Genomic DNA, 141,658 nt, shown 5'->3' with positions numbered 1-141,658 from the left:
GAGGAAAGGACTATGCAGTGACATTTGGAAAGACCCTGCTCTGTGACAGTTCTAGTGTTGACACCAAAGTTCTTATTTCCTCTTAGAAAAGCCTTGTGCAAATAGCATAATTTGCTCCTGTTGACTTTTTTAATGTGCTCATGGAGCCTGTTTGGGATCTAGATTTGTTTGGAATCTGCAGGACTTCTCCTGCAGTGTACACATACGTGCACACATGTATGTGCACATACCCAGGGCACTGGTGCCATCAAAACTTTCTCTTGTTCCTCAGCCTTCCTATTCCAGGTAAGGCCACCATTTGCGAGGCTCCCAGGCCCAGACCTTCGGGCGGGTAGTAATTGCTAAGGCTTTAATGTCCTACCCCATTAATTTTATCTTCCTTTATCTCCTGAAAAGATTAATGCTCTAAACCCTGGCACCCAAAACACTCTTATGTCAAAAACTCCCCAACGCCCCCTTCTCACACTTGTCTTCAGAGTCGCCATGAGGCAGAGAAGCCTCTGGAGTCAGCCTGCGTGGGGCTGGGTGAGTGCCAACACCAAGCAAGGGAGAGTCACAAACTGACATCCAGGTCCTTGTTCTCCACCCTTCAGTCCCTCAACTGGCTCCTGCTTCTCCTCTGCCCATTCTATTAATATCTAGCATTTAGCACCAGCCTGGACAAAAACCTACCTGGAAAGATGGTACAAGAACCCCACACAACTCCATACAACTTTGCTGTCTAAAAAAATTCTTTGCCATATATTATCTCACTTAATCTCCACCACTACATTGTACATAGGAGCCACAGCTCCTAGACAACAAATAAAAAATCCTAACACTTTTCACAGCCTAACATTTTCATATGACAAAGTCAGAACTCAAAACCCAGACCTCTCAAGTCCCAGATCAGGTGAGAAAGAAACCCCAAGTCAAAGAGAAGCTTCTTCAGAATAATCTGTTTTTCTGGATTATTCACACCATGGGTCAGCTCCCTACTTGAAGTGAGAACCAAGCTGCAATTTCAGTGAACCACCGTCATGCTTTAACGAGGAGATTCTGTCAGCAATGTGGGGTCCCAATGATTACGACTGAAGACAGAGATTGATAGGCCTATGTGGGGCTGGAGGAGTTCTTTTCAGGGGCTGGATAATGTCAAGAACAGGGAACAACTCCAGAGAAGGTACACACACCTTCAAACCCATCCCATCAAGGGGAGAAAGCAGCCAGGAACTCAGGCCTCAAGTGAGCCCCTTTCCCAGGGAAAACCTTCAATCCCTGCACTGAGTCCTATGTAGACTGGGGCAGAAGGTGGACAATGTAATCTCCTGGGCCCTCAACCTCCTCCTGGAGAGATGACTACCAGAACCCTCAACAGACACATCCCAGAATCTCCCCAAGGGAGATGTGTTCTACCTACCATCCCTAAGATCCCAGGGGTGTGAACCCAGATGGCAGGTGTGGTGGGGAAAGGAGGAAAGAGAAAGGAAGGGATGGCTGGGAGTTACTAGAGAAAGGCTCCTATCCAGGAACTGCCTGCTAGCCCTTGTTGACTTAGCAGGTGACAGTCCGGGGACGAAGAGGAGGAGGGTGCAGAAGTCACACCCCTCCAAGCTTGGTTCTCATTGGCTCTTGACATCCTTAAAAGGGCCCAGAAGTTTCAGCATCCTTATTCCCTGGACCCTCTGTGGATTCTGTGGTTATAGTCACTCCTCATCCCAAAGAATGAAATTCACCACTCTCCTCTTCTTGGCAGCTCTGGCTAGGACCCTGGTCTATGCTGGTGAGTATGGCCTTTCCTCTGCACCACCCCACAAGGATGCCCTCACACCTGCCTTCACCCCTCTGCTCCTCTCTCCATGCTATTCTCGCTTCCTTACCTCTGCAAGTGACTCCTCTCCCAGTTCTCCACGCGTAGCCTCTGCACCCCACTGGCCAGGGGAACCTGGAACTCTCTGGCCCCTGCCTGCCCTCCCAGCTCATCTCCTCATACACCATCTTTTACCCACTATACCCCAGCTACACTGGCTTCTTGCAGTTCCTCTGGACCACTGCATATAGTTGAGCAGGGTGTCCCATGCACAAGGGTGCCCAGGCACAGGGTGGTAGAAGCTAAAATCTGGTCCACACTCCATTTGCCAAGCAGTGAGCCTGGCCTCTGGCTATGTCTCTTAGAGGGAGGGGATGCCTTTTTTAATCACACAGAAGCACCATTTGGGCCATGACAATCCTGCTGTTCCATGAACATCAGGATCTTCCTTCTTGCTCTCTCCTCATCTGGAATGCTTTCCCTCTCCCTGGGTCTTCCCCCAACCAACTCTAATGTCACCTGGCCAATGATTTTTCATCTAGAAAATCTCAATTTAGATATAATTCCCCAAAAAGGCCTTCCAGGCATATGCGGAACAAATCAGATCCCATGTGCCCTTCTCACACCAGGCTGCACGTTCCCTTCCAGCGCTGTCACACCAGTCATTAAATAATTACGTAAAAGGACAGATGTAAGCTCTGTCAGGGCAAGGGTCTCGTCTGCCCTCTTCAGCACTGCACCTCCATCTCTTAGCACAGAGCTTTGCATAAATTTTGTATTGAAAGAATAAAGGGAATAAGAGCTGGGGTCTCAACCCCAGAAACCACTCAAAATGTGCCTCCACGGCCCCCACACACTGTCTTCCTCCACCACAGAGGAGCTTGAGCCCCTCTGACCATGGCCAGCTCCCTGACAGACATCTCAGGGAAGCCTCCCAAGCCAGGGGCAAGTCAGGAGGAAGGCGGTGTTCCAAGAGACATTACACTTCTCAGAGGAGAACCTGTTTCAAAAGCCACTAGAGTTAAAAATCAGAGAGAGTGCCCGGGTAGACCCACTGATATGGTGGAAGGGCCTGTCCAACCAAAAGGGAAATTGATTCCCTTCTATCCATGAGCATTCCCGAGAGCTAAGCTTTGGGAATGGGAGGGAAGGGTGGCTTGGGCGGGTCCGGTTAGGTCCTTGCTCTTACCTGGCATGTTTCCTCCATTGCAGAAGATGCTTCCTCTGACTCGACAGACGTTGATCCTGCCCAGGAAGCTGGGACCTGTGAGTGCTCCTCTCCTGCCTTCTCCAGCCCTCCTTGGGAATGTTTAACAGTTAGGGATGTGAGTGGAGGCTGGAGAAGAAGCCAGTGGGAGGAGATCTGGATTTTGTACTTGGTGATAATGGGGAGGGGCAGGTAATGTTATAAACAAGGTAGTATGGGTTGGAATGGCACAAGGCTAAGGACAAAAGAGGATGACCCAGACAGCAAGGCCAACAGGGAGCATAAGGGAAAGGTTGTTGTGAATAAAAGGGAGAGAAACAGGAGGCTAAATGGTAAGGGCAATGTCTCACATGGCATTCATACCTTCACCTGCAAACACCTCCCATTACTCCCAATTCCTTAGCAAGGTACCCATTATCTGTCCTGTAACCTTATTTTCCAACCCCATTTTCCATGACTTTCTTTTATGTCCTACCAACATCAGCTAAATTGAACTTGCTTCCACTCCCCACTCCTATCCCACACATGCCTCCGCCTGAGCTCTTACTCACTCACTGCCGGCCCCCAGGGAAGCCCCTTTGGAACATCCTCTCCTGCTAACGTCCTGCCTTCAAGATCCAGCTTCTCTATGAAGTGTTCCCAGATTCTCAACATCCCCTAGCCCAAATCCTTTCCCAACCCTGCCCACTGCCTTCCAAGAGACACACAGCGTGCAGAAATCCTCTCCTTTAAGAGGGCAGGTTTAAGCCATATGATTTCTGTGTCCTGGCGCCCAGCACATATTAGGTACCCTGGGGCCCTGCTACCCACTCCAAAAGAAACAAACACTTTGACTTTGCTAAAATCAATCAATTTGTGTATTCATAGCTAAGCCTGATGAGGAGGCCTCAGATCCATCACAATCTGCTTCACCCCAAGAGACAACCACAGCAGCCCAGGAGACTTCGGCAGCAGTTCAGGGGACAGCCAAGGTCACCTCAAACAGCCAGGGACTAAACCGCCTAAGTAAGTGTCTGTCTCTATGCCATATCAACAACCTAGAGAAGTCTCTGGCTGCAGGCCCATATTACACCTCCACACACAGAAGCGGATAGACTCAAACACCTGAACACAAAGGCACAAATGGGACTGCACGCTGCGCCCACACACAAGGCTTCTGCAACAGCAGATGTTGTGGCCAGCACTATACGTGGTTTCTGTCCTGGCTCACACGCCTTCCTATGAGAGAAGTGCTGAGGCCCTCAGCAAAACTTCTGCACTTTAGGACTTTGTATGGGGATGATGTCCTGTTGCGGGGGGTGGAGTGGGGGTGGGTGGCAGGTGGGGTGGTGCAGAGTTCTCTTTAAATGAGGTGACTTTTCTGCTAATGTGATTGTTCTGCTCCAAAATTAGAATCCTTAGTGGAGAAAAGTCTCTTACTAACAGAACAAGCCTTTCAAAGAGCAGGAAAAGGAATGCATGGAGGCGTGGAAGGTGGAAAACAATTCTTTGAAAGTGAGTGCATCCCAAGGCAAGGCTTTGTGGGAATGAGAATACTCACCACCCACCATCCAGGGGTGGGAGATAGGAGACAACCTGCCCCCATTTCCACTCTCCCATATGAGACTTGGAATTGCCACAGCCCTTGCTGTTGAAGACCCCCTCACTTTGTGCTTTCATATGTTTACAATTTCTCATGCAGAGTCAAATTGCCCGCTGGGTGTGGTAGTTCATGCCTGTAATCCCAGCACTTTGGGAGGCCAAGGCAGGTGGATTGCTTGAGCCCAGGAGTTCAAGGCCATCTGGGCAACATGGCAATAATCCATCTCTACAAAAAAATACAAAAATTAGTCAGGCCTGGTGGCATATGCCTGTAGTGCCAGCTACTTGGGAGGCTAAGACGGGAGGATCACCTGAGCCCAGGAGGCACAGGTTGCAGTGAGCCAAGATCATCCCACTGCACTCCATCCTGGGTGACAGAGTGAGACCCTGTCTCAAAAAGAAAAAGAACAAATTCAATGTGCCATGTTGTCTGACATTGATTACCTTGGGGTCTAACCCCCAGCCTTCCCACAGTGGAGCCTGCTTGTTTCTAGTCTTCTTGCTCCCTGCCCCTGCCAAGGTGGGGAAAAGGGTAGGTCCTTCAGGCTCTGGTCAATCTAATCTCTATCCCTCTAACTTCTGTGTAAGCCTCTCCAGGGTCTCAGTAAGTTTGGAATGCAGAAGATGGAGTTGAGGAGAAATGGAAGTGGTGGAGCTGGAGCCTGGGGTCCTAAAAGCCTCATTTATCTCATCTTTCTTTCCAGGTGGAAATGAAGTTGCACAAAAATTGCTGAAGAGATTTGGTCTAACAAAACTGTGGAACTGAGAAGCTGAAAAGAATGAGATCACTGGACTTAAAGCTTTAAATACCCTTGTAGCCCAGAGCTATTAAAATGAAAGCATCCAACTTGCTGTGTGCTTGTGCTCTGTGGGATGGGCCCTTGAGGAAGGGCAGGGAGAAAAGCCCTCCCTAGACTAACACAAAACACAGGATGTTCTGGCCCGGGTACTTGGCCAGTCACAGCCTGCCTAGAAGGCGGAGCCTCTAACAAGCCCTTTTATTCACATTCAGCCACATCCACATGTGCTCAGCCTCCTTTGAGTCCAAATGTCACTCCAGTTCTCGTCCACCTCTTATTCTTCACACATTACTCCTAGTGACATTTGAGCATTTCCAAAAATTAAATCAACTTCCAAAGAACCAGGATTTATCACCTTGAAAATAAAGCCTGAGCCATTGATACTAAAGCCAACTTCCGGTACCTTTATTAGAAACTCATCTCTCCTGCCTTCTATTCGTACACTGTGGCCCAATGGCCCAATGGCCACAGTGGCTGGAAATGGTTAATTAGGTCAGACAATAAAGTAATGAGCCACTACAGTGATAACTGGCACTTGACTAAAAAGACAACTGAATCCATTAAAGTTATTCTTGTAATGTGATGCATAGAAATCACTTACGACTGTGTTTTAGATGTGTGAATTATATTCCCCAAAGGACTAAAGTCTCTCAAAGGGGTCTTGGTCACCTCTTCCTCCACTTGCATCCTTTGTTTCTGTCCACCACAGCACACAGATGAACGAGGGAACATCACTCATGACTTTGAGGAGCAAAGAAAGCAATCAGATCTCCTGCCAGACCCTCCCCAGGGCAGGCACATGGTCTTCTGCTCTTTAACATGCCCGAAGTCATTGGTTCTAGACTGTGCTTCCCACCCCATCTTAGTTTATTTTCTGCTGCTTATAACAGAATATCTAAAACTGGATAATTTATAAGAAGCAAAATGTATTTCTTACAGTTCTAGAGCTGGGAAGTCCAAAGTCAAGGGAACACATCTGGCAAGAGCTTTCTTGCTGGCGGGGAATCTCTGCAGGGTCCCAAGCTGGAACAGGGAATCGCATAGTGAGGTGGCTGTCTGTGCTAGCTCAGGTCTCTCTTCCTCTTCTCAGAAAGCCTCCAGTCTCACTCCTGTAACAAACCACTAATTCATTAACCCACTAATTCATTCATCCATGAATGGATTAATCGATTCATAAGGGCAAAGACTTCATGAACCAATCATTTTTTTTTCTTTTTTTTGAGACAGAGTCTTGCTGTGTCACCCAGGCTGGAGTGCAATGGCTCAATCTCGGCTCACTGTAACCTCTGCCTCCCAGGTTCAAGCAATTCTCCTGCCTCAGCCTCCCAAGTAGCTGGGATTACAGGCACCTGCCACCACACCTGGCTAATTTTTTGTATTTTTAGTAGAGATGGGATTTCACCATGTTGGCCAGGCTGGTCTTGAACTCCTGAGCTCAGGCAATCCACCCCCGTCAGCCTCCCAGATTGCTGGGATTACAGGTGTAACCCAGTCACCTAGCATAACCCAGTCACTTCTTAATAGCCCTGCCTTTCAATATTGTTACTTTAGGGATTAAGTTTCTTTTTTTTTTTTTTTTTTTTTTTTTGGGGAGAAGGAAAAAGGAAGAGAAAGAACGAGAGAGAATGGGGAGGAGGAAAAAGGAAGAGAAAGAAAGAGAGAGAATGGGGAGGAGGTAAAAGGAAGAGAAAGAAAGAGAATGGGGAGGAGGAAAAAGGAAGAGAAAGAAACAGAGAGAATGGGGAGGAGGAAAAAGGAAAAGAAAGAGGGAGAGAGAATGGGAGTATTGCTTTCTTGCCCAGGCTGGAATGCAATTTAATAATGGGTATTGAAAACCTCTTTTATACTGATAATTATACTTAATGATGTAGTCAGGAAGGAATAAGGGAAGAAGATAACAAACAAACAGCCAACCAATATTTCATTTAATCCTATGAAATGCTATGCGATTACTGAGGAGTGATTTACTTCCAATTATATAGTCACCTTTGGAATAGGTGTGAGGTGGTAATGTATGTTTTGTGTATTTGAAGTGGAGAGTTCTATAAATGTTTATTAAGTTTACTTGTTCCGGGTCTGAGTTCAAATCTTGAATATCCTTGTTAATTTTCTATCTCGTTGATCTATAGAATCTTTAGCTATTCTTGTTACATTGATCCTTTTACCATTATGCAATGTCCTTCTTTGCCTCTTTTGATCTTTGTTGCTTTAAAGTCTACTTTATCAGAGGCGAGAATTGCATCTCCTGCTTTTTGTTTATTTGTTTATTTTTACTCTCTGGTTGGTAAATCTTCCTCCTTCTCTTTGAGTCTTTGTGTATCGCTGCATGTAAGATGGGTCTGGATGCAGCATACCGATGGGTTTTGGCTTTTTATTCAATTAAAATATATATAACTTTAATACTGGCGTTTGATGCTAGCTGGCTGTTTTGCCCATTAGTTGATGTAAGTTTTTCGCTGTATTAATGTTCTTTGCTTTTTGATATATTTTTGGAAAGGCTGATATTGGTTGTTCCTTTATATGTATAGTGCTTCTTTCAGAAGCTCTTGTAAAGCAGGCCTGGTGGTGGTGAACTCTCTAAGTGCTTGTTTGTTCGCAAAGGATTTAATTTTTCCTTCGCTCATAAAGCTTAGTTTGGCTGGATAGGAAATTCTGGGTTGAAAGTTCTTTTCTTTAAGGATGTTAAATATTGGTCCCCACTCTTTTCTGGCTTGTAGGGTTTCTGCTGAGAGATCCGCTGTAAGTCTGATAGATTTCCCTTTATGGGTAACCTGACCTTTCTCTCTGGCTGCCCTTAGTATTTTCTCCTTCATTTCAACCCTAATAAATCTGGCAATTATGTGCCTTGGGGTTGGTCTTCTTGAAGAATATCTTTGTGGTGTTCTCTGTATTACCTGGAGTTGAATATTACCTTGCCTTGCTAGGTTGGGAAAGTTTTCCTGAATGATATCCTGAAGAGTATTTTCCAACTTGGATTCATTCTCTTCCTCACATTCAGGTACACCTATCAAACGTAGATTAGGTCTTTTCACATAGTCCCATATTTCCTGGAGACTTTGCTCATTCCTTTTTATCCTTTTTTCTCCAATCTTGTCTTCTCGTTTCATTTCACTGAGCTGGTCCTCGACTTCTGATATCCTTTCTTCTGCTTGATCAATTCGACTGTTTAAGCTTGTGCATGCTTCGCGAAGTTCTCGTGTGGTGCTTTTCAGCTCCATCAATTCACTTATATTCCTCTCTAAATTGTCCATTCTCGTTAGCATTTCGTCAAACCTTTTTTTAAGGTTCTTAGTTTCTTTGCATTGCGTTAGAACAAGTTCTTTTAATTCACAGAAGTTTCTCATCACCCACATTTTGAAACCTGCTTCTGTTACTGGAACACACTCGTTCTCCATTAAGCCTTGTTCCATTACTGATGAGGAATTGCGATCCCCTGTAGAGGGAGAGGCATTCTGATTTTGAGTGTTCTCTGCCTTTTTAGGCTGCTTTCTTCCCTTGATTATATATTTATCCATCTGTCGTCTTTGTAATTACCGACTTTCTAACTAGGTCTCTGAGCGGACGTCCAACTTTTTGATTCCCAGCGCCGAAAACTGAGCAATCCACTGCGCCGGCCAAAACAGCGGTGTTAAGATTGATGGTGCTTTTCTGCCCGGGAATATCCGGACTCTGCACCAAAAACTGGCACGCTAAGGCACCAGCAAAACCGCCACGCCGGCCACGAGAGTCGCACTGGCGACCCGTGGGGCTCCTCCGCTGGGAATCTCCTGGTCCGTGAGCTACAAATATTCGTCTGAAAGTGTGGCGTCCTCTCGTTCTTTGCGCTTTCACTGGGAGCTACGTGCCCGAGCTGCTAGTGATCAGCCATCTTGGATCTCTCTCGGGGATTAAGTTTCAACATAAGTTTTGGAGGCGACAAACACTCACAAACTATAGCATTCTACTCCTGGCCCTCTGAAACTCATGTCCTACTTAAATATAAACATATTCATTCCAACTCCATAGCCCTAAAATCTTAGCTCATTCCAGCACCAACTCAAAAGTCCAGAGTCCAGAGTCTCATCTGTGAGCCTGTGAAATACAAACCAGTTACCTACTTCTAAGATCAATTGTGGTAGAAGCATAAAACAGACACTCCCATTTTGAAATGGAGAAATAGGCAAAAAGAAAGGAGTAACAGGTCCCAAGCACATGTGAAACCCAGTAGGGTAGACATTAAATCTTAAAGCTGGAAAATAATCTCTTTTGACTCTGTGTGTGGCCTCCCACCCACAATGGGGTGTGGGGTGGGCCCCCAAGACTTCAGGCAGGCTAACCCTTATGGCTTTGCTGGGTATAGCCCATGTGACTGCTCGTAGGGGTTGGAGTCTGGTGCCTGAAGCTTTCCCAGGTGGGTGTTGCATGCTGCCAGTGACTGCACACTTCTGGGGTCCCAGCAGTGGTCCCACTCCCACAGCTCCACTAGGCATTACCCTAATGGAGACTCTCTATGGTGGCATCACTTTCATGGCTCCACTAGGTAAGGACTCTGCAGTGGCTCTGCCCCTGTGAAAAGTCTTTGCCTGGGCCCCTAGGCTCTTGATGATATCCTTTGAAATCTGGGTGGAGGCTGCCAAGCTGCCACAGCTTTTGCTGTCTGCAAGCCTGTAGAATCAGCACCACCTGGACACTGCCAAGGTTTATGGCTTGTACCTTCCAAAACTGCAGTGCAAGCTACAACTAGGGTCACTTGAGGCTTGGCTAGGGCAGCCATGAAGCTCTGCACTGGGGCTCCAGGAACAGAGTCCAAGACACCATTCTGCCCTCCTGGACCTCTGGGCCTATAACAGGAGGAGCACCCTCAAAGATCTCTGAAATGCATTTGGGGTTTTTCTTCATTGTCTTGAGGAATAGCACCTGGCTCCCTTCTATCTGTGCTAATCTTCTTGGCTACATTCCTCTTCTGAATGCACTTTTTCATTCTTCATGTGGCCATGCTGACAGTTTTCCAAATCCTTACACTCTGCTTTCCTATTAAATTTTCTTTATAATTGCCTTTGAATTATTTCTTTGCTCCCAAATCTCAGCATAAGTGGCCAAAAGTAACCATGCACCTCCTTGTACATTGTGCTTAGAAATTTCTTTGGCAGATACTCTAGTTTGTCACTCTCAAGTTTGGCCTTCCACAAAGCCCTCAAGCATAGACACAGTTCAGCCAAGTTCTTGACAATTTATAACAAGAACGGTCTTTATTCCAGTTTCCAATATCTTATTCCTCAGTTCCATCTGAAATCTCATCAGAATGGCCTTACTCTTCATATTTCAACTAGAATTCTGGTCACAATCACTTAACTAATCTCTAAGGAGTTTCAAACTTTCCATAGATTTTTTGTTTTCTAGGCCCTCACAGTATCTAGTCTTTTTCTAGCCTGCTCCTCAGAATTCTTCCAGCCTCTCCACCACCCAGTTCCAAAGTCACTTCCATATTTTCAGGTATTTGTTATCAGCAACAACCCCAGTCCTAGTACCAATCACCTCTTAAGGGGCCCACCTTTCAATACTGGTTCATTGGGGATTAAGTTTTAAGATGAGTTTTGGAGGGAATAAGCATTCAAACCGTAGCACATCCCATCTGATTCCTCTCCTTCTATCCTGGGTGTGGGGAGCTTTCAGTCTGGACTCTGTTTTAAGTGAATGAAGAATGATATCCCTACTTACCTCCCACCACCTCCACCACATGTCTCCATTTCTGAGAACAGTGCCAAGAAAACAAGAGGAATTCTCAGGAACAAGTCCCTTCTGAGCACAGATCATCGTCAATACTGAGCAAACAGAGCATTTCATATTCACACTGCTATGGGTTGGATTTTGTCCCCCAAAAAGATATGCTGACATCCTAATCCCCAGTACCTCAAAATGTGAACTCATTTGAAAATAGGGTCATTGCATATGTAATTAGTTGAGATCTAACTGGAGTAGTGTAAGCCCCTAATTCAATATAACTGTTATCTTTACAAGAAGAGAAACATTTGGACACAAGGACACAGAGGGGAGAAAGTATGAAGATGCACAAGGGTAGACTGCCACATGACCACAGAGGCAGAGACTGAAACGACACATCTATGAAACAAGGAATGCCAAGAACTTCCAGCAAACAGCAGAAGCTAAAAGATGCAAGGAAGCATTCTCGCCTGTAGGTTTCAGGAAGAAATGGCCTGCTGACACCTGGATTTTGGACTTCTAGCCTCCAGAACTGTGACGGGATACGTTTATGCTGTTTTAAGCCACCCAGTTTGTGGTGCTTTGTTATGGTAGCCCCAAGAAACTAATAACCCCCCTCATTCCCAAATTCACTTTCTCAGCAAACTACAGCTTCTCCTAATTCCCAGATTACATGGGCTCAGGAACTCCAGACTCCCTTTAGCACTGGCTGGACCAGACATTTCTCAGTGTACGGGTGGAGAGAAAACTTCCCCTTCACTAGTTGAAGGTTAGCTGACAAAAGGCAAATACATAGGAGAAAAAAACAAATTTTTAGTAACATGTGCAGGGGGAAAGTGATTTATCTCCAACCAATGGAATAGAGATGCTTATATAACCTTCTTCTTAAAGGAAAAGGAGATAGGAAAGTATAGATAATTTTAGGGGAATAATAAATGATTTTTAGGGAAATTCAATGGGCTTGGGTAACATACAATGTGGCCTGGGACAATGTCTGTCAAGCCTGCAAAGCAGACAGTGGTTTGTGGCAAAAGTCTGTCTGGTTGTACTGACAGACTTCAGTCTTTCTTCCTGAGATAGGAATTCAGTTACTAAATTCATATCTCAAGAAGAAAGACAGAGAAGGGACCGGAGGTCACTGTTTTCTCCTTTGGCTGGTCCAGATTTTAGGTGAATAAGGAGTTTCAGAGAACAACTTCATCCTGTGCTTTAGGAAAGACAGAGGATTGAGAGACAGAAGGTGCTGGGCGGAGCAGAGGGCACAGGGGAGGTCAGGGAGTCCTTGAGCCTTCTTCAGTTCAGCGTGTCAGAGTGTCATATTCTGGGGCACTGGTTTCTGAGCCCCAACAGAAGAAAATAATCCCACTGCAAAGAACAAGAATCTCTCACATCTCAAGGGAGCAGAGTTTCCTGGGGTGGGCTCAGGCCATTCTGGGAAAGTGCTCTAAGCCCTCCAATCAATCCAACAGACACAGGTTCTGCTCCAAGGCAGAAGGATAGACAAGTAAAGCTCAGGAAACAGAAATCCATCCAGATCAAAAAAGCCATCTAAAGGCTGCAGTCCTCTCACTCTACCTGACATCAGACCCACCTTTAAGTAAAGCAGATGGGATGGGCAATCCTGGGACCAAGGAGGTTGGCTCCACCAGAGCTGAGGTGTTGAGCTACAGCATTTCCTGGGGAGCCCTGTACGAACCCAGCATATCTCTACCCCACCTCATGACTTGGTATCTGTGTCTTCTTTGTAGAAGATAGTTTTCATGACCCCACAGAGGCAGCTCCTGCCTGGAGCCTGTGGACCATGTGTCCTTCACTCCCTCCTTCCTGAACACCAGAGGGAAGAGCTTAGCTGCAGAGGTTGGAATAGGAGAAGGGAGTGAAAAAAAAAAAAAAAGACAAATTACAAAGGGAACAGGATTTAGGGGATTTCCAAGACAGGGAAGTATGGAGCAGAGAGGGCCCAGGACCAGACAGTAAAGAGCATTTCAGTTAATAAATGCCTGGACTATGAGGGAAGGGCCAATAGGAATGCTGGTGAGAAAGTTTCTAATGAATGAAATGAACTGGGAGGTAAAATTAGGAAGTGCTCATCTTATCTCAGGCACGTAAAGACCTCATGGGCTAAGAATTAGGAACCTCGTAGGCAACTGCATTCCAAATGACCTGCTCCAGTCTGCTTTCTTTTTTTTTTTTTTTTTTTTTTTTTGAGACGGAGTCTCACTCTGTCCCCAGGCTGGAGTGCAGTGGTGTGATCCTGGCTCACCGCAACCTCTACCTCATGGGTTCAAGCAATTCTCCTGCCTCAGCCTCCCGAGTAGATGAGACTACAGGCATGCACCACCATGCCCAGCTAATTTTTGTATTTTTAGTAGAGATGGGTTTTCACCATGTTAGCCAGTATAGTCTCAATCTCTTGACCTTCTGATCCGCCCACCTCAGCCTCCCAAAGTGCTGGGATTACAAACCTGAGCCACTGCACCCGGCCCCAGTCTGCTTTCTAAACTCCTTTGTCCTATTCCCTTCATGCACCCTCTTCACAGGTCACAATGAACAATTTCCTGTTTCACAATAGTTTCCTCTCCTGGTTGTTACTGGCTTTATTTTTGTCATTAGCATTTCCCACTATGTGATACACTATATAATTTACTATTTATTGCCTGTTTTCTTCACTAGAAGGCATGTGCCGTGAAGGCAGGTGTATTGGTCTATTTTCACACTGCTGATAAAGACATACCCGAGACTGGACAATTTACAAAAAAAAAAAGATGTTTATTGGACTTACAATTCCACATGGCTGGGAAGGCCTCACAATCATGGTGGAAGGTAAAAGGCATGTCTCACATGGTGGCAGACAAGAGAAGAGAGCTTGTACAGGGAAGCTCCCCTTTTTAAAACCATCAGATCTCATGAGACTTATTCATGATCATGAGAACAGCACAGGAAAAATCTGCCCCCATGATTGAATTACATCCCACCAGGTCCCTCCCACAACATGTGGGAATTCAGGATGAGATTTGGATAAGGACACAGCCAAACCACATCATTCTGCCCCTGGCCCCTCCCAAATCACATGTCCTTGCATTTCAAAACCAATCATGCCTCCCAAACTGTCCTCCAAAGTCTTAACTCATTTCAGCATTAACTCAAAAGTCCACAATCCAGGGTCTCATCTGAGACAAGGCAAGTCCCTTCCACCTACGAGTTTGTAAAATCAAAAGCAAGTTAGTTACTTCCTAGATACAGTGTGGGTACAGGCATTGGGTAAATACAGCCATTCCAAATGGGAGAAATTGGCCAAAACAAAGGGGCTACAGGCCCCATGCAAGTCTGAAAACCAGCAGGACAGCCAACCTCTGTCTGCTACCCAGTTCCAAAGTCACTTCCACATTTTCAGGTATCTTTTCAGCAACACCCCACTCTACTGCATTAATCAGTGCTAATACAGTACCAATTTACTGTATTGGTTCATTTTCATGATGCTGATAAAGATATACCTGAGACTGGGCAATTTACAAAAGAAAGAGGTTTATTGGACTTACAGTTCCACTTGGCTGGGAAGGCCTCACAATCATGACAGGAGGTGAAAGGCACATCTCACGTGGTGGCAGAGAAGAGAAGAGAGCTTGTGCAGGGAAACTCCCCTTTTAAAACCATCAGATGTTGTAAGATTTATTCACTATTATCAGAACAGCATAGGAAAGGCCTGCCCCTATGATAGAATTACCTCCCACCAGTCCCCTCCCACAACAAGTGGAAATTCAAAATGAGATTTGGGTAGAGAAATCTGAAGGGATTTCTGACTGTTTACTTCTGTATGCCCAGTGCCTAGAATAGTGCCTGGAACATAGAAGGCACCCAAGAAATATTGGTTCAATGTTGAATGAGTTCACTCACTTCCACCCACCTCTTCATTTGTATTCTGTGAGATGAATGTTTCCATCCTCTCTGTTTTCAGAATATGCATCTGCAAGTCTGCTTAATACCTCTTCACCAGAGAGCATTGCTTCAGAAGTAGGTCCAGGTGGAATTCATCTCAGAATGCCTAACACTTGGCAGGTAACAGGCAGTTAACAAGTTGTCTGTGTACTGAATGAAGGAGATGCAGGCTCTGGTATTATCTGCCTACAGCACCCTCAACATTCCCCAGGTCCATCCTCCTCAAAGAAGAGAAAACTTCAACCATCTCACATTCACAAATTGGTGACTTTGGACACACAGTGATTATGACAAAGCCTGATGAAGGGGCGAGAGCTAACCTCAGCTACTGTTTCAGAGAAAACCCCAGTCCCATTGAAATCCCTTCCAACCCCAGGGACAATGGCAGCAATCCAAAGGGCCTATGAGAAACAAGGAGCAAATAGCTCCCCCTTGTGGCACAGGCCTGTAGACTGTGTGACTTTATTGTGAGGAGAGGGTGGATCCTGGAATGAACTACTCAAGGCATACACAAACACATCTGTACCAGATGGAAGGCTGAGCACAGCCTTCTACCACCCTTCCCACTCAATGTTTCATGAAATGACTGAAAATACTGATTTAATGAAAAACAGGCTAATTCTGGGTTCACAGTTGTTTTCTTACTTTCTGAGGTTATGGAAGTTTTAACATTCAGATATGGATGATATTCTAAATAAATTATATACAAATTAATAGGGAAAACATTCAATAACACAGTTCTAAATGTAAGTTTAAAAAATAAAGATATATCTACTAATTTTTTTATCTCTGAAACCAACTGTATTTTACAAGGAAAATAAATGCAGATATATAAATTCCATCTTAGATGAAAATAGAAAGCCCTTACAACCCCAAATAACACTTTCTTTGAAGAAATTCTGCCAATTCCAGTGAAACTGGAACCCAATGGAGGGAGGATGCTGACACAGTATCCCATAATAACAGACCATGGGCAGAGCTGGCAATACTCAGACTTCTCTAAAGTACATGACACACCCAGAAGACCAAAAGCAAGGTCACCTTGTTTGTAACCAGAGCAACCGTATGTATAATGACTGCTCTGAAAAAGAACTAAACCCACGGAACAGGAAACATAAGCAAAAAAAGATTTCTTAAAAATGAAACTTTAGACAGAAGCAGTGGCGCACGCCTGTAATCCCAGCGACTCTGAAGGCTGAGGCAGGAGGATCGCTTCAGCCCAGGAGTTCGATACCAGCCTGCACATAGTGTGACTCTCTTTCAATAGAAAGAAAGAAAAAGAAAAGGAAGGAAGGAAAGAAGGATGGAAAGTAGGAAGAGGGAGGGAGGGTAGGAGGGAATGAAGGGAGAGAGGGAAAGAGATGGAAGAAAACTTGAATCTAGCAGAGGACAGGGGGAAACAAGGAGTTGTTTAATAAATGTAATTTCAGTTTTTCAAGATGCAAAAGTTCTGGAGATTGGTTATACAACAACATGATTATACTTAACACCATTGAACTGTACACTTAATGGTTAAGCTGGTAGATTTTCTGTTATGTGTATTTTACCACAACCAAAAATTTTAATTTAAAAAAATAACTTGAATCTACAGATTGGAAGAAAAGACTGATTCAAAAAGATTAGTTGTAAGAACTGGCCTAATAGAGTTCCTTATCTTCAAAGATAAAGAAAGAATCATCTGGGCAACCAGACAAAACTATCAACACACGGACTGAAGGAAAAAAAAATTAAATCAGGCTGGCTTCTGACTTCAACATCAAAAGACCGTGGAGAAATTCCCACAGAGTCCTCTGGTAAAAGAAAGGTGATATCCAAGCATTTTGTCTTAAGTCAAACTATGTTGCCAGGCTAAGACAATAGACAAATACTTTCGAGCATGCAACAATTGAAGAAACGCCATTCTACGAGCCCTTTTAAAAAACCATTAGAAGATAAACTTCAGCCAGCCAAGAGATAAATGGAGAAAATGAGGTAAAAGTATTAGCTATGAGTGCTAAATCCATTTTAATGCAGAACAAAGCTAAAACTGCTGCGGAAATTATGGTTACAGAGCGGGGGGTAAATGTTATGAACTATGAGAATGTAACAAAAAATCAGCATACGAATGGAAGAGAAAGAGGCAATTCATATAAATAGGTAGACTTTACAACTTTTATAGTTGAAGGATCAAAAACTATTTTTAATGTGCTAAATCAAATAATCAATGCATAAAGTATATCACTAGAAGAATTCATAATAATATAATCCATGAAAACCAGATGATGAAAAGGAGGGGGAAAGGAGAAAGTAGAAGTTTATTATTTTAATAGTCAGTAGTAGAAGGAGTCCACTCTGAATAAATAAAGATTTGAGTACATCATTTGAAGTTATGACTATGAAGATAATCAATAGGACTATAAACAAACTATAAATCTTTCATATTATCAGAACTATATATAAAAAGAAAAAAACACATATCATATACCAAAATATAAATTTCAAATTGTTAAAAGGATGGCATTAAGAAGATATAACTAGTACAAACGTGCCTTTCATATGAACAAACAAAAATACGACAAATTCATGTCATAAAAAGCAAGAGTCTCAGATCAGATCATAAAGCAAAACCAAACTATAAACAATGGATTCCAAAATATTATACACCAAGAACAATGGAACTGCTTTACTTTGCCTCCCTTCCTGCCTGCCTATATTCTTGCCTTACTTTTTGAATAATTCAGTTTAAAAGCCAGTAGGCAGAGCTGAGCAAGGCAGGCATCTGCATGAGCAGGGAATGGAGGATTACGAGGAAGCCAAAACAGGGTGCTGGAACAGGAGATGAGGAGGGCATCTACCAGGGGCACAGGGGGTGAAGGGGAGTGGTGACCCAGCATGGGGCGTCAGGGCCTGAGCAGGATGAGAAGGGCACCCATCCAGCCTGATACAGGGGGTTGCAGCTCAAACAGGGTGAGGGGATCTTGGTGGTGCAGGGTGACTGAGCCTGAACAATGTGGTGCTAGATTGGAATTGGAGGTAATGGTAAGAACTCATGGTCTTTGATATATAAATAGATGTAGAAATACATATAGATGTAAATGGGCATATATAATTTATTCATAGGAATGCACATAGATACATACATACATACATAAATACATAGATATATTTCCTAGCTTGACCACTGGGAGACCTGGAAGCAGTAACATCCTAAGAACAATAAGCATATGTAGAACCTATATCTTCTTTTCCAAATACCATTAAAAGAACAGGGATTCTTGGAGAAATGGCTAATACCAGGGGTAGGGCAGAGAAAGTACATGATAAGGCTGGAACAACTTGTTGTACCAGAAAGTAATAAAATGCTCAGAAAATGATGGAGACATATCAAAAGAATACAAAATCTAATGAGAAGGTTACCTTAATCCCAATAGTATTCAATTATCCCAAGCTAACAAAATTCAGTGGAAAGGAAAAAGATTGTAACAGAGAGAGAGAGAGAGAAAGAGGAAAAGAAAAAGGAAGAAAAAAGGAAGGAAAAGAAAGGAAGATTATAAATCATTCAATAAATAGGAAGCCATGAGTCCACATTGATTAAATAAAAATGAATGGATAAATAAATGGGAATGTGAGAAAAGTTATTCTTACAGTAGAATGGTAACTAATGAATTCAGAAGGAATGACTGAAGTGGAAAATCACTATTCAGCAACCATCAGGGTACTAATTCAACCAGGAAGCATCAATGAGCACTAAAACTAATTGGTAAAAATTTGATAAGGAAAAGGAGACTTACATAGTTTCAAAGTACCTTTCCACAAAATATTTATTAATTACACTAGAAGAAAAAGAGTAACATCACAGTGGAGACACCTGGCAGACATCACCTTAGTAACAACACAGACATTGGATAAATCAAAATCATGTATCACCTGACAGAATGCAATGCAGAGAATGCAGCATGACTTCTTGATATTCCCGCCAAAAGTGAATACCCTGAAATTTAATCATGAGGAACACAAGATGAACCCAAATTGGGGACACTCTACACAATAACTGGTCTATAATCCTCAAAAGTGACAATGTCATGAAAGTCATGGAAAGACTGAGGAACTGTGACAACTAAATGCTATGCATAACCTGGGCCTGGATCCTTCTGTCACGGGGTCATTACTGAAACAACGGGAAATAGCTAAATGGGGCGTGTGGTTGAGATGGTTATAAGGTATCAGTAATGTATCAAATATTAATTTCCTAATTCTAATGATTGCATTGAGGTTATGATAAAATCTGCTTGTTTGTAGGAATCACAAAAAATTCAATAGAAAAAGAATAATTAAGTAACTCAGAAAGAATGAAAGTCAAAAGATGAGCAAAAACCCACTAAGCAAATGAAAAAAGCAGAATATTGATCTTAGTATCAGTCAATATTTATTTCAGAGTAAACATATTACATGAGATGAGGAAGAGTATTTATATGAATAAAGGTTGCACTCCACACTAAAAACAGACACAAAGATTTCTGCGCCTTTTAAAGAGCACCAAAACTTCAGGAAATGCAAAAGATTCATAGATGGACAGGCTCTAATTCACCTGTCTCAGGCCATAAAGTTCAAATAAACAAGAAAAGTTTGACTGCAGAGTTTCCAAGTAACCTAAACAGTAAAATAGAGTTAATTTAATACTCCTGAAAAACAAGAATATCCTTTCATTTCAGAAACTTGTGAAAAATGCATCAAAAATTATGTGATAAACAGCTATAAGAATAATGGTAAACCTATCTATGAAACTTTAAAATGTACCAGGTACTATTCATAAGTACTTTGTAGATCTTAATTCTTTTAATCCCCATAACAACCCCACGATAAAACTTGAGACACAGAGAAGTTGAATAAGATGCCTGAGGTCATGCAGCTGATACATGGGAAACCAGGATTTAAACCCAGGCAGTCTACATCCAGAGTCTACACTCTTAACCAATACTTGAATAAACTCGAAAGTGCAGAAGAGATACAAATGAACATTCCCTAATAATAACACAATAAAACTAGAAATTAAGAGCAGAACTAGATAATCTTAAAATCTTATCCACATGAGAATTTATAACCCTCTTAATTCTTGATTCAAAGAAGAAAACAAAACCAAAATTGCTATCTAAAATATAACAATAATGAAAATACTATGTATTAAAATCTATGAGATACAGCTAAAACAGTGTGCATAAGAAATTTCAAAGTCTTAAATATTAACATTAATCAAAAAAGTTTAAAAATTACTTAAACCCCCAACTCAAAAGAATGAACTAAATTTAATAAAAACATAAAGAATAAATTAGTAAAAGCAGAAAATAACTAAATAAACAACAGAAAAATTATAGAATCTAAATTTAAAATATCCAGAGTTAATTATTTATGTAAAGTAAAAGCTATTACCTAACTTTAAAAAACAGCTGAAGAAGGTAGGCATGGGAGAAACCAGAATAAGAAATGAGAATGGGGACATTACAAAGGTAAAAAGGAAATTCAAATAATGAAAAGATTATTTTGCTTAAACTTGAGTAAGTCAATTTTTAAACATGTGTTAATTTAATTATTTTCTAGAAAAAACATCCAAGAAAACTGACCCTGGACAAGATAAACTACAAACAGGTAAGTTATGATACAAGACATAGAAAATATCAAGCACTATCACACCAGAAAGCAACAGACCCAGAGAATTTTACAAGTGAATTCTCTGTCCCTTTAAGGAACCCAATTTCACTAAACTGTTCCAGAACACAGAGGGGAGGAACCCTTCCAAATACATATTGAAGTCAACAGACCAAACATTAAGGCAAAATTCTAAATGAGATACTATCAATAAAATCTAGCAGCAAGTAGAATCCATGCCAGGAGTAAAAGAACAGTTTAATATTAGGAAATGTATAAATATAATTATATATACTATATATATGGTTAACAAATATATTTATGTATGCACATTTTATATATATATATAAAAACAAATAAAAAGCATATGTTATATCCTCACAATGCTCCAAAAGACTTTGACAATAATTCAACTTTCATATTTTTAAAGATGATATTATCATTTAAATGGTAGTGGTAATAAAACCACACTCAAAAAGTTTGCCACAAAAAGTTCTTCTTAAAAAAAATCATAGAAGGATTCAGATAAATCAATCTAGAAAGATGCCTCAAAAGATATGGGAAATGACAATAATAATTATCTTAAAAATGAAAGGAAAAAGGAAGAAGAGACTATCATAGAACTAAATCTGTAACATCACAAAACTAAAATTCTAGAAAATATTAACATGACAAGATGTGGAGGAAGAAGACCAAAGGGACACAGCAGCATGAAGTGCTTGTCTTTTTAGAGAAGAAATACAGGTATGGGGCATCCTATTCCTTCCCACCAAGATTTCAGCAATTTTTTCCATTTGCTTTGCTGGGGTTGAAGGGAGAGGTTTAGGCTGGAAGTTACACATTTAAGACCAATTAACACATAGATCAGATATAGATAGGATTTGAAGTTATGAAATTGAATGAAATGTCCAAAGAACTATAAATAGAAAGAGAGCAATGTTTCCTTCAACACCTAGAGGTTGGCGAAAGTCAGAAAAAAAAAAAAAAGCAAAGCGGCAGCAGCCGGTGGGGCAGGAAGAAAGCCAGAAAAATGTGGTGCCCTTGAAGCCAAAGAAAAAAATGTATTTCCAAGAAGATGAGGTGATGAACTGTGTCAAATGCTCCTGATAGGTAAAGAGATCTAAGGACTGACTAGTAGGATTAGCAATATGGCTATCTTGACAAGAGCAATTTCTGTGGGATGGTTTAGGTGAAAGCCTGATTTAGATAGAGTGAGTTTGGTAGGAACTGGCCTAAACAAATACAACCAATCCTTTAATAGGCTTGGTTGTAAAGTGAAGTAAGTCTCCTTAAAGGCATTCTGTTCAATGTCCACCCTAGAGATAAGGGCCCTCAAGGACAATAGACAAAGTAGATCCTCCCAGAAAACAGATGAGGGCTGCCAAACTGGCCAACAAAGGGTACTAATTCAATGCTAGGCGGGGCATCCTTACAATTTCTGCCCAGCAGAATATTTACTTGAATCACTGGCTACTGGAGAAATTTCCCATCATTCCTTTTTTGATGGAACTTTTCATTTAGTTATAGTCTTCCTTCTCCACTATTGTATACTGGATGTTTCAATATCTTTTAAACATAGGTCATAGGACATCAAGGAATTACAACTAGGCTTGAGATTGGATCCGCAATTAGGCACAGCAAATAGATGAGAAGCTTTGGGTATCTTCTTTTAGAGAAGGAGGCAATGTGTTTCATCTAGCACAAAAAATTTTAAGCATGTATATGTGATGAACAGTGTTTATAAGTGATGGACAGCCAAAAGTGGAACTGTAGCAGACACCTAAAATAAGATGCTGAATGAAGCCAGGTGTATGCATCACACTTCTAATCCCAATGCTTTGGGAGGCCAAGGTGAGAGGATAGCTGGAGGCCTCATGGCCATGTGTTTTTGGAAGTTCAAGACCAGCCTGGGAAACATAAAGAAATCTGTCACTACCCTAAAAAACATGTTTTTAATTAGTCAGGCATGGTGGTATGCACCTTTATTCCCCGCTACTTGAATGGCTGGGGTTGGAGGATGACTTGGAAATATGCTGAATAAAATCTCTGTTGTAACTATCGCTACAAGTTGCCAACAGTAAGTGCTGAGTGCTCTGTAACCTACAGAGAGCCAACAAGGAGACACCACAGGCATCCCCCAGGATTGATTCAGAAGTCACAGAATTGGTCCTGTCACCATCCTCCTACTCTCCAGCATGTTTTAAGAACAGGAGTGAGGATGAAAACATAGGAGATTTATCAGGGTCATGAGTTGTCATGCCTTCCCTCCACCCTCAAGCCAAGTAGCAAGGGCTTGGTGCCTGCCAAAAGGAAGAGTGAAATCTCGTTCCAAATTCAACACCTGCTTGCACAGCAGACTTGCTGATCTGCCCTCTGTGCCTGCTCGAACAGAGGAAAAATATAGAGAACTAGAGAGGGGCGGGGAGCGTGATGAGCAGCCTTTCATACTGGTTGGTATGGAAAGCAGGCAAGAGCTTCTCTCGGATTAAACGGATCTTGTGGCTTCAGCCATCTTGTTGGCATCCTGCCCAAAAGAGGCAGTCACTTGACAAGTGGAACCCCAATTCAAGAAGATATAGGGTGGACTGCCAAATGGCTTCTTAGGGTGGTTGAAAGAGAAAACTGTACAGTAGGGAAGTCCCACAGGTGCCCCAAAAACTCACATATGCACCCTTTCCTTGAAGCGGCCATCATTTGGCCTCTTGCCACACAGAGGATGTGATCAGCCAGTCTTGGCCCAAGAAGCAGCTCGAGCAGAGAGGAGTCTGAGAGCAATCAGATAAGGATGTTTATTTCTTTTCATTGATTGTCTCTCCTTACTTAAACATGCTGAGAGGAGCAGAGAATGGACCAGAGGGAAGAAAAAGGAAGTGGAGAAAGTGAGTGTTGAATTGGATGTGAAATTGAAATGTTAAATTGGACTTACCCATAGAATATACCTGAGATAGTATTAAAGGATTAGAAAGGGAGGTTCCCCGGAGCATTTTTAAGGCATAAATTAAAGGAAAATAAAACCACTACATATTTGAACCCAGGGTTTAGATTGTTGAATATGCCCATTAAGTGCTATTGGTTCGCCTTTTTAACAACCTCACCTCCCTTTCTCCTTGTGGACAGATTGATTTTATTCCCTATGCCCCTTTCTCATGGTCGTGTGTTTCTGGGCAGGAAGGCCCCATCAGGAGATGAATCACAATCAGTCAGAGCCAATCAAAGTGGTCCCACTGCCTTTGCCAAAGCCTAGTTGACATGTCACACCAAGACACTTGATGCCATTCTGGCTAACGAGACATGAGAGAGAGTATACTATCAAGACTCCCAAGAAAGGACTCCCTTGATCTTAAAAGGTAACACACACAGGAGGAGAAGGGTCATTTTTCTGCCTCTGGAGATTGTGTGGATGTGACACCTAGTGTGGCAGCAGCCAGCTTGCTACCTGAAGAGAGGTAGCCAGAAGACCAGGCTCTTGGACAGAGAAGAGTAAGATGGAGAAATGCAAAGAGTCTAAGTCCTTTGGGAATTCATTGAGCTGCTGCATTAACCAAGCCTACCTCTAATATTCTTCCATCATGAGATAATGCCTTTTTTATTGTTTGAGCCAACTGAATTGGATGGTTCATTATTCCCAAGTAAGAGCATCCTACCTGAGGCTATGCAGGGAACTGGGTGCTCTGGGTTGCATTTGAAATCTGTTATGAAGCCAGTACATCCCTAAACAAGGGCCCCCAGTGTTAAACCCTCCTCCCCACCCCCAGGAGGGAATTCGTGGGAATACAAGTCTCCCTAACACATAGATGTGACCATGATGGGTCACAACCACAACCCGTAATGGTTTTCCCTTACTTAGAGTCCTCTCTGTGGATTTGCAAGTCACACGATTCCTTCCAGATTCACAATTCCAAAATGTTTTGATCTCCAGTCTTCCCCAAGAACAAGCTCCGTCCTCTGACTGTGTGTCTGCCGTTTGCATTTCATCTCCTGATGTGCAAGCGGGAAGGACGGCGCCTTGACCTTCAGGGTGTCTACCCTCCAACCCTCCTGATTTTCTGTGGCCCCTTCTCACAGCTCGCAGTCCTCACACTGGAATGTAACCCCGCAGACCAGAGCTAGCTATCGACACAAAGCATTCAATTTGAGAATTGCTTATGTAATTTGACGGGTGGCTCCTAAGGGCTTTAAGAGGAAAGGAAAAAGCCTACCCATGGATGGGTGAGTGATCATGAGGAATGCCAGGAACTGCAGCTTTCTGTGTAGCTGGCCCATCCAGCTCCATACCCACAGCCACTCACCCACTTCCAACCAGCTCACGGGGCTGTATGTGGGACACTGAGCAACCGGCCCACGTGGGAAACACTCCCAAGGCCCCATCTTCCAGATGGAGAGAGTGTTTTCACAGACTATCCAGGCTGAGTCAAGTCTGGCTCAGAGCTTCCTGCAGAGAAACTGAATATAGCTGGAATGGACATGACAGCAATGGACCCTGAAGAAGGGAATAGAGACTCACTCAGAACTACTAGATCCGGACTGGGAACAAGACAGAAGCTGCTCACCCTCCCCACCTGCACCAGGGTCCCATGGCAGTGGAACCTCTCTGCAGTTATCTCCCCTCTGCTGGCTCTCTCCTGACCCCTTTCTCTAACGACTCTCCCATGTCTAATGTGGACCTGCTCCCTCTGGCTGTGTTACCTACTGAGCTCCCCTGTCAACGGCTTTTTTCCCTCCCTATTCTAGTAACGGGATGAAATGAAGTTTGGGAAGTGGTTAGAGGCAGAAACATTGATTTCCTAGAATAGTCAATGGCTATGTGGGAAACCGCACAGAATGTGTGAAATGGAGTTCCACCGGGACGCCAAGGATTTTATGGCTGCTGTACTGTGACGTTGACTCTAGTGATGCTTGGTGTGGGTGGGACATTATGGGAAGAACATGGGAATCAAAGCCAAGCAGTTCCAGGTTCAAATCCCAGCCATGCCAGCTGCCATTATGTCACTTTGGTAAATTTACTTAACCTCTCTGAGCCTCAGTTTTCCCAATCTGTCAGAGACTATCAATACTACCCTGTAGATTATTATGATAATTAAATAATCCTGCACCTGGCTCAAAGTCAGACCTCACAGGATGCTGGTCTCCTTTTTCCCCTTCTCTTCTCCAGCCCCACTGCCCAAGGGCAGCAGCTTCCATGGTGATGTCCCCCCATCTCTCTCTCTCTCGCTCTGTCACACACTCTCACACTCACACACACTCACAGACACACATACACTCTCACACTCACACACTCACACAACCAAAACAGTAGACTCTCTACCTCCCAAAATCCTTACCAGCAAAGAAGTTTGAGCTTTTGTGTAGAAGCCATTCTGTCTGCCTAGGGTAGTCCTGTTCTCAGCACCTCTGCGTTGGAACTGCCCTGGATGCCAGTTTTAAATGTGGGTTCCTGGGCTGCATCCCAGGCCTACTAAATGGAGAGGAAAGGGGATTCAAATGCACTCCCCAGCTGGTTGTGAAGTTTGAGAACGAGCAGCCTGATGCTGTTCTTCTTGAAATGAAAATCTCCCAAGAAGTTTTCCAACTCTGTTCCAAGAGGGTGTCAGCTCCTGGAACAGGAGTCCTAGAGATCCTTGGAGATCCATCTGCACTCTCCCTCTCCTGGCTGAGAAAAAGGATGAGGCCCAGAGAGGTGGCCAGGAAGGGGAGGGGCAGGGGTTGCTGATTGAAGACCACAGAATAAGTCCCTGGCAGAGCTGAATCTTAGACCCAGGTGTCCTGACTAAAAGTTAATGATGCTTGAGGTAGGGTAGGTGGAGCTTAAAATAGGCTTTTTCAAGTTTACAAGACTCACTCAGTTTCCATTAAGTGACAGAAGGAAGGAAGGAAGATCAGGAAGCCATCTCAGCAGGCCTCACGGAGTACCAAGCAGAGACCAGCTGGGCTGTGAGCCCCTCTAGCCGCTCTAAGGACAGTCGCTTTGTCAGAGCTTCAGGTCCACGGGCTCCCCTAGACAGGAGTCTTCACCTCTCCCTGCCTCTATCCTGGCCTCTCTCTTCTGTTACTGTTTTTATATCTCTGAGTTTTCTTTCTGTCTCTCCGACTCAAACTTCACTGAGAAGCACCTCATCGGCTTGGTTAGGAACCATCCAGTAGAAAGCCCCGGAGATGGGCAGGTCTCTCACCCAGGCCTCCTGAGAGGCCCTTGTGTCCAGCCTGTTAATTGCTACCTCTGAATAAAGCCCAGATTTCCTCACAAATAGGAGTGGTTGGGGTAACAAAGACACCTGACCCAAAGTCTGGCATCTTGTGTCCAAAGAACCACCGTGACCTCATTTCTCAGAAGGGAGTTATAGGTGTGGCTGACAAGTGGTCACCTCTCCAGGGCATGGTTCCCATAACTGAGTACCCAAGATGAGACTGGGCTCTGGGAAGGACAGATCAGGAAGGATGGATGTGGAAAGCCTCGCCTGCTTCTAATCCTAGTCTGAGGCTGGTCTGGAACCTTGGGAGCCAAATTTAGCAAATAAACACAGAACACCCAGTTAAATGCAGTTTCAGATATACTTGAGACATACTTAGGTACTGTGCAATATTTGAGGCATATTGACAAAATTTTTCATTGCTTCTGTGAAATTCACATTTATCTGGGTGACTTACATTTTATCTGGCACCCTTACCTGGGAGAGCAGGGACCTGGTCTTCTTTGCTCAGTACTGGAGCTTAAGCACCCACATCATGATTGGTGTATGGCAGACATTCTCACTGAACTATCTATGGGAGAAGGCCCCTCAGAGGTCCTCTGCCACACACACTAAGGAGATACTTTGTTGAACAAACATATCCCCTAGGGGCCAGCTTTGCAAAGGCACATTGACTCATTTGACAAAACCAGACTGGAAACTTAGCAAGAGTTAAGATCTGCACTAAATAATTGCGATTCAGAGACAAGTAAGCCATGCCTCCCGTCCTCAAAATGGTAACTGACCAGTAAGAGCAATAGATTTCAAAACAGATCATTACAATAGAGTGTGATAAGTGCTAGACAATACAGGCTTAAGGCCAGGGTCCAGGTGATTTTGTTTGTCATTTTATCTCCAAATTTTCCTGTGTGGTAGGCACTTAATAAACAGTAGTGGAATGTAAATGTACTAATGAAAAGATAAAGATAGGAACACTGCATGGTGGAACCACACAGGTGAATGACCAACCAGGGGAGGAGGGATGGTGAGAAGGTTGTGTTCACTCCAAGGAGGAGATGACATCTGATCTGGATCACACTATGGGAGCATAATGGGCAGATGGAGAGGAAAGAGCTTCCTGACAGAGGAATGTCATGAACCCAAGTTTAACACTCCGGTGAGTAGGGAATAGTTCACAGATGTAGGAAGTGAGGTTGTGAAGGTGGAGGACCAAGGACTTTGGTCTTTGTCCCCTGGGTGATGGATAGTCATTAAAGACTTTTGAGTACAGAAGTGGCATGAACTTGTGAGATCCCTCCAGCATTAGCATGAAGAATGGACTGTAATGGAGATAGTCTGGAGGCCGGAGGAGCAGTGGAAAGCTAACAGAGCCTAGTCTGGAGATGATGAGAGCCTCAATATGTGAATTATGGATATGAGAAAATAAGCTTGCGGAGCTGAAACCCCACCCTCATAGACTTACTGTGAATGCCCTCATCTGCCCCATCCTGTTCCCAAGTGCCCTGGGCTATGGGAGGGGAGGTTGCTGGTGAGGGGAAGTCAGGGAGGAAGAGGTGGTGGGAGGCAGCGCAAGACAAACTTCCTTCGCTGCACCACCTTGCCTAAGGAGAGAGCTGTACTGGAACAATTGGAGGACAACTGCCAGCCCCTTGGGGCTCTCCCTGGGCAGAGGCCTCACTCTGGCTGGCACAGCCAACTGTGGTCTCCAGGCATTACCTTACCTACCCACATGCCCAGCAAGCCATGCTCCCTGCTGAGAGTAAGAGACTCGGTGTTAGGGTACAGCAGCCTTCTCCTTCCTGGAGAGGTTTCACAGAGAACATCAAACTTCCAGCTGGAGAAGGGCACATGATCAACTAGATCGGTTCCCGGGCCCATGACCAAGACCCAGGCCCTACGCATAACCCTCATCTGCTCTTCAGATGCCTCTCTGGGCATCCCACTACTCCATTTTGTCCGCTTTTAGAGCCACTAGACCCCAGATGTGGAGTTAGACTGACCTGGGTTCAAATCCACCCATATATGGGGCCTTCTGCAAGTAACCTCACCTCTATGAACATCAGGGGTTTTTTTCCTTGATAAATAACACACACTTCCCAAACCATCATGAATTAAGTGAGATATCCCATGGGAACAAACTCAGGATACTACCTGGAATATAGTCGGAATTTCTACAACTGCCTCACTCCTTCATTCCTGAACTGATGGGGAATTTTATCTGCACCCCAGAGCAGAGGTTCCCAACCCCCAGGTCACAGACTGGTACTGGTCTGTGGCCCTTTAGGAACCAGGCCACACAGCAGGAGGTGAGCAACAGCCAAGTGAGCATTACCACCTTGATCTGCCCCTTGTCAGATCAGCAGCAGCATTAGATTCTCAGAGGAATGCAAACCCTATTGTGAACTGCACAGGCAAGGGATCTAGGTTGCACGCTAATCTAACTAGTGCCTGATGATTCGAGGTGGAACAGTTTCATCCTGAAACTATCCCCATCCTCCCACTGGCCATGGAAAAACTGTCTTCCATGAAACTGGTCCCTGGTGCGAAAAAGGTTGGGAACCACTGCCCTAGAGGACAGCCTGGCCCTTCCTTGATTCAGTCACTCCACTAATATTTCCTTGGACTCTGCTATGTGCCACATGCCTGCTAGGTGCTGGGAAAACAATGGCAAGCAAAACATTTAATCCCAGCCATTATGGAAGTTTCATTCTTCTGGAGGAGATAGATATTAATTAAATGATCATATGGATGGGCACGGTGGCTCACGCCTGCAATCTCAGCACTTTGGGAGGCTGAGGCGGGTGGGCCACCTGAGGTTGGGAGTTTGAGACCAGCCTGGCCAACATAGAGAAACCCCGTCTCTACCAAAAATACAAAATTAGCCGGGCTTGGTGGCGTATGCCTGTAATCCCAGCTACTCGGGAGGCTGGGGCAGGAGAATCGCTTGAACCTGGGAAGTGGAGGTTGAGGTGAGCTGTGATCATGCCATTGCATTCCAGCTTGGGCAACAATAGTGAAACTCTGTCTCAAAAAAAAAAAAATGATCATACAAATGAAAGTAAAATTACACGGTAATGAGTACCATGAAAGAGGGAAACTCACAGCCAGGTCCTTATTCCAAAGACTTCTGGGGATGAAACCTGGAGCCGACGAACCCTCAGCATGGTTCAGATGAGGGGAAAGCCTGGGGGCCTCGCTTTCCAGTTAACTCGTTTTCCAAAAACTCCAGTTTCCAAAAAAAAACATGTTAAGAACGGGAAACTCAGGAGGGGAAACCTAGTATGTTCCCAGGTCCAGTCCTGAACCAGTTTCTCCAGAGTCCATCCTTACCCCAAAATAAATAAAGCCCCAGCCAGGCTGCCTCTTCAACAACTCTAAGCAGCCTCCCCCAGGAACAAACTGATCCTGCTACAGCTCCAACATGAAGTTCTTCACGGTCTCGCTGCTGGCCAGCCTAGCTTCCACCTCTCTTGCCGTCCTTGATGGTGAGTCTGGCCTCCTTCCATACCCCTCAGTCCCCTAAAGGTTATTGAGCTGTCAGCTAGAGAGACCTCAGCACTAGGAAGGGGCTTCCTTAACCCTTGTAATGTGCTGTGTGGAGAGGTAGAAAGCTGCAGAAGCAAAAGTTCACACCTGGAATGACCTAGGTATGGAGGTAAGGGACCAGGGCATACGACCCCGGGAATTCTGCAACCTAGAAAGCCCAGGGCTGGAGCGAGAGGGGCCAAAACAGACCCAAATCAGGATGTCCTGTGGGTCAATGGAGATTCAAATTAGATTCCAGCTGCTGGTGATGCTGGATACTCCAGGCAGAGTCACTGCCTTTCTCTGGACTTCCATGCCTCCCTCTGTACAATAGGTACACAATTCATGCCATAGCTACTTACTGAGCACTAACTCTGTGCCAGACACATAGTTCTAGGCACTTGGATACACTAATAGGCACTCAGTCATCATTGAAATTACATTCTAAGAGAAGGTAACAAGCAACGAACATATTAAATAAATTACAAAGAGTGTTTGAAATACTAAGGTGAATGTAGAGCAGGGTAAGGAAGACTGAGCATGCTGGGGCAGGAGGCGTACACAGGAAAACTCCTCTGTTAACTGTCTTGAGATCTCTGGACACTTTAACCTCTTCTTTTTCAGAGCCAGAAGATGAAATTCACTCAGAAACTCAGCCTTCAGATGCCTGTAAGTCTCATGCTGGCATCCTTTGGAGTAAGTCAGTGGTGGTAAAAGATTGTCCAGTAAATGATGAATTCTCCATCTGGGAAAGAAGTGGAGCAAAGATAAGCCCTCCTCGTATTGAACCTTAATCCTTCCTGCTGCACTAATGGGCCAAGATATGAGGGCCAGGAACCATTTGAACAGCACTTTCTGTGGCTAGTCATTGGAGATGGGAGTGGGGACTGTACCTCACACCCAAGTGCTAGCAGGCAAAGGGTTTTAGTTCATGGAGGTGAGGATATTGTCGTGGCTCCTCGGTTCCAGGCTCCCCACTGCCACAGCCCAAAAACCGTGAACATAGCAGGATTCTGCTTTGTGTATTATCCGTAGACATGGTTTAATCGCAGGCTAGCTTCCCCCAGTTTACCTTGGAGAAGCCAAAGAAGGCAGATTCAAGCAATATCCAGAATTCAGATGAAAAGAACCAGTATTTACTGAACTCCTCCAATGCACCAGCCAATGGGACCTGTGTTTGTGAGGTTGATCTCTTTTCACTGGGAAGGTAAATTTGCTGGCAAAAGTGGAATTCCTAATCAATGGCATTCAAAATCAGGGATGTGCCTTTCGGTGCTCATAGATTTGGATTCTGGCACAGGACCTCAGTCCTACTTGCATGTTAGTTAGGCAATGACTCAACACTGCTAGCCTCCACATGTTAAAGGACATGACACAGGATAACTGGCTGCTTCCCACCACGTGCTCTCACTCCACTCCCCAATCTCTTTATCTCTTCCTGGTTCCAGCTGCCCAGGTCACCCCCAGCCCAGCCACCCCAAAAAGGACCATGTTTCCAATGAGGACCTTTCTAAGGAGGCTGTCATCTCCAAAGAAGACCTGGTTTCCAAAGAGAAAGCTGTCAAAAGAGCAAAGAGTCAAAAGCCCATACCCCAAGAGGACAATTTCGAAAATGTTCAGCTCCAATTAGAAGAGACTATAGAAGTGGCTCCCAGGGCTGGTATGAGCCAGGGAAGGGGGATACCTCTGGGAAAGCATTGAGCAGGAAAAGGAAGGGGCCGGGAGCTACTTGGGTGGAAATAGGTGGGGTTAGAAAGAGAAAGGAAGCTGTGAAGGAACAAGAACTAAATATAAGTGAGAGTTGAATGAAGCATTGATCACCAGCCCTGTGAAAGGCTGTTGCTGTGGTGGAGGGGAGAGGGTGGAAAGGAACCAGCCTTAACTTGACATTTCCCTCCCAATACTCCTCAGCAACCACCTCAGAGGGAAAACTTGCCAAAGTGGGTCATAAAATTGGGAAGAATCTGGACAAAGCAGCAAAAGGAATCATGAACTATCTGAAAAAACTAATCCCTAGTGCCAATGATGTCATGAGACCCTAATGATGAGTTGCCTGAATCCCAGCCTGGGTTGTGGGAGAGGCCACATCCCAACACCATCTTTCAGCTCCTCAAATTCGTGCATTAAAGCATTGTGTCCCAAGCCTGGCTCTGTGGTGGCTTTGCTGGGCTCAGGAAGAGAGGCAGGATGCCCCCAACTCTACTGGGCTTCTTTCTAAGCTATCCTATCCCTTTGAGTTTAAACTTCTCATCCTCCTCAGCTTACAAACCTGCTCATGTCTCCACATCCCAAAACATCCCCTACAAAGTCCTGACCCTCCTCATGCTGCCCCCACCTCACCAGTGCAGCCCCATACCCCTCAGCTCCCGTGCCCACCTCATGCCCCTACAATCTACCAGCTGCAGCCACCCACCCTCCACAACTGCACTCCAAAGAGTCACAAACATCAGCAAATCCTGTGACTGCTTCTGTAGAACTGGACACAAGTACCCCTTCTAGAAACTTCTCCTTGCTAACTTTCCAGGACACTTCCCTCTCCTAGTTCTCCAAGCTCCCTGTTCCTTTCTCAGCACATTTTTTTGGACTGCACTCTGTGCTCCCAGCGTCTCATCCTGTACCCTCTTGTCTTCTCTCCACCCTCTTCCTCTACACCCTCATCTGCCAAGACTTATGCTTCACCACAGAGTGGATGACTCCCATTCACCCACTCAACAAACACTCCCCATGTGCTTACTATGTGCGAGGCCCATCTACCCAATATGTGCCAATCTCCTCCCACCACTGGCCAGTTCTCACTGTAACAGCACATTAGATTCAATGGGTAAAGAAGAGCATGGGAAAATGAAAGTTTCTGTCTTACAAATGAAGGGAAGCTGTCACTCAAGGGCAGGTAGGATGGCAGGAAGGGAAACATCTCTGATCTCTGGTGTCCTACCTCCAAGACATATAAAAAGATGCACTCAGAAGATCAGCAGAGCAACTGACCTGCTGCAGTGCAGAGCTGGTCTATCCTGGCTCAGGAAAATCTGGAAATATGTTCAGACCTGGAGACAGATAAAATAATCTACTTCCTCCCTTTACTTTCTCCTAGTATAGAAAGTTGCCACATGCCCACTTTCCCTAGCTTATCCACCTTCCCCCCACTAGAAGAACATACAACTCCACCAAAATCATTTCTCAAGCTAGATTGAAAGTTCTATTACGGTCTTTCTCAAGATATAGCTTAAGATAAGGCAAAAATTCTTTTCAAAATGACAGAGGAGGGAAGACAGGACCCTGTGGAGTTCAGGAAAAAATTGGAGGGAAGTTTCCTAAGTGGATGATATTAGAAACATGGAAGTGTCTTGCAGATTAAGAAGCCCCAGATTTGGCCCGGAGTGGTGGTTCACTCCTGTAATCCCAGCACTTCGGGAGGCTGAGGCGGGTGGATCACAAGGTCAGTAGTTCAAGACCAGCCTGACCAACATGGTGAAACCCTGTCTCTAGTAAAAATACAAAAAAAAAAAAAAATTAGCAGAGTGTGGTGGCATGTGCCTGTAATGCCAGCTACTCAGGAAGCTGAGGCAGGAAAATCACTTAAACCCAGCAGGCAGAGGTTGCAGTGAGCCGAGATCATGCCACTGCACTACAGCCTGGGTGACAGAGCAAGACTCTGTCTCAAAAAAAAAAAAAAAAAAAAGCTCCAGATTCATCCTTCTGATCCTCCAGTTCAGGCTAATACAGAAAAAGGACATGAGAGTTATTACCCAGTGGGGATCCAGCATCCATCTTACTAATGGCTGGACAGCTGTGCTACAGCCCACAGTGCCGGGCTCTCTGTGAAAACTGGATAGGAAATCTCAGGCTAAAGGGCCTCTGCCCACATTCCCAACCCCAACTGACTCACTAATGAACAGAACGCTTGAGGCCAGGAGTTTGAGATTAGCCTGAGCAACACAGCAAGACGCCCAGGGCTGGAGAAGCCACTATCAGGCTCCCATCCATAAGGTCTGTACTCTTCCCCCAGGGAGGAGGAAGGAAGGAATGGACAGGTAGGCTGGGAAGTATTCCCTCCAACCTGCTCTTCTTGTTGGGAGGGGTTAGGAAGAAATGCCCCCGGCACAGAGTAGCCTTCTCTCTTCTGAAGCCTTTGGACTTAACAGGTGAGCCTGAGATCTGTGATCAGCCACAGCTGTGATTTGAGGGGTGGGGGAGAGAAGACCAGCAGCGCATCAGAGTAGTCTTCCACCCTGCAGATATCTGGCCATTTGTGCCTTAAAAAGTGGCCTTACAAATCAGGCATGGTGGCTCACACCTGTAATCCCAGCACTTTGGGAGGCCAAGGCAGGTGGATCATGAGGTCAGGAGTTCAAGACCAGCCTGGCCAACATGGTGTAACCCCGTCTCTACTGAAAATACAAAAATTAGCCGGGTGTGGTGGCGTGTGCCTGTAATCCCAGCTACTTGGGAGGCTGAGGCAGAGAATTCCTTGAACCCAGGAGGCAGAGGTTGCAGTGAGCCGAGATCTTGCCACTGTATTCCAGACTGGAGTGCAGACTCTGTCTCAAAAAAAAAAAAAGTGGCCTTACCATATGCCCACTGATTTAATATACAGTAACTCCCACTCTATGGCAGGCCCTAGTGCCAAATGCTTTATACATATTTACCCATTTAGCCCTTGCAAAATACTTAAAAAGTTTGTTATCTCCATTTTCAGATGAAAAAAAATGAAGTACAGCTTCTCACCACAGATCTTTCCTCCTGAAATTGGTGGGGCGGCAGGTTCACTGTTGGTACCCAAGCCTCTGAATTGAGTTCAAATAGGACATAAACTAACCCCAAGACTGTACTGTTCCCTAGACTCTATTTCCTCTCTCCAGTCTGCTCAGTCATGTTGCTCAGTACAGCTCACTTGAGGGTTACAAAATAAGTACTATATAGCAGCACAAAAGATCAAATAATTCAACATTAGCAAAAAAAAAAAAAAAAATGTCCTAAGTTTGAACACAAATCCTCTTCTATTTTTTTTTTTTTTTCTTTTTGGCAGGGTCTCATTCTGTCACCCAGGCTGAAATGCATTGGCACAACCTCAGCTCACTACAACCTCTGCTTCATGGGCTCAAGCGATCCTCCTTATTTCAAAAGGAACAAAGAACAAAATTGAAATACTCTCTTTCAATGCAAGAAAAGGAAAGTCCAAAATTCCTCCCTGCCCAATGTTTTATTCTTCTCATCCTTAGCCCAGAATCTCATTCAAAAGACATCTAGGTATGTTCATTTGTCTAGGCATCTCCATTCTGAAAGAAAATTCATTTCCCAGTCAGGCATGATGGCTCTCACCTACAATCCCAACAGTTTAGGAGGCCAAAATGGCAGGATCACTTGAAGCCAGGAGTTTGAGAGTAGCCTGAGCAACACAGCAAGACCCCCACATCTATTTAAAAAATCTATATATACAATTTGCTGGGTGTGGCGGTGCACACATGTAGTCCCAGCTACTTGGGAGGCTGACATAAAAGAGTCGCTTGAGCCCAAGAGTTCAATGCTGCAGTGAGCTACAATTGCACCACTGCCCTACAGCCCAGGGTGGCAGAGTGAGACTATGTCTCTAAATAAATAAATAGAAAATCCATTCCCAAAAAATCTTTCTCTGTCTCCCCTACCCAGCTGCCAGGTGCTGGCTGGGCCTTCAAACATGAAAAACTTTGTGACCTCTTGGGATGGGGTGGAGAGAGTGGTTTTGTTTTCTTTTTTTGTTTATTTTGTTGTGTCGTTTTGTTTTGTTTTAGACAGAATCTCACTCTGTCACCCAGGCTGGAGTGCAATGGTGCAATCTCAGCTCACTGCAACCTCCGCCTCCCGGGTTCAAGCGATTCTCCTCCCTTAGCCTCCTGAGTAGCTGGAATTACAGGTGTGTACCACCATGCCTGGCTAACTTTTGTATTTTTAGTAAAGACAGGGTTTCATCACGTTGGCCAGAATGGTCTCGATCTCTTGACCTCATGATTGATCCGCCTGCCTCGACCTCCCAAAATGCTGGGATTACAGGTGTGAGCCACTGTGCCTGGCCTGGGAGTAGTTCTTGTCATTTTTGTTGCTCCAGCTGTTTGGTAGAATAAGATCTGGAAGGGAAAGGAGGGGTACACACACTCTCCCTATCACTTTAGCTTCTCAGGGTAGAGATAGGGTTAGGTACCTGCGTCTCCATCCTCTCTTTGGCCTGGGGTTAGCCCTTGCCTCAGAGCTCTAAGCTGTGACTACAGAAAGGATCGTGGTGAAGCCTCACAAATCTGTAGATGATGAGGAGGATGCAGAGCCACCAGCATGGAGCGGGTTCCCTCAGAATCAGGGGAAAGGCTGCTATGCCTGGAGGCAGGGGACTGGCTGCATTCTGGTCTTTTTCCCCCTGAAATGTGAGTAGTTCCTCCAGCATCTATTAAGTTGACTTAATCCAACCCCAAGGAGCTCATGGGTCCCTCTTTTTCTTTTTTTTTTTTTTTTTGGTGGGGGGGACAGAGTCTCGCTGTGTCCCCAGGCACCAGGCTGGAGTGCAGTGGTGTGATCTCGGCTCACTTCCCGGGTTCAAGCAATTCTCCTGCCTCAGCCTCCAAAGTAGCTGGGACTACAGACGCGCACCACCACGTCCAGCTAATCTTTATATTTTAGTAGAGACGGGGTTTCACGATGTTGGCCAGGATGGTCTCGATCTCTTGACCTCATGATCCACCCACCTTGGCCTCTCAAAATGCTGGGATTACAGGTGTGAGCCACCACACCCAGCGGGTCCCTCCTTTTCAAAGTTAGAGTAACTAGGATACATGAAATACCATGCACCAGCTCCACACCAACCAAACTCAAAAACATAAGCACATTCTCAGGCCCCAGAGCAATTATGTGCCCAGGCCCTAGCGCATGGTTTTTTGTGGGGTTTTTAAGGGTTTTTTTTCTTTGGAGGGGTAGATGGTGGAAGAAAAAACCTTTTACACAGGTTCAAGGTGCAGGAGAAAGATGTCATGGAGGGCCAGTGCTCAGCCGCAGTGCCCCAGGTGTGCCTGGCTCCACGGAGGTGCTCCAGCCGCTCTTCCTCTGCTGCTGTGGGCCTCATCGCATCTGTGCTCCTCCTTCATGTCATTAGCGGTGAGCAGCTCACGGCAGCACAAGGGGCAGGAATTGTCTTGCTTAGCCAGGGAAGGTTCAGTTGCAATGGAAGAGGTGAAGGCAAGGTGTCTCAATGACAGTCTCCTCCTCATGGCTCAAAAGACACATGGGGCACTCGAGCTGTACAGGAATCCCATGGCTAATGCAGGATCATGCTGTGGCAGAAACTAAGCGGTATCGGCAAGAAGAGAGAAAGCCTTGACTTCACAAGTGGGAGTGACTAATTTTGGCATTAAGTTTGCCGTCAGAGGGTGGGGACATGAATACTGCGTCTTCTCTCAAAGTGGGGGCTTAAGATATTTCTATCACCTTAGTATATTTAGAAAATTAAGCTTGATTCAATCATACCACAATGCATACATATATCAGAACATCATATTGTACCCCATAAATATATACAACTATGATTTGTCAATTAAAAAATTAAAAACTATTGAAAAACATAGACTCTCAGATGTGACTAGATCTATTTATTTCACCCATGAATTCCCTTTAGAGTGTATTTCATCTTCTCAGTAATTCTGTGGCATGCTTCCTCAGGGCATGGGTGATAACAGCGCCCAAGCCCCCATTTAAAAAAAAAAAAAAAGTGCATTCTTGGAAACTTACCTAGTAACATTTCACCACTAAGCCTGATCCTCTTCGCTCACTCTGTGCAAGTGACTGGATCCACGCTCCCTCTAGCGGCCTTGAACTGTTTTGCATCGTTGTTGAATCTCTCCAGGCCCCACTCACCCTCCTGATCTTGAAATAAATAAATATTCTGCTCTTTTCTAGTTCCATCCTTGAAACTACTTAGGGATGGAGACATTTCCCTTCTCTTTTAACGTATCTCAAGCATGGGCTCTACGAACTCAAACTTTCTCCCGAGAAAATCATCTCATCTTTTCTCCCAATTCAATCAATAGAACTACCCTCTTTTTTCTTTTCCCTTTCTCTCTGACTTTCCTCACTATAAGACCAAGACTTGTATCTTATATGAACCCCACATTTCCTTGATTCTTTAGGAAAATAGGATTTCTAAAGAGTGTTCCTGGCACAGGACTTGTTCATTTCTCCCGTACTCTTCAAGTCTATAGTAATTCCATTGAGTTTTTCTTCACTTTCACCCACAACCACATTTCCTCCACATGCAGGATCTTGTTATTTTTATCTGCATGAAGTCGACCACACCTCTGTGGTTAATCCCACAGTGGGCCTCTGAAATCTGAAACCCTGGCTGGAGCTTCATAAATGTACAACTCCAAGCCACTCTCAGACTACGTGGTAGGAAATAATCTTAGGAGCCTGTGATCAGGCCATAAACAAAATCCCTCCCATGTCCTTCTGCCACCTTAAATGCAGTTCAAAACAAAGCAGACACTGGGACCCGCGTCGGTGGGTGAGAAAAAAGAACAGGAGAAAAACGTTAAACGAAAACTAAGAAAAGAGTGAACAACAAAACCAAAGTAGACAATCAAGAACCGGTACAGCCACCCTGCATCACCTACGAAATATTAGCACACCTCATCTGAAGCCAAAGCTTCGCAGCCTTATGCTCTGTACCCAAGTGGAATTAGGAAAATCTCATTCCAGCCTCAGCTGCACCCACACAGCTGCAGGTCAGAGTTACCTTTAGTGCCTTTGCTGTTAAAATCCACGGAATCTGGGTCCCCCAAGGCCACCATATTATCTCTGTCTAACTTCCATTCTGTTTAAGCCATGGCATTGCAATCTTGTTACTACCCCTGAACCAGTGCCTTCCTATACCTCTCCACCTCATCTTCCATCTCGTTAAATATCACCACCAGATACTCAATTACTCAAACCAAAAACCTAAGAGTTAGTCTTGATTTCTGCCTTTCCTTCAATCCCCACAATCAATTCACCAACAAGGCTATAGATTCTGTCTCTAAAATGTATCCTGACTTCACCATCACAGCTCCAGGGAGGGCCACCAGCATGCCATCCCTCTGCCCCTCTGAGTCTGGCCAATGGAGAAGGTGTCCAGAGAACAGGGAGCAAAAAGGAGACCAAAGCTTCAGTTTTATTAACGGCCAGACAAGTACCAGAAAACCCACAGCACTCTGACCTCTCTGGCAAGGCCGAGCTGGGGAATGCTAGTCAAGACACAAACCCAAAAGGGGCCTTCTCTCTGTCCTGCTGCCTGAGCTCCTCAACAGAGAGAGAAACAGCAGGCATCCCCCAGGGCAGAGGTAGGGAGGGGAAGCCCTGTCCAAGTGTGTATGCTCATGAGAAAGGGCAGGAGAGAAAGAGGCAAAGTTGCTGAGGAACATGCCTGTTGGTGCATTAACTCAACCCCCTGGTGAAACATGGTGTAATAAATGTTCTGTCTCACCAGCTGTCATAGCATCTCACCCTGCGGGAAGAAGCAGTCACCCAGAAGACAGCCTTTCACCTCGTATTATTTTCTAATTACAAATTACCACAAATTTCCCAGCTTAAAACAACCCACATTTATTATCTTACAATTCTGTAGTTCAGGAGTTCCAGATGGGTCTCCCTGGGCTAAAATCAAGGCGTGTCAGCAGGGCTGCGTTCCTTTCTGGAGGCTCTAGGGGAGAATTCATTTCCTTGCCCTTACCGGCTTCTAGAGGCTGTCCACAGTCTTTGGCCCATGGCCCCATTCCTCCATTTTCAAAGCCAGCCCCATCCAGCCAAGTCTTCTCACCCTGCCATCAATCTGCTTCTCTCCTTGGAGTCCTTTGTCCACATTTAAGGATGCTTGAGATTACACTGCACCCACCCAGATAATCTAGGATAATTTCCCTATTGTAAGACCAGCTGAAGCTGGGCACAGTGGCCCACACCTGTAATCCCAACATTTTGGGAGGCCGAGGTGGACAGATCGTGAGGTCAGGAGTTCGAGACCAGCCTGGCCAACATAGTGAAACCCCATCTCTACTAAAAATACAAAAATTAGCCAGGTGTGGTGGCAGGCGCCTGTAGTCCCAGCTACTTAGGAGACAGGTCAGAGAAGCACTTGAACCCAGGAGTCAGAGGTTGTGGTGAGCCAAGACCATGCCATTGCACTTTTGACAGAGTGCGATTCCCTCTCAAAAAAAAAAGAAAAAGAAAAGAAAAGAAAAACAGCTGATTAGCAACTTCAGTTCAATCTGCAACCTCAATTCTCTATTGCCAATGTAACCTAACACACTCACAGGTTCTGTGATTTCAGATGTGGACATCTTTGTGGGGCCATTAGTTATTCTGCTCCCACACATCTCCTGCTCCCATGGGATAAGCCACCACTCACATCCCCCTTAAGCCACAGGAATCAGTCGCCAAAGGCCTTGAAACCATGGCACTGAGGTCTATTCCTTGTCCCGATTCCTCTTGGAGAAAGGTGGACAACCAAGATCCTCGTGTCCTGTCTCCCTGTTGACCGCAGTCACCGCCAGGGCCAAGCCAAAACTTCCAGATGTATTTGTGACCCAGAACCCCAACCCTGTTTGGCTCTGTCAGCCCCAAATCCAGCCCAATTCTCTCTGCCCAGTCTCTCTCTGCCAAACCCTTTTACTCTGCCCTCTAGAACTCCTGATTTGTGAACAGTAAATTCCTTGATATTCCCAATGTCTTGTTTTGAATATTCTCTCTATTGCTTAATCTTCCTTTTTTTCTTTCTTCTCTCATCTTTCAACTGATACTGCCTAATCTAAAATAACATTTTTAAGCCAGGTGTGTGGCTCATGCCTGTAATTCTGGCACTTTGGGAGGCCCAGGTGGGAAGACTGGGCAACATAGCAAGACCCTAAAATAAAAACAATTGGCTGGGCATGGTGGTGCATGCCAGTAGCCCCAGCTGCTTCAGAGGCTGAGGCAGGGGGATCACTTGAGCCCAGGAATTCAAGGCTGTAGTGAGCTACAATCATGCCACTTGCACTCCAGCCTGGGTAAGAATAAGAACCTGTCCCTTTAAAAAAAAAAAAAAAAAAAAGAGCTTCAGATTTTCTGAGAATCTCACAACCTTTATTACACTCTCACATGGAAACTGCTTTCTCCTTTAGCCACCAATTGCCTCAGAACCAGAAGGCAGGAAGAAGGAGATTCCTCCTTGTTCTCCATTGCTGCTTCTAAACGATTCCTCTTCCTTCCTACTCCAAAATCTCCCCTCCTTTGACACTCAGAACAAATGCTGCCCCCTTCTGCCATCCCCCTTCCTTAGAGAGAGCCCCTAACCTCAGCACCTGGTCTTTTCTTCCCACTAGCTCCTGTCCTTATTCTTGAGGACAGTCAGTGTTCATGCCGATGACCTTCCGACACTCCGGCTTCTCAGTCCTTACCTGTGTACCTCAGCCTACGCCTCACTACAGCCACTTCCAAAATCCTAAATTCAACAGTCCCACCTCTGCCCACAACTTCCTGCCCTTCCATCTGCATTGCGGTGGAAGTCCAGTTGGAGCAATTCTTCGACCTGATCCAGACCTCCGATTCGCTGACGCTGCCATTTTTTCCATGTAACTAATGACTACGTTTCCCAAGCTTCCTTACAGACAGATGTGGCCATGTGACCACGTTTTGGCCAGGAGGATATGAATAAATATGATAAGGGCAAATTACGGGTGGTGCCCTTGACAGCAAGAGTGGGTCCTCCCTTTCTCCTTTCTAAGTCCTTCCTGCTGGCTGGAACGAGTAAACACATGAGAGCTACAGCAGCCCTCTTATGCCACTAAACGGAAGCTACATATTGAAAAGAAAGGGTAATGAGATAGAAGGTCCAGAATATTGTGTGGCCACCATATTACCTCTGTCTAACTTCTGTTCTGTTTAAGCCATGGCATTGCAATCTTGTGACTACCGCTGAACCAGTGCCTTCATACACCTCACACCTCATCTTTCCATCTCATTAAATATCACCACCAGAAACTCAATTACTCAAACCAAAAACCTAAGAGTCAATCTTGATTTCTGCCTTGCCCTCAATCCCTACAATCAATTCAGCAACAAGGCTATAGATTCTGTCTCTAAAATATATCCTGACTTTGCCCCTCCCTCCCCATTTCTCTGCCATTATCCTATTTCCACTTCCACTGTTTATCACCAAAACCTTGGCTTTCTGAGTAACCTGGTGGCCTCCACTGAAACCCCTTACAATCCAGGCTCCATCAGGAACTAGACAAGTGATATTTCAAAGTATATATCAGATCATGTCTGCTCCTTAAAATTATCAGGTGGTTCCCATCACACTTCAAATCCAAACTTTTTACCAGGGTCTACAAGGCCCTGTGTGGTCTGGCTTCCAAATATCCCCCCAAGCTCATCTTATTCCACTCTCCTGCCCAATGCAGTGTGACCGCGCTGGTGCCTTTCACGGTCCTCGGACACACCAGCATCTTTCCCATTTTCACCCTTGATCACTCTGCTTAGAATCCTCTTCCTCTTGCTGTCTGCATAGCTGGCTCCCTTTCACCCTTCAGGTCTTAGTGCAAATGTCATCTTAGCAGAGAGCTTCCCTGGCCACCCCCACCCACCCTCCCCCAGTTACTTCTGTCACCTCTCCTTGTTTATTCCCCTCAGTGCATTTCCTAGGCTCTGAAATTTTCTTGTTTATACATTTATTTACTTGTTTATATACTTTTTACCTCACAAAAATGTAAGCTCCATGAAACCTGGGAACATATCACTCATTACTATTCACCATTTTCTCTCCAGTACCTTGAACAGTAATTACTGGGCAAAGCAAGTTCAATGAATGAATCTGAATTGAATTCATGAATGAATTAAATAAATAAATGAATGAGTGATCAGTAAAATTAGCTGCTTTTTTTTTTTCTAGAAAACAGCAAGTCATTAAGGAACAGAGAGAGGCTAGAAGGGTTCACTCTGACACCCACCCTCGTGGGAGGAAGGAAGCAAAGCCCTCCCCTCTAACGGAAATGGGCACAGGGAAGGGGCAGCAGACAAGGGTCTCCCTTTCCCAGAGTTAGAAGAAAAGGATGCTGGGAGGGGCTGAGAAGCCTTCCTCTCAAAAGCCCATTGCTCTCCTCCCTTCACTACAGAATTCCTGCAGAGGTGAAGACAAGGTCACCTGCCCACAGAATCTAACCCAGCACCCGAGGAAGCCTGGAGTGAGGAAGCCTGAAGTTACATCACAGAAAGGGCTTCTCAACACATGTTCAGGTAGGGGGACTCTGAAATAGGGATTTTCTCTTATTGGGGGTGGGGAAGGATCTTATTTAAAAAAAGAATGTCCCCCCTCACTCCCAAACTTCCTGCACTGAATATGGAGTTCCATCACAGGGAGATAGGAAGAGGGCCAGGACAGCCTCCACAGAGCCCATCGCAAGTCCTCCCTCACCCAAGGAGACAGAAGAGCAGAGGCCTCAGATTATCTGGCCCTAGACTAGCAAAGCACTGATTCTCTCTACTGCCAGCTCCTTCTCTCCTGTCCCAGGGGCCCTTTTCCTTTAAGTGGAATCACAGAATCTTTCACTCATAGACTGGTGCAAAATGTCAGAACAACCCAGGATCCCAAAGCATTGATTTGGAAAGAGCCCCTGGACAGCTTCTACTTGGATGCCTTCATCAGCAGAGATCTCCTTCTCCATAAGGCAGCTCCCTCCAGGCTCTAGGGGCTCACGTGGGCATTCTGCCTCCCCGCCAGTCGAATCCATCTCCCTCTAACTTGTTCAGCCTGGTGGAGCAGCACAGGTAAGTTGGTTCTTACTTCCACATGACAACCTTTAAAACATTTAAAGGCAATTCTAATAATAAATAATACCACTTAATGAGAACTAACCAGGAACTGTGCTAAGAGTTTTGTGTATATTATCCCATTCAATACTTGTATTATTATTCCTATTTCTTAGATAAAGAAATGAGATCAGAGAAGCAAAGCAATGAGCCCAGGGTCACTGGAGTGTTGGAAGAGTCAGGATTTGTTCCAAGGCCGGACTGATTCCACTCAAAGCCCATGCTCTCACTCACTCTCTTACGCCAAGCTCACCTACCCAGCTAGACAACATCGAATCTTCTTTTCTCCCAGCTAAACAACATCAGATCCTTCAAGTGTTTCTTCTCTGAAGAGTTCAGGGCTCCCATCCTCCTCCATTTCCTCCAATAACCTCTCAGTTCAATAAAATCCTGGAGAGGATTTAGAGCCTCAGACCCTCTTCCTGGAAACTGGGAAAGGAAAAGGAAGCTCTTCTTCCGCTAAGGGGTCTCCCCAAAGTTCCCCCAAGACCCCAGTCTCCCCTCAGTCTCCAAACACAGCCCTTGCCTCCACTCTTTGCTACCCTGTCTCCGCCTCCCTTGCTAATTTCACCTCCCTTGTCCACCAGAAATTTGTCAATCTGCTTCCTCCTTATTCTCACATTCTTCTTCCCTGAAGTCCTACTCAACCTTTAAAAAAAAAAAAAAAAAAGCCTAACTCCAATTTTCCCTCTTCTGCAAAGCCTTCTCTAGTTCCTTCAGGCTGCCCCTTCCTCAATGCTCCCGAAGTCCTTAATTCCGCCTCCACAACACCAGTTACTATTTTGCAGCTCCTAGTGTCTGTTCACAAGTCTCCCTCGCCAGCTGGGCTTCTCCAGGGCAGAGAGTATGGCTTTGATCTCTGCACCCATCGCAACGCAGGTGCTTAGCACACGGCAGTTAGCATCAGACACAGACTGATTCATTTTTGATACTTCAAAAAGGAAGAATGGTAGTTACACTTCAGAAAGCCAGGAAGCGGGGCTAATGCCAGGGAACTGACTGAAATGCCATGACAGCTGAACCCCCAGCACCTGGGGGGCACCTGGCCTCTGGAGATTGAATGAAATAATCTAGCACCCATGAGTCCAAGGAGGGACCCAGGGTTTGAAGCAGGATCTGCTGCCCTCTGGTGGCCATTCCACCGCCAGGCCGTTTGTTTTGTGCCTGGCTTTCCCTAAGAGAAGCGAAGCTGCTGGTATAGACTTAGAGCCTGACACCCTTCCCTCCTGATGCAGTCTTAAACCCAGTTTCTTTTCTAAAAGGATATAAAAGTATAATTCCCAGGCACCAAGATATGACGAAGGGAATTTCAAACAGAGGCACCAAATCATCATATGAAAAATTTTAAAAACTAGTTTCTGACCCCCTCAGCCAGATCAAGGATACAAAAGAGGGTCACAGTACAGACAGGAGGGAGGAGTCTGTGAGGAGGAAACGTATGGAGAAAACTGTGCTGTCAGCCCCACCCCCTCCCTCCCAAGGAAGGAGAGAGGCGCCTAGCCCCTTACAGCAAACCCAGTGAGATGCCCGCACGGGTTACCCCAAGAGCTGAGAATATGGCCCCTAGCACTGGGAACAGAGTGTTCTGGAGTCTGAGTGCTGCCCAGAAGTTAGAAGGTGAGAGAGGACTGAGGGCATGTGGGCATTCCGGCAGAGCTGCTGCTGAGACAGCCTATCACAGGGTTTGCCTAACCAGGAAAGAACCAGCTACGGACCCCTGGAGACAGAGACCGGTGCCTTCCCCTGGGTCCATCCTGGATCCTGGGCAATAGGGCTACCTCAAGGAACAAAAGGATCCCAGCAGCTGAGGAAGGAGTTCAACTCCTGGGACACAGGTGAGGTGAACCCTGAGGACCCTGGAAAACCCCCATGAGAGGATAATCACCAGAGAACACAGAGTCTGAGGATGGTACTCACTGATGGAGGAGGCTGAGCAAGAACTGATCTCAAAACTGATCTACCCTGGCCAGTCGGCTCTGCACCACCCCACCGCTCACCAGCACACCTCACTCTGAAACAGCATCTAGTGAGAGCCAGGGAAGAGCCAGGCTTGGGGCAGAGCAGGAGGGAGAACGTGACGGAGAAGCAGAGCAGAGCCAGCCGCTCCCTGCTTTTCCACACAAGCTTCCAACTAAAGCAGGCCCAGCATCCTGGAGAAGGGACACTAAATGGCTTCAGGTTTTGATTAATATATTTGCCTGGTCGTTCTAATTTCTGAATAGAGACTACCCCTCACCTGAGAGTGAGCAGCGAGGTTCAGAGGCTTTCCTGGGTTTTCACCCAGAAGCAAAGAAAACTTTACCCGGGTTCACCCCCCAATGAAGTATAAAGGAAGGCTAGAGACAACAAGTGTCATGAAACCAAAATGCATCTTGGACTGTGTAAACAAAACCCACTTCATTTTCTCATCATACGACAAGTTGTGATGGTTCCTCACACAGGTTACAGGCTCCCCGTCCACTGGGACTGAATTACAGGGACCCAAGATTTTCCAAGTCCTCCTCTCCACCTTCTTTTCTGCAGCCTAGAACACCCCTGCTCCCATCTCTTCCCCCTCTTCACCACTAGTAGCCTCCTCTTTAAGGCCTCCTGAGACCAGGCCAACCCCAACCAGGGGTTCTGAACACATCCTTCTCTTCCTGGGGAGGGGAGAGAGACAGGGGGCCACTGGCCTCCTGTGCCTGTTCTGGCAGGACCCCCCATCATCCTAATCTTAGAGCACGCACCATCTCCCTGCCCCATCAGGCACTGTCACCATCTGTAGCAGGTGGAATAGTGTCTCCCAAAAGTTCATGTCCACCCAAAACCTCAGAATACAGAAATAAGGTCTTTGCTAATGTAATTAATTACAATTTCAAGAGGAAATAATACTGATTTGGGGTGGGCCTTAAATCCAATGACTGGTGTCCTTGTTAGAAGAGGAGAGGACACAGAACACTAGAGGGAGGAAGGGCCGGGCGAGGTGGCTCACGCCTGTCATCCCAGCACTCTGGGAGGCCGAGGTGGGCGGACATCTGGGGTCAGGAGTTCAAGACCAGCCTGACCAACATGGTGAAACCCCGTCTCTACTAAAAATACAAAATGTAGACAGGCATGGTGGCGCACGTCTGTGGTCTCAGCTACTCGGGAGGCTGATGGGGGAGCATCGTGTGAACCAGGGAGGCAGAGATTGCAGAGAGCCCAGATCACATCACTGCCCTCTAGCCTGGGTCACAGAGCAAGACCCTGTCTCAAAAAGAAAAAGAAAGAAAGAAAGAAAATGAGGGAAGAAGACCATGTGAAGAAAGAGGCAGAAATCAGGAAATCAGAGTCATGCTGCCATAAGCCAAGGAACACCCGGAGTTGCTAGAAGCCAAAAGAGGCACAGAGTGTCACAGCAGTCCTAAGGAACTGACACACTTCTCGCCCCATGCTCCAGCACAGCAACAGGCAACGGCTAATCCTTGGCAAGAGGGATGCAAGGCTAGGGCTGGGGCTGGGGCTGGGGCTGGGGCTGGGGCTGGGGCTGGGGCCCAGTGCCCTTTGCCAAGCCTGGGAGGACCGGGGAAGGAGGACTGGGCTGTAACTTTCAAATGACCCCCCCATACACATTCCCCTGCTGAGCACCCCCAAGAGAAAAGCAGGCATCTGCTCCCCGGTCACCTTCCAGAGCCCTAGGGGCCCTTGCCCTCCCATTCCTGGAAACCTACCCTCATCCCGTCCTGTGGCTGGGGAATTTTCCATCCTCCCACCCTCAAGTCAAAGTCATTAGATTTAATCATTAACCGGGCGGGTGTTAATTAGCAGAACAGGGTGATTGTCCATGCTGATGAGGACACAGCTGGACATCAAGAATAGCTGATCCAACAAGGCTGTGGAAAGCAGGACCTGGCTGAAAAGAGGCAGGGGCTGTGCTTCTGTAGACAACTTCCTCCAAATTCTGAAAGCACTGAAATCCCCATTCTTCGTCCCTTTTTTTTTTTTTCCAAGAATCAAAGGAGAAACCAGCAAGTGTTTAAGAGGTGCTCAGCACGTTACGGACAGTATCTCATCCTACCCTCACTATATATTATTATAATAGGGACACCTTTATTAATCGAGTTTTAAGGGTGCGGACATTGACGCTCAGAGAGGTTAAGCACCTTGCCCAAAGTCACAAAGCTGCTAGGTGGCAGAGCTAGGATTTGACCTTAGGCAGACTTCTCCGGAGGCTGGGCGTTTAACCACCAGGCTGACAGGAGCTAGTGTGGAGGGGCAGAAGAGGGTCTTTGCAGTCGGAGGTCACGCTGACCTCCTTTCTGATGCCCCTTATCCTGCAGCTCATTGCGCTTCCGATTTTGTAACTTTTGGCTGATCATGACTCACCCACTGCCCTGGCTCCTGTTAGGCCATAAGCCATGTGTCAATGGACAGAGTGTGTCTCTTTTATGCTCTGCTGTGTCCCCAGCACTTAGCATAATATCTGACACATAGGAATAGCCAATAAATATTTGTTAAAAGAATATATTTTTTTTTTTTGAGATGGAGTCTCGCACCGTCTCCCAGGCTGGAGTGCAATGGTGTGATCTAGGCTCTCTGCAGCTTCCGCCTCCCAGGTTCAAGCTATTCTCCTACCTCAGCCTCCCAAGTCGCTGGGATTACAGGCGCCCACCACCATGCCTGACTGATTATTTCTATTTTTCGTAGAGACGGGGTTTCACCATGTTAGCCAGGCTGGTCTCGAACTCCTGACCTCATGATCCAGCCAGCTCAGACTCCCAAAGTGCTGGGATTACAGGCGTGAACCACCGCGCTCAGCCAAAAGAATAAATTTAACCTTTTAGCAGGTTGGGGATAGAAGGGGCTAGCTAGAGGCCAGGTAGGTATTGGGCCTTCCGGATTGTTGATAATCATAGTGTTCAAATGCATCTCAAGAAGTCATCTAGTCTATGACCCTGCTTCAGGTTCAGCGATTACCCTGCCGCAGCCACCAAATCTGGTTTACTGGGGAAAGTGCTGGCCTGGCTTCTGGTCCTTGGAAAAGCTGTTCCTCCCTATTGCCTTGATTTCTCCTCTCTAGCCTGAAGGGTTCAAGTGGCTGTTCTTGAAGTCTCTTTCACCCTACCAGTGGATTTGGGGGTTCATGAAGAGGCAAAGCACTTTGAAAATGAGCATCCCCTCTGTTTGAATCACCAGCTCTGGCCCCATTCCCAAGACTGCCAGCTGCAGGGGGGTGTGGACTCAAGCCTGGCAGAATTGCAACTCTGGGCTTTTTCACAGGCAAACCAGGACAGTCAGAGGAGGCTGGGCTTCCAAGTCGTCCCCGTGGAGGCCACATATCTACTCCAATGCTGCTTCCGGGGCTCACAAGAAGCTCTGGAAACTTCTTGCAGGGAAGCCTTCTAGATGGGCTCAAACCCCCACAGAACACACAGTCTCACTGCGAAGGACCCACATCTCTCTTCCAGATCAAGGCTTACCCCCACCTGGCCTCCCTCTGTCTTCACAAGGGTTGGCCCCTAAAGGCTCTCAGTCATTTCCAAAGGAGCAAAGCCACCCTAAAAGACAATGATTCACCCCGCATGAGGATTATCAGAGCATATGCCTCAAGCTCTGAGACGATTCCAAGAGTTTCCAGAAACATTTGAGAAACTGCAGCACATTGGCATGAGCGTATAGCTTCCTGGGGGACCACTTGGATGGGGTCGCTGCTCCTTTGGGTGTATGAGAGCCATCTCTGGCCTCATCTCCTCTGAACTGTATAGATAAAAAGTGCATGTGCATCACGCTTTCAACAAGCAGGAGCGTGCCTCTGCCACACTGGCCAGGCAGGGAGAAAGGCAAAGATACAGGGGAGGTCCTGGGCCTCCTGGGTTCTAACCCGGTTTCTGAGACTTCCCAGCTGTGTGACAGGAGCACCCTCAAGTCAGAACAACAGAATATTAGAACAGAAGAAACTGCACAGTCACCTGGTCCCCTTCATTTTGAAGAGAAGGAAACTGAATCCAGTTGGGGGTAGGGCAAGCAACCCCAAGTCACCCAGAGAGTTGGCAGCAGATGGAGAAACTGAACCCCGACCTTTCATATCCTGTCCTAGGGGCCCATCTTAGCAACACCTCGCTACACTACCCTCCCCTCGAGAAGTAAAATAAACACCCTAATACCTGCCCTCCCTCCTGGGTGGTTGTGAGGATTAGTGGATTAATGCATGAGGAGGTTCGTGGGGGTGAGAAGGGTGCACAGATAAAAGCAGAAAGTGCTGAGAGCGACAAAGAGCAGCCCCATTAACTTACAGTCCAGTGCCGAGAATAGGGGAGGGTGAGCGTCATTAAGTGACTGCATGACCCAGTCACATCCCCGTAACTTTAAATATTTCATGGAGCCAGCAGTGCACCACATACAGCTGCTGCTCCTCCAGCCCCGGCTGTGACTGCAGCAGGGCTGTGAACACACGCGCCTAACATAGAAACATGCAAGCTGAGGGAAGGAGTTGGGATGAGGCAGGCTCTGACTCTTGCTCACTCTAGGAAAGGTTCCAAGAGCAGGCATCAGGCCCTCTGCAGTGCCCGGGGCCTGTGTGTGAGCAACCCACACCTTCGTACACCCACCAGCCCAACAGGCACTCACATAGCTATGGACACAAATAAAAGTCAAAATGACAATAAACACACACCTTCACAGACAGACTCATTCCAGCTTACCCAGCACTAAAGGCTGCACCCAGCCACACTCCACCTCCCTGCTACCCATAAACGCTTCGCCCACTTTCCCCAGTCTCCTCCTCCCAAAGCCAGTACTGGGAGCTATCGCTCTTCCCTCTCCCTCCTCTCTCCTCCTCTGCCTCCACCCCAGCACCGGCTGCTGCAGGACCCCTCTTCCCACGCAGCCCCTCATCAGCCATCTCTCCAGAGCTCCAGCTCTCTTGGTCTCTCTCCTTACCTATGGCTTTCAGGACAAAGGACTCTGAGAATCTGGGACTTGAGAAGGCAACATAGGGTGGGTGAGAGACTTGGGGAGGAATTTCCACGACCAGACCAAAGTTTGAGGGAGAGCAGGGAATACGAAAGAGGACCAGGCAAGCTGGATGACTAGGCTGGGGGTGGAGAGGTGACCACTCCCCAACTCTGCCATCCTGCTAGGAGATAACAATGAAACCAGCAGCTACAATTAACTGAGACCTTCTATGCACCAGGTACTCTACCTATATGATACTCAACCCTAGGAGGCAGGATCCTCTGTTTTACAAATGAGATTGAGGCTCATGAGGGAAGGCTGAATCCCCAGACACAGGGATGCTGGAATCCTGGCTTCACATCCCACAGTCCTGGTAGAATGGGATGGGGAATAGACAAGTCACCTATTTAGAGGATATTTTGGATCCTGGTCTGTGTATGTGTGGTTGGGAGGTGGAGTGAGTAGGGAGGAAGCCAGAGCAAGCAACTGGGCCCTAATGGGCCAGGTATCTCCCTAGCCCCAACCCTTATCCTCTCTGCTTCGGGGCCCTTGTGATCTCTTTCTCCACTGTCACTTCTCGTGGAGGGATCTGCGCAAAGGTTGGGAATGAAGGGAGGCAGGGAAGCCCAACCAGCTGTTTTCCATCTGGCCCTGCTACCCAGAGAGCAAAGGGGCCCTGCAGGTGCAGGCTGGGTGTGGAGAGTCCATCCTGGAGTCCAAACGACAGCAAAACAGGGGCCAGTTAGCATGCAGACAGAGATCCAGCTGGCCCACTGGGTCCCCATAACCCCAGCCTTACCCTGAGAAAACTGAGCCTGACATAGGTAAAAAGATATGGCTGGGGGGAGGGCAGGACAAGTTATTTTGGGAGTTTAGAGGGGAAGGGGCCTTGTGAAATCAAGGTCCGGGAAGGGCTGCGCAGGAGAGGAGGCAACTGAGAGCTGAGGCTGACCCCTTAGAGGAGAGGATGATCATAGGGTCCCCCAGAACCAGGCGTAAATCTGTATGGAACTTGCCGGTTGCATGATTTAAGAGGCAGACCCTTTCCCCTCTTCCAGCACTCCCTGTGCTGGCCTCCCCATCCCCAGTTCTCTCCACCCTCTCCCCCGCAAGGATGCACCCAGCCCTACCCCTCCCCAGGTGCCCAGCACCTCCCCTTCCCCTGTCTAGTGATCCCCAGCCCTTAGCACCATGCACACCAGCTCCTGTGAATATCCTATCTCCCTCACTGGCTCGTATTGATTGGCATCTCAGTCTTCCACCAAACTAGTAAGTTCTTCCCATAGTCTAACCTCCATCCCTTCAATTACAGCAGCTCCTTTTCAGTATCCTGCCAACAGTGAAATTGGAAACCAACCCTATCTGTGTAAACAAGCCACCCCACCAAAGGAGTTCCTCTCCCCATCCCCAGGCATGTTCCCCTTGCAGGCCTTTCACCTACTTTACCATCCCCTAATTTAGCAAGCAGAAAGGGAACTCGATTTCACAAGCACGATTGGCTCCCCAGCCTCATTATTCCTTTTGCCGAGTCCCAGATGGTCCTCTCTCCCCAAGCCCTCCTCCCACTCCCACAGGCACTTCAGGAGAAACGCGCCCTCCGGAGACCATCCGAGGTCTTCCATTTCCTCTCCCTGGCACAGAGGGAACACAGGACGGATGTGCAGACTTCGTATTTCCCTCCAAGTTTTTACCTCCGCCTAGTGTTTTCCTTTCAAGGGAAAGTCCCTCTCGAAGTCTAACCTTAATCCCTCCTGCTGCATGCCTAAATCCCCTTTCCATCTTTTCTCTATAATACCACCCCCTTCAAAATCATAAACGCAATCTTCCTCTCGCGTTTGCAGCCTCCTCTCCTGCAGCGCCCCTCTACTTTCCCAGCCCCTAGAACCCGCCCCGGCCAGGAGAAGTTCTTCCTAGCCGCTCCCCACCCCAACTCCCTGCCCAAAACTCCGAGGACACTGAGGTCTCTGCCTGAGCTGTCGGCTACCACGGCTCCCGGGCCACGCCCGGACTCGCCGGCCCGCGGGGCGGTGACCCCCGCAGCCGCCGGCGCAGCCACGACGGGGTTAAGGCTCCGGGCTGGGGGAGGGGGAGGGGTCCGGGAGGGGCGGCTGCGGAGCCAATCGGCGGCTGCAGAGTCCCGGGAGCCGCGAGCTGGGAGCGCTGTGCCGGGAGCCGGGAGCCGAGCGCGCCGGGCTGGGGCCGGGGCCGGAGCGGAGCGGAGAGGGAGCGCGCCCGCCCCAGCCCCGAGTCCCGCCGCCTTCCCTCCCGCCGCAGCGCGGGCCCAGCGGCCGCCGCCCCAGCCATGGAGCAAGACAGCAGCCCCCGAAAGATCCAGTTCACGGTTCCGCTGCTGGAGCCGCACCTTGACCCCGAGGCGGCGGAGCAGGTGCGGAGCAGGGCGGGGCGGCAGGGTACTCGCCCAGCCAAGGACAAGGGACCCCGGGACTGGTGGAACCCGGGATCCCTCCCTGGTCCTCCCTTAGCAGCGCGCCCTTTTGAGGACGAACGCTCATTTTGGGGAGGGGGGTCTTCTGTCCCCTCCCCCACCGTCGGAGCCACATCTCGGATCTGTGCTTCTATGAGACAGCGAAGGAAAAGCGCCTCCTCTCCATGCCTGTCCCCGCGAGAGTCGCTCTCTTCCTCCCCAGCCCTGGGGGAGGGGGCCTGCTTGAGGACACGACCCCTCCCTCCTTAAACAACCCTGCATCGCTCACCCAGTGAACCTCCACCAGAGTTTCTGAGCTTGGTGGTGGCGCTGAAGGGAACAGCAGCAGTGCGGGAGGGGTCTGGGGAGGGGTCGGTAATGGAGGGGGGGCCTGGAAGGGTGGGAGTTGGAAGAGGAGAAACAGCTCTCCCTGTCCCCTCCTAACTGGGGGCCACCTTGCTGGGCTCCCAAAGTGATAACAGGAAGGGACTGAGGACAACTGAGAGGGCTGGGGCTCCGGGGAGATGGGAGAGGGGAGAGGGGTGGTCGTAGGCTGAGGCTCCCTTCTTCAAGTCTGGGCACAGGGTCCGTATTCCCAACTCCTGCCCTTTGGAGTGGGGAGGCCGGGTGCGACTGAGCTGGCGGCACTGGGAAGCCAGAGGTGGAGACTTTCCAGGGGCTGGGGTTCAAGATGAACCATATGCAAGGGAGAAGCACTGTGACAGCCTTGGCTCAAGGGGTGGGAGTCCAGGGCCCTGGCCCAGCCTCCTCGCCTGGTCTATTTTTAGCTCAGAGCAGCCTGGCAGAGGGGGCAGTGTGTGAGAGTGTGTGAGCAAGTGTATGCCTCGGGGAGAGTGAGCGTGTGTGTGGAGCAGGTGACTACCGTGGTCCTTACTACTGCTCGTTCGCCAAATATTTGCTTATTTGCCTATTGCTCCATCTCTTTGTAATCTCTGTCCATTTGCCTAGACAATCCCATTCCTAAAGAATATCAATTTCCCACAAGGTCAGTTCTCTGTTTCTCCCAACGAGCTGCCAGGCTCTGGCTGGTCACCCCCACCCCCTCCTCCCGCCCCACAGAAAAAAAAACAAAAAACAAAAAAAACTTTGTGACCTCTTGGGATAAGGTAGAGAGAGTGTTTTTTGTCATTTTTGTTACTCCAGCTGTTTGGTAGAATAAGGTCTGATGTGAAGGGAGGAGTGGGTACACACTCTCTCCCTATCACTTTAGCTTCCCATTGTGGACGTGGGGTTAGGTACCTGCGTCTCCATCCTCTCTCTAGCCTGGGGTGAACCCCTGCCTCAGAGCTCTAAGATATGACTACGGGAAAGATTGTGGTGAAGCCTCACAAATCTGTAGAGAATGAGGAGGACGCAGAGCCACCAGCATGGGGCGTGTTCCCTGGGAGTCAGGGGAAGGGCTGCTATGCCTGGAGGCAGGGCATCGGTCAGGATAACCTCAGACCCAGGAAAGGGGCTCAAGAGGCTGGGCGGTGGAGGTTGGGGATGCGGTTCCGAAGAGAACTGCCTCCCACTGGCACAGTCAGGGCCTGGCACCTGCATCTGTTTGGTGTTGGAGGAGGCAGGTGTAGTAGGTGTGTGGGGAGGAGGAGGGGGTAGGCCAGCTGGTTCAGGGATCTAGGGGACAAGGGAGTGGCACAAGGCAATGCTGAGGAGCCGGAGGGAAAAAGAGAACCGGAACTTGGGCCTACTTTCTCTAATCTTCAGAATCTGTGTCTCTTAGGCCTGAAATTCTTTCTGCGGTCTAACCTCAGCCCCTCCTGCTTGTTAGGCAAAAAGCTCCAGGCTTGGCAGGTGCTCCTAACCCAGCCCAACATGGGAGGGCAAAAGGAGTTGGAAGCTGTAAGTTACAGAGCACAGAGTGGCAGGGGTGAAGGGGTGCCCACAGCTTCCAGATCCTTGACATGACTGGTTTGGAAATAAATCCGAAGCGATGGTACCACGTGCTCTTGAGAGCTAGGATTTGGGATAGGTATAACATAAAGAAAAGAGACCGTCTACTGATCTCCTACTAGTTTGGGTGCCTGGGAGGTGCCTCAGGAAGTCCGACTTTCCTCCTTTCTGCTGTAAGGATAGCAAGAAGGGACCTGTCCAAGACCACACAGCCCTGCTGCCCTCTGTCATACTTGCAGTCTCCTTCTTGGGCTCCTCACTCTGATGTTATCTCAACCCACTAATCTCCACTCCACCCTCTCCCTGTCTCTTCCTGTCTTCTACCACCACCACACCCGGCCCCTCAGGGATGGAAAGAAGTAGAGGAGTCTTCTAGTTGAAGGATGGCCCCCACCCCCTATACAAGAAACAGATGGTCCCCTGCCCATGTGCATCACAGTTCATGTTCGTGCAGTTCATACATGTACACACTTACACGCATACACAAAAGACTGGACTGCGGGACCTTGAAATGCCACCCAAAACAGATGCTGCTGAATTCTCCTGGGAAGATGATGCCCTACCCCTATACACCCCCATTCTGGGCATCCTGTTTCTTCTTTAGAAAGAGTCCCCCCTCAGGTTTAAACAGCCCATCTTGCCGTAGCCAGTGCCCCCCACTTTTCTGGGCATAGAGGGTGGCAGTGTTTACCTCCCACATCTCCCACAGCCAGTGGTGATGATTCTAAATAACGGACAAGGAAAGATAAGGGTTTGATCATTCAGTGTCCTCACCCTACTCCTCTCAGCCCAGGATAATTTTAGCCCTTTTTCCAGCCCCATTAGACTTTCCTCCCCATTGCTAACCTAGAGGGTCATTCTCTAACCCCCATCCTTCCCCTCGCTTCCAAGCCTCTAAAGCCTCCAGAGAAAGGGGAAAAACTACACCTCCCAGGAGTCCTTGGACTGACTTCAACAACAATCAACTTTATTGGCTGTGTGACAAAAGAACAACGGTGGGGGTAAGGGGGCTCAGAGGCAGGGTAGTCAGTCAGCTTTATATGTTAATTTCTTAGGCTGGGACGTGGAGCCTAGGATAAGATTTTTCAGCTAAGCTTTAGGCCCTGACCAGGGTCCTGCCTAGGGCTCCTCCTTGTATTGATATTATATTTCCCCAACCCCATTTCCTAACAAATCAGAAAGGCAATGTATCCAAGGATAGAGAGGACATTCGGGAGTGAGGGGCACAGGCCAGAGGAGATGCACATTCAGATCCTTCTCTGTGCTGTCCCCCCAGGCTGGGGGGCGCTTGAAAAGGATGCTCTCTGCGGGTGCTGTCACACCAAATGTTAACGTCTGCTTGGGGAGTGGGTTAGAAGACTGAGAGAAAGCCCTGTGCCCTCTTAAGTTATTTCTGACCATTGATCCAGGATGGGCGGAAGGACAGCAGGCCAGAGATCAATGCATCAGAGCAGATATAGCTGCTGAGATGGAGAGCTGGGGCTGGGACCAGGGTGAAGTAGAGAGACAGAACGGGGTGGATGGGAGCATGCAGGGAGGGGGAGGGGGAGGTGGTCTTCTGGGTCCTTAGGGTTAGCTCTCCCCAGGGGAGGAGGAATCCAGGGATGTTCACCCTGGAACAGTCAGTCCAGTGTAACATGGCATTTTTTTCAACTTTTATTTTAGATTCGGGGGGTGGTACATGTGCAGGTTTGTTACAAAGGTTTATAGTGTGGTGCTGAGGTTTGGGGTACGATTGATCCAGATAGTGAGCATAGTACCCAATAGGTAGCTTCCCAGCCCTTGCCCTCCTCCCTCCCCCGGTGTATTCCCCAGTGTCTATTGTTCCTGTCTTTATGTCCATGTGTACTCAGTGTTTAGCTCCCACTTATAAGTGAGAACGTGCGGTATTTGGTTTTCTGTTTCTGCATAAGTTTGCATAGGATAATGGCCTCCAGCTGCATCAACATGGCATTTTTTGAGGTGTGTTAAGTAGGCTAGCCTGGCTTATGTTACTGAGTGGTTTTGGGTGGGGCTTTGATGCTTCCACTTGACCTCTTCCCCATTTCCCACCTTCCCTCAGATTCGGAGACGCCGCCCCACCCCTGCCACCCTCGTGCTGACCAGTGACCAGTCATCCCCAGGTAAGCCAGGGACAGGTTGCTGAAGGGAGTGGGGGCCACTGCAGCAGTGGGTCCCAGTGGGAGAGACAGATGCTAGATGGAAGAAGAACAGCTCTGAGGAGGCAGGGATGTCCTCAGTCCTGAGGGCAGGAAAGTGGTGGCGGGATTGCAGAAGATTTCCTTTGCTTTTGGAAAGATGGAGCAGTGCTAGGAGGTGGGGAAACCACCTGGCTCCTAAGCCCCCCAGGATTTGGGGTGGTCAACTGAGTTCTGGTTGCTGTGGCAACAGCCTTCCAGGTTTCTCCAGCAACTGAGATGCTGCTACCCCCACCCCCAGAGGCAGCGTCAGCTGTCAGGGGGAGGGATCGCCTCCACTAGCTCTTCACAGCCCCCAGAGTGGGAGGGGGAGGTTAGAAGCAGTTCAGAGAGCAGGTGAGATTCTGGTCACCAGCATCCCCATCAAGGTCTGGGGAGAAAACAAGGTCTCCAAGAATGGCAGGGGAGCTTGACAGAGGTGTGGAAGAAAAGGTGTCAGGCTAAGACACGAGGCTGGAGTTCAGGATGCCGGGGTCTCCGGCTTGCCTCCAGCTATACTTTCCAGACCCTGTGCAGAGTAAATGTACTGTTCTGTACCACTGTTCCCTCCTGCGAAGGGCTTAGTTCTGGCTGACCCTGGGACGGAGGAATGATTGAAAGAGAAAGAGACATGGATACTTCAGAGGAAGAAAAAAGCACAAAGACCACAGATCCTGCCTTCGGGGATCTCCGGGTCTGAGGCAAGGATGCAGGCACAGATTGACCACAGAGTCAAGGACAGGACTAGATGCAGGGGGTGGAGGCAGTGGCAGCGCAGGAGAGGAGCTCCGGTGAAAAGGTCTGGGGCAGCCATGAGGGCCAAGAGCCTGGGGACAGATGTGAGGAACAGCCCAGGAGGAGCGTGGCTGCAGAATCCCCTCCCCTGAGAAGTCAGCTCTATGGGAATCCCTGGTTTCCTGTCCTCATCACCCTCTCCTTTCCCTGTTCTCTTCAGAGATAGATGAAGACCGGATCCCCAACCCACATCTCAAGGTGAGCTGGCCCATCCCACTCACCCAGCCAGAGAACCCCCACGTTCATTAGGGGATTATTCCTTAAAACCCTGCCACCCATCTCTAGGATATTTTTGACTCCCACTTCCCTACCCCCCAATGTGCATGAGTGAACATATACACATGCACCACACACACATACAGACACACACACAGACACACACACACTCTCTCTCTCTCTCTCTCTCTCTCTCACAGTCTCCTTGCTCACCATTGTCAAGGTGGTTGGGGAAGCAGGAGTTTTTTCCCCCACTTTTTGAAGCTCACACCTACCCCAAGCTCCAATCCAAAAGCCTGGCAAGGCCAAGGAGGAGGGCAAGGGGGGCTGGCACCCATCTGTGCTCTGTGTCCTTCACAGTCCACTGTGGCAATGTCTCCACGACAACGGAAGAAGATGACAAGAATCACACCCACAATGAAAGGTTCGCAAGACCCCTCTCATCCCTTTTTTCTCCTCTACGCCTGAAGCTGGGGAGCACACCTACTGCCCTTTGGAAGGGAGGTCATTAAATCTGCCTTGATTATGGTAGAGCTGTTGCTAGACGAACTGAGGCTGGAATCCCAGTTTTGCCACTGACTAGCTGGGTGGTCTTGGAAAAACTGCTTAACTTACTGAGCGTTGAATACTACCTCATTATAACAGATGAAATAATCTATGTGAACTCACCGGCACAGTGCACAACACGTATAAGGTACTCAAATTTTTCTTGAATCTAAATTGAGCCTTTCCACCTTCCCCCAGGGAAGACCATGTATCCCAGCAAGATAGGAGTAGCCCTTGTTCTTAAAGGCTCTCCTCCTACACCTCCCTCATCTGTGAAAAAGAGTACTTTTTTTTTTTTTTTGAGACGGAGTTTCGCTCTTATTGCCGGGGCTGGAGTGCAGTGGTGCGATCTCGGCTCACCGCAACCTCTGCCTCCCGGGTTCAAGTGATTCTCCTGCCTCAGCCTCCCAAATAGCTGGGATTACAGGCATGCACCACCATGCCTGGATAATTTTTTTGTATTTTTAATAGAGACAGGGTTTCTCCATGTTGGTCAGGCTGGTCTTGAACTCCCAACCTCAAGTTATCCGCCTGCCTCAGCCTCCCAAAGTGCTGGGGTTACAGGCGTGAGCCACCATGCCTAGCGGAAAAGAGTACTTTTTATGGTCTAGCTTTCATCCCTCCTTATTGCCAGCTAACGTCCCCTCCTTGCTTAGATCTCAGTGGTTGGGAAAGTCAAACACCCAGCAATGCCTGCTGCCCCTTCAGTGAGGCTGCTGAATCTGGGGGTACACAGGGGAGACTCCAGGCAGATTCCAGGCAGTCATGTCCAGCGTTCCCTCCCTTTCTCTGTGTCCCCAGAGCTCCAGATGATGGTTGAACATCACCTGGGGCAACAGGAGCAAGGAGAGGAGCCTGAGGGAGCCACTGAGAGCACAGGGACCCAGGAGTCCCGCCCACCTGGGATCCCAGACACAGAAGTGGAGTCAAGGCTGGGCACCTCTGGGACAGCAAAAAGTATGTTCAGGCTGGGAAGGGCCCCAGGCATCCTATTTCCCAGCCCAGAAGGAGGCAAGCTTTACCCACTGGGGGGAGGGGAAAGAGTTGGAGCTGGGAGAGGCTTAGTGGTAGGTAAAAACTGTCTCAAGGATATGAATCGATTTGCATATTCTGCTTATAGTTAAATCTTCACCCTCCCTTACTGAGTGACACCAAACCCTTCCATGAACCTGAGAGATCCCTGTGGCTACATGAGGGAAACCCACTTCGTGGGAACAGCACTCACAGGCTAGAATCCTGGCTCTGCCACTTGCTGCTTTACCAGCCGAGAGGCCTTAACACCTTAACCTCAGGGTATAAAATGATAATGAGGATGCCTGTCGCAGTGGTTGTGTGTGGCTATTCAATGAGACTGGCTCTTAGCACAGCAGCTGACACATGCCGGGCATGCAGGACGTGGAAGCTGGTAGCACTGGGCTGTGGCCACGGTCCCTTATCCCAGATCTATTCCAGAACTCAGAACGCTTCCAATGTTATGAAGATACAGTATGTAAACTGTGTATCACATGTGTTCCCGGCAGAGAACCCTATAATCAAACACATAACATTTCTGCAATCCAATGAATGGTCTCACTAAGCAGAATAAAGACTAAAAATAGTCTCCTATGAGTTCATGTCGGGTTTAGACACATACTGAGTTTTGTTTTTTAAACTGTTTTTAGAGGGTTTATTCTTTCCAATTTTATTGAAGATTTTTAAAAAGTGAACCTATAGTAGTAATTGTGGTCAAAGAACACCCTGCTGGTCTTGCCTGATTGCACCCAACTTGGTCTTGGGGCCCTCTCGGGGCCACTGAGGCACCGGATGCAGTGAGGAGAAGCAGTTCCCTCCCCAATGTGTTTATGAATGCTACCTCTTCCTCCCACCACCTATTTTCCCTCCTCAGAGCCTGCAGAATCCATCCCTAAAACTCAGGAGAGAGGCAGTAAGGAACCCAGCACAAAGGAACCCTCAACCCATATACCACCGTTGGATTCCAAGTGAGCCAACTCGGTAAGACCCCAGGGCTGGGCTGCCAGGTCGCAGGAGAGGAGGCTATGTGGACAAAGGCAAGGGGCTAGTATTTGGAGTCTAGGAAAAGGGAAACAACCAGCTTCAGTCCCTGAAGTGTTATCCTTTGTGGTAAAAGGACTTGCATCTCCTCTGACAGACAAAAAGGAATGGATAGCTGCAGCAAGAAGGATTGAGATTAGACCTTGTGTGGGACTTCTGGCTCCTGGAATGGGTGATAGCAGTAGGCCGTGGATGTTTTGATAAAGGGGATTTGGAACCCAAAGGGAGACCCACACCTGCCCAGGTGAGGTGGGCGGTGACTCTCCCTGCCTGGAGGATGCATTGATGAGGTGAATTCCTGAGCTTTGACTTCACAATCTCCCGCCCCCCCCGCACAGACTGTACAGAGGAGAGACTGCTCAGGCAAGAGAACAAGCTTCCTAAGACGTTAGATGTTGACACATGGGATGGCCAGCAGGGGAAGGGACAAAATGACCCTCTGGCCTCTCACCTTCTCTTTCTGCCCCCTTGCTCCATAACAGGTCTGAGAGAGGAGCAGGTATCCTGGAATCAGGACTGCAGTCTGGGAATGCATGGACACCGGATTTGTTTCTTATTTCTTCACTTTTGGGGAAAATCTCTTGTTTTTAAAAAGTGATAAATTTGGTGTTAGGTCCGTGGCACTTTCCTTCTTTCCCAACTCGGAGAATCCTTTCTCCCGCCTTCTTGTGCTGCGCTGGCTGCAGCCCCCACCCTCCTGCCGAGCTGCCTCTGGGAAGGAAGAAATAGAGGAGCGGGGCAGAAGCCTTGAGCAGGGAAGAGTTCTTCCACTAGCCCTGACTTTACTTGCTGTGGGAAGAGAGATGAGGGTCAGATAGGTGGGAGGACTAACTTCCAGGGTGCCACGCAGGAAGAAAAGGCACAGGTTCTCTTTTCTTTTGAGGAATGATCAGACCACCTCGCAGGCCTGCCCTGCAGCTGGAAGACTTGGCGCTCTAAGGCCTGTACCGTGTCCAGCTGTGACTGTGCTGTGGGCTCCATCTGCTGGACAAAAGGGGAACTGCGCCATGGCACTTAGCCCATGGGAAAGAGGGTGTGGTGGTGTGCGGATACCTCCTCGCCTATCCGAGCCTCAGTTGCCTTCCTTTTGGATTCCCAAGCCTCAGGATGTGTTCCCTCTTCCAGCTGTGGGACTGCTGTCCCTTATTTCAACCCGTTAGCAACAATGGATAGACAACACAGTGGCTCATAATGAAGAGGCCACACTGGAGACTGGAAGGGTCCCCTTGTCCTAGACACTGAGGAGCCCAGATGAGACACAAAACAAACATAAGAGACGAAACTGTCTCAGATCTCACAGCCTGGCCTCTCCTGCTGCTGTTTTTGACTTTCCCAGGTAGTGGGAGAGAGGAAAGTGGGGAAGGCCAGACTTTCCCCCTCCCTGCTGGAGCATGTGCCAGAGGAAAGAGCAGAGCCTGAGAAGCGTCAGGCCCCACTTCTGCCACGCACCTACTGTGAGCCCTCGGGCATGGCCTCCTGTCTGGGCCTCAGCTTGCCCAGATAGATACCGCTATATATATATATAAGGGAGAACACTTCACCCAGGTTTTATCATGCTGAAAAAAGTGTATGTACATGAAGACGCTCGGTCCACTTGCACCCAGTGAACACACACAGTCAGGCCTGGTCTCCCTTCTTTATTGTTCTCTGGCTACAACAGGGGTCTGGGAGACCAAGGGCAGGGGTGAGTCACATGCGTCTCTGCCCTACTCGAGGTGGGGTAGGGTGGAAGTATTGGGGTAGCAGGTCTAGGAGACCATGGATACGGATTTCGCATGAACAGGGCCCACTGTACAAATGCATGGTTGGTATTTACAAGAAAGAAGGAGGGCAGTCACCTGGACTTTGGCCTTTCCTGGGGTGAGGTGGGGGCAAGGAGGAGCCTGAGGAGAGGAAGGGGCACCACGCCTGGCTGGGTTCTCTCCAGAGGATAGGAAGGCAGCAGCCCTGAGCCCTCCTCCATCTGCCTTTCACCCGCTACCCGCAACTTGTCCCGGGGGAGGAGCTTCTTAGGGTCTGCAGCTGGACCAGTTCTGAGAAGTGGATAGGAAAGGACAGACCCTCTCTTTTAGCAACACAGGTTACTGGATTATACCTCACCCTCCCCAGGTACCCTTGACCCTAACCAAGCTGGTGTCTCCTGCCTGTGCTAATAAGATACATCCTGAAGGTGCTTTGCTGGGGAGATCTCAAAGCACTTTACAGACATTGGTCGGATGGGAGCCTCCCAGCCCTATGCGAGAGGAAGGAGGCAAAGGGCTCGGGACTCAGCCAGGGCAGGTGGCAAGCCCTGGGGCCCAGACCAGGCCCAAGGAAGGTCCCAGGAAAGGGCTCCCGCAACCCCTGGTCACAATGGCTCCTTTTTCCCCAGTCACTGGATCAGAATGGAAGAGAAGGAAGCTTGCAGAGGATCAGGCTGGAGATGGGCTGAAGCAGTGCAATTGTGGGGTGAAGAGGATGTCCTACCCACCCCATTCCCAGGTCCTAGAAAGGTACCATGCCCTGAAGGAACCCACTCCCCTCCCCACACACAGGGCTCTGAAAACCCCCAGCTTTCTATTCTATTCCAGCCCTTCCCAGGGAAGGAAAAGGGGGACCCAGACCTGCCAGCTAAGATCTGGGGTGGGGGGCTGAGGGAACCCCCAAAATGTATTGCTTAGAAACTTGGAGGCAAAAAGGATGGGGGAGGGCACAGGGGGCTGGCATCTCTTACCCTCCCCCAAGGCCCTGGGAAGCCTCCAGGAAGCTCCCCGTTCCCAGGCAGCCACTTGGCAATGAAGAGAATCCAGAGGCTGAGGGATGGGCACAGTGACCATTGGGAGCCTGAAGTTCCCCAGTCTTGCTGCCGGGACATGAAAGTGTGCCCCAGTGGGTGTCAGGTGGGGAGGGGCCCTTTCCCCAACCCCAAATCTCTGGCATTTGGCCTTCGGGTGGGTTGTTTCTTCCACGACCACGCTCCCTTGGAGCAGATGGGGGAGCCAGTCCTGATGGATGGTGCTGATGACATCAAACACTTTGGACTCAGTGAAGACCTGGGAAAAGAGGGAGAAGCTTCAGTGTCCTGAGCTTTGCCTTTGCCTCCAGCCTGACCTTCCTTCTCCAAGTCCTGATCCCCACTCAGACCCGAGTAGAGTTGTGCAAAAAAGGGGGTGAGTAGGGGCGAAGTCACGTTCAGCTGCCCTCACTGAGCCGTGGCTGGGCTCCTTTTCCCTAACCCTCCCTAAGGAGCAGAGCAGGTTAGCTGTCGCCTGGCACAGCCCGCCCTGTTCTGCTGCTGTTCTGAGGAACTCCCTCCTTCCTTCCTACAGGGACCAGGGGACAGAAGAGGTGGGAGGATTTCCCTGCTCCACCCACACTTTGGCTCCATTCTGTGTCTTTACTCCCTCCATTTTACTGCTCAAAAGAGGGAGGGAGAATCTGACATCCATTGGAGCCCAGAGATGACCCATCAAGATGCTAGGGTAGACACCCAGCTATATCCCTCCACCACCACAGGCTCACCTGGGCCAGCCCCAGGGCTAATCCAGATTCCCATTCTGGTTGTGTTCATCTTCGGCAGGGGAGGGTGGGGCCTCTTCTTCACAGGGGGACAGCTCGTCAATGGACATCTGGTTGGTGATGCCTGCATAGAAGCATAAAGGAAGCTGAGCTTAGCCCAAGAAGTATTCTTCCCCAGAACCCAAGGAGTATGTGGAGAAAAGTGAGGGATCCACCTCCATCACCCTATCTTCAAGCTGAACCGCATTCAACCCATCCCCACTTAAGGCCTCTCTAGCCTTGCCAAAACTCAAAACCTTCAACACCACTCTACCACCCCGCCCCCGCATAAAGGAAGAGATTTCCCAGCCAGGGCCATCAAATTAGCCAAATCGACGGAGACACCATTTACAGGGACCACAGTGTGCACAGGGACCCTGGGGTTGTGGAATGTCCGGCTGCCTCTCTGTCATCTCTCCACCCCCATTCTTAGAACAGTCCAGGCCATTCAGTCAGTCTTTGCTGTGATCTAAATGGTCTGATCAGCTCCATTCCCAACTCAGGGAGTCCAGTGAAGGGTTTCCCCAGGGGCTTAAGAAAAATGGACCTCCTAGTGCCCCAAGAGCCATCCACACAAGTTCTCACCCCCACCCTCTGCCATGGTACCCACCACTCGCTGCCCGTTCCTTCCATTTCTGCTTGTTCTCCTGAATGTGCTTGAGCCAGGTGGAACGAAAGCTGACCACATCAGGGTTGGGGTCTCCCACTTCCACATCGAGAGAGGGCTGGCGCCACTGAAAGCTAGAAGCAGAACCCCCCAACAGCCCCAAGAGGTAAGACCTAGCCCACTCCAGAGCCACCTTAGCCCTGGGATTAGAGGACATGGAAGACCAGGAGAAGGTTCTTTTTCCCTCTACTAGATACTCCCCAAAGTCCCTGTACCTCTCCCACTAATTTCACTCCTCCCTCTCCACATCTTCCCTCCTGGTAGAAGAAGAATCAAAATAAGATTATCCAGAAGGCAGTAAAGACAGAGCTAATGGAAGAAACAAAAATATGGTGAAGGGGAGGACAGGTGCAGGTCACGCCCTTCTGCTCCCATCCTCCTGCCCCTGACTACAGAGGGACTCCCAAGCTTGAAGCAGCCTGCCTCCCCACCACCCCACCATAGCTGTGAGTCAGTCTTCTCTGTGAGTCCAAATCCCTCCCTGCCTCTGCCTTCCCAAACCAGGATATCTGGCTACGCCAGCCACCCTCACCTGGGCTGGTTTTTAGACTTGGAGTCCTCATCCGACAGGGGCTGAACACTCTTCTCTGCCACATCAGTCAGCACAGAGAACGTGGGCTCCACGATGAAGTCGATGAACCCTGCAGTGGAGGAGCGATGCCGTAGAGATGTCTTACTATTATCTGGAGGGCTAGGCAGAGGATCCGGCTGGCATGGCCTGGACCCCTGGCTGCTTATAAAAGAGGGTGGAGAGGTAACCTGGGGCTGGAAACTTCCCAATGTGGGGCAGGCTTTGGGATGATGTCTTGGTGCCCCAGAGAGCTCCTCCCTGCCATTGCAGCCCCCAGCTTCCCATCCCAGGACCCCACACTCTAGCACAGCAGGTTTTCCTCTACAGGAAGAATGGTGTGAGGGTTGAGGACTTGGAACAATCCTGGCCCAGCCAGCATCTTTTCCCCTTCCCAGTCCTCCCTCCCTGCAGGAGACAATACTCACCTATCTGAGACTGTGCCACCAGGGTGGAAGTGCGGTCACAGAGCGGAGAAAAGGGCAGGCCCAACTCTGCCTCCTTGTCGCCCTAGAGGAGACAACAGGGCAGGAAAGCTGGAGAGGATACCTCAGACCCACCAGATCTGGGGTACAGGTTGGGGGCAGGGGGTTGTTGTGCGAACCGTCTGCACCCTTGACCTGGAAATGAGCGATATGCAAATGAAGTACATGCAAATGAAATGCAAGTATTGTCAGGCTTTTAGGATAACAGGATTTTACCCCAGGGATTTGGGATCAGGTCAGTGGCTACAGGTAGGGAAAGAAGGATATGGAACAGGAGTGGGGAACTTGGAGGGCAAACGGGGAGAGAAGGCCCCCATGGCACAGGGGAGGCGAAGATGCCACATTACCTGGCGGAAGAATTCCTCCATGAGGGCCTTGGTCCAGCGGCTGTGGACCAACCACTGCTTGGTTGGGTGGCTGATGTCGGCAGCATGGAGCAGTAGAGACAGGGCCTTGGGTTTGTCAATCCTGGTTGGGGCAGGTGGCAAGGGAAGGGAGACTGATCTTTTAGGAAAAGGAAACCTGGACCACTCCCTAACTTCCCAGGCACACCCTTTCACATAACTTCTTTTTTTTTTTTTTTTTTGAGACAGAGTCTCACTCTGTTGCCCAGGCTGGAGCGCAGTGACACAGTCTCAGCTCACTGCAACCTCCATCACCTGGGTTCAAGTGATTCTCCCACCTCAGCCTCCCAAGTAGCTGGGATTACAGGCGCGCATCCACCACACCCAGCTGAATTTGTATTTTTTTGGTAGAGACAGGGTTTTGCCATGTTGGCCAGGCTAGTCTCAAAACCTGACCTCAAGTGATCCACCTGCCTCAGCCTCCCAAAGTGCTGGGATTACAGGCATGAGCCACCATGCCCAGCCTCACGTAACTTCAAATACCCTCCAAAGCTACAGACACACACACACACCACACTGACACACAGACAGACACACACTTATATATGTTTAGGTAGCAGCACAGGTTAGTAGCTGAGAGCCCAGGCTCTTAGAATCAAAGGGCCTGGGCTCAGATCTATACCCACGGTACATGTTAGCTGTGTGACATTGAGCAAGTTACTTAAAATTTCCATATTTCATTTTCTTCAACTCTAAAATGGAAATAACAACTCTACCACATATTGAGTAGTTCTGAGACTTAAGTGACAACAAACAAGTATTCAGGAGTGTGTCTAGCACGTAAGTGCTCACTAGATATTATTTAGAATAATAATAATTATTATACCCTCAACAATGACCTGCTGTGACACTGCATGCTCTCCCACACACAAACACCATACACAGAGATTAACACACACACACACACACACACATTTATACGCTGCCACCCACTTTTAAGCAGCATTAGATGTAATTATGCATTTGTTCAGTGCATTTTTTTAACCTCACATGACTCTCCCTATAGCCCTATGAGACTGGGAACCAGGGGCAAGCTGTCGTAGGGGGAGGCATATCATTTTCACCATTTCAGAGGTAATAAAACTGGGGTCCACAAGGGTTGAATGAATTTTCCAACATTCAAGAGTAAGCCTGTCCCAGAGCTGTGATGAGAACCCCCCATCTCAGATTCCCAGCTCAAAGCACTCTCCAGTGGATCAGCTGCCTAGACTGTACATAAACGTAAGACACACACACACACACACACACACACACACACACGCAGTCAGATACCTGGAGCCAGTGGAGTCTCTGCATCCAGGTAAAGACCTGGCACACCAACTACCAATGTGTACACCTTCCAGTTCACACACCCCTCCCTCTGGCCTGGCCCCAGCCACACCCCACCAGACACCACCTCTCCAGCTGCTGCAAGGCCGTCTTCATGGTCTTCACTTGCTGGAAATGGCAGGACATGTCTGTGGCCAACACCATCTCAATGACCAGGGCTCGGAGCTCTCTGAGTGGACAGAAAAAGAAGTGATCAGCCCCCTCAGCGCTGCAGGGCAGGAGGTCCAGGGAGTGGAAAATGGGGTTTGTGGTAAGGGAGTCTTAGGGATGCCAAGTACTGGCTTATGCTCACACAAACTCATCCTTGGTGAGGTTGATGAAAATGTTCATCTCGTCATCCTGCATCAGTCGGAAAACAGAGCTGATGTGGTGATTCTCCAGCACTGAACGATCATTGTACAGGATGGCACATTCTGACCTACGAAGCCAAAGGTCATCATGCCCGCCCCATGTAAGAAGGGGCTCTGGCAACCTCCCCCACCTCTGCTTGGCCCCTCCTGCCCCCGCCACATCCCCATGCCTCACTTGGTCTGGATGTGGAAGCTGTTGGTAGTGCCTGTGTGCTCATAATCATGGATGGCTGCAGCAAAGACGATGGCCAGGACCTCAATCTCCGACAGGCAGTGCTACAGGAGGAAAGGGACAGGCTGACCCCTGCTGGCCACTGCCCAAGAACCTCCACACACAGGCTAGACCACTCACCCCATCCCTCCCGTGCCTCAAGGCCAGCTCTCGTTAATGCAGCCAGGTTTCTCAGCTCCTGGAATGGCCAAGGACCTTCCTCCAGCCGAACCTGCAGCATTCCCACTGCATCCCAGCACACGTCCCTAGCACTGTCCAAGAAGTTTTAGTCTACCTGCAAATTCTCTAGAGTGAATTCATCCAATTTGACTCTGTAAAGGCTTTGGAGTGCCCAAAAAGAACCAAAGAGAAGAAGCAGAAATGGGACTACAGTCTAGACTTCCCAGTTTTGTAGCCATAGGCCCTGAATCACAGAAGAATGATCTCCAGGGCACCTACCACCATCCCCGTGCGGAGCAGGAAGCAATGGACTGTCTGGGTAACATCAGCTGCGTGGATCTGATTGTGGTAAGGATTCTTGTACTTCCCATAGCCTGTCTCCAAGGCATCCAGGAAACTCATCAAAAACACAGTGGGAATCTGCAGGGGGCGAGGGGAATGGAGATACATGATGGATCCACAGGAATCATGTTGACTATGGACCAAGATCAACAACCCCACCTTTCTTTAGAAGGCAGCGTGGCATAGGGAGGGGTCGCAGGACCTAGTCACGTGAGCCTGGGCTCATAGCCTGCCTCTACCACCTGCTGGCTGTGCGACCTTGGGCAAGCCACATGCCTCTCTGTGCCTCAGATACTTAATTGCAGAATGAAGATAATACCACCCACCTGGAATTTAATGAGATAAGTACAAGGCCTTTAGTAAATGCTCTCTAAAGAATAGCTATAATTATTATTATTTCCCTGGAGATTTCCAAGAAAAGGAAAGAAACCTTCCCTCCTACCTTCCAACCACCCCACTCCATCCCCAAATCCAAAACCATGAAGAAGGGGTGGGAAGCAAGGGAAAGAATAAGATGACCTAGAGAGGACTCTTCTAGCCAGATGTGGATCGCCCTCTCCTTTGAGAAGCCCTCCCTGACCCCTACCTTCCACATGCAGCAGTGTCCACACCCTCAGTCCCACAATACACACGTAAAAGCACCCAGAGCCAGAGCTCTGTCCAGCTACTCTGAATTCTGTCCCTGTCTCTGTGTATGCCCTTACGGTATGTCTGCCCACTTCAAAAGGCTCAAAGCTCCCAGAGGACAGGGCTGGTGATCTGTCCCTGGATCTCTTGAGGCTAGGAGGGGACCAAGGTTCAGGACTCGGGAGGCTTCTGTAGAGATGAGCAATACAGTAACAGAGACACAGAGGAGCACCACTAGTCAGTCAGACCCTAACATTCCCCACCCGCACCCCTGGAGGGCTGTGCCCCAAATTCAGGAAATTTTAAAGGACTGTTTCCATGACAACTGCCCTTGCTTTTGCGTTGCCATGGCGTCCCTGGAGGAAAAGGAAGAAAAAGGGAGGAGCAGGGGAGGGGCTAGGTACCCAGGAAGAGAAGGTGGAGTTTGAGAAGGGCAGCTCCTCCTGGCTCTACCATCAGAGAAAACTAAAACAGTAAGCACTCCTCCTTCCTCTAACTGCCTTGGAGCAAAGCAGACTGGGCCTAGGCCAAACCCAACCCAACACAGCTACTGTTGGGTCCCCCAAACCCAGTCCTTCCAGGTAAGGAGGCAGAGTTTAGGAGAAGCTAGTGACTGAAGTCTAGAGCCAGTTTGGAGAAACATGAGCTGGGAAAAGTCTTAGGGAAAAGAGAGCCCTGCTATTCTCTGTCCTGGAGAGGGCAGGATTGGAAAGAAGAAAGTAAAACTGCAGAACAGGCTTCTAGAAGCACTGAAGAAAATTTCAACTGAGCATTGCAGGAAAGTTTTGAAAATTCCCTAGGGAGTTGCTGTAAAAGGGGGAGTCAAGGGTGGAGGAAAGGCTCACATGCACAAATAATTTGTTCTAGTGAAGTGAAGGCAGAGGATGGATGGAAGGACCTCCAGAAGCCGGCCTGGGAGGGGACTCTCCACCTGTACTCCTTTGACTGCCCCTCTCTATGGCCCTTCAGAGCACCCACGTTTCCCTTCGTCTTTAATATCTACTGCTCCCCAGAGTGCTGACCCAATATCCCCATCATGACTCTTCAACATCCCTCACCCTCTTCTCCCAAATGTGGTTTTTCCACGTGAAAGTGTTTTTTTTCCTGGCACTTTTTCCCTCCCAAAAGATACTGCCTCCTGGTGTAGGATCTAGGAAGGACTTTAATCTCATATAATTCTTCCCATCCAGACAAGCTGAGGAGCAAATAAGGTTCACACACCCTCCCGCTGTCATACAGCCCCACCCCAGCCCTGTCAAGAGCTGACCTTCTCCATGTAATTCCTTGCACAGAGACCAGAACTGGGGGACAGGGGAGGGATTGGCCAATTTTATCCAGGAAACACATGGATTCTAGTCCCAAAGGGCACTGGCTGACAGCATCTGAACTCCAGGCCTCCAGTGTCCACACTGCAAGTCAGCCTAGAGAGGACAAGTTGGGGGAAAAAAGCAAAGAGGGAGAGGGCAGAATCCCAGGCTAGATGGATGCAGACCTAGACTCTCCCCCTAGAAAGCAATTAATGAAGTCTGGAACTAAGAGTGCAGCAAGTAAAAGAAAGGCTAAACTGGAGCTGGGTGCGGTGGCTCATGCCTGTAATCCCAGCACTTTGGGAGGCTGAGGCTGGCAGATCATGAGGTCAGGGGTTCGAGACCAGCCTGACCAACATGGGGAAACCACGTCTCTACTTAAAAATACAAAAAAAAAATTAGCCAGGCATGGTGGCACACACCTGTATTCCAGCTACTTGGGAGGCTGAGGCAGGAGAATCGCTTAAACCCAGGAGGCGGAGGCTACGGTGAGCCGAGATCGCGCCATTGCACTCTAGCCTGGGCAACAGAGCGAGACTCCATCTCAAAAAAAAAAAAAATAGGCTAGACTGGGCATGAGTGTGGGGAGACTTCCCTGATGTTGAGACTGAGGAATCTGAAATCTGTTTGTTAGGAGGCTTTTAAAACAGGCATGAGAGGAATGGAGAATCCCGCCTGGAGGTAGAGGTAGGATGCTGCCCAACCTTGAAGCGACTGATGAGGTTATGCCGAGTCAGCAACTCAAAAACAATGGTCCTCAGGGCATGGTCATCTGCTGCCCGGTTCAAGGAAAAGACATCAAAGCACCATAGATCCAGGTTCTGTGGAGAAACAATAGACTATGTTGCTTTCCAGCAGCAGCAAGGGTTGAAGTTAGACTTCAAAAAGGACTTCCCATGAGTACAAAGTCTTGGTAAATAGGAAAGAAAAGAGATGATGAAATGTGCCTCTTTCTTCCCATGTATCTCTCAGCGTGGGAGAGACAGGAAGGTAGGAATTTGCTCCTAGAGTGGGCAAAAGCTGTTTTGATGAATGTGGGAACAACAGTTAAAAGGGACGGCAGGCTGGGTGCGGTGGCTCACACCTGTAATCCCAGCACTTTGGGAGGCCAAGATAGGTGAATCACTTGAGGTCAGGGGTTCAAGACCAGCCTGGCCCACATGGTAAAACCCCATCTCTACTAAAAATACAAAAACTAGCTGGGCATGGTGGCAGGTGCCTGTAATCCCAGCTACTTGGGAGGCTGAGGCAGGAGAATCGCTTGAACCCGGGAGGCGGAGGTTGCAGTGAGCTGAGATTGCGCCACTGCACTCCAGCCTGGAAGACAAGAGAGAGATTCCATCTCAAATAAAAACAAGGCGGGGGGGCGGGCGGGTGGGAAGGCAAAAATCGTGCCATAAACAGGGTCTGGAAGTCCCAATGGCTATTCCATCCACCAACTTTCTCCTCTTTCCCGAAAACCCAGAGTCACCTTGAAACAGTTGAGGACAGCAGTAGAATAAGTGGGGCCCACAGAGGTGTATGTTCTCCGGAACATCCTAAGAGAGAACAATGGAAAGAAGCCCACATATGAAGGTCTGGGAGTAAAGGTCTGGCCAGCTGGGGATACGGGGATGAGCCATGGGATCATATGGCTGGTGGTCATGGAAGACTGGGGTGGCTGGGAAAGAGGGCCATAGCTAGAGGCAGAGGGAGGCCGAGTATGGGCGAGCCTCACCGTTCCACGAAGATCCCTGCCTGCACGGCATGCACGATGCTTCGGAACTTGGGCTTCTCCTCTGCTCGGCGGCCTTTGGCCCGGGCCTGCTGGGTGAAGGTGGAGGCCAGCCAGTCCCGCACCTCCGAAGGCACGGCATCTGACCGCAGCTCCTGCAGCTCGTCCTCCGTGTCCAGGATTTGCCTGAGACCCCAGAAGGGGAGTCACAGAGGAAAGACAGCAGGTTTCCACAGCCTAGAGACCCTGTACCCAGCCACACCCCACATTTAGTAACTCTCATGCCAGCTCATTCTCTGTCTTCAACCCTCCTCTTTCCTTTCTTTTTCTCTATCTTTGTATTTCTCTATCTAACATCTCCTGTAATGAAACAGGTCTCTATGTGAGGTAGTGAGCATCCCAACTCTGGAAGTGTTCAAGCAGGAAACAGAATGCGTGTTTCAGGGATGCTATAGAGCAGCATCGTCCAACAGAAATAAAACGCAAGTCACATATATGAAATTTTAAATTGTCTAGTAGGCCACATTAAAAAGGTAAAGAGAAACAGGTGAAATTTGTTTCAATGATAAATTTTACTTTATTTATATATGTTTTGAGATGGAGTCTCACTCTGTTGCCCAGGCTGGAGTGCAGTGGTGCCATTTCGGCTCACTGCAACCTTCGCCTCCTGGGTTCAAGCAATTCTCCTACCTCAGCCTCCCAAGTAGCGGATTACAGAAGCCACCACCACGCCTGGCTACTTTTTGTATTTTTAGTAGAGATGGGGTTTCACCATGTTGGTCAGGCTGGTCTTGAGCTCCTGACCTCAGGTGATCCAGCTGCCTCAGCCTCCCAAAATGCTGGTAATTTATAGGCATGAGCCGCTGTGCCCAATGATAAATTTTATTTTACCTAATACCTCCAATATATCATTTCAACATTAAACCATTTGTGTTTGTGTGTGTGTGTGTGTGTGTGTGTGTGTATTTTTAGACAGGGTCTCACTTTATTGCCCAGGCTGGAGTACAGTGGTGTGATCACAGCTCACTGCAACCTCAATCTCCCCCTCAGCCTCCAAAGTAGCTGGGACTACAGGTGTACACCACCGTACCCAGCTAATTTTTTAATTTTTTCTAGAGACAGGGTTTCATCATGTTGCCCAGGCTGGTCTCGAACTCCTGGGCTCAAGCAATCAGCCTGCCTCAGCCTCCCAAAGTTCTAGGATTACAGGCATGAGCTGCTATGCCCAGCCTTATAAAATATGTTAATGAGATATCTTACATTCTTTTTTCTAAATATTTGAAATCCAGCGTATATTTTGCATACACATTTCAATTCATGCTTGCCACATCTCAGGTGCTCAATAGCCACCCAGAATGGTGGCTCCCATTCTGAGCAGCACATGTCTAGAGGTATTCCGCACTGGAGCAGATGAGCGTGAAGGTCCCTTCCAACTCTGAAGCAGTAATCTGTCCTTCTCTATATCTGTGTCTGTCTCTATCTCTGCACCTCTATGTCTGCCTCTGCCTCTTTATCTCTACCACTGTTTCTGCCTGGATACCTGGAGCTCTGTTTTTGTTTTTGTTTTGAGACAGGGTCTTGTTCTGTCACCCAGGCTGGAGCTGCAGTGCAGCAGCGCGATTTCAATTCACGGCAAAAACTCTGCCTCCTGGGCTCAAGCCATCCTTCCACCTCAGCCTCCCGAGTAGCTAGAACTATAGGAGCTGCCACCATGCCTGGCTAATTTTTTTACATTTTTTGTAGAGACAGGGTGATCTCAAACTCCTGGGCTCAAAGAATCTACCCATCTTGGCCTCCAAAGTGCTGGGATTACAGGCGTGAGCCACCGTGCCCGGCCACTACCTAGAGCTCTTTATATCTGGTCCACCCTCTCTCTTCCGGTCTCTGTCCATGCCACACCTGCCCCCTCTCATTCTGTCGTTCTCTCTCACCGTGTCTCATCTATGTAGACAGCCTCCAGCAGAGAAGCGGTGTACTCCAGGTTTTTCTTCAGCTCCTCGATGTTTACCTCCCCATTTTCCAACTGCTTCACCATGTAGCGCAGCCTGCGGGGAGCAGACACAGAGACGCCACTTAGGCACAGCTACCTTATCACGAGAAGAGGATACCCCCTAATAAGGTACATTTTACAGAAACATCCTCAGTCTTTCATAAATAGTTAATAATTCTAACATTAATCATAATAGCAGCTAATGTTTCTTTTTTAATCTCAAGCTATTGCCACTGCCTGTATTAAGTTTATCTATACCCAAAGTTTAATGCCAAGCTTTCCTGACTCCACCATCCCCCCCACCATCTGACCTCTCAGTAGCCCCTCTTTAATCAGTGCTTAGTCTTGTTTAAACTGCCAGGGCCCAGCAGAATTGGGCAGGTACAAGCCCCTGGAGCAATGTTTTTAGGATGATCTGTTTTATAGCCTGAATAACCAAGAGTTGAAACTGCTTATTTCTCCCCATGGAAGAGGGCTTTGGGATCAATAGCAATCAAGATAGCCCCCAAGAATATTTCATTGTCTCTTGGTCATGGCGTGGGGGTGGGGGTTACATGTCCACAGTCCCTCTGTGCCTGGCAGGGATGGCAAAAGCACAGAACAAAGACAAATCTGAATGCTTTCGCCTGGCCTCTCTCCATGCAGACAAAGCTAATGGATTATGATTCCAGAATCCATCAACCAGGACAAAGCCAGGTTAACCCCTGCCTTTCCGGTCTTACACCAGAGAGAACTTCTGACAGTTACTGTCCCCACTCCATGCCTCTGTCCTGTCGAAGCTTCCTCCAGAATAAAAGTGCTGGGGTGGGGCCAGGAATCTCACTCACTGGATGCTTTGCCTGAAGGGACAATCCCCTCATGTTTTAAACTTATGAATGCTGGGGTTTGATGATTAACTGGGAGATTTCTTAGAAGTCTGATGAGTCCAGCCCAGGTAGTCACAAAACAAACAAAGCTCTTCAGATGGTGATTTTAATGAAAGCAGTTAAACACTCCTTTCTCTCACTCCTTTTCCTCACCCTGCCCCACTCACCTAAAACCAGCCCAGGGCTGAAATGGTGGCCACCATAATTCCCCACTGAAAGGGGCTTCAAAAACCCAAGGTCACCCTATGACTCAGGGAGGAGAAGAGAATGAGTCAGGGACCAGAGGCTGAAATTAGCATCAATTCCCAGGGATGCCGGGGGAGGGAGAACAATGGCGTTCCTGAACAGAAGTAGCTCTAGAATCCCAGGGTCTCGGCAGCTTTGGAATAGGGGTGCCCAAAATAGCCAGCCCCAGGAAGCATCACAGGCCAGTTCTCACCTCAGGGCCTAGCAGTCCTGGACGACATGTCTGAGAGCAAACGGGGCAGAAGGGAAAGTGGCAGAGATGTTGGAGGATGGCACTGCAACCTCCTTGGTGGGCTATCCTCACATCTCACTTTCAGCCTTCCTGCTGCACTGTCTCCATGTGGAAACAGCAGGTTGTTTAACAAGAAAGAGGATGATTTTAGTAAAGCTCAGCCCCAGCTCCAGCTTCTTTAGGGAGGAGGAATAGAGGCGAGACATCATAAAAGGCTTTCCCAGCTAAATGAGCTAGAAAGGGGCTATGAGCCAGTATCTCCCAGAGTACCCCACCCAGAGATCACAGAACAAAGAGGAATGCTTTGCCTTTGGTGCCCAGGCACAAGCAGGGGCTTCCCTCTGCCGATCAGTCCCCATAGCCAGGGGCCCTCAAATCTGGGGACATAAAACCCAAAAAGGAAGGCAGGCCTCTTCTACTGCCTGTAGTTCTCTCTCTCCCCCCCGATTCCCACCCCAGCCTTCTACCTCGTCCGGCCCTTTTTATAGAAACTTTCCCCAGGGGTCAATGCCCATCACCAAAGTTCTTCTTTCTCGACCCACCTTTTGAAACCCACATCCCAGCACAAGCTCCGAAAGTGAACAGCCACACCCACGGCCACTCATTTGCATGTATTTGCATAATCGCTAACAATGCTGCCAGCTCTACATTTTTAAAAGCACTTTCTCCTACATTATCTCATTTTATCCTCACAATGGGCCTATGAGGGAGGGAGGCGGAGAAGGAATTGCCATTCCCATTTACAATGCAGAAACCAAGGCCCAGGAGGCAGCTTTGGTGAGATGTATCCAGCAGCAGCACGGGTCTGGGAGGCCGGAATCCTGGATTCAAAGCATTAACTTCCTGCTGTGAGCCTTTGAGCAAGTCACTAACTCTTAATCAGTACTCATTAAAGTACTGATCTTTAGAATCAGTACTCATTAAAGTACTGGTCTTTAGAATCACCTTGGATACATGTAAAAAATACAGGTTCTAGGTCTCACTCCACAGCTGCTGAATCAGCATTTCTGGGGGTACAGTCCAGGGATCTGTTTGTTTTTATTCAAATTTTGAGATAGGATCTCACTTTGTCGCCTAGGCTGGAGCGCAGTGACACAATCACAGCTCACTGCAGCCTCCACCTCCCAGGCTTAATCAATCCTCCTGCCTCAGCCTCCTGAGTAGCTAGGACTACAGGCATGTACTACCATGCCCCGCTAATTTTTTTTTTTTTTTTTTTTTTTTTTTTTTGTAGAGATGGGATCCTGCTGTTGCCCAGGTTGTTCTCAAACTTCTGGCCTCAATTGATCCTCCCACCTCATCCTCCCAAAGTGCTGGGATTAAAGGCATGAGCCACTGCACCCGGCCTGCTTTTTTTTAAGAGACAAGGTCTTGCTGTCAAAGTCTTGCTGTCCAGTCAAGGTCACCCAGATCATAGCTCTGGACTTCCTGCAGAAAAACAGTGAGGTAAGGATTTTGAGTGGATCTGGGGAGATTCTAACTCTAAAGGACTTTAAAATAAGAGAAAGTCCTGCCAGGCCAGAAAGTATGGGTGTGGGGAGCAGTTATTTGACTTCAGGAGGGTACAGTTCAGCACAGATCCTTCCAGCCACTTGAGTCCAGTTTCTCTTCTTAGACTTCTTATTTGTCAAATTTATTCTTTAATCTTCCTTTTGGTCCCTCCCCACCTCCTTCTGGTGTCTGGATCATGTTTGGTTCAACAGATTTCGACAGAAGCTAGACAAGAGCTCCTGGACAGGAAGTGGTGCGATCATAGCGCACTGTAACTTCAAGCTCCTGGGTTTAAGCAATCCTCAGCTTGAGGTCTCCCAAAGTGTTAGGATTACAGATGTGAGCCACAGTTCCTAGCCCAATCTGCATTTTTAAAAAACACCCCGGATTATTCTAATATATATTAAACTTTGAGAATGTTTATCTTAGAGCCTCAACTTGTTCATCTATAAAATGGTAAGGATGATAACAAACATTTCACAGGGCGATTAATAAAAGGATTAAGTGATATAATATATTAAAAGTCCTGGCACATACAAAAGGTCTCCATAAATGTAATTTGAATAGGAATTGACTGACCAACATCATGGTGGTCCTACCCAGCTCACACCACACTCCCTTCAAATCCAAGTACCTTCTCTCTCCCAAGTCCAGATGGAGAAGACTGAGTTGGTTTGGATAGAAGCTGGTAATTAGAAAGTCCCCTAACAGAGGAAATGGGAGAAAGAATAGTCATGATCTTTCCTTTACAATTACAAACTTCATTAGGGAGGTTAAGGGACTTATCTAAGGTCACACAACTCATCCATCTCAATCAGGTTGTCAAGGCCTACAACTCAAGCTAATGGAACCTAACCATATCCCCAAACAATGAAGCTGTTAAGGCAGAACAAGCCTAATCATGCAATTAGCTTGGAGAGAGGCTGGAACCCATTTCACCATAGCTTCTGCAGTCTCAGCCCATCCAACGTTAATTAATTCTGTTGGTTGGCCCACAGGGGACTGTGAGTGTCTTGATGACGCTGACAGTGACTTGTTTACCTTGGCCTACATCCTCAGAGCACACAAAATGTGCTCAGTAAAAGTTTATTAAATAAATAAAAGGGAAAGGGGAAAATTAATCAGGTGTGAGGCTGTCTCCCAGAGCTCACAATGGAGATTTCTGAGCCAGGGTTTCTGAAACTAATGGTAAGCCCGAAGAGTAAGGTTGTAGGTTGACTTCCAGCACATGCTTCCCTTCGAGTTTCTCCTTCCCTCATTTACAGATCTTGTCCAGGAGCTCTTGTCTAGCTTCTGTTGAAATCTGAACCAAACATGATCCAGACACCAGAAGGAGGCGGGAGGGAGGGAAAAAAAAATTAAAGAATAAATTTGACAAATGAGAAGTCTAAGAAGAGGATCTGGACTCAAGTGGCTGAAAGGATCCAGGTGCTGGACTGTACCCTCCTGAAGTCAAATAACCCCCTACACACTCCTTACTTTCTGGCCTGGCAGGACCCTCTCTTATTCTAAAGTTAGGATCTCCCCAGACCGCTCAAAGTCCTCACCTCACTGTTCTTCTGCAGGAAGTCCTTCTCTCCTACCAACATCAGTTTTAATGCAAGCCCTCTGTTTCAGCCACATAGAATCTGGCACAGTAACGGTACCTTTCCCTGTAGAAGAGCACACTCAACCTTGTCCAGTCCTCATCCCGCCCTGAGGAAAACTGACAGCTTCCCCCAACTTTCGTTTGACCTCCATCCCTGCCTGTTTCACCACCAGCACTTCTTTGTGAGTTACCTTCAGTCCCTGCATGATGGGAAAAGCCTCAGATCCTGACTCCTGGAAGGCCACAGTCTTCCAGGAGTTCCAGCTCTAGGCAGCCATTGGCAGGAATAGACTCTGGCAGTGATAACCCCAACACCTCAGAAGAGCTCAGCTTCTCCAGCTCCTACAGTTCATTTCTTTGGATCACCATGGCTGGTGTTCTGGGGATTTCTAAAGCCCTCTGCCTCTGCTTCCAGCATCCACATTCCCAAAAAGATCATCATAAGTAGGGGGCTTAGGACAGGGAAGCCAGAGAAGGACTTCCTGCAGAAGAACAGTGAAGTGAGGACTTTGAGTGGGTCTGGGGAGCTCCTAACTCTGAAGGACTTTAGAATAAGAGAGGGGCTGGGAGTCAGGAGAAAAAGTCTATTTCCAGTTTGCATTCTTAAGACAAGATGAAATTTCAAAGGGATGTGAGGTCTTAAGGATGTTGGGAGTCAGGAAGGAGAGAAAAGGAAGAAACACCGATAAATCATCTGCCATAGTCAAGAAGAAGCGATTTTAAAAAGGGTGAGGAAGATGGAAATGGGAGGAGAATAAGGTGAAGGGCAAGATGGACAGAGTAAAAGGTGAAGTTGGTGTGCACACACACACACACACACACACACACACACACGGGGGACTGTCAGGTCTTGATCTCTCCACTTCACCAAACTACAACTGATGGATCTATGAGCAACCTGTCCTTTTCCTCCTCCCCCTTCCTCTCCTCATCCCTGGCACCTACCTGAGGATGGGGCCCTGGAGGTGGCTCCTCTGAACAGGAACAGGGTTTGCCATGGGAATCAAAGTTTCCTGCTTCAGAGTATCGAAATGCTGACCCCGCGGGCCCCAAGGCCCCTAAGGGGGGACAGCTTCCTCTTTGGCCCCTGCCTTCCTCCTCCAGTCCCAGTAGAACTGAGCAACTGACCAGGGAGAACTTTGGGGAGGGGCCTGGCTGCCTGAAGAAGAGAGTGGGGAGGCAGAGGCCCAGCCTACCGGAACTGGGTGAGAGGGGAGATTGCGGGAAAAGTTTCACATCTGAATCAGACGGAAAACAAGAATCTGTTCTCAGAAGAATCCCAGAAAGGCCAGAAATAGCACAGGCCAGCCCCTTGCTCTGAGGAGGTGGGGCTCCTCTTTGGAAAAAGGGGGTTAGCAAAAGGCTTAAGAGTGCAGGGACAGGGAACCATCCTGAATCTGTCACGGACAGGATGTCTGTAGAGGAAGGGGAAGGGGTCCTTCAAGACCCCCCAAAAGGAGCTCAGCAGATTCAGCTCCCTCTCAGGGTCTTTTTCTGGGGCCATTCTTCAAAACGAGCTTTAACCCACCTAACAGAATGGAAGCAAGACCTGGGAATGAACTTCCCACAGAGGAAGAAAAACAGTAGGGAGGGCTTCCTGAAGCTAGGTGTCAGGGGATCCTTACCCAGAGACCGGCTCAACAAGGAGGGAAGGGCCCTCCGCCCCCAAGCAGCGAATGAAAGTCAAGAGAAGTCATTCACAGAAACCAAGGGGTTGGGCAAATTAACACCCCCAGTCCCAGTTTTCTCATTTATAAAATGGAAATTGGGGAATAAACATGAATTAACCAGAGAGAGGTCAATCCAACTCAGAGGTAGGGAGAAGCGATGCAATAGTCCAGGAAGGGCCAAAAGAGGCACCCAGAAGGGGTCTGAGGACCAGGAACCCCTCTCTCGCCTTCAGACTTTGCTTTCGCCAAGGTTGGGGAGGGAAGAACCCAGCCTCTGCAGCTCCAAGTGGATGTGCGCACACAGTCCCAGCCTGCCTCCTGATTGGCTGCGAGATGACATCACCAATACATGTACACTGGGGCCGTGATTGGTCAGCTGAGGAGTTGGGCGGGGCTAAGAAGGACAGCCGGCGGGTGAAGCCCAACGCACTGGGGAAAAGAGTTCGGGGATCTGCAATCTCTTAGATCTAGGTCTGTGGCTGGGGGTGATGTGGTAAAGAGGATAAGGAACTAATGGGGTTGAGTACGTCAGTAGAAAGGGAAAAGAGAAGACACAGGCCAAGAGCTAGGATTTTATGACAGGAAGGTTTCCCTTTACCCCTACCCGTCAAAAGCAGGAAGAAATTAAAATACCTTGTCATTATGCCAAAGCCTTGAAGAATTAGAAACAAATGAAGTTTGGGAGTCTGCTGTTTCTCAGCTCCACTGAGTACTGGGACAAGTGGAAGTGGGCTTCAATCCCAACAAGCGAAGTGGAAGTCAAATATCTTAAGGCTGTTCTCTAGTGAACACCTGGTAGCCATGAAGCAGGGCTGCTGCAGATCTCGGAAGAAAAGAAAGTCACTCTCTCTGTATCCATCTCTTTCTCTGTGTCCCACCACCACCCTCCCCACAATGACCACACCAGCTGGCCGCCTAATCACCCCACTGCAGCCACCATAATTATTTGCCAATCTGACTTCTCACTGCAGCTGTGGAATCAACTGACCTGGAAGTCTGGCTCTATCCAACAGCACCACCTGAAGCACCCCTTTTCTAGCTCTTCTCCATGCCCTATACCCCTAGGCCGCACCCCAAAAACACCCTGGCCCTTTTCCCACCAAGCCTTCCTCTCTACCAAAACCCCAACACAGCTCCCTCAGTGCACCTTTGTCAGATCTGAGTGCTGAAGTGGAATCTGAACCTGGTGCTTTCTTCTCAGACAGGGAAACCCCAACTCTACTAAACTACAAAACATTAGCTGGGCGTGGTGGTGCCCACCTGTAGTCCCAGCTACTCGGCCTCTTAAAGTGCTGGGATTACAAGCGTCAGCCACCACACTAGACCCAGTGTCAGAGACCCTGAATGCCACCCAGGAGATGAGGACAAGTCATTTGGCATGTTCTGTGGACTTGCTTGCGTGGCAGGATGGGGCTGGGAGGGCAGATGGCAGCACACAGCCTGGAACACAACAACTTCGAACCCAGCCCAGCTTCCCTGCCTCATCTTGTACCCTCACTCCAGACCCTGCTACTCTACCCAAGTAAGTGCTAACCTCAACTCTCCTAATGAAAAGTAAAGGTTTCTGGCAAGGCATGGTGGCTAACACTTGTAATCCCAGCACTTTAAGAGGCCGAGGCAGGCAGATCACAAGATCAGAAGATCAAGACCTTCCTGGCCAACATGGTGAAACCTCATCTCTACTAAAATACAAAAAATTAGCCGGGCGTGGTGTTGTGCACCTGTAGTCCCAGCTACTCGTGAGGCTGAGGCAGAGGAATCGCTTGAACTTCCAAGCAGCGGAGATTGCAGTGAGCCAAGATGGTGCCACTGTCCTCCAGCTGGGTGACAGAGCAAGACTCGGTCAATGAAAAGAAAAGGTGTCTTAGACTAGAAAAGCCTCTAAGAGGATCTGTTGTCCTTTCCTCTGCTCTCTTACCCATTAGAACCAAAGCCGGTTGGACGAATGACTGCTCACCACTTCAGCCCACATATGTATGCCGCATCATTTGCCCTAGCCTGTTATCATTACTTACTGTTCCTAATAAGGAGGGATAATGGTCAACCATCATCCCTTCCTGGGGAAAAATTTCACACATATACTACCCACACATATACACACACCCCACACTCTACCTCTAAGGAGACTGTCACCTGGCTGGCAGGCGGGACATAAATGTGATGACCTTAACAAAGGGTCCAGTATGGATTTTCCTTTAGCCCTTAAATGTAGTTTAAAAATAGAAAGGAACCCAACTCTACTGCCTGCCCAGCCTGCACTGAAGAATAAGAGTTGAGAAAGGAAACAAAGGATGGGAGACTGACTCTGGTAAGAGAAGAGGGGATCTGTGCAGGTAAAGGGGTGGGCGTTTGGGAAGGGATTCACTGGCTGACATCGAGGCTCCAATATTTCAGAAATTGAAAGAACCAAGGAAATCATCTAATTCCAATAGAAAGAGAGTGTGACTTTAAAATCAGGAGACTTGTCTGGCTAGCTCAGTTGAAAAGAAAAAACTAAATTTTAAAAGAAATCGGGAAACTTTTGCCTAGATTTTATTACTGTGTGTGACCTTGGGAAAGTCGCTCTGAGCTTCAGTTTCCTGATGTGTAAAATGGGTAAATAATACATGCTTCACAGAATTTTCATGAGGACCTAATCAGATATGGTATGAGAACACCTTGGGAACTCTAAAGTGATACATGAATGCAAATGACAATTATTTAGTCCAAATCGTTAGTTTAGCAAATATTCATTGAGTCATTTATAAACAAAGTCCCATATGCCCACTCTTGCAGCCAGGACCCCTGACTTTCCATCCAGGCCTCAAATGGCACCTGGATATTTGCGGGAAACCTCTAGTCTCCCTGACACCACCACTCCAGACGTTTAGGACTTCTCTCTGTCTTCTTATTCCAGAGGCTCCGGGGAGGCAGTGGAGGCAGAGGCTGCAGAGTATGCAGAGCATGAAGCTCCAGAAACCAAGAACAACCAGCTCTCCACCTCACCCAAGCATTCCCACCCCCAACCCCCCACTCCCCTGGCTTCCATTGCTATACAGACAGCCCCAGTTCTGGCAGCTGGCTGGGCATTGTGGCGGGGGTGGCTCCATAGATAAAAATAGCCCCCCTGGTGGCATAGCTAGGGTGCCATCCTGGGAAGCACTGTTGACATGGCAGCAGTGGTGAGAGAGCCCTCAGCACTGGACAGAAGAGCTATGGGTGGGGGTGGGATAAGGGAAGGGAATGGGGCAGAGCCTGGGGAAGACTGGAAGATATTGGGGGAAGGACGGAAACCAGGACCGTGGAGGGAGATGAGGAAGAGGGGTAGGAGGTATTAAGGGGACAGGGAGGAAATGAAAGGAGATTTGAAAGGTGCTACATTAGAGAGTCTGGGAACACACTGAAGAAGTGGGGGAGTCTGCTTTCAGACTCCTCCTGTGCCTGTGTCTAAAGACAACTCCCCCCTGCCTTCTGACCAGAAGCCGTTCCTAACAGGTGTTCCTAGCAACAGCCCAGCACAACTCAGATCACATGAGGAAGGGAATAATCTAAGCAGCTTGAGCCTTAGCTCAGACTAATAAGAACCCAGGTGTCCTAGCTCCCAGCCCAGAACACAAGTGAGTCACCTCTCCGTCAGACTTCAGCCCTTGAGAGAGGGAAGAATTGGGAGGGGTGAGTGAGAAGGTCAGAGAAAGGCAAACTGAAGAGGAGGCTCCCAGTACCCAGTCCAGAAGAACGCTTTCTCCGGTTCATGTGTCCACCCCTCTTCTCCCTCCCTGCACCATTTGATTCTGCTCATTAGCCGCCTCCACAAGGACCACCACACTAGCCCTCCAAACCACATCCCAACATCTGTTCCCAGCAGATGTCCTGCTTCCAGGGGGCCTTCAACAGATGTTGAAGGTAGTCTGGGATGGGAAAGCAAATTAAAAGCTTGGCAAGAGTCTGACTGCAGGTGTGATGAGGGCAGCATGAGATTCTGGATCAGCAGGATTTGGGTCTGGTCCCAGCAGTGCCCCTAATTTACCAGCTATCTCTGGGCATCCGTTTCTTCCTCGGTAGCCTTTATGGTTCTCAGATTTAGGGCCTGGGTTGGAGGCACTAGGGAAGTAGGATGCTTGGGCCTCAATTTCCCAGTTCCAGAGTTCATCCTTTCTGACCGGATCACTGCTTCCCCAAATCAGCTCTAACCCAGTGCTTAAAAAAGAAGAGTAGCTTTTCTCTTTATCAAAGAAAAGTTCCATGAACTTTCCAGGAAGTTCTCCTGCAAATCTGTCTTCGACTTATTTCACTGCAATAAAAACAACAGCTAATTTTCTTGGCATTTCAAAGAAGAGCAGAAGGGGAGGGAACAGGAGGGACCAAGAAGTCTTCGAGGTGTCTCGTGCAATTTCATTTATCTTCCAGATTGGAATTTCTAAAGCAATTGCTTGGTAGAGACATGCTCATGGTTTAGGGAGCTTGGCAACACTGTTGGCATGTGTGTTCAATCAGTCCAGGCCCCAAGAAGTTTCCAAACAAGGTGGGCACAGAGGAAAGAACTAGGGACATGGTGCCAAGTAGATATGCAAGAGCTGATAGACAGGGGAGCAGGGAAGCCAAGGAATAGGAGTAAAAGGAAAAACTTCCCCAGTCCCCAGGTCCTGCCTGCCAGAGAATCACTAAGCCTCTTCCCGCAGCCAGCCCCCAGCCCTAGCCCTCAATCCCCAGCCAGCCAAGCTCCCTTCCCAACCTAAATGATGCCAACACCAGCTGGCCGCCTAATCACCCCACTGCAGCCACCATAATTATTTGCCAATCTGACTTCTCACTGCAGCTGTGGAATCAACTGACCTGGAAGTCTGGCTCTATCCAACAGCACCACCTGAAGCACCCCCTTTCTAGCTCTTCTCCATGCCCTGTGCCCCCAGGCCACACCCCAAAAACACCCTTGTCTTTTTCCCACCAAGCCTTCCTCTCTACCAAAACCCCAACACAGTTTCCTCAGTGCAGCTTTGCCAGGTCTGAGTGCTGAAGTGAAATCTGAACCCGGCGATTTCTTCTCAGACAGGAATAAGCTCCATAGACGCATCTCCAGCTGGAGGGTAGGAGCAGTTGCAGGACTGGGGGTTACCAGGGCAGAGGGGCAAGAGCACGGGTACTAGGGACGTCCCTGCATTGCATGGATAACATCCTTTTCCCTTCTCAGAAACCCTTTCTTCCCTGCTCAATTCCCATCTATGCCCCTTCCCAAAGGAAGGGAGGAATGGTCCCCAGTTCTCTTAGACCATATGGTCTTGCTCCCTTAGGGGACAATCTCATTATCTAACAACTTCCAGTCTCCCCAGTTGTCTCACCTCCACCCCACCTTCTGCCCTGGTTTTGTCCCTCTTTCTCTGCCGCTATCCTGAAGAGAGTTGGAAAATAGCTATTCGACTTCCTTACCTGAGAAAAATCAGTCCCCAGAGATTCAAAGGCAATTACTTGGTTTCCTCCCCAGAGTGGCTGGTAGGATGAGGTCACTGAGAAGGCAAAAGATATGTCTTACAGAAGACAGGAGTTGAGGCTGGACTCCGAAGGCCCCACAGGGTACCCATAGCAAGCTTATCCTGCACCATCACCACAGCAACCCCTCGGTGAAGGGAGGGAGCCACACGGAGTTTCTGACTCCTGGCCAAGGTGAGGCAGAAGTACTGACAGCAAGAGCGAAAGGGTCAGTCAAAGGGAATGGGGACAGAGAGAGGAAATGGGACAACTGAGAAGAGCAAAAGGGAGCCTTACAGCAAAAGCGAACCCAGAGAAAGAGGGGGCAAAGGAGAAAACAGAGGAAGAATCAAAGAAGACAAAATGAGAGAGAGCAGAGGAGTTGGAGACAAATCCCCAAGGATTCCTTTAAAGACTCAAAAGAGAGGGAAGACCTGTTTTCAAGGTTTTCTGCTCTTCCATCCCAGTCTGAAGGTGGCAAAAGGATTTTTTTTTAAGAGGTCGGGGAGGGGGGGTGTCTGGGAGATGGGGAGGCTACCATTCCTTTGATTTCAGGAACTGCCTGGCAGGGTGCAGTTATAAATGTCCAGGCTTTTTTCCTACTGAGTATCTCACCTGGTCTTCTAGGTCCATTCATCCCCAACCTTCTTCACCTGCCTCTGGGCAAAAGTGGCAAATGCAACCTCAAATGTGAAATCTCCTCTCTGTCTTTTTTCAAACCACCTCCTGAGGCTCCTGGACAAGCAGAGTGATGTTTGGATTCTAAGAGACTTTAGTGATTTTCTAAAATACGACGTGGTATACCTGATGTTACCCTCAGGCCTAGGGGCTTGAAATAAATGTCAGAAGGGAATTCTCCAATGTTCATAGAACCCACCTATGGCAGCCCCTCGGCTCCCTACACTCACCTTGTCTCAGAACTGCAACTGCTCCATCCATTTCCAGTTTGACCATTGGGAAAAGACGGTAAGGAGTAAGTTCCTCTCCTTTCTTTTGACCTCAGTGGCCCACATCCTTCATAATATAGCCCAATCCTGGCACTTTGCAAGGCTGAGGTGGGCAGATCGCAAGGTAAGGGGTTCGAGACCAGGCTGGCCAACATGGTGAAACCCCATCTCTGCTAAAAATACAAAAAGCCGGGCATGGTGGCACACCTGTAATCCCAGCTAATCGGGAGGCTGAGGGAGGAGAATTGCTTGAACCTGGGAGGCGGAAGTTGCAGTGAGCTGAGATCAAACCACTTCACTCTAGCCTGGGTGACAGAGCAAGACTCCATCTCAAAAGAAAAAAAAAAAGAACTCAGAGAGATTATGTGACTTAAACATTACACAGCTGTAATTGTTTGAGCAGGAATGTGAACTCCAACTCAAGTCTCCCAATATTCCCCATGTTCTTCCACTACAACCACCCTGCCTCCCTGCTTTCCTCCCTCCAGCCACCTATCCTGACCAGAGGTTTGTGAAGTTCTTCCTTGGGGCTGAATTTGATCCCCTATCTCTGTACCTTACCTTCAACTTAATGCAGGAATTTTCTACCCTCTACCTTCTCAGAGATACCACACAGTCCTCATTCAAGACAAAGCTGATGGAAGAAATAGAGACAGGAGACATCTGATGGAAAAGTGGGGTATGAAACCCAGGGAGGAGAGATTCCCTTTGCCACAGCTGGAAGAGGAGGAAGGACTAATCCAGTGAAGACAGCACCAAAAAATCATCCCCACCAAGGTATGAGAAAAATGACACTCCTTTTTCTCCAGAGGTCCAGGGAACCATAGTTTATGCTGCAATATTCACAGCAGCTCCACATCCATAGGCAGGAAAAGGAGAATGGCAGCATGATTTTCAAAACTGGTAAGAGCCACAGAAGATCACTCCAAGGGGCATATACAAAAAGACAGCAAAAGGCAGGGTTAAATCAACGAGGCACCCAGTCCCTCAGCTTCTTCTTCTCATCCACTGGAACTTCCCAGGAATGTCAAAAAATCTGAGTGTCACAAATACATACACAATCTCACACATAGATATTATCCCATTATCTACATGCACATATGCATCATCTCATAACTAGGACAATTTCAGGTATTCAGGTAAGTGCACACCTTCCCAACACATTTATTATCACACGTGCCACTTATAAAAACAGACACATCTTCATGGAGCTCTGTCCCCAGCACACATACCAACCTTTACCCAAACACATATGTATACGTGTCAGGCAGGCATTCACAATTTCTTCCTAACATATCTCATTCACACAGTCCAAACACCAGTTTCTAGATCTTCTCTGTAACTCCTTCAGTTCCAGGCTCTGTCTTGAGGTCCCCAAACCCCACACCTTTTAAGCATCACCCTCTCAAAACAACCACATCATCATCATCTCCCTTTCCTCCATCTCCATTTCCTACTCCTCCCCCCACCACTCAACAAACATGAAGGGATACACGCACCACAGAATTAGAGACAGAACTGGACCTCGTGACATATGTACATATATTCACTATTTCATTTGTTCATTCCTTCATTTAACAGCATTTATTGAGTACCTGTTATGTTCAAGGTATCACACTAGACTCTGATGAAACTAAGATAAGCAAAAATAATCCCAAATGGGTTTCCTGCTCCAGCTCATCTATAATGACCTTGAACCACAGCATAAAATGTTAAGCCTAGACTTTCAGGGTCCTGAGTATGTACCATGTGGGGAAAGAAGAGAAAGGAACTATATCTATACTGTCACAAAGGAAGGGGGAAGTTCTATCTGTAAAATGTAAAATTCCAAGAGAAACTGGAGCAGAGAAAAAAGAGCGATGCTCATACCATCCTGAGAGAAAGAGAACGCATATTTATGCTTTTCCTATGTATATAAGCCCCCTAAAGAAAAAATGAGGCAGAAACCCAGAGTGGTAGAATTTCATCACTGGGTGGGTGTAGCAAAACAAGGAATAGGGAGCCTCCCCCACTCTCCACACCACTTGATGGAGTTGAAACAGATTACAAGCTCTGTAGGAAGAGGGACTATGTCTGTTTCGTCCACCACTGACTGTATCCTCAGCATCCAGCATGCCACCTGGCCCATAGAAGGTACTCGAGAAATAGCTATTGGATGAATAAATAAATGAGCTGAGGATGGCAAATCAATGTCTGCTTATCATTTTTCTTGATTCACAAAAGACATAGAAAATTATGTCTACCTCTTCTGGTCTTCCTCCCATTCCCTAAAGCCCTCTGATCTCAGAGAAGGGTAGACAGCCAAGTCAAATACTTCCTCTGAGGGTCAAAGATGCTTAAAGTCATCCTGGCCAACTCATCACCTCCAGATGCCTCTTTCACCCTCACTCATGCCTCGGTTTATGCGTCTGCTTAATTAGGGAAATTGTCCTGAAGATAGAGGTAAAATCACACAGTTAAGAGACCCTCTTCAGCTCATATGATCCAGATTAGATTCTGAATTTATTTTTGACAATGTCTTAGTGTGGGAAACAGAATTCCTGGATGCTCTTCCCAATAAAAAAAATTGCCCTGCACGATTATATTATTGTGGGCTTTTTATCCAGAGTCAGAAACACCAGGCCTAGTCTCCCAGAAGAAAGTTTGGATGTCCTAATGAGAAATTTAAAAGGTAGAGAGGGGGAAATAGCATGTGTTGAGTAGAAGGATCTAGATAGATAGTTAGGTAAATACATACACGGATATATTCCATGTTTCCATTTCCATGCAGTACCCAATCCTAAGATAATCATATCTATTTCCTATTTCCAGACTTAGCAACCCTTTCCTACCTTGGCCAAAGGGGGGGAACCTTTATTTCCACTTAAAAGGGGGAACATCTCCTTTCTCACCTCTTCAGAAACCACTCCATTGAGAGAGTTGGGAAACTCCCACCTCTTACCCAGCAAAGCCCTAAATCCTTTTATTTCCCTTTATCTAATTGTCAGAGCCTCCCCAATATTCAAAAAGGCAAAATCCAGTGAGCCATCAACATCGATCAAGTTGGGATCTACCTTGATATCAACATCTTTCTCTGCTTTGAGGACGTGCGACTGCGAATCTATTCCTGCCCATTAATAATCAGGAGATTATACTTTTTTGGGCAAGTTACATTCCATGTATCTAGCTTTATTTTTTCCTTGCTAACTTAATTGTACAAAGCTAGCATTCTTAAGGACCAGACTGCTGAAGTGAGTGAAGACCAGAATGATCTAATCAATAAGAATAGGATTCCTCGTCCACCCTAATCTCATGTAAGGACATCTCAGCTAAGGCCCTCTGGAGGGAAGCTGCCTCTATTCCCTTCTCTTCCCAGGTTTCCTGCCTCCTCCTGCTGGAAATCCTCTTCTCTCACCATTGAGCACTTCTCACACTAAAGGAAGAAAAAGCAATTCATTTTTGGGAAAGGCTTTTGGTTAGAAATGTGTGGGAGATAGTGAAGCTAGTGATGTCCACTCTTTTGCAGGGCCCTGTTACCTGGAATAGAGGCAGGGTCAGTATCATGAGCCACTAGTGCCAGGAGAGCCATCCTGAGACGTGTTGAATTCTCCCATTTATGGACCTGGGGCCCTTATTCAACTATTTCCTTATCTGCCCCTTTCCCCAGCTCATTTAACATTAACAGAGCATCATATTCTATCAAAATCACACAGCGCTCCTCCCAAAAAAAAATCACACAGTGCTCCTCCCAACAAAAATCAATTCAATCCGGTTTTCCATTTTTTCATCCCAGAAGTCATTCCAAGGCTGCGCTTCATAGAGCCCAGCAAATTGGATTGGCCAGAGGCAGCCAAGGAGGGGGACTGAGAAGCACATTTGGATTCCAAGCCTTGTTGCTCACTATGCCTCAGTTCTCCCTAAGGCCTCTCCAAGTAGCTAGTGTATAAATCGGACCCACCTGCCATAGAAAGGTGTCATCTTATCACCACAGTTAAGTATTGAAAGAACAATATAACATAAGCATCTATCCATCCCCTACCCTCATCGCTCCCTCTACCAGACCCAGAAATAGAAAGCTTCAGTGGTCACTATGGAGGATACTGGGGAGGAAATGGGTTCGGGCTATGTTTACTGTGTTTCCTCTCTAAACATCCATAGTCTCCTATCTATTTCCTCGTTCCTGGGGCCATGGATTCATCTCGGAGAGAGGGACATCTTCTCTTGTTCCCTGATTAAGAATCAACAGACTGTGGAGATTTCCCGACGGCAGCAGCTGACTGGGAGACAAACATGGTGCCTGGCTTGTCTTTGACCCAATCCTCTTTTTTTCTAAGGAGCGGGAGGAAAGTTCCGTTCCTCCCCTGGAACTGGAGTATGAGATACCTGAGTTCGTCCTTCCCCCATTTATACCTCCCCAATGCCGTGGTACTGAAACAATAGGAAAAGATGCCCAAATGTGCTTGGAGATCCTGGAAGACCCTATATAAACAAAAAGGCTTTGATTAAGCCAGTTACCTTGCCTTTGTCAATTAATCTTTCTTCACCATCATCATCTCCTTCAGCTTCCAGATGGGGGCTCCAACCCCCGCTCCAGATTCCAGGTGGGTACCCTCATCATTAATATATAGAGTAAGTTTCCAGGCCCCAAGAGATGAGCAGCTCAGGCATAGGGTGTCCCCCACCCCCACTCCCTGTGCAGGAGGCAGAAACTACCAATCCCAACTGAGATACATGTGACCCACAGGTTGGCACAAGTATTCCCATGCAGTAGATCTAAAGCTGTGTGCAATCACGCTACATACCTCTGCGACCTGCGGTCACTCATGCACACACATGTCATGTGGCCCACATCTGCACAACTCTGCACATGGATACGTGTGAGTCAGCCTGGCACTTCTGCTGCCCTCCTGCAGCCCTGACACACTGCATATACTGTGCCCCCTCTAAGCGCTGCGTGTGTCAGCCAGGGGTCCACAGGCACAGGCACATCGTTACCTTTGCAACTCCTAAGCCCGCTCCAACTGGCCGGCTTGCTCCGCACATGCCTTGCACATGTGGCCTGGCCACGCATGTCAGGGCCGTGTTTCCTCGCACCTGCCAACATGTGTGCTGGAGAGAACCAGCCCACAGCCCAGCTCCAGTTATCCCCGCTCCTCCTCCCGCTCAGGCTCCCTAAGGTCCCTTCCCCCCATTCCCGGGCCGGGGACTTACAGAGACCGAAGCTTAATCCACATCTTCTTGCTGGGGGCCGACTTCAGCTCCAGGGGTGACGGGCAATCCGACTCCTCCAGCATCTCTGGAGGACTGCGGGGGGACAGCTCCATGCTCAGCCACGGTCTACGGAACAGAGGGAGGAGACAGCACCTCGGCTCAGCTTTCAGCCCCCAGCCGAGACCCTCACCCCCCATCCCAGGCCCTTCCCACCTGCGGCTGGCGTGGACCAGCCAGGCCGGTGTCTCTGGGCTCGGCCCAAGCTGGCAGAGCTGCAGTTCCTGCGGCTCCTCCTCTCCCGCTGCCCAGCCGAGCTTTGGGCTCCCAGTCCAAGCTCTCCGCGCCGCCGCTGCTGCTGCCGCTGCCGCTACCGCCGCCGCCGCCGCCGCCGCGCGCTGCCAGAGCCGCCTCCTCGCCTCTCTCCTCCTCCCCCGGCCGGGTTCCCCCCTCCCTCTGCTCTCCCTCCCTTCTCCTCAGCTTGCCCGCCAGTCTCTCACTCCTCACAGCCACTCCTCCCCCTCCCAAAGGAACGATTGGAAGCCGGGGGCACACACAGACAGAAGCGCCCAAGGGCGAGCGCACGCACACAGGCGCCGGGGACGAGAGACTGCGTGTGCCCTGTGCGGGCGGATGTGAGTGCGTGTTTACAGAGCGCAGCGCAGGCGGCGGGCAGGACTTCGGTGTGGGTGGCTGTGTGGGTTCTCTCCGTGTGTTTTGAGTTTCTGTGTTTGAGCGTGTGGTTCCGTGTATCCACGTGTGCCTAGCTGCCTGCGTGTCCCATGTGTGAGTGGGGGGTAGGGGATAAGCACGCATCTTTCCCTGCTAGACCTGGACTCGGAACCCAGTCAGAGCAGACCCCACCTGTGCGCCTGTCTTGGAAAAGTTCAGGGTGTGCTCTGAGCTGTGATGGCATCACACACTTGGCCTCAGGTCCCTCGGTTGATCTTCCCCACCTATCTCAAGACCGTGGCCTTCTCCATGGTGCCTCTGCCTGCCTGCCTAGCAGATAGGAATCTCTTCCAAGTTTAAAGCTCTCCAGAGCAGGCAGCACCACATCTTCTTCTTTGACTAGGTAATAACTCTACACGGCCGGGAAAGCATTCCTGATGTCAAAACCCCTCCTGAAGCACTTCCAGCTCGTTTCTTCTGTTCTGTCTTCAGAGAAAGAAATCTGGAGCTAAAGGCCCAGCACAAAACAGCATGGCTGGTTAAGAAACATTTGTGGAAGGAGTGAATTGGAATTTGAACTCAACACCTTGTAAAAGGGTAAAGCTTCCTCCATCCAACTGAGTCCTACCTGGGACTCTTGCAGGAACCACCTCTCTTCTCAGTATTGTTCTCCCCCTTAATGACCACGTGCTTTGGCATTGGGGAAACTCCTATGTCAACAGAAAGAGGAGATATATCACTAACTGCTGAATCCAAAACAGGCCACTAATCCAGGATCCCAGAATGTGAATTTTAATTTCAAAAAATTCTGGAGGTTGGAAGGAGGAGTGATCCGGAGAAGGTATTTACTCTGTTCTAAATACTGAGTGGAGGCTCCCCATTCCTAGTCAAAGGAGGGAGAAAACAAGTGAAATGGAAAGGTGAAGAAAAGGATGGACTGTCGCAGCTAAGACTCCTAACATGAAAGAATCTCCAAGTTAGGTGCACATTTAGATCCAGCAGAATTATCAGCAGAACCAGCTCCCAGAAAGTGCAGAGGCAGAAAGAGATGGCAGAGTCAGAGATGGAGAAAGAAGCAGAAAGAATAATGGGACTTCCCAACCTCTATCCATCTACCTTTAGCACACACACAGATAAATGAACATAAGTAGAAGAACAGATCCAGCCAAGAAACAGCTGCCACTGTGACCCTAGTCACACTCCTACACAGTCCGTTTCTGAAAATTTGGGAGCAATCTCCTCATCAACTGAAAATGAAATGGGCTGGAAACTACAAAAGAATTGCAAATTAGGATTGTGCTAAAGAGTTCTAATTAGTAAATTAGGATTAGAGCTAAGGAGTTTCCAAATTTAGGCAGATCTTTAAACTAGAATAGGTAGGAAAGAGGCAAGAGGTACATCCAGAGGGATCCGTCAACATTTCTTGTTAACACAGTGGCACATCCTGATCTCCCAAGACCCCCTGCTCCTGACTCATTTTAAGGGTAATTCACAAAAAAAAAAAGAGAGAGAGAGAGAAGTTATTCATGAAAGATACGTAAATAGAGTTCATCTACTCTAATCCCCTTCATTTAATAAATGGGAAAACTTCACAGACAACACAGTGTGATGAAAAAAGTACAAATAAAAATAAATGAGAACTAACTAAACTAACCCAGAAAAATTACACGGTCCCACGGAGAGTAAGTGATAAAACCAGAGCCAAGTCTACCAGCCTTTTCCACTCTGTGGCTCTCTTTCACTTTCTTTAATCACCAGTCCTGGTGTTTAGTCTCAACCTCATTCCTCTTGTTGCAATACAATCCCATTTCTACCTTGCTGCATCTTTAAAGAGATAAGAATAGGATATACTTGTTCCATTCAGAGGCTCAAAAGACAACTATTCTCTCCCTGTCTTTTCCTCTTGTCCCCAACCCCCACCTTTCCCAGGCTCCTTCTCATTCCTCTCCTTTTCAGCTTCTAAACTGCCCCCTACCCCTAGGAGGCTCTGCCTCCTCACTCCCCTAACCCCACAATTCTTTCCAACAAGCTTTGAGTTTGATAGAGACCAAAAATGATGCTTTGGCAGCAGGTGACGGATGGATGTGATCTGCCTCCTACAGGAATGCTATTTAAAGGGGCAGCCTCACAATCCTCTCCTTCCAAAGTGACAAGAGAAAAGTCTGCTCCTCAATCTCTCCAGAGCTGCAAACTCAGCTCAAGTTAACTTCTGACTTCCTCAACCTGCAACGTGGCCCGCTGCTCCTGCTTCCTATTCAAGTGGGAGGGAGAGTACTTGACAACTCATTGAGGTGTGGGGGCTGAAGGGGGATTCAGCTTCATCTCCTTTGATGACAGGTACTTAGGAGAAGCAGGAGGCCCTGTGGGGAGGAGGACTGGAAGAACACGCTTCCCCCAACCGCGTGAGTGCATTTCAGCCATGTGCCAGCTTCTTCTCAAAGTCAAACTTTGTTGGAGAAGAATTGATATAAGCATGAGGACCTAAGGTTAAGGAAGCCTTGTCCCTAGCTCAGACCTGCTTCCCTCCTGGATCCTGGTGCTCACCCCACAGTTGTTCCCTTCCTGCAAAGCAAAGTGCTACAGGGCAACATCCTGTTGGCCAGGCCCTGGACCTTCTGCCCTTTTTTTTTTTTTTTGGAGACAGGGTCTCACTCTGTCACCCAGACTGGAATGCAATGGCACCATCTTGGCTCACTGCAACCGCTGCCTCCTGGGTGCAAGCAATCATCCCACCTCAGCCTTCCAAGTAGCTGGGACTACAGGCAAGAGCCACTATGCCCAGCTAATTTTTGTATTTTTTTTGTAGAGATGGAGTTTCGCAATGTTGGCCAGGCTGGTCTCAAACTCCTGAACTCAAGGGACCTACTGGCCTCCGTCTCCCAAAGTGCTGAGTTTACAGGCAACAGGCACCACACCCAGCTAATTTTCTGTATTTTTGCAGAGACAGGGTTGCATCTCGTTGCCCAGGCTGGTCTCAAACTCCTGAGTTCAAGCGATCCGCCTGCCTCCCAAAGTGCTGAGATTACAGGGGTGAGCTACACAGCTGGCTCACAGCCCCTTCTGCACTTTGAAGTTGGCCCACCTGCCAACTTGATTGAACACCATGGCAGGGGAGGCAGTGTTTCCACTGTCCAAACAAAAGGGAACACCTCTGCAAGTATCTTGCCCCAGGCCTTGTGGGAGGGATAATTCCACCTCACTGCTGCAAATAAGCTAATGGAGATTTTAATGAAAACACTGCATTAATGAAAATGCTGAGGCTAGAAGCTACTCTGTGCCTGTAAGACAAAACAATTGGGGTAAGAATTTCTGACATCCATTCTTTATTTCCTTTGAGCCTAAGTAAAGCAAACTTACAACCTGGAACACAACTTATTGACAACTCATTGAGGTGTGGGAGCTGAAGGAGGATTCATCTTCATTTCCTTTGATGACAGGTACTTAGGAGAAGCAGGAGGCCCTGTGGGGAGGAGGACTGGAAGAACACTCTTCCACCAACCGTGTGAGTGCATTTCACCATTTACTGTGTCCCAGGTTGTAAGGGGACAGAGACCCTCCTGATAAAGGAAGCAAAATGCCTGAAATGCTGTTCGCCCCTAGACATTCACTTTTTGCTTCAGGTGGTAAAGGCCATCATGTCCTCACCTTCTCCAATTTGCTCCTTCTGAGGTCTCTGGATTCTAAAACCCAAGCCTTCCCTTGTGAAGAGTCAGACCAGGTAGGTAGAAAGGTCTGGGACTGAACATCAGACTTGGGTCCCAGTTCTAGTTCTACTGCTAAACATGTGACCTTCATTAAGTCATTTAATATTTCTAAATATGTTTTCTGACCTGAAATAGGAAAGCCTTCCCTGGCTACTTTGCAGAATTGCTATAAGGATGCAAAAGCCTTTGAAAAAGTGTAAGTGGTAGAGAAACATGTGTGTATAATTATATGGTTTACGAAAAGATATATCAAATGACAAAATTTTAGAAATAGAGAATATATCTGTGTTACCAGGGGCTAGGGATGGGGAAGGGGGTTTCAGGAGGGGAAGCGGGCTTGGTTGTAAAAGATCAATATGAGGGATCCCTGTGGTGATGGAACTGTTCCGTATCTTTTTTTTTTTAATTGTTAATTTTTGAGACAGAGTCTTGCTCTGTTGCCCAGGCTGGAGTGCAGTGGTGCAATCTCGGCTCAATGCAACCTCTGCCTCCCGGATTCAAGCAATTCTCCTGCCTCAGCCTCCTGAGTAGCTGGGACTACAGGCACCCGCCACCACACCCAGCTAATTTTTGCATTTTTAGTAGAGACCGGTTTCACCATGTTGGCCAGGAGGGTCTCGATCTCTTGACCTCATGATCCACCCACCTCAGCTTCACAAAGTGATGGGATTACAGGCATGAGCCACCTCATCCAGCCCTATCTGTATTATTTGTTACAAGTGAAGATGGATTACTATCTCAATAAAATTTTTCATTAAAAAAAAAAAAAAGCATTCTGTCTACCCTGCAGCAACTTGTCTTGCTCTCCTCTGGGAGGCTCCTCTTAAGCAGTTCTACATGCAGATGGAGGAGGGGTCTCTATCCCCTCAAGCAGAAAAATATAAGCATATAGAGTAGTTGTTCAGGTACTTCTGAGCCTTCTCTTCCTCATCAACTTTACTCTCAGTCTCATAAGCCTGACACTGAATCATTCCTTAGTATATAAGGTCCTTCCCATAGCAAGGAAGGAGGATTAGCTGATGCACGAAGCGGGATTCTCTATCGCTTCCATCCTAAAGAGCAGACAATTGTTGCTAAGAAATATTTGTATGTTGATTATGGGTGCCAAGTTAAGAAAGTATTGACTAAGCCTGGGTCTCAAGAAATAAAAAGCAAACACACGTACAAGACCCCAAAACAGCTATCAAATAGATTTAATGAAGGCTGAATGATTTTTGCTGAACACCAACAGTTGTTTTCCTTTCATCATGAAAGTATGGACATGACCCTAATTAATCAACTAGCTAATTATATTTGTCAATTCCAACCACTCTAGACCCGTGACATATATGATCTGTTTCTTCAGTTCCCCCTGGCACTGGGTACACAGAAGTGATGCATGGCGGCCACTATTTCCCGCCAACAAGTTAACTAAACCTAGTTCAGTGCTATCTTGAATGCCCCAGGCTCTGTGACACTTGAAATTCTAATTAGCGTAGAAAAGGGCTAAGTTGAAACAGCTTGTACTCCCTCAAGGATACCCACTCTCAGGGCTGTACAACCTAATGAGGTCTGTGAAATTTAAGATCCAGAAGAGAAATCCCTGCCTGGAGCAACATAAGTACCCAGGCTGACAAGACGATTTGGGGTTAAATGAATCCTCCCAATAGAAGACAGAGTACTCCCAAATGGTATGGGAGGAAAACCCAACTGAGTCTGGTCCAATAAGCTGTCATGTGACCTAGAATTGGCCCAGACTAACTGACCTTCTGCTGTGGGTTGTGGAGATATCAAAGCAGGAGGGGTTCGAGCATGAGAGAGCTTGTTACACGCAATGTGGTAGAGCAGGTGGGCAGGGAAAATCTCTGAAGGGCATGTCCTCCTTGTCCCAGTGGAAATGCAGTCAAGCTGGGGGCAAAGGAAGAGACCCAATGACTCCTCAAAGAGCCCCACAAAGGAAAAGAGGGGCTCCTTTGCTGGTACTCTGCAGTAGGAGCAGGCTGAATGTTTGCTGAACACATTTGAAAAAGGAAGAGAGAAGATAATGGTCCTAATGAATGTGCAGGAGACAATAGCAGCTCCAGTGGGAGGATTATAAGCTCATTATGGTTTAATATGATGATTGATCATCTCTGCCCGCCAGCATTATCCTAAGAATAGTGATGAAGGTCAGAGAGGCCCATGCCTGTCAGAGCTCAAGCTCAAGTCACCAGAAGATAGAAAATATACTTGTACATTACTCCTTTTTCATTGTAAAATTCACACATGTGGCCCCACACCCTAACTTTTTCCATAAACTATCCTCCATGCCTCCAGCCTGCCTCACTGCTCTATGATTTTTCAGCCCTGGATCATTCTTCCACAGATCTGTTCATCAGCTCTGGCTCCTGACCCTCTCCTTAGTGACCCCACCCCTTGAGAGAGTGACCACAGCTTCCACTATGGCAAGGGATGAGGAAGGTCCAAAGGGCTCTTCAGTGGGTACTGGCAGGCACTCGGTTTAGGTGGAAGGCCCGGGACACCTCCCGATAGGCATTTCGAAGCAGGACATAAGGGAAACAGGACTCCAGCATGTCCAGGGTAAGAAAAGATGACTCCTCCACCACCTGGAAGAGATAGGGCCAAGAGATGAGAACCTTAAGTAGAGCATTTGTCTCTGATATGCTGTTCCTTTTTGCATTATTCCCAGGCCCTCTGAGGCCCTGAGAGTTACAAGTGAACAGCGTTTCAAATCACAACCCCCTCTTCCTCCCTCACCTGGTTTGGCTCCAATAAGGCAATGTGGTATCTTCAGCTCCATTATAATTGACCCTGACCCCCTTATCAGGACTATGTGAAGGGCACAGAAGCAGAAGGCAGGAGAGAACCTCTTCCCTAGTGGCAGTAAACCCCATTCTCTCCCATTCGGGATACCAAATCACATGTGGGTGGGCAGCACAGAGATGCAGGTAAAGACGTATAAAAGTGCTAATTACAGTGCTTTGCAGCGAGAGAAACACACACCACTACAGGCCAAGGAAGAGGGGCCTGGAATTCGCAGGAGTCCTCTTGTGTTGGGCCTCAGTCTCCTCCCTCTCTCAGTACAGTGCTTGGGGAACAGTAAGGATGTTGCATAAAGGAGCAGGCATGATTAATTAGTTTAATTAGAAGCCTGCGTGCTGTGGTAATCCCAGCAGCCACCACAGCCAAGCAGGAAGACAGATCGAGATGCCTGGATAAGAATGAGAGTGGGGGTGAGGGTGAAGAGGGGGAAGGGGGTGGACAGGGCATGTTCATGAAGAGCAGCATTAGCCTAGTGCTGGACTGGAGGGTCCCCATCCCTGAGGAAGGAGCAGGGTGCATTTCCTTCAGTGCTTTCCTTATCCAGGAGGTAATGAGGCTAAAAAACACACTCCGGAGAGGTGTCCCATATCCTCTGGCAATTCACACAGATGGGTTCTCCACAATATATCTGGTACTCCAAGTCCTGAAAATTCACTAAGGAAAGAGAATCTACCATATCTACTCTAACATGTCTCTCTCCCTCTCTCTGAAGTCCTTTAAAGTTTTAAAATGTGTAAGATCTTCCCATCCTCAAACACATGCACATGCAACAGCTGCAAAAGAGCAGAAAGTGCAGGCTGAAGGAAGGGAAATCTGCTGGCAAACTGGAGCCCTGATCACAGGCTAAATAACAGAAAAATTCTTGCTAGGCAAGACTTTCAAACCCTAAGCCAGGAAGGAGATGAGCTGTCTTCTCCAAGATGCTACCTTCAGGTACAGGGAAATTAATAATGCCTTCAAGAGAACTTTCTCTTCTCCATGAAGCACAAGAAAATAACAGGGCTCCCAAATGGCAGAAGTTTACAAGAGTGAAAAAAAGCCCTAGAGTGATGGCCAAGAAACTTGGGTTCTCATCCCAAATCTCCATATATTTATGGGAGACCTTGATTTCCCTCCCTATTCCTCAGTTTCCTCATCTATGACTTGTAAGTACTGGACTAGTTGCCAGGATCTGGTCTGCTTCTGGCATCTAGGATTCCATGATTCTGTAAGAGCCATGTCTTTCCCCAGGAAACCTCTGCCAGGAACAGACTGGCAACACTGAGGGGTGGGCATGGCCCAGGCTTGACAGCCAAAACAGAAAGACCCCAGGGACCGAAGTGCCGGCCAGAATTTGAGGCTACAAGAGTAGCCTGTTAACTCAGAATACAGCTCCTCCGCCTTCAGTCATTTCCAGTTTCTCTGTGGAAACATTTGCATTTAAATTGCTTTGCAACAGCGAATCCTTCCAGTTTCCCCTCCAACAAAAAGTGCCTGATCCTAGCTCTGTTCCTGTCACTCTCTTGGCCTCATTGGAAGGCCACAAGGGGCAAACACTTTCCACATTTTGGGGTGTTGGAAGGGGTCTAAACAGAAGGAGGAAAGTCTTGGGTGGGGTGGGGGAGTAATACAGAATCGCCTCCAACCTGATGGGTGAAAACTACCTAAGGAAATGAAGTCATGCCCAAATCATCCAGAACCTAAAATGAACAGCAGAGAGCAGGAACTAACATTCACTGGCTATCTACTATGTGCTAGTCACTTTCACATATAATAGCTCATTAAGGATTATTACCCACTTTTATGGATAGAGAGCCAAAGTCTCAGAAGGGTTCATTGCCTTGCCAAGGCCATGCTGCTGCCCTATGTACTGTGCCCCACATAGCCCACCACTGGCATCTGCCCTCCCTCTGCCCTCATCCACATCCTCTGCCCTCTTGCCTCACCACACACATCCCACACAAATACATCCACCTCCAGGTCCATTCTCCTCTCTATTATAACCCTTAACCAGCCCAGCCTAGGCCTTCTTCTAGCTGGAGAAACTAAGGCATAACTACCACTCAATGCCTGTGTATTTCAAGAAGGAGACCTGGAGGGAGTCCCAGGAATCCCTGGCCCCGAGCATTTCTGGGTCTGGGACAAGAATATAAATGGAGGTCCACATACCATATGACTAATGAAATCAAGCTAACAAACTAGTATATTCTATCTTTCAACCTTCACAATGTAACTTTGTAGTGCTTTGGAAGCCCAGGTTTGAATTAAAAATTTCTGGACTCCTCCAAGTTCTGCACCAGAACAAGGTAAAGGAAGAAACAAGCTTCCAGCCCAGCCCCCCTGCTCCTCCCACCCTCAGTTAGAGGGATTTTGTGTGCACACGTAGACTTCCGTATCTGCATATCTAGACTCCAGCCATACGTCCCTTGGGCACTAGAAGTATGTCCACCAGCAGCGCGGTCCACCTCAGTACGAAGAAGTTTAACACAGGCCCTACAAGTGGGCTGAAGCTGCTTAGCAAATTATTCTGGGGCCCCAGATATCTCTGGTGTGGGCCTCAAGGTAGGGCATGGGCTCTCCCCGTTCCCATTGTCCAGAGGAGGGCCCCAGAACACTCTAATAGAGGAGGGCCCAAGGAGGTCCTTTTAAACTCTGGACCCAGGGCAGGAGCCGTTCCTGTCCATATCTAAGTGCATTACTAACCTGGAGAATCAGAGCAAAAGAGTGAGTAAGAGTGCTGAAGAGGGAAACAGGGTCATGAGGAAAAAAACTTTTAAAGTTAACTGAGTCAGAGTTCCCAAAACTTTCTGCTAGAGTAGAGAGAAGCCCACAGCTTGGGAAGCAAGGAGAAGAGACAGCAGGAGCTGCCTGATTCATGGCCCACCAGACTCCCTGCCTTACAGCTTTTTAGCTAAAATCCTTTCCTTCCTCTGAGCCCCCACCCCTCAACATCTAAGTTCAGCTCTGTGTTATCCAGCACTCTTTTTATAGGACTCTTAAAGACAAGAAATACAGTGGTAGGAAATTGTCAAGTGAAACCAAACATGTACTGGACAGGTAATTACCAATAAGGGGCACAGCTGCCCTACCAGGTCAGCCTCGGAACATTGCAGGACACGGGCCCAGCCAGCTTAGGGGCCAGGAAGGCCCTGCCTTGCAGAAGTCCTTGAAGACTCTACTCTGGGATTATAGACGAGTTTAGAATGCTAACCAGATGCTTTTGGGTGAGGACAATGACAAGGATGCAAAGACCCTTAAGAGGAGTCTCCCTCTGGCCCTTCTGCTCCCTGTTCTCAGACCAACTTAAACAAGATACATACCAAGCGCATGAGCAGAGAAATGGATTCTCGATTTCTGGTTTTAAGCTTGTCAGTCTCCTGGCCCAGCTGCAAGATGCTGACAGAGGCCACCTGTAAGGGAAGAATTTGTAAAGCAGATTTTTATAGAGGTCAGAATAAGACAGCCTCAGGCTGCAGGAAGTTAAGAAAAGATCAAGGAGGAGAGTTAAGAAGTGCTAGAACATTCCTGAAGACTCAGGGTGGAAAGTAGCAAATCTCCTCCGTGTCAGAAACACGTTGCCTGTGAACCAGCCTGGATCTCATTGAACTCTCAGTGCAGACAACAGGTTGCCAGGGAGTGCTAGGGGAGAGATTGCAAGGGGCAGGGAAACAACCTAGAGCAAAGGCAGGTGACGTATGCCAGGAGATTAGCCTCTCTTTTCCTAGGCAGCCTCCAGACACCACTGTCATCAGGCTGTTTACAGCTGACTCCCCATCTGACTAGAGGCAGAGCTGGGCCTGTGATTCAGACACAGTGCTCTTGGTATTTTCCAGTCAACTCCCAAATGGCTGTCAACTCCATCACCCCCAATGCCCCACAGATCAAAAAAGAAGAAATATGATTCATTGTATTCCAGGCCCAGGTGACCTGCATTTAGCAAACAAAGAGGATAAACGGGAAAGCAAGGGTGGGGAGATTCCCTTCTCACCCCTTCTTAGAGATCTGGTGTGAATCCTCTTTGCATTTAAGATGCTCAGAGCCAGGTCTATCTGGTTGGGTGCCTCAGCTTAAACAGAGAAACTCCAACAAAGCTTATGATCCATGACATGTACTTCTCAGGACGAGGGTATAATTTCTGAGAGAACAATGTGATCCACTGTGTTTCCTCCTGGAAGGAGACAGATGAGGCCCTGGTTCTTACATCAGGACCATACTTTGCAAAGAAATAAGCTCTCGGTTACTGAGAAGGCTCAAGCAGGCGGAGGGGAATGAACCATGTATCAGAAGTATATGAACAAAACACCACCATGGAGGATTTAGAATGGAACATTTTAGGGCCTGTTCTATTTTTTCTGAGTTTTCCCAGCGGCAAAACTAAGATCCATGGTGAAAGTTATAGGGAGTCAAATGTTGGCTAAAATTTTTGGCAATATTTTTCAAAGAAATTGGACATGACCTACAGTGGAATCTGCTGCCTACTTCTAAGTTCCAGTCCCTAGAAATCTAGACTATTGGTTCTAGTGAGATCCCAAGACAAGCACCGTCAAGATTACCTGGAAACAGAAATGCACATATTCAGCCCCACTTCAATCTATTAAGTTAGAAATTCTCCAGGTGATTCTGATTTACTTTAAAGTTTGAGAAGTAGTCATTGACTAGTTGTCCACACAGAGTTAGAAAGGGCCTTAGAGATGATAAAACTCAGTGTCTCTACAACTTTAATGAGCATCTGATCTCCCAGAGGCCTTAAAACAGAGGCCTAGACTCACCCTACAATATTCTAACCCAGTAGGTCTGATGTAAAGATCAGGAGTCGGTATTTTAACAAGCACCCCAGGATATTCTGATGCACACCAAGGTGCATGGATTCGGTTTAATCTGAATTCATAGATTCAGTTTAATCTCCTTGTTTTATATATGAGAAAACCAAGGCCCCAAAAGCTTGGTACTTCAGAGGTCATAGAACTACCTAATGGCAGATCCAAAACTAGAACTCAGATTTTCTGACTCTTTGTCCAATGATCTTTCCAAATATTCAAGCAGAGGCTGAAACACCAGCTGTTAGGAAATCTAGAAGAAACTCTTGCCTTTCGTATAGTAGCTTCTCACTCTTTACTGAATGAATTAGGTGAGAAGTTAGACTCAAAAGCCCGTTCAACAATAATTGTCTACAGAGTTGAGTCAAACCAATTCCAGCCCTTTGCAATCTTCCAATTTTTATAACCAAGACCCACTCACCACCAGAAATTCCTTGAGGTGAGTTTCAATGTTCTTGTTGTAGAGCGTGAAGAGGGCAGCAGACACCTGGATGATGGCTTTGGTCAAGCAATGAATATTGTTGTTGTAACCTAGGTTGTTATTGATATAGGTGGAGAGAAACAAAGGACATGACAAAGTAAGCCACTCCAGGATGACCCAAACTGGTAAATTTTCACGTTTTCAAGCTAAGCCACCAGTATTTGACACTAAAAGGATGAGAAGGCATTTTGGGATTAGAGGCAGGATATTCCTATGAAATCTTACTGAAATCGAATTTTATGCATAGTTCATTTTCAGGGGTGTGTGTGTGTGTGTGTGTGTGTGTGTGTGTGTGTGTTCAGATAGGGGGTGTTTTCTTCTTTTTTTTTTTAGACAAGTTCTTGCTCTGTCACCATGCTGGAGTGCAGTGGCACAATCATGGCTCACAGCAGCCTTGACCTCTTGGGCTCAAGCCATCCTCCCATCTCAGCCTCCCAAGTAGCTGGGACTACATACAGGCCACCATGCCTGGCTAGTTTATCTTTTGCAAAGACAGGGTTTCACCACATTGCCTAAGCTAGTCTTGAACTCACGGAAGTGATCTACCCACCTCACCTTGGCCTCCCAAAGTGCTAGGATTACAGGCGTGAGCCACCATGCCCAGCCTTCAAGTGCTTTTTGAAATAGAACTTTATACCTGAATCAGAAGTCTATATATTCCAGTGTCTCTGTCTATATATTCCAATGTCTCCTGTCTCTACCCCAAGACACTAACTTGAATAGCACTGGTCTCTCAAACCTACCCCTTACTTACCATCCTTCTCAATACTATAAAAGGAAGAAGGATCAGTGGCAAGAAGTGGGAGGGAAACCGCCAGAAAGATCAAGAGCAGGCAGGCCACTTTATATTCCTCCTCAGGAGATGAAGTATCTGGTGAGAGGGAAAAAGGAAAAGAGGAAAAGTGAATAAGGTCAGCAAACAGGAGTTATCTGTTACAGGGGTCCTACTTCACAGAACTGTGAGGATCAGATGAGAAAATATCTATGAAAACACTTTACAAATCCCTATGGGCGAGTTGTTACTTAATTTTCCTGAAGAAACAGGACTAGCATCCACCTATAGTGAGAGGCCTGAGTCCTGGAGGCCTCCCTGGTGACAGGGCAGAACTTTCAGCCACGGACTCTGCTGACACACAGTGCAACCCTAGGATGCCTGTCTGCTGCCTGATGGGGTGGAGAGGCAGGATGAAGAGGAAAGATTCTCACCCACCACGACAGAAGAAGAGGGGTAAGTCTGGTCATTCTGTAAGTCTGGCCATTCTGAAAGGACTTAATCCTAGCCCCTTGGTTCATTCTGTTCTGAGTGTGTAAAAGTATGAATGTAATCAGAGGAAATGTGTAATGGAAAATATAAGAGTCAAATGTGAGATGGGAAGAAATAAACAGTGTCAAGGCGATTATGTGGAGGGAGAAAGCACAAAACCACTATAGGGAACTTCGGTGCTATACCACACAACTCACTATTTTGTATTGTTCTTTCACCGTTTCATTTGCATTAATCTTATTTTCCCAACCAGATTGTAAATGCTTGCTGAGCACCAAATAGACTCTCACTTAGTGCTTTTTAGCTGATTGGCAGATCCACTAGTTGGAACCTGAGGATAAATCTACATTGCCTATGTAAGTATTATCTGGAGGTTAGGGTCCTTCCTTCGCTCCCAGCTTATCTCCTCTGAATCCATAATCTCAAATAAAGGCTTCTTTGACTTTGACATTCTTCCACCCAAAATAAGGCCCAAGCCCTCCTTTCCGAAATCTTGCTCCCTTTCCCCAATCTTACCAGCTTTCAGATTAGCAATGGCAGCCACCAAGGCTGGGTCAATGTCACAGCCCACCCCTGCAGCAGATGCCAGCTCAAAGATACTCAGGGTCACCTGGAGAGAAGAAAGCAACATTCTAGGGAGGATTCACAGGTATAGGGCTTGACAGAAGGAATGCGGAGCCAGGACTCCTGGATCACAGATTTGATTTTTTTTAAAGATACTTTTATAGAGAGAGAGAGAAAGAGAGAGAGAGTCTCACTATTATGTCCAGGCTGGTCTCAAACTCCCGAGCTCAAGAAATCCTCCTACCTCAGCCTCCCAAAGTGCTGGGATTACAAGCACGAGCCACAGTGCCCAGCTAATCACAGATTTTAAACTTCTGGTTTATTATCATCTTTTCTACATATTCCCTTCATAGCTCTCCCTATCCTACAGGGAAAAAAACCCTTTAGGACACTCCATCATATAAATTTACTTTTTCAGCTTCGTTTTCCTAAATACTTCCTTCTTTCGGTGCTGCCAGGATAACGTATTCACTGTCCCCGTACTACAACTTCCTCTCCCATACTCTAGTTCAGGTCCTTCCCTCTTTTTTATTTATATCTATGTCACACCCATCCCTTAGATCTCATCTCTGTGAAGCCCTACCTGATTACTTCAGCCCAAACCCAGCCTTCCCTCCTCACGTTGGTACTGCTGACAGCATTGATCACACACAGCATCTGGTGTTAGTTATCTTTTTAGACAGAATGCGAGACTCATCTCCTCATCTCACCAAATGGATAGCTTTTTAAAACCTCATGGCACAGTGAAGGGAGAAAAAAGCTTTGAAGTAAGACAGATCTGGGTTCAAGTCCTAGCAACACCACTTTTTAAGTGTGTGACCTTGGCTAAAAGTTACTTAACGTCTTTGATCCCTCATTTTCCCATCTATAAAGCTGGCATAATAGCATTTACCTCATATAGATGTTGTGAAGATTAAATTAGACCACATATGTGATCAACCCTAGTGACTAATAGAGAAAATGTGATGCCTTTCCATCCTCTCCCTTTATCTTAAAGCCAGGAGTTTTGCATTTCTCTTCATCGTCTCTAGTGTTCAACATAATGCTGAGCACATAGAAGGCATTCAATAAATATTGATTGATTGATACTCGAATCTGTTTTTGTACCTGCAATCAGGTTCCCAGGACATAGCCCTAAGCCCCCACTCTCATACTAAGTACCTAGACCTCATTTTAGATCAAAAAAAAAAAAAGAAAGCTTTTTGAAAGAACAAGGATAATTGTTATAATACTGGACAACTAAGTATCTTATGCAAGTAATCCCACAGATTGGGATGGAGGCCAAGGTGGGCGGATCACTTGAGGCCAGGAGTTGGAGACAAGCCTGGCCAACATGTTGAAACCCCGCCTTAACAAAAATTAGCCAGGTGTGGTGGCATGCACCTATAGTTCCAGCTACTCTGGAGGCTGATGCATGAGAATTGCCTGAACCCAGGAGACAGAGGTTGCAGTGAGCTGAGATCGCACCATTGCATTCCAGCCTGAGAGACATAGTGAGACTCTGCCTCAAGAAAAAAAAAACAAAAGAATCCCACAGACATAACAACATACACACACTTTGCCTATGGTACTGACACAGAAGCCAAATCTTTGCCACCTTCTGCTCTGCCCTTATTTAAGTCCCCTACTACCTAAATGACCCTGTTTGTGGAACCATCACCTAGGAGATAGGAACCTGGTTCATGAGGTTTTCTGGAGGAAGAAAGGGAGGGCTGAAGGGATTTTATTTTTTCTTCTTCTAATATTCTAGCTCCTCTGAGGCAGTAACAGCATCTCTGATGGACAGGCCATCCTCCCTTTCTGTCCCTACCTGCTTATTTGCACAGACAGGCGGAGCCTAAAGATTGGAGCTACCCAGGAAATATCAGCTAGACAAGCTCCTGACAGCCTAGAGAATTTGGACCAACATCAGCAGCTGCTAGAACCCCAGGCTCAGCTTGAAATCAAAGATTTTTCAAGACAGGCAGCTATCCCAGTGAAACACTGCCCCCTCATTGCCCCCACAGTCACTTGACCCTCATGATTTTAGGCAGATAGAGGGGGAAGTTTCACAACTCTTTTGATCTCAAAGTAAGGAAGTTTTTCTTAACATACAACTTTAATTCTTCCTGCTAACCAGTTTCCTCTTATCACAGACCACTCTTCATTAAAAGAATCAATTATAAGAGAAGGTGCCTGCCCTATGCATTTGAAGGATCTATTCCCAGTCTTTAGCTGTATTTCCTGCATAGCATACTTCTTAGTTCCAAATGATGCAATAGACAAGATGACTCAAAGGTGGGAGATGGGTGGAAAATGGTTTAACTTATATTGTCTGCAGAAGCCCTTCTTCCTCTCTCCATCTCCTGTAGTAAATGGGGGTCTGAGACATAGAGGAACCAGAAAGCTTAAGGAAGGAAGGAAGAAAAGGCTAAGAAAAGAAAAGACTGAGGGTAGGCAGGTGGGTGGGAATGAAAGGAACAAATCTTCCTACTGTACCTAACCTCAAGACTAAAGAGTGGACTTGTTTGCACATAGTTTATCTAATATGCACAGTGCTCACGTCAGGTGAAAACCCGCAGATATTATCCTAGGTCTTACCCCTCCTCCTCCAGTAATGTCTCCTCAACCACACAGTGTCTCCCAGCCTCCCGCTCCTCTCCATCCCCCCACATCTCACCAGCTCTGCTCTTTCTCTCCCAGAATATTCATCTGACCAGTTTTCCTGTTCAAACCCTCGCCCTTATCCCTATGGTATTATTCAGAACCTGCTCTCTCTTACAAGATCCTAGCTACCTCCTTTTCAACAACAAAAGTCTCCTAATTAGATTCTACTTTGCACTCCCCCCATACCTTGATGTCTGTGTCTGGAGTGACAAACTCCTTCAAGCACTCAATGGGACCCATAAGAAATGGGCAGTGGGAGGAGAAAACCTGGAGGAAAGAGAAGATAAATGAGTCCACAAGACTATGACCAGTGCCTTCAAAAATAGGTGGAAATAAAAGGGGGGATCACTGTACGTAGATAGATCTGATGAACCTAGCCAGTTTTCCAAGCTACCCCTCTCCTTATACCTCTAGGTTTCCTAAGCCCATTTATTCCTAGGGTCCTTCTAGGATCTCTGCCAAATTACGCTCCCTCTTCTCAATGCCCACCAACCCCTTCCACAACTTCTCATACAAACCCAGAGTCACAGGTATCTGTGACTCTGTGACAGGCCCCTCCCCACCAACTTACCTCCCGAAGTCCCTCTTGGGCCATGGCCCTAAAACTGAGGATAACCCCAATGATGGTCATACGCTTTAGCACATTTTCAGCCCCTGAGGAGAAAGAAGGGTGTTAGAAAAGAGAATTTAGGAAATGAGTGATGGTTTTGATTCTAAAGACCCAGCCTAGCCTCCAGATTCCTGAAAATCCCCATCATCTGCAATGTGATTCCACAGTTCCTTTTCACTGTAGGGGAAGAGGATGTTTACCTGTCAGCTGGGGTAGCAGAGAAGCCATCAACTCTGGCTTGCTAAAGTTGGATCTGATCTGAACAAGTATGTCCATGTTTTCCACCACCAGTTTCTGCAGCCCAGGAACACAGAGACATTAAGCAGGAAAAGAAGAGACCAATGTTACATCTTCCCCCCAAGTCTTCCATACCCACCCTCTTCCCCTAAGGCAGGACCTTTTTCCCAGGGGCTTGTTGCCACAGTACCTTCAGCTCCACAATCTGAGAGGTCACATGCCACATCAGGTTTTCACTCAGGAACTTCATGCCATAGGGGCCCAGGAGTTCAGCCAAGGCCCGCATCTCTGGAACAGAGTTACAGAAGCCCCACATGGGACTCAGAAGGCACTAGAGTATTCGCACAACAGCTATAGGGTAATTTGAACATTTAAAATGTTTTCCAGCAAGGAAAAAAAATGAGAAGTCAAGGAGCAAAAGTGGCCTAAAATCCTACATTCAAGTGACAAGTCTGGCCAGCCCATGGGACATTTGCCCTCTCTCTACTGGTACTCATACCAAGACTTACCACAAATGATAACTAATTACCTTACTTTCCTATAAGATCTACAGTTCCCATGTTCCTTTACATGATACTTGGGTTTTATTCTTACTGTACTAGCTACACTAATTTTATCAGATGTAAGACCTTAAGTCACCGAACCTCTCTGAGCCTGAGTTTACTTCTCTGTAAAATGAAGACATGAATATCTGCCATGAACACTCACAGAATTGATGTGAGAGCACATAAGATACATTTTAAAAACTTTGGAAAATTATAAAGATATATACGGATAAGGGATTATTATGATGATGTTATGAGCCCTCTGAAGTATGTGTCATAGGAACAGTCATCATGGTTTTACAGACGAGGGGGTTAAGTGCTTGTCTAAGCCACTTAATCACATCAGGGGCTGGTACTGGAAGCCTAGTGCAATATCTAACTGCTCCTTACTGCATCTCAGCAGATACAACTAATTCCTCATCTAAGGTCTGACTTTTTGTGTGTTTCCCCTTTACTTCCCTTACTAAGTGTCTCACTGTCCACATTTTCCTCCCCTTGAGCTACCTTTTCTTTTTTCATAATCAACACACATCCCCAGAGTTTCAGTTCTTTATTCCTCTAAATCCTTCTTTTTGCTAGTCAGTCCCAGTGCTTTATCCCTTGCCACCTAGCCTGCTCTAGCCCTTTGTGAATTAAATAAAACCTGCCTGGGGAAATCCCATGTTGTAAACACTAGTGACTAATCTAGACAGGAAGAAGCTCTAGCTGTGATCTCTGGCTATGGGCCATCCCAGCAGGGAAAACCGTGAAAGACCAGAAGTAACAACAACAAGAGACCAGTAAAGAAAGGCAAGTTTAATACTGCTAATAAGAGTTCAGAGAGAAACGGAAGTCAAGGCTCCACACTCAAGTCTTTGAAGGCAGGACCAGTGATCTCCACCTCCATCAATGACAGCGGAAGTGGAACTGGTCACAGCCACTGACACACAGCCTTGTCCACAGTAGATATTAAACATTTTTAGAGTCAACCTGTTTTTTGTTTCGTTTTGGTTTTTTTGTTTTTTGTTTTTCTGAGACAGAGTCTCACTCTGGAGTGCAATGGCACGATCTTGGCTCACTGCAACCTCCGCCTCCTGGGTTCAAGCAATTTTCCTGCCTCAGACTCCCAAGTAGCTGGGACTACAGGTGCGCGCCACCACGCCCAGCTAATTTTTTGTATTTTTAGTAGAGATGGGGTTTCACCATATTGGCCAGGATGGTCTTGATCCTTTGACCCTGTGATCCACCCGCTTTGGCCTCCCAAAGTGCTGAGATTACATGCGTGAGCCACCGCGCCCGGCCTGAGTCAACCTGTTTTAATAGAAAGAATGGAGCTGAAAGCTATGAAAGTATTTCCTGACCTATCAACTTGAATAATGCCACAATGGCTGACAGAGAGGAAGAGGAGCCGAATCGCCCTCTCTGGAGCTGACAGACAGGAGAAACACTGATCTACCAGTTTGGATCTGCCAAAGCTCCTTACTCTAGTCTTCTCTACCCCCAGCTAGCAACCCTAGGGCATCCTTCTCTTTCCATCTATCTATTTTTGTAGTAGCATTGCCCCATCACTATGGCAACCCAGGGAAATTGGGGTGGGGGTGGTAGAAGGGGAATCAGCATCACCTCCTGCTGCTTGTCATTTGTCAGCAAGACCTAAAGCTGATTTTAGAGGCTGCCTACAGTTTGTGGGTAGAGTTGATGAGAAGGGGACATCTGAAACCTGCAGCAGGTAAAGCATAGGGTCAGCCTGCTGATGGAGGCAGGATGATGCTAAGGAGGCAGAACTGGAAAACAGAACTGTGTACTCTGGCTTTCTTAGCACCCCCAAAGAAGAGGACTGGAGAGGACAGGGTCACTGGAACATCTTCTACCTGTCCCAAATACTATGCAGCATCCCTGCTTTATATGGAGGTGAGAGGAAGGAGAAAGAAGTAGGATCGTTCATGAATTAGTTGGTAAAAACAAATCTATTAAAAAGGATCTGTATGGTTTCAAACCCTCTTTTGAAAGGGAACGGTTTCCCAACTCATTCACTATACATTCCTTACCTGCCTCCCCCTTCTAGACACTGGAAGGCAGCACTGAATAGTGCTTGAGCCCCCAGGTCCTGGAGTTTGACTGCCTGGAGTTGAACTCCCAGTCCTACCATTTATGAATGTGTGACCTTAGGTAAGTTCCTTAAACTCTCTGTGTCCCAGTGTCCTCATCTGAAAAATGGGAACGAGTGTATCTATCATACCTCAAGGCTGTTGTGAGGATTAAGTGAGTTAATATGTATAAACACTTAGAACTTAGCCCACAATAAATGGCATGTATCATCTCATCATAATTATTATTAAACATCAGCAATCCAAACACTGGCTAAGACTCTAAAATGTATCCCTAAAGAAGAAGATGCCATGACAGTAGACCACTGTTTAATAATTCCAAACAGGAGAATGTCCTCCTTACACTTTATCCCTTACCCTTTACTATTAGGTTGTTGCAAAAGTAATTCCAGTTTTTGCAATTACTTTTCATTGCAAAACCTGCAGTTACTTTTGCACCAACCTAAATATATGTCCTAGTTTTTTATTCTCTGTGCATTGAAGGAAGGGCTCAGCTCCTTGACAAGAAGACCAGGCCCTGAGCTCACCAGAGATGTCAGAGAACTCCTCTGCACTGAAGTTCTGCTCCCCTTCTCTGGGCAGGCTAACAAAGGCCTGCATGGCTGGGGAGAGGATGATGGTCCCACTGCTTGCCTGTCTAAGCAGACTTTCCAGGTACCTACAGGGTTGGTAAAGAAAGCACAGATTAGGGTCCAATTCCTTCTCCCTCCCACCACTCCCTACTACTACCACTGAGCTCAGAAAGAAAAACTCTGCGAAAGACTGGGGTAGGGAGAAGAAGCTCAAAGAAGATAGTACCATCTTCTAATTAACACCCCAAGCTGTTGGATCAAAAACAACTGGCAGGACTGTAATTACACGTTGTCTCTAACCTGCAGGGTATTTTGCTACACTGTCAAATGCAATAGCACGCACTCCCCGCCCTCAGCCACTGCTTTTTTCCAACAGTTGTATTCCCTCAACCTTACCCTCCAGCAGGTAAGACAGGCTCAACCTGGCAAGAAAAAAGTCACTACCTAACCAGGCTCCTTTGAAATATACTCTCAAACCTCCTGGGCAAAGAGATACCCTGTGAACACAGGTCATCAGTCTCCAAATATTTCCTCCTGACCTCTGGGCAAACTTAAAGGAGCTGGGCTCTAGCCAATGTGGGTAGAGGAGAGCTTGACCAACCCACCTCTCCCAGGCACTTGCTCCAGGTCTGTATCTAATAGACATTACAAACCAACTATAAGTCAAACCCAGTCAAACTTTTTTTTTTTTTTGAGATGGCGTCTCACTCTGTCACCCAGGCTGGATTGCAGTGGTGTGATCTCAGCTCACTACAACCTCTGCCTCCCAGGTTCAAGCGAGTCTCCTGCCTCAGCCTCCCAAGTAGCTGGGATTACAGGCATGTGCCACGACACCCGGCTAATTTTTGTATTTTTAGTAGAGTCAGGGTTTCACCATATTGGTCAGGCTGGTCTTGAACTCCTGACCTCGTGATCTGCCCACCTCAGCCTCCCAAAGTGCTGGGATTATAGGTGTGAGCCACTGCTCCTGGCCTTTTCTTTTCCTTTGAATTTATGCTGAAATGACTTACAGGGGAAAAAGGGCTGAATTGCCTTCTCTGGAACCTACGGAAAATTCTTAGTTAAAATTTTGAAACAGATTTTTAAATAAAAAAAATAAGAATTTAGTAGGGCCGCAATCAGGTGGAGCTAAGTGGTGACTGTTCCCTTTAGAGGGGTATTCCCTCTCCAACTCCTCAAAGTCTCTGTCTGCCCCACGTGGCGCATCCATTTACCTTCCCCGCCCAGCCCCAGTTGGCATTTGTGTTTGCAAACTTTGTCTCCCCTGCTCTGAGGGGTTCTTCTTTGCAGCCCGGCTCCCACTGAGCTGATTTTGGATTAAGAGCGCCACCCAGTGGCTTGGGGAGGTAGGACTCCATATCCTTTCCATTCCTTAACGTCTCAAAGGAAACAGTGCTGATTCCCATCTTCTTAGTTTGGGGAAGAAGGCCCCCTTCTCTATTAAGAACAATAGTCACGTCTGGGGATGAAGAGACGTTCCAGAGAGATGGTAGTAGGCAGAATGGTTTTCAAAAGGAGAAGTGAGGGCAAAAAGATAAATAAGAGAACTTTGGAACGAGGAAGAGAGATCTTTTGAAATTGAAACAGTAAGAATCCAAAAAAGAAAGGTTAAGAACTGGATATTGGAGGAAAAAGGTGAAATAACTGCAGGGCAGGCCAAAAGATGCTCCAGTGAAGGTGAGAAGGAAACTTCGTGGTGGACAGCAGGGGATCTGTGTTTGTCCCAGGTTATTGCTCCATTCCTCAAGAAGCAGTAACCCTCCATTTGGGGGTCTGTGACCCTGGGAGCGAAAATGCTTGGGCCCTGAGGTCCTACTGTGTAAAGGGAAAAGTGCCAACACAAAGTCAGGCAGTGGGAAAGCATAAGCAACACTGACCAGTTTGTGTAGAGAGTGGTGATCGTCTGTTCCCCACAGGAATCCAGTGGTTGTGTCTGCTGCAGGAGGGCATTGCGGATGACTCTGGAAGCATCTGCACCCAAAAACTGGGCCAGTGACTGTATGAAACCAATGTATGCTTTCACTCCTGCCAACAGCTCAGAAGGGCGTACAATCTCCTGGGTCGTGGCATTGTAGCCAGCCAGCCACACAATGGCTCTAGGTGATTAAAAAAATTAGAATTACAATCATAATGATAAATACGGTAACTACTGTTGAGTGTATATTGTGTTCCAGGTGCTGTGCTAGGATTTTACTACACATATAATCTCATTTAAACCTCATAGCAACCTTATAAGCTAGGGACAGTTATTATCCTCATTTTTATGGATGAGGCAACTGAGACACAGAAATAATAAATCATTAGAAAACCACAATGAAGACACAGCTGGAAGTGACAGTGCTGGGACTTGATACCAATAGCATTTGATCCCTAATTACTAAACTTTTCTTCCTCCTCTGGAGAAATTAGGTCAGGTAGTAGAAGACCTGGGCTCTCTAATTCCATCTAACTCTACCTGAGAGTTAACACCCTCTGCATTCTCAGTGCCAGTATTTATCTTTTCTCCTTGAAAAAAATTAGTTCCAATCACTGTCAGAAATTGAAAACCATGGTTAGAAATCCTTGCACATGGCCGGGCTCAGTGGCTTATGCTTGTGATTCCAGGACTTTGAGAGGCCAAGGTGGGCGTATCACAAGATTAGGAGTTCGAGACCAGCCTGGCCAATATGGTGAAACCCCGTCTCTACTAAAAATACAAAAATTAGCTGGGCATGGTGGCGGGCACCTGTAGTCCCAGTTACTCAGGAGGCTGAGGCAGGAGAATCGCTTGAACCTGGAGGTGGAGCTCGCAGTGATCTGAGAGCATGCTACCGCACTCCAGCCTGGGTGACAGAGTGAGACTTTGGAAAGAAAGAAGGAAAGAGAAAGAGAGAAAGAGAAGGAAGGAAGGAAGGAATCCTTGGAAGTATATTATAATCCCGAGTAACCACAGCATGCCAGGGCTGAATGGAGATTGTGCGTGGCTAGCATGCAGCTATAGCCAACTTTAGAAAGGGTAGAATAGGCCGGGCATGGTGGCTCATGCCTGTAATCCCAGCACTTTGGGAGGCCGAGGCGGGCGGATCACGAGGTCAAGAGATCAAGACCACCCTGGCCAACATAGTGAAACCCTGTCTTTAAAAAAAAAAAAAAAAAGTTTTTTTAAAATAAAAAAAATTAAATTTAATTTAAAAAAAGAAAGGGTAGAATAACTATCCACACTATATTATTGTAGGGGCATACCAGTAAGATCCCTCACCACTGGACCCCCAACCCCTTTCAAAATACCTTCCCCAGATATCTGAGATTTCACAATTAGAGTTAGTCTTCTGACTAAGGACTTTTTTCCTTGTTAAAATGTAAACCACAGAGGAAAGAGATAGACTTTGTTAGTTATTTGCACCTCAATATGAATGAGTTGATCCCAGTCTTCCTAAAGCCACAGATGTTTGAGTTTTTTGTTTGTTTTGTGTTTTTGGCAAAATGCTTATGGCAGGGGAGAGGATGGGAAAGAGGAAGCTGGTCTCCTTCACAGATGAAAGGAAAAAGGACTCTCAAGTACCACTTGAGGGAAAATAATACAGAAGGGACAGACTAAGGGCAAGACTAATCTAATTTAGAGTTAACACAGTGGCCAAATCTCTAGGCCAACTTTAGGTCTTTGGGAGCAATGATGTAGTGAAACAAGTATCAGAGATGATTTGGGTAAAACTTGAACATCACACTCATGCTGCTTCAGGACCTGGAACCCACCAGCAGCGTCTGAAGGCTTGCACATGGGCCATTATCACACTGTCATTCTTTCTGACATCATGTATGCAACTGAGACACTTTCTTCCATATAGTTCATGTATATGTAATGAAAACAGACTAATTTCACCCAAGCAAAAACCTAGTTGAAAAATAAATTTGCCTCTCCTATAATCATAACTGGTTTCCCGACTTCTGTCCTTGTCCCCGCTAAAGTAGCCAGAGTGCAATATTGAGTCAAGTCTAATTGTTACACCTTTGCACAAAACCTACCAAGGTTCCCCATCTCCCATCTCACTCAAAATAAAAGCCAAAGTCTTTACAATGACATATAAGCACATACACAATCTGCCACTTTTCTGACCTCCCTAACCTCACATCCTCCCAGTCTCTTCCAGGCTCACAGGGCTGCAGCCACACTGTCTTCCTCTGTGTCCCGTGAACCTAGAAGGCACGTTCGAGCCTCAGAGCCTTTGCACTTGCTATTTCCTCTGCCTAGAATGCTCTTTCCCAACAGTCACATGCCTGGCTTTCTCAGTTTCCTCACGGGTTTACTCAAATGTTACTTTGTCAAGGAGGCCTTTCTTGGCCACGATATCTAAAACTGCAACACCCACTTCCGCCACCGCCCCCCGACTACCACCACACAAACTTCCTGTCTCCCTTTCCTGCTTTATTTTTCTGCTTAGCCCTTATCACCATCGAATCTACTACGTATTCTACTTTCTTATTTTGTTTATCTATCTTCCCCACTAGAAGTAAGCATGAAGGCAGAGGTTTTTATTTGTTTCATATATTGCTGTATAAATAGTTTTTAGAATACTCCTGACACACAGCAGGTGTTCAATAAATATTTGTTGAACGAATGAATAAGCTACATACTCCAAGACAAAACACAGAGGAGTTGAGGATTATTCATAAAAATTCTTCCTCCCATTCGCCTACTTGCTGACTGTAATGTCCAATTCCAATGTAAGGGGTGTGCCTCCTACTTTACAGGGCAATGGAGTGAGAGGCAAAGTGGAGGAAAGGGATGTATTTTATTAAAGTCTGATATATGTCAGGAGCTTTGCACTCAGTACTAATTCTCTACCAATTCTCAATTATGAGCAATTCTCAATTATCCATAAGTAAGGTAAATGCCATTATTCTTACTTTACAAGGAAGGAAACTGGCTCAAATAAGTTGAATGATCTGCTCCAATGTCTTAGCTAAGGACCAGGTTGTCAACACAGGTCTGCTCACTGCAAAGGCCCTGCTCATTCTACTAAACCAGTGGTTTCAATTTTAGGTGTTCATCAAAACCACTTACAGAGGTTTGGGATTCCTTCTGTTTGCCTTTAACAGAGATGCTTGGGACCTATGCCAGACTGACTGCATCGGAATCTCCACTGTGGCATGACCACCAGGACGAATGTAACTGGACCCAACTTTGAGGGCTACCATACTATACACAGAGGTATATGCTACGGTATGAGGACTACCATCCAAACAGGACAAGGCAAGAGTGATACCTGTTGAGCCTGGCCTCCAGGTGGCTGCTGAGGTACTCAGCAGGGAAGACAGTATGTCCAAACACAGAGAAACTGAACACGTGATTCATCGTCAGTGCCAATTCTGTCAAGTTTAGGTGTAGCTTGTCCATGCTAGAAAGTAAAATGAGCCTGGATTACAGGTCTGGCAGTGTCTGCTAATGTCTAGGAAGGATGTTTTGGGCCCATGACCCGTCTTCTAGGTATACTCAGCCTAGAAGAGTATACGCTGATGCAGACTTCAAAGGCAAAGTAGAAAATTCACATGTAAGTGCTTTTCCATCCCCCTCATTCCCCACCACGACTTGTGCACTTGTTTTTTCTGTGTCACCCTCCCTCTTTCCTTTTCTGCCTTCTTTGATGCAGTACCCAGTTGGCCATCGAGGGCCCAGATAGATCCTCACTTGGTGACAATGCTGCGGTTCTTCCGGTGACTCTCAGCTCCTGGCTTGTCCCTCTCAGGCTCTCCTTTTCTGGGAGTCTGCCTCTGCTTCATGGTTTTCTTGTTCTTGGCCTTGCTAATTGTAGTGGCACAGTGCTTAGGGAGAAGCTTCAGAAACAAACACAAGTAAATGGACAAATGAGATTTGTGGCTAAAACTGCATCTGACAGTCAAAAAAAGGTTGTTGTACATTGTTGTCTGTTATTTTATCTTTCTGCCTTCCTCTCTCTTTCCTTCTGTGCATCTCTTTCTCTAATGGGGTCCTATTCAGAATGTGCTCACCTCTTTCAGTTTTCAAAAATATCTCTGCATGTATAGGCTCAGAGTCTCAAGATAGCAGTGTCTTTCAGGGATCGGAGCCTCACTCCCATGCCCACATCCTGAGAGAGCCTTTCTTCATGGAAAAACTCAAGTATAAAGAATAAGATCTGAAAGTCCCATTCAATTGTGCTTTGCAGGGTCCTCCAAGATAGGAAAACAGTTACTTTTTTTCTAGATGGAACAATCATCTCACGTGCTACATCCTTTCCTATTCTATCTGATGAGACAATTACCCACACCACCACAGTCCTCCAAAGATTCGGAGTTCACAGTGTTGCCAGAACTGTCTTTCCACTTTTTTAAATTATCATATTTCTTGCTAATTAGCTTAAACATCAACCCGGCATCCCAGTCAGCCCCCTCCTTCAAGGTAACTGGAATTCTTTCCATTTACTCCAGAGCTGCTGAGCATGAGCAGGCCATGTCTGGAAACTCCTCAGTTGAAATTATTCTGAGAGCAGCATAAGAGCCACACAAAAAAACCAGTTTTGTTACTTTATAGTCACACCTTCTTTTTTTAAATCCAAACTCTTGGCTGTTTCAAAAAAAATCAAGTCCACCTCGATGGAAAAGGATGTGTCAACCCTGAGATTATGTAAAAGCTTATGCGTCTGTAGTAGATTCTGAAAGCAGTTCTAAAATATGTAATTCCATTTGTAATGGCAGCAACACTAATTATTTACTCAGAATGTTAACTTTGGAAAGCCAATACTCATTTAGTCGCAAAAGTTCTAGCATGTGTGAAAATTATTCACATCATGTTTTAGTCATCCCCGAGACAGCACTGAGCAAATCTCTGCACCAGCGTTCTTGCATGTAGTAGTTACTCATATTGACTGATGATCTCTTCTTGGATTTCTCAGCCTTTTAGCTAAGATGAAGCATACCGAGTGATGAATATACCTGCAATTGTACTCATTTGCATATCTTCCTTGCATTAATTATTTAAATTTATTTTAAATATGGGTATATTCCTTTCTCTATTAAACTAGGACATTACCCAAGGGCAGGAATTGTGTACCTTCCTTCTGGGTCCCAACCCAAAAACCCAGCACAGGGCTTTGTGCCCAGTAAGTAACAACGAATATAACAGGTAACATTTCTTAAGTGCTATATATCAAATATTAAATGAACTCTATTTAATCCTTATGACACTTCTATGAAGAAAGTATTTTTATCCCCATTGTGTGTAATTTGCATATGAAAAATAAAAATAATAATGTAACTGTGCATCTGTACACACACACACACACACACACATACACACACTCCCCTTTACCAAGCCTGACTCAAACCCAGGAAAGGTAGGTAGTCTGGGAAACCCAAAAGATTCCAGGGCAACAGCAAAACAAGTTTCTTATTTTCAAATTTTCTGAAATTTAGGTTGAACTAATTATGATGGGTGCTAAAAGTCAGTCAAAGGAGGAGAGGGGAAAAATAAGAAGAAGGCAAGAAAGCAGCCTTGAGGATAAACACAGAAGAGATGCCCCAAAATGTCTAGATAGCCACAGATTAGGATACAGATAGACAGAAAGATGAGACAAGACAGGTGACCTGGGGGCCACTGTCCTTAGTATGTGTACACAGGGCAAAGACAGGAGGAGAAGTAAATTAGAAAGTTAACTCACTCTCAGAACCCTTCAAGTGAGAGCACAGATTTTGTTGGAGTGCAGCTGTTCAAATAAGAGTATTTTTAGACACCTCTATCCAGTCCTAAGGGAGTAAAGACTGAAGGGACTAAACTAAGCAAAGAATTCTGCCATAAACTCAAGTACACAAAGGCCCTAGCCCTACTTGCGAGAAGGAGCTACTGAGCTTGGCCTCTGAGAGGGAAATAAAGTTAGATAGAAGGGAAGGCACTGAGGGCTGGCAGAGGGGAGGGTGAAACAGAGAGGGCTGAGCCTACCTGCTCGCTTAGGTTTCGCTGCTCAGCACAGATCTCCAGGACGCAGTTGCTGGTCTGCTTGGCCAACTCTTCCAGGAAGGAGTTGCAGTGGTGAAGACCATGGTTCTTCAGGTGGGTGTACTATGGGAAAGAGGGGCCAAAGAAGAGATCGCCATCACCAGGACGGCCACTTCTTCCTCACAATACTGCCCTCATCCCTTGCCTGAAGCTTACAGAAGATTCCTACCCATTCCTACAGAAGAAGAAACTGAGGCCCAGAGAGAGGATACATTCTACATCGAGCTGAGATATTCAGGGACCCATATCATACATTATGTTCATACCCTTTTTGGGACCAAAATCAATCCTTGGAATTGTGCTTTGGGTGACAAGGATGAGACATGGCTAGACAGATGACGGGGTCTGGAGTTCAGGACGCCTACCTCCTCTGGGCACATCTCATGAGTGCAGTGGACAAAGTGAGCACAAATCAGGGGGAAAGCAATGGCATAACGCAACATGGTAGGTTCCTCCAAGGTCATAGCAAACATCTTCTCAAAGATACGGAGATGAAAGCTGCAGAGCAATGGGAAGGAAACTTTAAATCAGAGTTTAGTCCTTGTTAGTAAAGTGGTGAGTGAAGAAAAAAAAAGAAAAAGAAAAATAGAGTGTAAGCGCTAGTCCCTTAAGATAGAAGGGAACCCAAGAAACTTAACCCTTCCAGGCTTTTATAAAGGACCCCAGGCAAGTTTAATGATATTCTTCTTCCCTTTCCTTGCACAAAATGTACTATTCCTCCCTTAGAACCTTGGCATGATTTGGGCCATTCCCCCTCATTTAGAAGTCCTTCAGTAGTGCTAATTCACATTCCTCCCAAAATTTAACACTCAGGCTCCAGAAGATCTTCTCAAATTAATCCCCTCAGACGGGTCTTTCCTTAACCCACATCCTCGCAACTTCATGTACTCTTTCACACTTTCTTACATTGGCAAGTATTATGTTGATGTCCTTTTCACATATGGGTATTATATCTCCCCACCTATATTGCTTGCAGAAAGCAGAGACAACACACTGTGTTTTCACTTGTTTGTTTGATCCTTCAAAGGGTGGAGTTATGTACAACAGGGGTCACCTAAAAACGTCAAGTGCTGTCTAAGGAAGACAAACTAATGCTCATTCTCCAAATTGTCCATTCCTACGATTGTCCATTCGTAGATTCTACAAAAAGAGTGTTTCCAACCTGCTGAATCCAAATAAAGGTTTAACTCTGTGAGATGAATCCACACATCATAAAACATTTGCACAGATAGCTTGTTTCTAGATTTTATGGGCTATTCAGAGTTTCACTATGGGCCTATTCTGTAGCCCTCTCAATTATTTTCACTTCTGTCCACTAAAACGCAGTTTTTCATGTCTCTTTTAAATTACAATGTTCCTAGAGTTAAAAAAAAAAAAAAAAAACTGAAGACATTTCCAAAGAGAGGAGATTGAAACTAGACATATGGGTTAATTAACCTAGAGAAGGGAAGGCTGTATAAAATCTGAACAGTTTTCCATAAAAGAACAAACAGGAATACAGAACAAAGGGGAATCAGCTTCAAATTCCTATCACTTAGGATTATTGGCAAAAAGCTGACACAAGTGAGCTGTGGAGTTTGAGCATCTTAAGGGGATCCCAAAGAAAATAACACTTTCCGATTGTCTAGGGGAATTACAGGCCTCCACAGAGGCCAGGCAGGAGAGCAAGTGAATTGATAAAGAGCTCTAGTTCAGAGCTTGGTGGCTCTCGCATGTAATCCCAGCTACTCAAGAGGCTGAGATGGGAGGATTGCTTGAGGCCAGGAGTTCAAGACCAGCCTGGGCAACATAGTGAGACCTGTCTCTTAAAAAAAAAAAAAAATTCCTTGAAGTAAGTGGCATAATGGAGAAAAAACAGAGAACAATAAAACTTTTTAAAAAGAGCTCTGAACCAAGACATACCAGAAAGTAGACAGATCAGAAGTCTCCACCAGCAGTTTTTCTACTGAGTCCAGCATTCGGGAGTGAAAGACAATGAGGTTCATCACCTTGGCTAAGTCAGGGTTCTCGTGCAGGTGCAGGGGGGCCTTAGCCACGCTGGTGTACGCCTGCAGTTGGAGTTGGGAAAGGGTGGAGAAAAACAAGATGAATGAAAAGGGCCCCCAGCCTTGGAATTACAGTTTGGCCTGGGTATGTCTTCCCCACTCAGTAGTTTTCAAAATTGACTCACTCCATAAAGCAAATTTAGGAGATAAAAAGAGAAGGGATTGTGGGGCAGGAAGAGTCTGAGGACAGGAATCATTAACAGGAATAGATCATTACCTGTAGGCGGAACCAGTCCAGCCTCAATCCTGAGAATTCAAACTTCTCTCCATTATCAACTGCAAGACAACAGAAGCAAGCATGAAAGGAAACCATACACACCAATATCCAACTGGTAGATCTTCTTCAAAGACATCTTGTCCTACTTCCTGGCTCAAAGATCAATATTTCCAGATAAAAGATGTTCATCCTCACATACGCCCTGCCCCCAAACCTCTCTCCAGTTACCTTGTTTGAGATTCAGAGAGGAGAGGGTACTGACGAACGAGGACATGATGATGGACTCCTCCTCTGGACACACAGACAAGTTCTGAAAGAGGAGCTGCAGTTACCGTCAAGTGGGCATAGGTTCCCCAGGACAGAAGCTAGGACCATGAGGCTGAGTCAGCATATGAAGGTGGAAAGAATTGCCAAGTGCTAAAAACAGAGAAAAGGCCAAGCAAGAGATGGAGGAAACTTCCTAGGTTCCCTGCCATTCTTTTTTTTTTTTTTTTTTGAGATGGAGTTTCACTCTTGTTACCCAGGCTGGAGTGCAATGGCGCGATCTCGGCTCACCGCAATCTCTGCCTCCTGGGTTCAGGCAATTCTCCTGCCTCAGCCTCCTGAGTAGCTGGGATTACAGGCATGCGCCACCATGCCCAGCTAATTTTTTGTATTTTTAGTAGAGACGGGGTTTCACCATGTTGACCAGGATAGTCTCGATCTCTTGACCTCGTGATCCACCCACCTCGGCCTCCCAAAGTGCTGGGATTACAGGCGTGAGCCACTGCGCCCGGCCGGTTCCCTGCCATTCTAACACCCAGTTTCCCCTTATTTTTCTCTCCTATTTCTATGTGGTTTCAGTTAATAGGAAAAATGAAAAGACTGCCGAGATTTTTAGTCTTTTATTTTTCTTTTAACAAATAAAAAGGGGCAGATTGGACTTTCTGACACCCAACTTACAGAGCATGACATTCAGCCAGAGTGGTTTCAACAGGAAAATCAGCAGAGATCACCCTGAAATTTCCAAAGTATAATCAATTAAACATCATACCTGAATGATGTCACTGAGCACAAGAGCATCAAATCTTGCCAAGTACTGAAGGTGGTATTGCTGTATCACTCTGATGTGTCTTCGGACCAGAGACCTGATCTCCTCCAACAAGAAAAGTAGTTCTGCAATGCTCCTATAAAGTTGAGGTTGAGAACAGAGATGAATGAGACTAGAAATGTCAATTGAGACAAACACAGTGAGAACAGGGCAGAAATTGAGACCTCCTGAGGTTATTTGATCCCTCCCTGTCCCCAGTCCATCTAAGGACAAGGTTCTTAGCCATGTCAAGTACTAACGAGTCAGCGTAGTCCTCAGGTGTCTTTGTCTTGGTGACATTCTCTGTGTGGCGAACCAGCCAGGTGACCTCATCACGAATGAAGGACAGGGCCATGAAAGCAAAAAGAGCCTATGGAGAGGACAGAGACTATTAGAATTTTCAACTTTAGAAACAGATCTCAAAGCACAGAGAAAACTAGCATGACAATATACATATGGATGTCATTGTGTAGCCACCACAGTGTCCAGTAACAAACATTCAGACTCACCAAAAAACCTCAGCTATATGACACAGAATCAGACAGGTACACGGTTGACACCGGCTCACAATGAGTACCCTTCTCTCCCTATCAAATTAAGTTCTAGAAATATCTACTGGGCATTTATGTGGTTTAAAACAAACAAACAAAAAAAACCAAGTTCTGTCTCCAATTAGTTCACACTCAAATAGAGGAAAAGACAAGTATATAAGTAGCTATAACACAGGACATACTCTGTATGGTGCCAAAAAAAGAGATATAAAAAGTTTTGGGGTACTCCAAGAAGATTCAAGGGAATCAGCACATATACATACAAATGGATCACAGAAGACTCAGAAAGGCAAAATCTCATGAATGCCATGTGGCTATCAGTCTCTTATCACCGGCCATCATCCCCTCCCAACATTTCTTCCTCTTGCCTTGGGACCCAGTAGTCCCGGTTCATCAGCCAACACACTCTCCAGCTCCTTCACTGCCATCCGCAGAAACTGCCGCCGTTGACAGTGAAACTGGCCACTAAGGAAGAAAAGGGGAACATAACTATCACCTCTCCCACCCTTAGAAACCCTCCACAGGCAGCGCAGAAGAAAGCTATATTTAGAAAGGGGCATCAGGCAGAAGGAAGGCTAAATGCTCAAGTTAGACTTAGTTTAAAAAGAAAAAAGGGCCGGGAGTGGTGGCTCATGCCTGCAATCCCAGAACTTTGGGAGGCTGAGGCAGGCAGATCATCTGAGGTCCAGAGTTCGAGGCCACCCTGGCCAACATAGCAAAACCCCGTCTCCAGTAAAAATAGAAAAATTAGCCAAGCATAGTGGCAGGTGCTGTAATCCCAGCTACTCGGAAGGCTGAGGCATGAGAATCACTTAAACCCGGGAGGTGGAGGTTGCAGTGAGCCAAGATCGCACCACAGTGCTCCAGCCTGGGCAACAGTGAGACTCGAAAGAAAGAAAGGAAAGAAAGAGAGAAAGGGAGAAAGGGAGAGAGAGAGGAAGGAAGGAAGGGAGGGAGGGAGGGAGAGAGGGAAAGGAAAAGAAAAGAAAAAAGAATTGGTGGGACAGCAGCAAGTTGGGATGAGGCAATAAAGCTGTACAGAAACTAAGGATGGCTTAGGGGAGAACAAAAGTGAGAAGAGATTCCTATTCCATCCCTTCTCAGAGAGTGCATTCACCACCCTTTACCTGTTTGCAATTACATGTTCCTTGCTCTCCTTTATGTCTGCCACTCGCTTGCCATACCTGAGGATTGACACAAGCACAGTAGGGTTGACCATACTACCCATTAGGGCCCTTGCCTCACCCTCCCAGTCCCGAGCGTCCAGTCTACAGCCTGATGGGAGCATGGGCAGTGCTCACCAGCAGGGTCTTTTCAAACCCTGTTTCTCACCCTGGCCTATTAGTAAAAGATTCACAGCTTAGAGATCAGTCAACTCTACTCCTAATTTTACAGATACAGAAAATAATACCCAAAACCCAAGGAAGGGAAATGACTTGTCAAGGTCACATGGGGCTTTAATGGCAAAGCTGGGGCTAGACTTCTCTTCCTGTGCTCCTGAACTCTTCCAGGTTTGAGGGAGATAAATGGAGCAGTGTCTAAATATAACACAGGCCCTGATCTCAAGTAAAAGTAGTTATTCAAGCTCTACCTTGGCTCCCACTCCCACCAACTTCCTTTTAGAATTTCCCTTTGTTGGTTATCTTTTCGATACTTCATCTCTCCTTCTCCACTGGCTTAAACTCCTCTCCCAACAAATAAGTTCAAAGCCTCCCTTATTCTACGAAGACCCTTGCTTGACCCTGACAATCCACTGAACTTTGCTTATTTTCCCATACCACCAAACTTCTCCAAAGAGACACCTAAACTCTCTTTACTTCCTCACCTCTCACTGACCTTTGAATCCCACAAAGCCTTCAGCACTAAGCAAACTGCTATCTCTAAGGTCAATGTGAACTTCTGAATCACCAAATTAGAAGGACTTTTCATTGCTTTTAATTTTCTGCAGTATTTGACTCTCCTAACCACATCTCTTCTTTTCTCCTAGTGACCCATGCTCAGAATCCCAGCATTATCTTCGACTCTTTCCTCTCCATGTTCCTTATATCTGTCTTCTCTTGTCCTGTGTCACTATTGCCGCCACATTAATGGGGCTTCATCACCCTTCATTTCCCTTCTCCAAACCACTCTTTTATTGAACTAGCACAAAATCAAAGACGTTTGGAGTTGGAAAGTATCTTAATTAAGTCAGGATTCAACTCCACCGCAATCCTGTTGGATAATTATTTCAATCTCTGCATAGTACAGTGGAAAGAGAAAAGATTCAGAGTCCAAAAACCTGGAATTGTGTCCTAATTTCACCTCTTATTAACTGAGTGACACTGAGATTGAGCCTCCATTTTCTCATTTATAAAAAAAGATATTAATACTTATTCTTGAATTAGCATGAAGATAAATTAGATCATTTATGTCAAAGAGCTCCCTAAACTATAAATCATGCAAGTTAGTTGCAGTTCTTAGTGATGGAGAACAGAACACCCTTAAACCTCCCTTCCATTCCTTAGAAGCAGTAATCATGAGAAAGTTTCTCATACATATGCCCAAATCCACCTCCTGCAACTTCTAATTATTAATCTTAGGTTTATTCTTTCTTAACTCTGGCAATTTTGTTTGTTTGTTGTGGGATTGTTTTTGGTTTTGGTTTTGGTTTTGGTTTTGAGATGGAGTCTTGCTCTGTCGCCCAGGCTGGAGTGCTGTGGCGTGATCTCGGCTCACTGCAACCTCTGCCTCCCAGTTCAAGTGATTCCCCTGCCTCAGCCTCCCAACTATCTGGGACTACAGGCACATGCCGCCACACCCAGCTAATTTTTTTGTATTTTAGTAGAGATAGGGTTTCACCATGTTGGCCAGGATGGTCTCGATCTCCTGACCTCATGATCCGCCAGCCTCAGCCTCCCAAAGTGCTGGGATTACAGGTATGAGCCACCATGCCCAGCTAGCTCTGGCAATGTTTTTTAATGATGATACTCAGTTGTTGAGAGTGTGAGAAATCAGTATTCTCATACACTCTTGATAATAACCGTTTAGACGGTAAACAGTTATTGGTTAGAGCTATTAAAATTTGAAATGTGCATACCCTTCAGCAATTTCACTTCTAAGAATTTACCCTACAGAAGTATTCACACATCAAGGCTGGGCACAGTGGGTCACGCTTGTAATCTCAGCACTTTGGGAGGCCAAGGTAGGTGAATCACCTGAGATCAGGAGTTCAAGACCAGCCTGGTCAACATGGTAAAACTCTGTCTCTACTTAAAACACAAAAAATTAGCTGGGCATGGTGGCACATGCCTGTAATCCCAGCTACTTGGGAGGCTGAGGCAGGAGAATTGCTTGAACCCAGAAAGTGGAGGTTGCAGTGAACTGAGATTACACCATTGCACTCCAGTCTGGGCAACAAGAGCAAAACTCCCTCTCAAAAAAAAAAAAAAAACAAGAAAAGAAATATTCACAGATTCACAAAAATATGTGTCTAAGAACCTTCATTATAGCATTGTTTATATTGACTTTAAAAAATGGAAACAGTTTATCCATCAACAGAGGATTGGGTAAATAATTATGTTACAACCACATAATGTAATATTATTCAACTGTTAAAAATAAAAGTCTCAAGGCTGGGAGTGGTGGCTCACGCCTGTAATCCCAGCACTTTGGGAGGCAGAGGCAGGTGGATCACCTAAGGTCAGGAGTTCAAGACGAGCCTGACCAACATGGAGAAACCCTGTCTCTACTAAAAATACAAAATTAGCCGGGTGTGGTGGCACATGCCTATAATCCCAGCTACTCAGGAGACTGAGGTAGGAGAATCACTTGAACCTGGGAGGCAGAGGTTACAGTGAGCGGAGATCGCGCCATTGCACTTCAGACTGGGCAACAAGAGCAAAATTCCATCTCAAAAATAGTAAGTCTTTATAGACTAATATTCAAAGATATCCAAAACATAGTAAGTTTTTTTAAGCAAACCATAAAACATAATGTAGAGTGTGGATCCATTGCTTTTAAAAATTACTTCCATAAGGTTGAAAATACATGCCACCTTTATGTGTTTGTACACACACACAGACACACACACACAGACACACATCTGGAGGATGCACATCAAACTATTCTGGGAGGTGATAGTATAGCTAACTTCCACTTTGCATTTTTTATATATTCTGGATGTTTTATTTGCAACCAGAAAAAAACAATATAGGTATTTTGACCCTTTCCTTAATCCCATTTCTCCTTCTCATTTTAGCTCTCTCTATTTTCCCCTTTATAGTCAAACTTTAAAAGAGTTGTTTATTAAATTCCGTATCCCTCATCTGCTCTTAAACTCATTGCAACCCAGCTTTCAACTTCACCACTCAAGTTGTTCACAAGAAGGGCACTAAAACCGACTTTATAGCCAAATCCAATGAACATTTTTTCAATTCTTATTTTATTTGATCTCTCAACATCATCTAACATAGGTCACTGGTCCTTCCGTATAGGAATGCTTTCTTTGTTGGCTTCTCTTTTCCCTTTTCTTTTCAGTATCTCCCACTGATTTCTCTGGCCCTTAAATATCAATGTACACAGAGGTTTATCCCATTCTGTTCTCACTCCACATTTGCTCCTGAGTAATCTCAACTACTGTCCTGGCTTTTATTAACAATTCACCAATCTTTATCTGACTCCTGACATCACTTCCAAGTTCCAGAACCATAAAGTGGAAGGCCTAACACATCTATCTTCAGAGTCTCACAGATGTTTCAAAGTTGAACTGTTTAAAACTAAATACACAATCTTTCCCCCATAAACTTGCTTTTAACACATGTTCTCTTATTTTAAGGAATGCCAGATATCCATGCCAGAAACCTCGATATCATCCTCAATTCCTCCTCATTTACTTAATTAATCTCTCCCTCTAGTTTTGCCCATCTAATTTCTTTTCTTTCATGCAGATAGAATGATCTTTTCTAAAATGTAAATATGATCATGTCACTCCCCTGTCTGAAATCACTCAGCAGCTCCCATCCTCTTTGGGATGGATTCGAACTCCACGGCAAAGCATACAACATCCCAATTTACCTCTCCAAATTCAACTCTCAACATCTTCATTTTTATAACCCAGCTGCCCATGCATTGAACTACATGAACTTCTCAGAACTTGCCATGCTCTTCGTTGCCTCAAAAGTCTTGATAGTTACTCTGCCTGGAATATCTTTCTTTGCCTCAAGCAACTCTCCTACCTTTCTACCCGATGCACAGGCACATACACACACACAATTTCACACACACACACACAATTTCACACACACACACACACACACACACACACACACACACTCTTTATTTAGCCCTTCAGATCTACCTGTCTCCAGGTTTCTCCAGATGCTGCGAGGCCAGTTTAAGTGTCCTAAATGTGTCCACAGTATTTTGTGTTTACACATATAATCTCTTGCTCTATCAAACAATTTGTCTATTTCCCCCCAATTTATAAATTCCTCGAGAGGAGAAACTGTCTTTTTTTTTTCCTTTAACAAGCACATAGCACTTACAATGCACCAGGAACTTTTCTACCTGCTTTACAAATAATAACCCTTTCATTCTTCACAACAACCCTATGAGGTAGGTGATGCGGAGCTACTACCATTATCCACATTTTAGAGATAAGGAAATTGGGGCAATGGCATGGAAAATTTGAGCAATTTGTCCAAGGCCACACAACTAGTGCATAGACCCAAGCAGTCTGGTTTCAGAGTCTATGCTCTTAACCTCCATATTATCTTATTCATTATTGTATCCCTAAAACCCAGTGAAGCACTTAGCTAATAGTAGGTATTCAATCTCTACCTCTTCAATAGTTAGAATGAATTTTAACCACCTGTATCTGGGAACATTCATGGAGACTGAAAAAGGATGTTGGGAGGGGCTAAAAAATATTCAAGGAAGATCAGTTTGGCTCTCATGTTCCTCACCCTTTCAAACTGCTAAACAGGTCCTCTGTGACTTTGTGCACCTGCAGCACGTCCTCGCGGATGAGGGTGATGTACAGGGAGCCCTGCAGACACAGCTTCCACAGCTTCTGGCACTGGCTATTGGAGTTGAGGCACCCATGACAAAGAAGAAACCCAACTGTAGGTGGGAAAACAGTGCAGAGGAACACTTTTAGGACTTGTTCTTCATGTCACATGCTGCGTCATCCATTCCCACCTAATCCCGCTAAACTTACTGATAATCCAGCGTTCCATTACTTCCACAGACAGATACTCACAGGCCATCTGTGAGAAGAGAAGCAAAGATGATCACTTGTTTAACTTAGCCTTCCTCTAATGGAGAAAGGACAAGCTAGAATCTGAGTATCAAAACTAACTTTTGGCCACAGTGGTGGCTAACGCCTTTAATCCCAACACTTTGGGAGGCAGAGGCAGGAGGATAGCTTGAGGCCAGGAGTTCGAGACCAGCCTGGGCAAAACAGTGTGATCTTGTCTCTACAAAAAATGTAAAAATTAGCCAGACATGGTGGTGTGTACCTGTAGTCCTAGCTACTCAGGAGGTGGAGATAGGAGGATCTCTTGAACCCAGAAGGTGAAGGCTGCAGTGAGCTGTGATTGCACCACTGCACTTCAGTCTAAGCAACAGAGCAAACCCCTGTCTCTAAAATTTTTTTAAACTAACTTTTATTTTACCAGACTAGATTAGGGCACGTTGATAAACCAACAGCAGGGAAACCTGCCACTAATGGAGGTGATGAGGCACTGGAAGTGGAGTGAGGAAAAAACAATACTGTTGAGAAAAAAAAGAGGAACTTGGGCTGGAAGTCGAAACAAGCAAAGGTTTAACTTAACTTCTCTTCAACAGTTCAAATATTTTTAATAACAATAAAATGAGGAGAGCAAGACTCAAAACCTTCTCATCATTTCTCCCTCTGATGGTTAATCCTTTGGATTCTTCTACCGGTTAAAGTGTAAATCACTTATTTGGCACTTGTCACTAATCATGTACCATCAGTTGTATTTTTATGACTACATGGCATATATTCCCTACCAGACTATAAGTTCTTTGAGGGAAGGAATTTGAGCTCATATTCATTGAACAAAAACATTTATTAATTAATTGATTCCTGGCCAGGCACAGTGGCTCACACCTGTAATCCCAGCACTTTGGGAGGCTGAGGCAAGAGGATCACTTGAGCCCAGGAGTTTAAGACCAGCCTGGGCAACATAGTGATACCTCATCTCTATAAAAAAATAAATAAATAGGCCGGGCATGGTGGCTCACACCTGTAATCCCAACACTTTGGGAAGCCAAGGCAGGCAGATCCCTTGAGGTTGGGAGTTCAAGACCAGCCTGCCCAACATGGTGAAACCCCTATCTCTACTAAAGATTAAAAAAAAAAATTACCCGGGCATGGTGGCTCATGCCTATAGTCCTAGCTTCTTGTGAAGCTGAGGCAGGAGAATCGCTTGAACCAGGATAGGGAGATTGCAGTGAGCCAAGATTGCACTCCAGCCTGGGCAACAGAATGAGACTCAGTCTCAAAAATAAAAATAAAAATAAAATAAACAAAATTTAACCAAGCATGGTGACACATGCCTGTAATCTTAGCTACTCAGTAGACTGAGGTGGGAGGATCACTTGAGCCCAGGAGGTGGAGGCTGCAGTAAGCAGTGATCATGCCAGTATACTCCAGCCTGGGTGATACAGTAAGACACTGTCTAAAAAAAATAAAAATAGGTTAATTGATTCCTAAAATCAAGTTGCTGCTAGGCTTAATAGTTGCTTCATGACTCTGTTTCATTCATTCATTCATTCAGTGAATATTTACTAAATTCCTTCTATACGCAGGCCAACTGCTTATAGATCACTTTTGTTAAACCACTAACTCTGATCCAAACAAAAGCCCCAAACCAACCATGATTTTTTAGCTACAAGAAGTGATCAACTTAGAGGCATATCCTAGAAGAAGACTAAAACATTCTTTAGTCCTGATATTTCCTGAAAGAAGCACCTTCTACAGAGACGATGGCCTTGGCAAAGAGAATGCTTCCACTAACAAAAGGAAAAGGGCACTCACTGTATCTGAATTAGCAGGGTTAATCATGGCTGGGGGCGTGCTGATGAGGCTTAGAAGTTGGGCACTGCGCCACTGCTCAGCCCCCTGGTTCCTTCGGACAAAGAGGAAGTGCAAAGAGAGGAGGGCTCCACTCACAGCCTGTGGGGAAAAGCAAATGAAACCTTAGCAGCAATGATGAGGACAATGTACTTCCACCTGAGGAATTCTCCACTCTCAGGGAACTTACCTTTGTGTGAGGCCCAAACTCTTCTGTCAGCTTCTTCAGAGGATGGTCATACTCCAAGACCATCTGACCCAGACGGGCAAAACTGGGGTCACTAGAAGAAACCAGAGGAGAGGGTTTCCAGCCCTCCCTTACCCATGACATGAACTCTTACATTTGCATATATTATAAAGATATGTGTATAGGCTGGCACTCTCCACTACCTCCAAAGGTATACATACTAAACTGTAAATTACATATAAAGATACCCCATTCCCGGCTCAGGTATACTAAGCTATGGCTGCATAGAATCATTCCATTTTAGGCAGGTCCATGAAATTTTCTTTCTTATAAGCACCAAAAATAGGGTTGGACACATGATAGGTACTCTATAAATCTGTGTTAATTCGAAACTAAGTAACATGCCTAGATCCAAATTAGTATACAACCCAAAAGGGTATATAAATATTCAAAGCTAATGGGTAAGGCATGTGTCTAGGTATCCATGTAGGCACATGGGAACACCCATCATGCATAGACGATGTGCCACACCACCCACTCTGATCCCTCTAGCCTTCATTTTTCAGCCCTGAAATTCTTATATTTGCAATAATGGAGGGGGACAGAACCTCAGATAATTCAAAATCCATTTATATTCGGCTTCAAATGTATTACCATGCATTAGTTACCTCTAATGGATTTACCTTACTAATATTATTCCTACTAATATTATTTGACACTAAAAAGAATTTTCTTTGCCTTTTGTAATAACCTGAAAATCAGACAGAAGCCAGTCCAGGATTAAAAATTGATCAGAGATGATGCAAATTGGATAATCCACTAGCAGATATTCAAGAGTTAACTACAGCTCCCTCTCAGTGTAGGCACGGAGATTGGTTCTAAGACTCCCACGTATGCCAATATCCCATGCATACTGAAGTCCCACAGACAGTCCTGAGGAACCCACACCATTTGAAGAGTCAGTCCTCTGTATAGGTGGATTTCACATCCCACAAACACTACATTTTCAATCCATGTTTGGTTGAAAAAAATCCATGTATAAGGTGGACCTGCACAGTTCACAGCCGTGTTGTTTCAGAGTTAACTGAATACATAAAAGTATATCTTATTTTACCTGGGTCAATGTAGATTATAGGTTCTCATATAAGAAATCATGGCATCGATTTCCTTTGTATGAGGGACTCTCTATATCATAGCACCATGTATGAGACTATTCATGTGATACTATCCCTTTAACTCACCCATGCCCATGCAGCATCTCATGGGCACAATTGTACATGCCAATGAGTATCCGCCGATCCTCAATCCGTGACAAAAGTAAAATGACTGAGGTGTAAGTCACAATCAAGTCCAGGTAACTCCGAGTGAAATCAAAGTTGAGATTCTATAAGGAAAATACATAGGAATCCAAGGACAGCATGGCTAATTAACCTGGATTTCCTTATTTCCCCAACCACTTGAGACAGTGCTCAATAGATTGAGTGAATCTATTTAGAAGTAGAAACTGACAGGATTCAAAAGAACAAGAAAATTGGAACAAAAGTCAGGGACTAAAACTGAGCTCAAGATACAAAGGGGCCAGGAAATAAGGTAACATTTAGGAGATGGAAAAGGTGAAGAAGATTTTTATGTAATTTTTAATTAATTAAATCACATTGGTGATCTGCTTAACATATAAATACATTTTCACTTCAGCACTTTTTACAAAACAATTATAGTCCTGAGAAGTAATAAATGAAATAGCCATTCTTCCAGTCCCTTCCCACCCCATCCTGTGACTAGACGTAGACCTCCCAACCTATACCTGGGCTTTTCTTTGACTCTACCATAGAAGAGAATTGCAAAGGATCTTACGATATCGAAATGGCATTGGCAGGCATCAATGGTGTTGAGAAGTTCATATACATGATCCTGGAGGTGGAAGTGAAGACAAAAATGAATAAAGAACAAAGAGAAGGTGATGTACTACCAGAACTAGGAAGGGACCTCTCCCTTAGAGGTCTTAGAAAGCCAAGTAACAGAAGAAAGTCACTGTCAAAAGAGGGAGGAAGTTCCTCCTTAGTAAGCCACCAGTGGGCCCCTGTCAGCTACACTGCCAAATGCCTACATTTCCATAGGCACAAGTCTCTATTATATTATACACACTCTTCCTGATGTTATCATCCCTGTGTCCCATTCCTCGAAATCAAAAATGGTTGTAGGCCAGGCGCAGTGCCTCACGTCTATAATCCTAGCACTTTGGGAGGCCAAGGTGGGTGGATTGCCTGAGCTCAGGAGTTCAAGACCAGCCTGGGAAACATGGCGAAATCTCGTCTCTACTAAGATACAAAAAAAATTAGCCAAGCGTGGTGGTACTTGCCTGTAATCCCAGCTACTTGGGAGGCTGAGGCAGGAGAATTGCTAGAACTCGGGAGGCGGAGGTCACAGTGAGCCGAGATTGCACCACTGCACTCCAGCTTGGGTGACAGAGTGAGACTCCATAAAATAATAAATAATTTTTAAAAAGCTTGTAAAATGTAGATCACCTAATAGGTAGCTTCAAATAGTTCATTAAAAAATAGAGAGAAATGGCCGGGCGCGGTGGCTCACACCTGTAATCCCAGCACTTTGGGAGGCCGAGGTGGGCAAATCACAAGGACAAGAGATCAAGACCAGCCTGGCCAACATGGTGAAACCCCGTCTCCACTAAAAAAACAAAAAGTAGCTGGGCATGGTGGTGTACACCTGTAGTCCCAGCTACTTGGGAGGTTGAGGCAGGAGAATAGCTTGAACCCAGGAGGCGGAGGTTGCAGTGAGCCAAGATCACGCCATTGCACCCCATCCTGGGTGACAGAGTGAGACTCCATCTCAAAAAAAAATAGAGAAGGATGAGAAAATGTGGCAAAATACTAACAATTAGGAGATCCAGGAGTAAAACAATATTCATTGTACTAGTCTAGAAATTTTACAGTAGGTTTGTAATAAAATATTGTGAAAAAATACTTGAAATGTTAAAAACTCAAATAATGCCAACATATATCACTTATATAGGTTGCGCTTTCCTAACCTGAAAATAAGGAATACTCAACCTGTATAGAGAACTCCTAAATCTCAACACACACACAAAATCCAATTCAAAAATGGTCAAAGAATGAAACAGACATTTCTCCAAAGAAGATATATAAATGGCCAAAAATCCATGAAAAATGCTCATTATCACTAATCATTAGCAAAAATGCAAATTAAAACTTAAATGAGATAACACCTCATATCCATTAGGATGGCTACTCTCAAAAACAAAATAACAATTGTTGGCAAGGATGTGGAGGAATTATGGCCCTTATACCTTGTTGGTTAGAATGTAAAACAGTGCAGCTGCTGTGGAAAACAGCACAGCAGTTCCTCAAAAAGCCAAAAATAGGCCTGGCACAGTCCGGCACTTTGGGAGGCCGAGGTGGGTGGACGGCTTGAGCCCAGGAGTTTGAGACCACCCTGGCCAACATGGCGATACCCCATCTCTATAAAAAATACAAAAAATTAGCCAGATGTGGTAGCATGTACCTGTAGCCCCAGCTGCTCAAGATGCTGAGATAGGAGGATCACCTGAGCCCAGGAGGTCGAGGCAGCAGTGAGCTGTGATTGCACCACTACACTCCAGCCTGGACAACAAAGTGAGATCCTGTCTCAAAAAAAAAAAGTTAATAATAGAATTATCATATTCCAGCATTTCCAATTCTGTGTGTAAAACCAAAAGAATTGAAAGTAGGGTTCTAAAGATATATTTGTATACCCATGTTTATAGCAGCATCATTTACAATAGCTAAAACTTGGAAGCAACCAAAGTGTCCATCAACATATGATCAGATAAGCAAAATGTAGTGTATTCATATAATGCAATATCATTCAGCTTAAAAAGGAAATTCTACAATATGCTACAACAGGTATGAACCTTAAGGACATTATGCTGATAAAACAAGCCACAAAAAGACAAATGCTTTATGATTCTACTTACATAAGGTACTTAGAATAGTCAAAACCACAGAAACAAAGTAGAATTGTGGTGGCAAGGGGCTGGAGAGAAAGGGAAATGGGGAATTAAGGTAAAAAGGGTATAGAGTTTCAGATGGTTGCACAACATTATGAATATACTTAATACCACTGGACTCTACACTTAAAAATGATTAAGATGATAAATTTTATGTTATGTGTATTTTACCACAATTTTTAAAATAGAAAAAACATGCATAGCTTAGTAAATTGAAGCCAGTCATAATCAATCCCCAAAGGTAGTTATTTTTAACAGTTTAATGTAAAATATTCCAGATCTTCCCTAGGTATTTACTAAATATATATATATATATATATATATATATATATAATATATATATATATATAATATACATATATACAATCTTTTAAAATAGAACTGTGATGTATCAAATACAATTTTGAAATTTGCTTTCATTTAACAATACAACTTAGATATCTTTCCAGAGCAGTATATCTCTCTCATTATTTCAAGAACTTGTATTAAGCAAATAAATGAACATCTAAAGAACAAATAGCCTCTGAAAGACCTTGCCTACATTGGAAAGGGCTCAAGAGAGCTCACCCGAAATTCCATGACATCCACGAATGACTGGTAGTAATTGGTGAGGAATCGAATTATCTCAGCTTTTTCACGATGTACTGGTCCCAAATGTTGCTGAGAGAAACACAAAACAAAACAATATAAGACAAACAAAAACAAAAAACAAAGGCAAAATTAGAAGACAGTTGATCCAAGTAACTCAAGAAGAACAGTGGTTATACCTAAAACATTCTTAAAGAGGGTTGCGGCCAGGTGTGGTGGCTCACACCTGCAATCCCAGCACTTTGGGATGCCAAGGCGGGCAGATCACCTGAGGTCAGGAGTTTGAGAACAGCCTGGCCAACATGGTGAAACCCCATCTCTACTAAAAATACAAAAATTAGCTAGGTATGGCAGCGGCCGCCTGTAGTCCCAGCTACTCAGGAGGCTTAGGCAGAAGAATCACTTGAACCTGGGAAGCAGAGGTTGCAGTGAGCCAAGATTGCACTACTGCACTCCAGCCTGGGTAACAGAGCAAGACTCTATCTCAAAAAAAAAAAAAAAGAAAAAAGAAAGAAAGAGGGTTGAAATATACTGACAGAGGAAGTTAGAAACTCTCCAATGCTCTGAAGGCCTTTAAACAAAGGAGATTATCTATCTAGGTAGAATGGTTGCATGTGATCGTGACTAGATATAGAGAGCTAAACGAGAGGAAATTTTAAGGACCCTTTCAGATGAACAGATAATACTATTTATATCAAAATTGAAAGAAACATAATGCAAAGATGCTACAAATATGGGTGAAAACTCCAGGGTTAACATTTAATAAAGGAAAAGTAGAGATACCCCATTAGATGCATAAATCTAAGACAAACAGCAAGGAAACAATGAGTGGGAAACAGAGACAACGATAAAATACATGCGCCCTGCTGGGTTGACAGCGCTGTCTTGTACAAAAACGATGTTTTCTCGTGAATCTTGCAATGGAAACGGGGAGATGCTTCACTCCAGCTTATCCTGGAAGAATCCCATCTTATCTCAGAATTTTCAATACTTAAAGCTCTACAACAACCTGAAGCCCTGTGGTTGAAACTTGGGAAACTATATAAAAAAGGCTACTCCTCCCCTGCCAAGTTTGAAGACAGGCATCAAAAGAGGAGAATCTCAGCCATTCAAGCAGAGAGTTACATCAGAGAAAGGAGAGAAGGACCAAGTTCTCACCGTGCTGTTTCGGACATCTATGTTGGGAAATTTCTTGTTGATATACTTGACAGATGATTCCATGGACTTTTCCAGTAGGAAAGGTGGCTTGGATTTGGGGTCTGAACAAGTCTGCAGAGAGAAACCACACTATAATGCAATCCTTTCTCCTCCTCAGAAACATACCTCTTCTTGCAACATTCATTCTCATAATCTGTCTTAAGAAAAGGCAACCTGGGAATAAATTTAAAAAGCATGAGAGTAGGTCAAGAAAAAATTCCAAGATGTTAAGCCAAGTATCTTAGAACTAAATAACAACCTGGGCGTTTTGTCTTGATGGGTAGAGCTTAATGCCTGCTTGGCCCCAGCACAAAGAGGAAGCTGTTTCCCCACCCCTCAACTGAAGCCGGAAGGAACAAGAAAAGCAGCTGCTCAGGAGTTAGATTTTGTGCAAGATTCAGTGTCACAGTTTTGTTTACTATGTAAGTGTCTTATCCCAAAGGGCATTTACATGATTCATGGCAACAGAGAAACCATGTTCCTGGTGATTTGTTTTATTACAAAAGACACAAAAGCTCCCTCCATAAAGTCCCCTATTTTCTCTGTCAGGAACTCCCATAAAAACCCCTGGCTTTATCTCTTTAGTTCTTATGGTTTGCCCAGACCCTGCCCCACCTCTTGTAAGCAGCTTCTTTCAATTCCTTGATTCCTATTCTGAAAAAAAAAAAAAAAAAAACCACTGTCTCACACACACACAACCACCACAGCATGAACCACCCCAGGAGTACCTCAGAAGACACCGACCCTTTTTAATCTAAATAGCTAATTAACTAAATTTTTTTCCTTTTAGGGAAGTACTACCATAGAAAAGTTTTTGCCATGCTGGGTGTGGTGGCTCACACCTGTAATCCCAGCACTTTGGGAGGCTAAGGTTGGCGGATCACCTGAGATCGGGAGTTGGAGACCAGCCTGACTAACATGGAGAAACCCCATCTCTACTAATAACGCAAAAATTAGCTGGGTGTGGTGGTACAAGCCTGTAATCCCAGCTACTCAGGAGACTGAGGCAGGAGAATCACTTGAACCCAGGAGACGGAGGGTGTGGTGAGCCAAGATCATGCCACTGCACTCCAGCCTAGACAACAAGAGCAAAACTTCATCTCAAAAAAAAAGGAAGAAAAGTTTTTGCCGGAGACCCAGCCTGAGGTCTCTTCAGAGTAGAGGATCCACAAAAAATAATAAAACCCAAAATGTTAGACCCCAGACCTTTATCCAAGTCGCTCGGAACACAACTGTTGCTTCCCCACCCTCACCCCTACCCCCATCCCCAGAGGAAAGCAGATGCCCTCATTGGAGTGAGACTCATACCTAGAAAGGGGAAGCCTTGAAAAGAAGCCTCTGCTTCTGCCTTCCTGAACTGGCTGGCCTATATAATCTGAGTGACTATGTAGATTACAGTCAGTGGAAAAGCAGTGGAAAAAAGCGGGGAGTCTAACTGCTGCACCTGCCACCTCAGGGTTCCCTGCCCTATTATTGCTGGAATAATCAGTTCTGGTTTCACCGCTCATGCTTACCTTCTTGATGTTATACATGCGGATGAGAACCCCCTGACCTCGATCATTCAGGATAGTGAGCTTCTCTGCCAATTTATGCTGGTAAGCAGATGTCAAAGACATGATGGCCACTGAGAGAGAGGAGCACCAGACGGCAATGCCAATCTCCCCAAACTCTTTCAGCTTGGGTGGTGACACCCTCTGGGCAGAGGGACCCAGCCTGGTTGGTGCGCTGGTCTTCTGTTGCCTCTGCAATTGGCTAATGGGTGAAATCAGTCATGATGGCTCACAGGCCCTTAGAGCCTTCTTGTGCTTCCTCTTGCACACTCAGCAGGGGAGACTTCCTCTTTCTGGCTGTACAGCACTTTTGGTTAGGCTGTGAAGTGGGTGGAGCTGAGGAGAAGGACAGGCTTTCAAGGCTCTTCACAGACTGGCACTAACTTTTGGGTCTTATTCCCCCATAAGTGTCCTAGACAAAGCGCTACACCAGGCTGAGCATGGTGGCTCACACCTGTAATCCCAGCACTTTGGGAGGCCAAGGTGGGAGGATCCTTTGAGCTCAGGAGTTCCAGACTAGCCTGGGCAACATAGCAAGACCCCATCTCTATAAAAAATAAAAATAAAAGGCCAGGCGTGGTATCTCACACC

The 141,658-nt window shown here is 46.6% G+C and overlaps 5 protein-coding genes across 14 annotated transcripts; 3 read left to right on the top strand and 2 right to left on the bottom strand.

Annotated features, from left to right (window-relative positions):
- Positions 1-1,650: 1,650 nt before the first annotated feature.
- On the top strand, positions 1,651-5,424 carry LACRT (lacritin). The gene is made up of 5 exons (XM_012450380.2): positions 1,651-1,762; positions 3,002-3,055; positions 3,864-4,001; positions 4,389-4,490; positions 5,282-5,424. Exons 1-5 carry the CDS (start codon positions 1,705-1,707, stop codon positions 5,341-5,343), a joined length of 414 nt encoding a protein of 137 aa, XP_012305803.2. The 5' UTR covers positions 1,651-1,704; the 3' UTR covers positions 5,344-5,424.
- Positions 5,425-30,244: 24,820 nt separating this feature from the next.
- LOC135275266 (glycosylation-dependent cell adhesion molecule 1-like) lies at positions 30,245-32,390 on the top strand. The gene is given in 5 exon segments (XM_064376718.1): positions 30,245-30,308; positions 30,973-31,017; positions 31,797-31,816; positions 31,819-32,008; positions 32,260-32,390. Coding segments are annotated over 5 exon segments (450 nt in total).
- Positions 32,391-53,379: 20,989 nt separating this feature from the next.
- On the top strand, positions 53,380-61,831 carry PPP1R1A (protein phosphatase 1 regulatory inhibitor subunit 1A). Its single transcript, XM_021665984.2, has 7 exons — positions 53,380-53,476; positions 57,492-57,552; positions 58,562-58,599; positions 58,978-59,041; positions 59,965-60,120; positions 61,049-61,155; positions 61,698-61,831. The coding sequence occupies exons 1-6, from the start codon at positions 53,393-53,395 to the stop codon at positions 61,144-61,146; spliced, it is 501 nt and encodes a 166-aa protein (XP_021521659.2). The 5' UTR covers positions 53,380-53,392; the 3' UTR covers positions 61,147-61,155; positions 61,698-61,831.
- A 1,006-nt stretch (positions 61,832-62,837) lies between these two features.
- On the bottom strand, positions 62,838-92,995 carry PDE1B (phosphodiesterase 1B). 7 transcript variants are annotated; one of them, XM_021665976.2, is made up of 16 exons: positions 92,812-92,995; positions 92,599-92,724; positions 74,868-74,981; positions 72,940-73,122; positions 72,694-72,760; positions 71,927-72,043; positions 69,226-69,366; positions 68,731-68,831; positions 68,498-68,623; positions 68,273-68,374; positions 66,820-66,940; positions 66,416-66,497; positions 65,952-66,060; positions 65,363-65,493; positions 64,717-64,837; positions 62,838-64,247 (listed from the first exon to the last, which is right to left on the bottom strand). In XM_021665976.2, the coding sequence occupies exons 2-15, from the start codon at positions 92,709-92,711 to the stop codon at positions 64,734-64,736; spliced, it is 1,611 nt and encodes a 536-aa protein (XP_021521651.1). In that variant the 5' UTR covers positions 92,712-92,724; positions 92,812-92,995; the 3' UTR covers positions 62,838-64,247; positions 64,717-64,733. The 7 variants fall into 7 exon arrangements, with proteins under 7 accessions (XP_021521651.1, XP_021521656.1, XP_021521653.1 ...); XM_021665981.2 differs by lacking the exons at positions 92,599-92,724; positions 92,812-92,995 and adding an exon at positions 87,370-87,396; XM_021665978.2 differs by lacking the exons at positions 92,599-92,724; positions 92,812-92,995 and adding an exon at positions 81,653-81,899.
- A 5,151-nt stretch (positions 92,996-98,146) lies between these two features.
- Positions 98,147-141,335, bottom strand: NCKAP1L (NCK associated protein 1 like). Of its 4 annotated transcripts, XM_012450374.3 has the most exons (32): positions 141,032-141,335; positions 140,133-140,171; positions 139,479-139,589; positions 138,300-138,392; positions 135,563-135,619; positions 134,950-135,092; positions 133,712-133,802; positions 133,486-133,623; positions 131,641-131,689; positions 131,387-131,543; positions 126,572-126,628; positions 125,813-125,909; positions 125,154-125,263; positions 124,858-124,990; positions 124,053-124,134; positions 123,825-123,883; positions 123,465-123,610; positions 121,928-122,060; positions 121,506-121,625; positions 119,241-119,386; positions 118,819-118,950; positions 115,453-115,671; positions 113,531-113,661; positions 110,562-110,659; positions 110,335-110,428; positions 110,096-110,178; positions 109,711-109,791; positions 106,831-106,924; positions 105,805-105,921; positions 104,991-105,100; positions 103,073-103,162; positions 98,147-99,556 (listed from the first exon to the last, which is right to left on the bottom strand). In XM_012450374.3, the coding sequence occupies exons 1-32, from the start codon at positions 141,131-141,133 to the stop codon at positions 99,425-99,427; spliced, it is 3,444 nt and encodes a 1,147-aa protein (XP_012305797.1). In that variant the 5' UTR covers positions 141,134-141,335; the 3' UTR covers positions 98,147-99,424. The 4 variants fall into 4 exon arrangements, with proteins under 4 accessions (XP_012305797.1, XP_012305800.1, XP_012305798.1 ...); XM_012450377.3 differs by lacking the exon at positions 115,453-115,671; XM_012450375.3 differs by lacking the exon at positions 140,133-140,171 and having other exon boundaries at positions 141,032-141,334.
- Positions 141,336-141,658: the final 323 nt, after the last annotated feature.

The sequence above is a fragment of the Aotus nancymaae genome, unplaced genomic scaffold, assembly GCF_030222135.1.
Source record: "Aotus nancymaae isolate 86718 unplaced genomic scaffold, 86718_ANA_hifiasm-v0.15.2.pri h1tg000016l, whole genome shotgun sequence".
Lineage (NCBI taxonomy): Eukaryota > Metazoa > Chordata > Mammalia > Primates > Aotidae > Aotus > Aotus nancymaae.
Note: the sequence above shows the minus strand (reverse complement) of the source record. Positions and strands in the feature narration are given on the sequence as shown.

Bases quoted from the DNA above. Each gene is read 5' to 3' on its own strand.
- NCKAP1L (XM_012450374.3), bottom strand. From the start codon at position 141,133: ATGTCTTTGACATCTGCTTACCAGCATAAATTGGCAGAGAAGCTCACT. The intron at 123,611-123,824 runs GTAATGATCTAT...CTCCAACTGCAG, and splicing joins TGGACTGGTTCCGCCTACAG to GCGTACACCAGCGTGGCTAA. The intron at 122,061-123,464 runs GTATGTCTTGGT...ATTGCTCTGCAG, and splicing joins TCTGATCTGTCTACTTTCTG to CTTTCATCTCCGTATCTTTG.
- PDE1B (XM_021665976.2), bottom strand. From the start codon at position 92,711: ATGGAGCTGTCCCCCCGCAGTCCTCCAGAGATGCTGGAGGAGTCGGAT. The intron at 68,832-69,225 runs GTAGGTGCCCTG...TTCCTCCTGTAG, and splicing joins TGCTCCGCACGGGGATGGTG to CACTGCCTGTCGGAGATTGA. The intron at 66,498-66,819 runs GTAATGTGGCAT...TGTCTCCTCTAG, and splicing joins TGGAGGAATTCTTCCGCCAG to GGCGACAAGGAGGCAGAGTT.
- LACRT (XM_012450380.2), top strand. From the start codon at position 1,705: ATGAAATTCACCACTCTCCTCTTCTTGGCAGCTCTGGCTAGGACCCTG. The intron at 3,056-3,863 runs GTGAGTGCTCCT...GTGTATTCATAG, and splicing joins TGCCCAGGAAGCTGGGACCT to CTAAGCCTGATGAGGAGGCC. The intron at 4,002-4,388 runs GTAAGTGTCTGT...CTCCAAAATTAG, and splicing joins CCAGGGACTAAACCGCCTAA to AATCCTTAGTGGAGAAAAGT.
- PPP1R1A (XM_021665984.2), top strand. From the start codon at position 53,393: ATGGAGCAAGACAGCAGCCCCCGAAAGATCCAGTTCACGGTTCCGCTG. The intron at 59,042-59,964 runs GTTCGCAAGACC...CTGTGTCCCCAG, and splicing joins AATCACACCCACAATGAAAG to AGCTCCAGATGATGGTTGAA. The intron at 60,121-61,048 runs GTATGTTCAGGC...TTCCCTCCTCAG, and splicing joins CACCTCTGGGACAGCAAAAA to AGCCTGCAGAATCCATCCCT.